The 104,003-nt window shown below is 40.5% G+C and overlaps 3 protein-coding genes across 10 annotated transcripts; all 3 read right to left on the bottom strand.

The window, feature by feature from the left end:
* Nucleotides 1-3,514: 3,514 nt before the first annotated feature.
* On the bottom strand, nucleotides 3,515-21,416 carry arnt (aryl hydrocarbon receptor nuclear translocator). 6 transcript variants are annotated; one of them, XM_047361300.1, is made up of 21 exons: nucleotides 21,138-21,416; nucleotides 20,446-20,536; nucleotides 20,309-20,347; nucleotides 18,915-18,965; nucleotides 18,678-18,725; nucleotides 17,850-18,063; nucleotides 15,492-15,705; nucleotides 15,303-15,405; nucleotides 15,134-15,199; nucleotides 14,926-15,011; nucleotides 14,753-14,829; nucleotides 13,406-13,540; nucleotides 13,238-13,312; nucleotides 11,607-11,758; nucleotides 11,283-11,402; nucleotides 10,746-10,842; nucleotides 8,567-8,745; nucleotides 7,436-7,625; nucleotides 7,136-7,310; nucleotides 5,239-5,375; nucleotides 3,515-5,148 (listed from the first exon to the last, which is right to left on the bottom strand). In XM_047361300.1, the coding sequence occupies exons 1-21, from the start codon at nucleotides 21,172-21,174 to the stop codon at nucleotides 5,065-5,067; spliced, it is 2,370 nt and encodes a 789-aa protein (XP_047217256.1). In that variant the 5' UTR covers nucleotides 21,175-21,416; the 3' UTR covers nucleotides 3,515-5,064. The 6 variants fall into 6 exon arrangements, with proteins under 6 accessions (XP_047217256.1, XP_047217257.1, XP_047217260.1 ...); XM_047361301.1 differs by having other exon boundaries at nucleotides 11,283-11,399; XM_047361304.1 differs by lacking the exon at nucleotides 11,283-11,402.
* Nucleotides 21,417-27,618: 6,202 nt separating this feature from the next.
* On the bottom strand, nucleotides 27,619-57,559 carry cers2b (ceramide synthase 2b). Of its 3 annotated transcripts, none has more exons than XM_047360407.1 (11): nucleotides 56,973-57,490; nucleotides 45,769-45,990; nucleotides 44,100-44,217; nucleotides 43,888-44,006; nucleotides 42,124-42,181; nucleotides 41,824-41,874; nucleotides 41,244-41,336; nucleotides 40,329-40,457; nucleotides 39,189-39,295; nucleotides 38,726-38,879; nucleotides 27,619-28,491 (listed from the first exon to the last, which is right to left on the bottom strand). In XM_047360407.1, the coding sequence occupies exons 2-11, from the start codon at nucleotides 45,939-45,941 to the stop codon at nucleotides 28,339-28,341; spliced, it is 1,155 nt and encodes a 384-aa protein (XP_047216363.1). In that variant the 5' UTR covers nucleotides 45,942-45,990; nucleotides 56,973-57,490; the 3' UTR covers nucleotides 27,619-28,338. The 3 variants fall into 3 exon arrangements, with proteins under 3 accessions (XP_047216363.1, XP_047216362.1, XP_047216364.1); XM_047360406.1 differs by having other exon boundaries at nucleotides 56,894-57,481; XM_047360408.1 differs by lacking the exon at nucleotides 38,726-38,879 and having other exon boundaries at nucleotides 56,894-57,559.
* Nucleotides 57,560-60,599: 3,040 nt separating this feature from the next.
* On the bottom strand, nucleotides 60,600-96,087 carry LOC124865382 (CUGBP Elav-like family member 3). The gene is made up of 14 exons (XM_047360405.1): nucleotides 95,486-96,087; nucleotides 94,546-94,805; nucleotides 91,659-91,741; nucleotides 73,103-73,151; nucleotides 72,621-72,749; nucleotides 72,425-72,504; nucleotides 71,248-71,403; nucleotides 70,726-70,870; nucleotides 70,306-70,452; nucleotides 70,147-70,212; nucleotides 65,948-66,052; nucleotides 65,673-65,816; nucleotides 65,330-65,493; nucleotides 60,600-61,673 (listed from the first exon to the last, which is right to left on the bottom strand). The coding sequence occupies exons 2-13, from the start codon at nucleotides 94,688-94,690 to the stop codon at nucleotides 65,366-65,368; spliced, it is 1,377 nt and encodes a 458-aa protein (XP_047216361.1). The 5' UTR covers nucleotides 94,691-94,805; nucleotides 95,486-96,087; the 3' UTR covers nucleotides 60,600-61,673; nucleotides 65,330-65,365.
* Between the last annotated feature and the right edge of the window lie 7,916 nt (nucleotides 96,088-104,003).

The following is a 104,003-nucleotide window of genomic DNA, read 5'->3' as shown; positions in this document are numbered from 1 at the left end:
GGTATCAGGTGATCCCATAGGTTTTCTGTAGGTTCAGGCCACTACATTCGAGGTACTCCAGTCTCCAGCAGCCAATCCCTAATGATGTGACCTCAATGAGCTTGAGCATTGTCCTCCATAAATATGTCCTCCAAAAAGATGAAATTAGGCCAGGGCTGTTCATGCAGGGGCACAGTGACTGGCTTAATGATTATTTTCAGGTAGTATGGGCTTGTCACTGTACCATTCACAAGGTGGAGGGCAGTTCTGTATTGACTGGACACACCTGTCCACACTGTAACACCACCACCACCGAAGGCTCATCTGGTGACAACAGTGGCTGATGCTTAGTGCTCCCCTTTGATGTCTCTAACATTGTTGACGGCCATCATTTCTGCTCAACGTGAATCGACTTTCATCAGGGAACAGCAGAGAGGCCCACTGGTCCCTTGTCCAGCATAAGTGGTCCCTAACCCATGAAAGATGATGATGCCTGTGCCTGGTGGTGTGGTGAGGTACCCGAGCAGGCCATCCCAGCCAACATGCATTGGTGGGTCCTACATGGGTTTATTGTGGGTTACATGGGTAATGAGTGGGCATGGGATTTATCTGGGCTAATTGTATGAGGGCCATGCGGTAAACTAAAATGGGACCCCTATTGTAGGCCCATTTGGGATAAAGATATGGGTCTTACTCAGCATTAATGTAGGCTACCTGGTAATGGGATAAAACATGGCAACCTAATATGGGATCCATGTGGATTTAGTAGCATGGACCCAGCATGGAAAGCCCATTTGGGCTGACTCCATTTACCCCACGTGGCATAAGCATGGGCTATGTACATACAGTTGACAGTTTTCATACATCCAGATTCATACATGAGCATGTATGCTGACTGGGATCCAGCACGCAGACCATGTCATGTACGGGTCCTTCTCAAAATATTAGCATATTGCGATAAAGTTCATTATTTTCCATAATGTCATGATGAAAATTTAACATTCATATATTTTAGATTCATTGCACACTAACTGAAATATTTCAGGTCTTTTATTGTCTTAATACGGATGATTTTGGCATACAGCTCATGAAAACCCAAAATTCCTATCTCACAAAATTAGCATATTTCATCCGACCAATAAAAGAAAAGTGTTTTTAAAACAAAAAAAGTCAACCTTCAAATAATCATGAACAGTTATGCACTCAATACTTGGTCGGGAATCCTTTTGCAGAAATGACTGCTTCAATGCGGCGTGGCATGGAGGCAATCAGCCTGTGGCACTGCTGAGGTCTTATGGAGGCCCAGGATGCTTCGATAGCGGCCTTTAGCTCATCCAGAATGTTGGGTCTTGAGTCTCTCAACGTTCTCTTCACAATATCCCACAGATTCTCTATGGGGTTCAGGTCAGGAGAGTAGGCAGGCCAATTGAGCACAGTGATACCATGGTCAGTAAACCATTTACCAGTGGTTTTGGCACTGTGAGCAGGTGCCAGGTCGTGCTGAAAAATGAAATCTTCATCTCCATAAAGGTTTTCAGCAGATGGAAGCATGAAGTGCTCCAAAATCTCCTGATAGCTAGCTGCATTGACCCTGCCCTTGATAAAACACAGTGGACCAACACCAGCAGCTGACACGGCACCCCAGACCATCACTGACTGTGGGTACTTGACACTGGACTTCTGGCATTTTGGCATTTCCTCCTCCCCAGTCTTCCTCCAGACTCTGGCACCTTGATTTCCGAATGACATGCAGAATTTGCTTTCATCCGAAAAAAGTACTTTAGACCACTGAGCAACAGTCCAGTGCTGCTTCTCTGTAGCCCAGGTCTGGGGAATGCGGCACCTGTAGCCCATTTCCTGCACACGCCTGTGCACGGTGGCTCTGGATGTTTCTACTCCAGACTCAGTCCACTGCTTCCGCAGGTCCCCCAAGGTCTGGAATCGGCCCTTCTCCACAATCTTCCTCAGGGTCCGGTCACCTCTTCTCGTTGTGCAGCGTTTTCTGCCACACTTTTTCCTTCCCACAGACTTCCCACTGAGGTGCCTTGATACAGCACTCTGGGAACAGCCTATTCGTTCAGAAATTTCTTTCTGTGTCTTACCCTCTTGCTTGAGGGTGTCAATAGTGGCCTTCTGGACAGCAGTCAGGTCGGCAGTCTTACCCATGATTGGGGTTTTGAGTGATGAACCAGGCTGGGAGTTTTAAAGGCCTCAGGAATCTTTTGCAGGTGTTTAGAGTTAACTCGTTGATTCAGATGATTAGGTTCATAGCTCGTTTAGAGACCCTTTTAATGATATGCTAATTTTGAGAGATAGGAATTTTGGGTTTTCATGAGCTGTATGCCAAAATCATCCGTATTAAGACAATAAAAGACCTGAAATATTTCAGTTAGTGTGCAATGAATCTAAAATATATGAATGTTAAATTTTCATCATAACATTATGGAAAATAATGAACTTTATCACAATATGCTAATATTTTGAGAAGGACCTGTAAATGGTTTCGAATGGTCTGAAATGACACCCGGGTGCCTCTCACCTCCCTTGAGCTGAGTGACATTCATCATCCGGTTCTGCAGGGCACTGTTCACAATGGAGCCGTCATCAGTGTAGGATTTCAGTCTTTCTGTATCTCTGTTGACACTCCAAGCTCAGAGGCCGCTTCCGTCTGAGAACATCCAGTTTAAGCCTAGAAATGACGAGGTACTGTTGATCAGTTGTTAGGTGTCATCTTGGTCTCATGATGTCAAACTGTGAACAGCTAGATGAGGAAGACTGTTTAAATACCAATTCTGATTGAACCAGGAAATTTATTGGCTGATTCTTTGATCAAACACTTGTTGTGAATTTTGCCGTTAAACTCCTTGGTAATGAACAGCAAGTTGAGCAAAAAAGTACGGAAAATTGAACAGTTGGACGCGTGCATTCAAAAGTTTTGAAAAGGTCATATGAAGGTCACCTTTAAAGGATATTGTGCATTGTATGTTAATTCTGAAATTTCACCTGAAAGTCAAATATCCCTAACTTTTTGTGAGTAGTTTAATATTGGCTTTTAAGGAACTGGTCTCCAGTCCAAATACTTGTTACTTATCAGGGATCAACCATCTGGATGCTTCAGGTCATCACGGATTAGATTGCGAATTGTTCCTAGAACCAAAACTAACCTACGCTCCCCGGCTCTGGAACAGACTCCCTGAAAACCTGAGATGTGCAGAAAATGTTGTTTCCTTTGAGATCAAATGCAGTGTTTACTGTAGCTTTTCAATAAAGGACAAAGCGATTCATCAATTCATTTCTATGTCTTACTTATTTTAAATTAGCTTTTTATGACAAATTTTTGTATTACTCTTAATCCATTTGTTTTTAATGTAAATTTTATTTCCCTGTAAAGGAATTACCTTGAATATGAATTTTTCAATATAAAAATCTGCTTTAAGAAATTTTGTGATTGATGCATTTTATCAGAACATGATAATTGCATTTTGTGAGAATATCCTGGTCAAATAACAAAAAAAGAACATCACCACCCAAACCCTTCAATCTTGACAATATAACGATTTATTACAAAAGAAAAACAAATATTTCTCTTAAAATTTCATAAACATATACAGTATATTTATATATTTGTATTTCTAAGAGTGAAAAATAAACCTGGATACAGGGCAATCAGTTGCTTTTAACAAAAAAACATCAAAGAACACAATCACCAACATGCCATCCTCTGGAAGATCAGAAAACACACAATTATCTACACTGCAATTACACAATCTGCTTTCAAAAGTGTGTGAATGTTCCATACAGACAAGAAAAAAAGTCAACCATAAATTCAACACACTAAAAATGAAAATGTTTTATTTCACGTTGCTCCTCTGAAAGCTGTCCAGAACAAATCTTGTTGGCAAAAACTGAGTCCTCACATAAACATCACGAAAAAGAGGAAAAACCCCACTGAGCCAGAAAAAAAATAACCTGTTTGTACATTCTCACACGTAGGTCCACTTGCTTTCAATTCAGGAATACCCTCATCTGACCGTAAAATACCAACGAGAAAGAAGCAGGGAATAGCTCAATAAAATACTCAGGATGTATAATTAAAACCAGAAGATTACAATCACATCTCTGCATTTTAAAACATTAAAATAAACTGAATGGTAAAAATGGCTTTAAAGGTACATAATTGCTGTTTTTCAATTATTGCTGCTGATTATTTTTTTTCTATACATTTACATTTCTTTTACAAAAAGGAATACAAAAAAAACCCCACAAATACAGGGTAAATGAAGCAAGGTAGATACCCCACAACCTTTTGTTAATTATACTGAGTGCATAAATCTCACAAACACACACATGTACACTGTATATATGCATCTGTAAGCAAAGATGGGGGAAAAAAGCATGTTACCAGCAGAGAGGCTGAATAAAAAGTATGTAACCATCCATGTGTTCTTGTCGAAGTCCATAACTCGATGAGCAAAGAACAAACTTTCATAGATGAAGCCAACCATGTCTACATAAAACTCCATAAAATCATGCAAATAATTAAAAAAAAATAACTGAATTAAATGAACATTTATATCCCTGCTATTTCCCAAGATCTTTAATCATTGTGTGAAATAATTAGTATACCTGCTAAGGACTAAAATAGGAAAATATTCTATTAATCCTGAGAAAAACCACAGACATACTACAACAAAAGGCCATTTTCTGTGTGTGCATGTGTTTTTCCATCAAGTCCATTCCAGTGTGCTCGTGCGATTGTGCGTTTTAAAATATCTATATATTCATACATACTGATATCACATATCTACAACACCGGTAAGGAGCTTTGGGTAGTGCTAGCTGGAGCAATCTCTTAAAATGACTGGAATATTTTGGGAATATTTATGTTTTGTTATAAGTTCATTCTTTCACTTTCTACTTTATTTAGGTGCAGTAAAATATCCCTTCATCTTTAACTGACTTACAGCTGAGGCCACAGAAAATAAGGGAAGACTGCCACTATCAAGAGGAGGAAGAGTTCATGAGCAGAGGATCCGAAGGAAAGATTCACCCGGGGGAGAAAGATTGGAGGAGTTGCAGAGCATGTCAGTCGTTATACGGCGGGTAGATGGGAATATCAAAGTCGTCACTGCTGAAGTTGGCAGGCTGGTCTAGCAGAGACAACACATCCTAAGAAAACAAAAGAACGAAACTATTTAAAATGACAGCAGAAGAGCGGGACATTTGTAGCTTGGGATATGAAAAGCTCCCATCACTCACAGGAAACATGTCCTGCTGGTTGCCCTGAGCGTTGGGATGCTGCTCTGCATTGCTCTGAGCATGCTGTTGTCCCTGCCACTGAGGCCACACCGCCTCTGCTGCACGAGATGGGAACTGGGCTCCAGACTGGGAACCATCTAAGACAGAGAACAGACTGGTAAGACTGGACAGAGTCACACACTGGTGCACAAAACATAAACTATTGAGGGTTAGGGGTTAAATGTACAGACCATCTTCCTCTACTTAATTTCAATCTTGCAAAGCTTTTGGTTACTGTTGATGTTTCGACACGTTGCCAGAAAGCTTTTCAAAGCACATTTGTAAGTCAGTCTTATCGTGGGATAGAGGGGACATAATTTATGTTATAGTGCATCTGAAAAGTATTCCCAGCGCTGCACTTTTTCAACATTTAGTTATGTTACAGCCTTATTCCAAATGGTATCAAATTAATCTCTTTCCTCTACATACAATACCTCATTTTGAATATATGGGGAAATAAAGTTTGGTTTACATTTAAGTAAATATTCACAGCCTTTGCCATGAAGCTCAAATTTAAGCTGATGTGCATACTGTTTTCCCTGAGGATCCTTGGCCTTGATTGGACATGATCAGGCACACACCTGTCCATATGAGTTCCCACAGTTGCATGTCAGAGCGCAAAAACCAAGCATGAAGTCAAAGGAATTGTCTGTAGACCTGTGGGACAGGATTGTTTTGAGGCAAAAATCTAGGGAAGAATACAGAAATATTTCTGCTCCTTTGGAGGTCCCAATGAGCACAGTGGCCTCCATCATTCGTAAAACGGAAGAAGTCTGGAATCACCAGGACTCTTCCTAGAGCTGGCCGGTCAGTCATCTAAACTGAGTGATCGGGAGAGAAAGGCATTAGTCACGGAGGTGACCAAGAACCCCATGGTCACTCTGTCAGAGCTCCTGCATTCCTCTGTGGAGAGAGCAGAACCTTCCAGAAGGACAACCATCTCTGCGGCAATCCACCAATCAGGCCTGTATGGTAGAGTGTCCAGACAAAACTCATTAATAAAAGGCATATGGCAGCCCGTCTGGAATTTACCAACAGGGAACCTGGATGGACTCTAAGACCACGAGAAACAAAATTCTCTGGTCTTATGAGACAAAAATTGAACTCTATGTTGTGAATTCCAGATGTTATTTGGAGGAAACCAGGCACCGCTCATCAGCAGGCCAATACCTTCCTTACAGTGAATCATGGTGGTGGCGGCATCATGCTATGGGGATGTTTTTTCAGCTGCAGGAACTGGCAGACTAGTCAGGATACAGGGAAAGATGAATGCAGCATCCTGGATGAAAACCTGCTCCGGTTCATCTTTCAGCAGGACAGTGACCCAAAGCACACAGCCAAGATCGTAAAGGAGTGGCTTCAGAACCACTCTGTGAAATGACCTGGAGTGGCCACGCCAGAGTCCAAAGTTCAATCCGACTGAACGTCTCTGGAGAGATCTGAAAATAGCTGTGCACAGATGTCTCCCATCCTTCCTGAAGGAGTTTAAGATGTCTTTCAAAGAAGAATGGTGTGCTAAGCATGTGGCATCATATTCAAAAAGGAAGTAATTGCTGCCAAAGGTGGAGGTCAGAGCCTCCCCCACCATTTCTTCTTTGGACAGATGCCAGCCACAGCAGGAACAAGATCAAGAATGTAGCTTTGAGTCAACTGGATAAACAAAGTCAGAGGAGTAAGAAGCTCACAGTGGATTGGCTTATGCTGCCGCCAGACATGTTGCACATTTGGGTGCAGAGTAAAATGTTTGTTTGGGACATTAAATCTCCATTCATATTTGTAAAATGTGTGCATTCAGACTATCTGTAATTAGAAGTTCTACTGTAGTAAAACCCTTTTATTTGCAGGTATCCAAACCTACCATAGCCGTTGTTGTTGAGGCTGGCACGAGAATTCATCTGAGGGTAGTTTGTGCCGTTGGTGGGCGTGGGAGCAGCGCCTGTAGGCATCTGGCTGAAGGCGTTAGAAGAGCCGCCTCCGAATCCTCCCATTGGAGTAAAGTGTTGAGACATGGTCTTTGCTGCCTGGGTAGCAACCTGATGGTTAAAACAAGAAGAGGTCAGGTTTGCTTATGATCTCCAGCAAAAAATAAACACAAAAACCTCTTTCTGAATAAAGACTAAACAAATCCAACAAAGCAGAAAAGAAGCTGCTGGTTTACCTGGTTATTAAACTGTGGTCTGGCTGCAGGTCCAGGCCCGGGCCACTCTCCTGGTGGTCCTCCATGGAGGGGGCTGTTAGTGCTTGATGGGGTAACTGACTGCGGAGCTCCATTCTGATGAGACATGTGAGGCAGCATCTGTGTTGCTGAGTGCGCTGGCTGTGTCATCTGTGGAGGCATGCCGACTGGTCTGCAAAGAAGACCCTTGAGATTTAGAGTTCTAGCAGCTGGCTTCAATGACAAGCATGGAAATCATTGTCTCTGGGAAGATAAACTAAAGATTAGCTGAAAATGGCATTTAAAGCAACACAACCCCTAAAATCATGCGCTTAAATATGTTTTCAAAGCCATACTGATAGTGATGGCCTGAATGAACGGCGAGTCTCTACTTTTTTGCACTTTTTAGGGGTGTAAAAATAAATAATGGCAGGTAAGTTCAAAGAAAGCATCTTTAGAAATCAGCCTGAAAGCTAGTTGGTGCGGCTCTCAGTAGTATCCATCTGTCTTGATGTGAACTGTTGTTTCACAATGTTTTAACAAACACTATCAAAGCAGAGGCAACCCTCTGTTGTATTTTTCAGATGCATTTTTAAAGAAACCCTACCGTCCTTAATACCCACATTTCTAGAACACAATATCTGCCTCACACTTAATCTGTGCTATTGTCTTCTGACTGGAGAGGTGTCTGTGCATGCTGGACCAAACCTGCTATAATTAGGACTACATAGAGAATTTTTAATTATGGCAGGATTGGTCCTCTATATACTACATATTGCTCCTTACTTCTAAGTTGCTTTGGTTGGAAGTCTCTGCTAAATCAACATAGGCAGTGGCACACTAACAGCTAGCAGAACTAACAGATTTCATAGCAGTTTTTGCTGCAAATTGGCCAATTTTACACAAAGAGAACCAAGCCTAATTTGTCCAGACACAAAAACTGCTAAGTTTAATAAACATATCAGTTTAATAAATCTCGCTGCAGCACATTCACAGTAAATTTTGCATATTGAGACTTTACAGATTACAAAGCTCCCATCAGGCAAAAGGTAACCAGTTAATTTTCTGGAGGTTGAGAGCAAAATGTGCAAGCACACACACTGGACACACTTGTTTATATAAAAGACTTTGTACCTGTATGAATCAGTGGAACGACCAGCAGAAAAGTTGTTGGTGTAAATCTGAGAGGAAGGCGCAGAGTTGGCTGGCATGACCTTGGTCTGATCTGGCCCTTGGAAGACGGGAGGATAGAGCTCTGGCTTCTCTATGCTTTTGAGGTCCGGTCCCGCCGCTGTCACTGGCTGCACGGGCATCTGAAACAGCACCAGAAGATCCGCAAAAGCTCAAAAATGGGTTAAAAAAAAGAAAAAGGAGGATAAAACTGAGACTTGTTGGGTTGAATCCAAATTTTAATATGAAAGGGAAGAAATCTTGTAATGAAACTTTAATAAAATGTTATATAAATAGTTTTTGTGAGTTATTAAAAAACATTTACTTAAAAACTAAATTCTCAAATGGCTGCATGGTGGCGCAGTTGGTAGCACTGTTGCCTTGCAGCAAGAAAGTCCCGGCCGGGGCTCTTTCTGCATGGAGTTTGCATGTTCTCCCTGTGCATGTGTGGGTTCTCACCGGGTACTCCGGCTTCCTCCCACAGTTAAAGACATGCCTGTTAGGTTAATTGGTAACTCTAAATTGCCCTTAGGTGTATGAATGAGTGTGTGCTTGGTTGTTTGTGTGTTGCCCTGCGATGGACTGGCGACCTGTCCAGGGTGTACCCCGTCTCTCGCCCATAGACTGCTGGAGATAGGCACCAGCTTCCCCGTGACCCACTATGGAATAAGCGGTAGAAAATGACTGACTGACTAAATTCTCAAATTTCAATATTTGCTAATTTTCTATTAGGGTTGAAAATGCATTTTTTAAATATTTTGAATTGAAAATCATTTGTTAACAGATTGTTAAATCTCTGGTCTACATCTGGCTAAGAAACAAAGACAAAGCAGATTTTAGATTTGTTTAAATGTGTGATGACAAACTTTCAAACTGTAAAATAAAATAAGAAATCGTAGTTAGGTTCTGAATCTTCAACTAAAAGTAACATTTAATATTCAGTTTTCCAACTAACAGTTTAGAAACTTAAAAGTGACAAGTTGTCTTAATGTTTCTCCATAATGTCACAAGAACAACACTGCACAAGTCCTAACATGTGCTTAAAAAATGCAAAACCAACAGTTGCGCTCTGCAAGGTAAGGGTGGTGGCTGTTTTAATTTTTCTTCTGTTGCAAAATGTGATTAATTTGTTGTTTAATAACTTGTTGCTTCTCAAACCAGCTTGCTCACAGTGACTACAAGAGGCATCCGTGTCAGGGTCCATTTTCAGTTATCGGTCTGCAGAATCATCTGCGTTGTGACTTGGTCACTTTTCAGAGCACAGTGTTTTTCCATGACTCTTACTCAAATAGTAATTCAACTCTGTGACAACCCTCACTAGAGGTTTAGGTCCAAATAACATTTGCAAACACTGACCCTGTTTATTATAAAAACTCCTGATGAAGTCCCATATTCTAAAAAAAAAAAAAAAAAAAACATTTACCACCAGAGTTAACATCACTCCACTGGTTTCCTGATAATTATATTAAATTTAAGATTATCAATATTCCTGTTAGTTTCACCACATCATGAAATCAAACATCTGAGGTTAAACACAGCATTTCTAATGCTTTTAGCAGTTCCAGGATTTAAACATAAGAGTAGAGGTTATCAACCCATTGCATCAACATTCCTGACGTGGATAATTTAACTAGGACACCTCAACTCCCTACACCGGTTAGTAGTGTGCTGACTGGTCAGCTGCAACCCGGCGAGCCATGCGGCTGCATGTTGCACGGCCAATTTTGAAAAGAAATGCCCTATTTTTGTTTACACATCTTGCACAACTGTTTAATTGTAGATATAAAATTTTGATTTTTCCAAACCACCAAATGATGTGCCCAGATATCCCCCCGAAAGCTCTGTGCAAGAGAGAAAGCTGCAGAAAAAACACTAATCATTAACATTTCTGTCGTATCAAAACAAAAAAGCAAAAATACTAATGTTAGCCTATCATTTGTGTAAACCACTCTATATGAAAACATCGTTAGTAAGAACAAGATGCAAATTTTTTCAAGACTGCGACTGTGTTGAGTTAAATATAATTTAAGTTTTGTCAGAATATTATAGGAACTTTATCAACCGAGTTGACCTAGTGTTGGAACATATTGATGATGTCTTGCAGAAACTCTGGTTGGGAACTGCAACTGTAAACGCTCCTGACCTGTGGTGGGAGAGTGCTTGGTCCTGTCTGCTTGTACATCCCATCTCTCGTTCCCCCTCCCTCCAGGTCAGTCTGCTGCTGCTGCTGTTGTAACTGTCTGAAAAAGCAAAACACAAAACAAAGAGTTTTGATTCATCTCTGCCTAGAATAAACTCATTTTTATTTCCCTTATCTCCACTCATGAGTGAGAAATCCCCAAACACTGCAACCCGCCACCAGTCACCATAAAGGAGCACAGGAGAAGTGAAGAGAAGTCTGTTAAACACATAAATGACTGGCGTGCTACACAACTTCTGTTAAAGGTTTGTCTGAGAACTACATTTAAAGCTTGATAAGACATGCTTCTTTTTTTCAATAGTTATTAAAACTCAACACAAATGAAGAAAGGGAGGAGGAATCACCCAAAACGGGAAAAAGAGAAACCAAAAATGAGAAGAAGCACTTTAGTCTGCTAGAAGCCGCTATAGACTCCCACAAAGCTGCAGCCCCTTGGTCTCCCGTTAGGTGGGAGGATAGTCTCTTCAGGTCCAATCTCACCTGGTGGCCATCGGGCCTGGACTGAGAACAACGGGATGGCCTTTTGGGCTGCTCTGACCCAGGGGCATAGGAGCCCCGGGGGAGGAGATGGGAGTGAGGGGGTCCTGGGTTGAGTTTCTACTGCCAAACAATCATTGTTGGACGAAGAGCAGAAGTGTTGGGAGAGAGTGATCAGCGTGCGTTTTTTATCAACAGGTTGTGTTTGAAGTTTAGGAAGAACTGGGGACATCAATATGCATCCAAACAGAGCTAACATTTCATAACTTCAATTGTTTCACTATGTACTTTATTCAGTTGGGCAATCTATCAGCACATCTTACTCACTTGACATTGACATTGGTACAGATGATGTACTCGATCTCCTCTGAGAAGGGGTTCTGGAAAGTAAAGGAGCTCGTTCTCATCAGCACCCATTCTCTTGTTTTGGCACGGAACCGAAACATGACCGAAAGAACCTGGCCTTTCAGCTTAACCACCTGAGGACACAAGCCCACAGCGCCAAACAGTCACACCATCTAACAGTAGGATTATATAGTTACTCATTAAAAAAAGAAAAAGAAAAAAGACATTCAATCACTTGTGTTGGGGTATCATAGTCTGCAGAGTCTTAAGTTTTAGTTTTTAGTCTGACTTAATAAGTTAAAATTTCATCAAAAAGTTAATTTCAATAATTAAATCCAAAAAGGGAAATTCCTAAAGATACAATACAAACAGTGATATATTTCAAGCATTAATTTCAGTTTCATGATTATAGCTTATAGCAAATTAAAATTCAACAGTTCTTGGAAAATTTGAATATCCGGCAAAAACAATAAAACCAAGGATTTTTTAAGGAAGAAATGTCAGCCTGATATAAAAGCATGTCCATGTAGGCACATTGAGTTATCCTAGGAAACTAGACAGTAGTGTCCCATGTCCTATAGCTGCAGTCTACATATTGTGATTTTCCCCAAAATACTTCAATGGGTTTCAGCTTTGGAGTTCTCTAAAGGCACCCGTTACAGCCAAAAATTTGTGGACCTTCTTTAAAAAAAAATGCATGTTTTTTTCTTCCACACAACTTTCCATTTCCATATGCTTGAATACAGCCAGCTTCTTTAGCGACAGCCTTTGTGGCTTGCCCTCCTTGTAGGAGGGGTCAATGACTGACAGCTGGACAACTGTCCAATCAGTATTCTTCCTCATGACTCTAGACCATAACATTTCTGATTTAGAAATCATATTTTAATTGGTCCTATGTAATATTACAATTTTCTCATTGGGGATGGTTGACCGGGATGGGTGGAACCTGCTTCCTTTGGACCTTCTGTGTCCAAAGGAAGCAGGGTCACCAAACCAGGACTTTTTAAATAGCAAATTGAAGATGAATTGGTTCAGAAAGGCTTTTAATGTTCCTTAGCACATTTATTTTTAACTGAAATATGTCGCTCTCTCTGATTTTTATATGTTTCTTATTTGGATGTTTTAAAGGGCTAACAAATCAATAAATTAAATGAATAAATGAGGCTTTTATTAGCTTTAAGCCAAAATCAGAAAACACAACAAAAATAAATGCTTAAAATATATACCACTCTTTGTATAATTTATCTATATAATATGAGTCACAAAGATATTAAATTGAACCTGTATATTAAACTAATCTTTTATTTTTCCAGCTTTCTTCATGTACACCGAGACATCCAGACCATGATTAAAAGGGAAATATCTCATAAGACAAGCACCTGATATACAAGTCTGTAAAAATGCTCAAATGGAAACTCCAATTTTGCAGATTAAAATTGTATAAAAAGGACTTTGGGAGTAAACAAATACTGTTTTTTAATTGCAAAAGGTTATAACATATACTCTATATAGTCCCTTAAAGTGCACAAATGTGGTAACAGGAACAAGAGATAAAAAAAAAAAAAAAAGAAGTGAAGTGAAGTGAAATCAAAATGTAAGGTTTTTTTTAGTACCTGGTCGAAGCTGTCTCTCAGCAACCCCTGGTCTTCAGGGTGAGAAAAATCTAGAATATTCTTCCCCAGTAATTCCTGCACCATATAAACATTCCAACTTGATGAGCTTAAACAAGTTAAACTTGGGGATGCTGTCATGGACCTGATGCGTTGATCGGCTGTGTTTACCTGGGGCTGGTAGCCAGTAGAGGCCAAGCAGCGGTGGTCTACGAAGGTGAACATGCCCTGGCAGTTGTGGCGGGAGATGAACTCTACTGGAATGCTGATACTGTTGAGGTCTGTGTCACCAGGGCAACAAGTAACCTGCAGAAATGGAGGAGAAGGGATAAAAAGCAGAAGATGGAAACCCAAGACAATAAGGATTTCCTGATGAAGGTATTTTTTAAATGATCGATATCCGAGTCCATGACTAAAATCAACCTTCTATACTTGTTGGTGTACTGCTTATTTGGTTTTGTCGGCCAAACCCCAGCAAGTCATGCTGATGTGATTTCTTTAGCTAATTTTTTAAAACTCAGCCTGTTTTGTTATGCATGGCTTGCAAAATCCCTGTATAAATATGGATAGGACGACCAGCTATGTAGTCATAAATAACTGCCACAATTCTTGTCTCTGTGACATTGTAATTTATTATTGTTTTTGCTGTTTTATGTAACAAAAACCCAGCTAGCAACAGAGACAGCAAATTAGCTTAGGCCATAAATGTTAGTGTGACACATTCTGAGCCAGTCATAAAATCTGAAAAAGTAACCAGGGTCGCACGGCATGAGTACTTCATAAAGACGCTTCGCATGAAAACACCATCAAGAGGAGAAAAGCATGAGTTTAATGTGATCAGCTGTATGTGTTGAGTCATAAATCCCCACATAAACTCCCACTGCAAAAATATCTGTTGCTGTAAATAGTAACAAATATTGATCCAGGAGGAAATCAGTCAGTGAGTAGGTACTGGAAAAATGCTGTTTCTACAGCATTTTAAAGATCCCTTATTGGAGAATATACAAGATACTGATTTTAATGAAATATTCGACTTGGACTGTATATGCGAAGAGATAAATTAGATGACCTTAATCGGTATTGGTGAGATAGACATTTCTGATCAGGACATCCCGACAATGAAGTTTCAAGCAACCAAGCCACATGGATATTTTGAAAAAATGTGCCTTAGCAAGAATTATTTTCAGTTCTGCTTGTTTGGTTTCATGTGGTTATCTCATTACAAATCTCTATTAGCACACAAAATAAACTTTAGAAACAAAATTGATAACTGTTTAACACACAGAGCAAACATCTATTTCATCAAAACAGCTATAATGTAAAATACTAACAGAATTCTAAACCATATACATTAATTTTGTTCTAATCTACCTGAAATATTTCTAATTTATTGAACTGATATATGAATTGCATCAAATCTGTCATGTCGTGTAACATATTAGCGTTAAAACTAACTTTTTAGAGAGACAGGTTTGCACTCATCTATGTTGCTCCACAAGAGCAATTCATCCGTCTTACCTGTAATCTACCAATGGCAACTAGACAGGAGCGACTCCCTTGATTGTTGTCTGCTTCATCATCTGTTAACGATACACCTGAAACACAAATAATAACAAATGAGAACAAACTAAATATTGTGCTATTTGCCATATAGCAACATTATGTGGCAGAACATTCCCCACTTGTATTACCTGCAGGCGGCCAGGATTTGATGTATCCTGTACAATGGACCACAACATACTGGGGCTCCCCTTCCTTGGGCGTTCCTAAACCATTCCTGGTGTGAAGCCAGAAACACAAACAATGCATTCACCATTGAAATGTAATCGTGTTAACGTGGAGGCTATCTGCGCTGTTCTTTATAGGTAATTCGAACAAGAAATGTTTGGGTTTGCTCACCTGTTTCTACTCCTGAGAAAGCCGAGTCTGTTCATGGACATTGGTTCCACTGGGCATGTGCCACACCTAAAAACCCCCAACATAGAACATATCTGAGCATCAAGCTTTGTGCAAAATGTGAGTGTGAAGAGTGTACCAGCCTGATTTATTAATAATGTGCAAATCGAACCTCATTCTACAGATAAACGATCGACGTGCTCCCATAGTCATTCTAGCTGATGACTGCTGACCCTCCTTTTTCACAGTTCCCGTCTTCAGATCCAACATCCTCCCTTTAAAAGCAAACAAGACAAAATTCAAGAGCATAACATTTTAACATTTGGTCTCCCAGAGAAAGACCTCGAACACCTTACTGTACCTGTGTTGTTGTTCTCTGAGGTGGAGAGCTGCTCCCTTAGCTTTTCTGTGTCGTCTGGGTGGAGCTGATCGTAGAGAGAGGCGCCCAGCCATTCGGACTGCGACTGGTTGAGAACAGGTGTGACCGAGTCCGAGACGTAAACGATGCGGCCCGTCTCGCATGACACCACGAACAGGAAGCCGTCTGCTGCTTCCAGGATGAGGTGCTTTAGTTCCTGCGGATGGACAAGAAAACAAATCTAGGAAAAATTGTAAAAGCAAACAAAGTGCATACGTTTTCTATGATGTATAGGATCTATTGATTGAATGATGCATCCATAGGTCAACATGTGCTTGTTTTCAACTGGGAATGGCCCAGTTTCAGGGATCAAACTACAAAGTTCAAAACCACAACAATTTTTCACCATACCACATCTATGGTTTAATTTCTTTTTATTATGGTGTCAGAGAAAGGCAGGAGTGAACCGAGTTTTCTCTGGCTGCAGGCAGCATAAAGCAGCACAGCCAATGCTCCACCCACACCTGCCGCTGCGCACCGCCAGTCAGCTGGCTGACACAAGACCGCCACACTTTTTCCCTTGCTCACAAGAAATATAAATTTGGACGTTTGGAAACATTTTGAGTCGGGGCTTTGGAAACAAATAGTTATCCATCAGTCTTGTAATTGTGAAACTACAGCTGGCAAGTTATGAGAAGCAAGTCTCTTTAACTGGCAACCTAATAACTAATTAATGACTGATGGACAATTTGTTTCTCTTTAAAGAGCAGCATGGCAAAAGGAATAACAGTAAACAGGTTACTTTATTGCTAACATTATTATAACCAATGACCAATAAGATATTATTTTTGCAGCAGAATGAATAATTGTTTTCCTGTTTTAAATTTAAAAAAGTAGTTAGATCCTGTTATAGTTTTTTTTGTTTCAAATGTTTGTGTAAATGCCATGATCCCTGGAAACCATAGTATTTTTACTCAATGTTACCATATTATGACTATTTAATACAAACTGTCAATAGGAACTGGACTGTTACAAAAGGCTCGCAAAAAGTCACAAGGCAGCAGAAACATTTTCTTCTTGTGCTTTAAATGTTTTCAGGGTGCCCAACACCTTTAGAAAATACTTTGTTTAGTCAACAGAAAACTAAGTAAAACAACTGGATGTCAAACCTCTATGAATAGATAACAACTGATCACCATACACAATATGAGAAGATTATGTACCAGCTTTTTCAATAAAGCATTATTTTCAGTCTATCTTTATTCTGTACGGTCTGACCTCAGCGAGTGAACTGCAGCCTGACTGTGGTGTCTGCATGTTAAATGGCTTCACATAGGGAGAGGGCAATTACGTTTGGATTTCCACTGTAAGAATTACAATGTTTTTAAAAAGGTCAATGCCCCCCTCGACCCCAGCCTGTGATAGGTACATTCATGGAGGAAGAAGCTGAGGCCAAATGATGACAATGATGGTCTTCAGAGTTTTGCAACTGGTACGAATCTGTTTATATTCCTAGTTGAACTTTTTTTTCCCTCCGACTGGTTTCCATGAACATTAGCAATTAGTAAATGCATACATCCCATTTTGTTTGTATCAAACTAATTAGTTACATGATTTTCCAGTCCAGCAGCACTGCATGAGGCAGCTTATACCACTTTAGTTACCCAAACACTTCTCTCTTTCTGGCTACTAAGCGCTGGGGTTTTTCTTACTTCTCTCCTCGGACTGGAACAATAGTGATGGTGTAGGCTGTAGTGCAGGTGCATGCATGGTCGACCTAACTGGAAGGACTGGGCTCAAAGGTTTCTGCCTGGTGATCATTTTCAGTGGATGTAGCTGCTCAGCAGGAAACCTTCCTGGACTTAAAAGTAGCCTTATTTGAGCATAAATCAAACAAATCATATGTTTTCATACAACTTGGCTTCAAAGGATCCATGTGTTTTATTGCAGCCAGATTTTATTGAAATCCATACAGTTTCCTCACATTTGTCTCAAATGTTTTGTTGCAGCTGCACAAAATACGAGTAAACGCCATTAAAGAATGAATTAGAAGAAAAAGCATGCACATAAGGAGGAAAAAACCCCAAGAAGAAACTAGCAGCCATACTGAAACACATTCTGATCAGCTGCCTTTTGTGATGTCATTGGAGGCACAAGTGTGATGAATTTTGTTCTTAGAGGGTTTGATTTTATCTTGATTAAACAACGACTTACAACTAAACAACAACACTGTTAACAGGTGACAACCTATATGTATAGTGTGCTTGACTGGCTTTAATAAAGTTGGGCCAGTTTGAATTCAAGCAGACTAAGTATTCAATGTTTAATATCAGATAATCCAATTTTCTTCTGTTCTCATACCTGATCAGTGAGAAACGAAGGTTTGTACGACCCATCCGCATTAGTATTGGCATTTCCTCTGAGAGACTTCATGTGGGAGACCGCCATTCGCAGGATGGTTAGCTTGTCTGGTTTCCGAGCCAGCGCGCTGCATGAGGGCACCATGTCCGACAGTTCGCCGATGTAGGCAGACATCTTGTTCCGCCTGCGCCTCTCAATCTCACTGTGATTCTCCCTGGAGTGAGGAAATGGGTTGGTAGGAATGGAGAGAAAAGCAGCGATTGAAATGGGGAAAACAGATGGGAAGGTGGGCAATATGGAGCAGAGTTTGTAGTCGCAACGTAACTGTGAAAACTAGGAATAGGAGCTGGGAATGAAGGAACATAACAGAAGTCATGGACGCATAAAAAAAATAAATAAATAAATGTGTGTGAAAGATTTCTAAGGGAGGAAGCAAGAATGTCTGGCCTTTTAAAGCCAGATTGTGTGACAAAAGAAAGCAAGTGCAGCAAGAGAAAGACCCTTCAGTTGTCCTGAGAGGGAGGGAGACAAAAGGGACAAAAAACAGTTGCTCAAGCTGAAGGGATTACCAGAGTGAAAGAAGACCCAGACTGACACAAAGCAGTGTGGTTAGTGACACATAACACAAAGACAGGCTGTGAGAAACGACCAGCTGCCTTTCTGACAAGCACAAAAACAGCTGCGCAGAGACAAAATTGTACTAATAACTTTGTGCTGTCCAAATGACAACGTGCTGGGATACCCGCAGGACAGTATCTAGTTATTGCATTCCATATCAATATGGATACAAGTGGGAGAGGGGACCTTCCTTGGTGCTACATGCCATACCTGGCTAGTTTTTCCTTATCTGCAAAACTCTGATCTTCTTCCAGAAACCTGGAAATAAAACCAGCCTACTAAAACACCATCCCAAAGGTCACTACCAAAATAAAAAGTGTAACACACTTAACAGAAACAAGAAAAAAAAAATTAAAAGTTGGAAAAAGAATGGGGGTAAGGGCTGTTTTTATTGAATCCCATAAACAGCCTCCAATCACATCCTGTTCTCCCGATTTAACCCCATACCTGGCAAAGCGCTCTTTTTCATTGTTGGAGCCTCCTGTTTCATCATCAAATCTGACAAAGAAAAAAGAAAACACTGTTATCACAGCAGTTCAGACAATTCAAACATTTCACCTAGCCAACTCTGTTTCACTCATGCCCTGTGCCCACAACATTTTCTAGGCGAACTGGAAAAACTATCAGCAGGAATGTCAACAGTGGACAAACAATCGCTGAACAGGCTCACCAAGACTCATGAATCCTAAACTCTCATTTTGTGCCCCATAAATTCAGTAACAAGTAACAAAAATACACAGCATCCAAATACAACAACAGATTAGTTGCTGATGCCCTGCTGCTCATCCTGTCAAAAAAAAAAACATCTATTGAAAGAGGCACATAGGCACTATCGGTCGTTAGACAACTTGCTTTTGCTGCCTGGCAGGGTTAAATTTGCCCATTCATAGCTCAATTTCATCCCAACCTACTTCTAGTTCATTCCAGTTAAAAACATGTTTTGTACATTGTTATTTAACTATGGTGTATTAATTTAATTATCTTTTAATATAAATTTTAGTAAATTATATCTACCAGCAAGAGGTTGGTTAAAGCTTTTCTGATTTTATCAGGGATGTTTTCAGATAATCCATTAAATTGAGCGTCATCTATGCATTTTATAATCTCCACAATTCATGAAAATACTTAACCACAACCAAAAATAAATGGATTTGCCACAGTTTAAGAACATGGGGTCAAAATGGTTTGTTTACAGTCACAAAATTGAAGTAGAAAGGGACAAAATGGGTCGTTATAAAATGGGTGCGCAAGTTGGGAAAAAGGCAAATTTACCAGAACCCTATGGGTTAATATTGTCACGTAAATATACACACTGAAACTGGTGTTTAAAGATACTAATGGTAAACAATGCTAACTGAAAATATAAGACGCAAAATACATCTCAAAATGTAAACCCTCTGATCATTTTGTCTTTGTTATACTATTAGTAAAACCCTGTTTTACTCTCATCTGATCCTAATACAACTACCTTAATTAATGACCGCTCATCAGGCCAGAAAAAAAGTATTCCGAAAGCTGCTGATTAAATTCCTAATCAGCTAAAGTCAGTATTGGCAGGTCAGAGATTTACAAGAACCAGCGACTGGAAATCTGGCACAAACTGTTGCATGTTTTTGGTGCTAAACTGTAGTTTCTGAACTATCTGACAGAATAAAAGTCACAGTTTTATCTGCTTTGATAGATTGCTTAGAAGCAGAATACTTTCTACCCTGTGTCCACCCTATGCTGTAGAGAAGGCATCTGAAAGTATCCAGTTGTCTAGTTTGTGTCCAGTTCAGGCCAGATGCTGGTCCACAGTTCATGTGTGAAAACGACTTGACAAAACATTGAGAGAAAATTACCTCATCATCTTGTTTCCTTCATCTTCATCAAAGTCTTGCCTGTAATAAAGCAGAAGATGGGACCTTTTCGATTTGTTCTGATGAGAATCAGGAGACCAGTTAGAGAATCTGCAGAACATGACTAGGAAGAGACTTACGTGGCCCGTCTTTTGTTGGTTCCTTTCGGTGCACCAGCCCCGCCGTTCTGGGTCCCACTTGCTCCTATACCCAGACTGTGGTCTGTTAAGTCTATTAATAACAGCGACGGTCAGACTCAAGGCAGCGGAGATGACAGGTAATTTCCTTTTGTGCTTAAGGCAATGGAAAGGAAACTAGATCGCGAACAGAACCCTGCACTTAAAGGACTCTGAGCCACATATGTGTGGCGCATGAAATGTAATCCAAATTAAGGAAATTCTACTCTTGATTAAAGTCTTAAGACAGCTGAGATATCATGACACATGGCTAGCTTTACAGCTACAAATAACATCAGAAACATAACATCTGGAGCGAGTTAACTAAAAACAGCTTGACAGTTAAGCGAATTATTTTTGTTTTCTCGTCTCTAATCTACTAGCCTTACAAATATAATCACCTTGTAGCAATTTCAGCGACACAACAGGCACTTTAAAAGGCATTAAAAGCCAGTTAGCTGCCAACTTCTAGTGCAACAACCAACTAGGCTCACTTTAGCATTAGCTTCAATGCTAAGCTAACGTAGCATTTGCTGTCAGGCTATCTTTAGATTAGTGTTTACATAACAAGCACTGAAGGAAAATAACATTAAAGTGCATTAACAGCTGCCAAGTAATGCGGGTAAACTCTCAACGTGACTTTGACTTCTCCTTACCTGGATTTGAAGAGGACATATCCGCGTTGAACAACATAAACAAATAACTTCTTTCACAGCGGAAAAAATATCCTGAAGCTCTCCGCCCTCTCTCCCCCTGGCTAAGCTAGCTTCAGGCGGACCAGTGCAGATTTCCAGACGCGCTCTCACTTTTTCTTAAAAAGGCCAATGGCCATGACTGATGCTACCTCAGAGCGACGGAAAATGTTCACACAGGATAACAAACTAACAATTAATCCCTGTGACTGCTCCGGTCTTCGTGCTATCAACCCGTTTAACTCCCCCCCCCCCCTTTCAATGTAAGATGGCGTTTCCAAAGAAAAACTCTCAAACTGCATTTCTTTCTCCGCTTCCTATTGGACATTAGTCAGACCGATACTAATGACGCAGTACTTTCCTGGCTTTTCATTGGCCACTAGTTGGTAAGATGCAAGTGACGTAGAGTTTTTAGGAAGCTCATATTTCCCTCCCTGGTCCCTCTGTCGGCGGCGGCGGTGGGACGAGGAGCTCTGCCGTCAGTTTTGTATGTGTCACGGTGTTTGATTTCTAAAAGCCTGGGCCAAAATTCACAGTGAGTAGCTTACCTACTGTGTTTTCTATGATATGACTCAGGAGCTGCTCAGAAAGTTTTCTGTTTTATCTGTAGATTTTACATAAGACCTAAAAGCACACAGAATATATTATTTAGCACATTAAACGAAAGTATTAACAAGAGAAGTCTAGTCCAGAAACTGGGATTATTCACTTTCAGCATTTTAAGCTTTTAAGTTGCAGTTTGAATACTTTGACATTTTCATTATTTGTTAAAAAACACACAAAAAGTGAATTATTTTTCATTAAACAAGTGAATTATTTTTCATTAAACAAATAGTAGGAAGATTTTGTGTTTACTGGAGTACTGAATAAGTTAAATATTAGCAACAAAACTAATTTGATTTCATCAGTGCCAGTTATTTACTCTTATCACCTCCCTGACCTAAAATACCCATTTGACATCCATTAAAACTACATTTTTTAATCTCAAAACAAGCTTTCTGTAGAGTTAACTATTTTGAAGAAAATAGGTGGTATTACTGTCTTGTATTCGGTACAATTTGTCCCCTTTCAAATTAAAATGTGCAATTCTGGTATTTCTGTCATTCATGTTAGATATTTTGTATATTATCCATAACTGTTTTCACTATGCAAAGAGGAAAACACTTGAAATTAGTGAAAGTCCATTTGATTTCACTGCAAGGTCAGACATTGCATTCATCAGAAAATATGTAACAAACAGAATACAATGGTTTACACATCCTGTTCAACCTATATGTAATTTAATGTTGCTCAACTTTGTTTTTTTTTTTAGCTATTCACTCATTTTGAATTGGATGCTTGCAAGACATTCCAACAAAGCTGGGAAAGGGGCATGTTTACCACTGTGTTACATCACCTTTCCTTGTAACAACACTCAATAAGTGTTTGGGAACTGAGGACTGATTGAAGCTTTGTAGGTGGAATTCCTTCCCGTTCTTGCTTGATGTACAGCTTCAGTTGCTCAACAGTCCAGGGTCTCCGTTGTCATATTTTGAGCTTCATAATGTGACACACATTTTCTGCAGGCAGGCCAGTCTAGTATCCGCACTCTTTTACTACGAAGCCACGCTGTTGGAACATGTGCAGAATGTGGCTTGGCATTGTGTAGCTGAAATAAGCAGGGATGCACCGGCCCCTGTTGGCCCTTGTCTAGAACCGCTCATGCCTTGCCCCCATCCTTGCTTGTGGACGACTGAGCCTTTTGGTGATGCTCTTTAAATACCCAACCATGAAACTCACCTGTTTCCCATTAACCTGTTCACCTGTGGAATGGTCCAAACAGGTATTTTTTGCACATTGCTCAACCTGTTCCAGCTTGCTTGGAATGCGTTGCAAGGATCAAATATAAAATTAGTGAATATTTGCAACAAAAATAATTTGTTTGAACATTAGTTTGAACAATAAATATCTTGTCCTTTTAGTGTATTTAATTGCATATAGGTTGAACAGTATTTTCAAACCATTGTATTCTGTTTTTATTACATTTGTTGGGGTTGTATGCGATAGGCCAAACTGATTGCCCCCACGAGGAGCATTAGGGTTAAAGAGGAAGGATTTCTTGAAGTTAAAAAGCAATTTATGAGCAAAGGAATGGGGAATAAAGAAAAACTCAAGACAGCGGAAGCCTGGTCTGCACTCACTGGTTTTGAGGCTGGGGGAGCAGTGGGTTTGGCTCTCCACCTGCAGCAGGTAGCCACAGATAAAGTGTGCTGTGTACTGAGAGCGAGTGACAGCTGAACATCCATTATCTGGTATTTTTTGTTACACTTCTGATTTTCCTATGTTTCCCTGTATGCTGTCGGCATGGTCCGTTCCTGATTTATAAAATGCATGGCTTTGCATTGAAACATCTCATCCAATTGTGATTTCTAAAAGATTACATCTGTACTCTACATGTATCTATTTATGGGCTTTGTAAAATATAAACTGCTATGAATATGGATTTAGTATATCGAAGTATATTTGCAAAATAATACGACATCTTTCTTAAAAAGCACCAAGCCTCTACATTAACCACTAGACACTACCTAGATGTCACTATCTAGATGTTACACTTGTGATATCCGTCCTACCATCACAAATATGCAATAAACACACAGTTTGCTAAACACTACTGGGACTTTAACTAGAGCCAGAGATTGAACCTTTCTGCAACAACCACTCCAACTGGTTCTGGTGTGATACAAAGAATGAATGTGGAAAAGCACCACCAGTGGAGGATCTGTGATGCTGTGGGTCTGTTTTTCTTCCAAAGCCACTTATTACCTTGTTTGTGGTCTACAGCATATGACCAAATCAGCACAGAAACCTTTGAGCACATACAAAATCAACCTTCTTTCATGCTTTTCCCATTCCCCTGACCGATAGAAAATCTGTGGAGAGAAGAAATCTAAGGCTTTTTACGCCATTTCCAAATCTTTACCAGGGGTGCCAATGAATGTAGCCAGCACCGTATGCCTCTACGCAATTTTAAAGCACTAGATTGCCAGAAATACACAATCTAAGTGTAAAATTACTAAAACCTTCTTTTAAAGGTTATTTTGTTTTTTGTTTCGGTGTGTTGTATGTAGATTCTTTCCAGACACAGCTTTGACAAAGACAACAATTCCAAAGTGTTTTCCTTGTGATTCATGATTTTTTATCATTAATAACAACATTTAGGCATCATTGAACAACAGAAAAGTACAAAATAAAAAGTATAACACTGCAATCAGGCCCCCGATGTTTCTTCCGCATCATGTTGCTGGTTGGTCGGGGTTAGTAGTGGAATGGGAGTGGGTTTGAAAACAGATGAAAGAGTGGGAGGAAGATGTGTTTGGGCCTTAGAAACCAAGGAGAGAACATGAAGACAGGAGAATTCTTACAAATAAGGCACTTGACGTACAAATACATGAAAGCATGACAACACGTTATTCAAGAACGTTTAACAAATTTCGTTCTAAAAACATAATAAAGGCATAAATGTAAACCCCTTTACAAACGGAATTACAGTACAGACCAAATGTTTGGACACACCTTCTCATTCAAAGAGTTTTCTTTATTTTCATGACTATGAATATTGTAGCTTCACACCGAAAGCATCAAAACTATGAATTAACACATGTGGAATTATATACTGAACAAAAAAGTGTGAAACAACTGAAAATATGTCTTATATTCTAGGTTCTTCAAAGTAGCCACCTTCTGCTTTGATTACTGCTACGCACACTCTTGGCATTCTGTTGATGAGCTTCAAGAGGTAGTCACCTGCAATGGTTTTCCAACAGTCTTGAAGGAGTTCCCAGAGATACTTAGCACTTGTTGGCCCTTTTGCCTTCACTGTGCGGTCCAGCTCACCCCAAACCATCTCGATTGGGTTCAGGTCTGGTGACTGTGGAGGCCAGGTCATCTGGCGCAGCACCCCATCACTCTCCTTCTTGGTCAAATAGCCCTTACACAGCCTGGAGGTGTGTTTGGGGTCATTGTCCTGTTGAAAAATAAATGATGGTCCAACTAAACGCAAACCGGATGGAATAGCATGCCGCTGCAAGATGCTGTGGTAGCCATGCTGGTTCAGTATACCTTCAATTTTGAATAAATCTCCAACAGTGTCACCAGCAAAGCACCCCCACACCATCACACCTCCTCCTCCATGCTTCACGGTGGGAACCAGGCATGCAGAGTCCATCCGTTCACCTCTTCTGCGCCTCACAAAGACACGGTGGTTGGAACCAAAGATCTCAAACTTGGACTCATCAGACCAAAGCACAGATTTCCACTGGTCTAATGTCCATTCCTTGTGTTCTTTAGCCCAAACAAGTCTCTTCTGCTTGTTGCCTGTCCTCAGCAGTGGTTTCCTAGCAGCTATTTTACCATAAAGGCCTGATTCACACAGTCTCCTCTTAACAGTTGCTCTAGAGATGTGTCTGCTGCTAGAACTCTGTGTGGCATTGACCTGTTCTCTAATCTGAGCTGCTGTTAACCTGAGATTTCTGAGGCTGGTGACTCAGATGAACTTATCGTCCGCAGCAGAGGTAACTCTTGGTCTTCCTTTCCTGGGGCGGTCCTCATGTGAGCCAGTTTCTTTGTAGCGCTTGATGGTTCAGTAGGACTATCAGCTGTGTACTGTATCCACCTCCTGCACAACACAACTGATGGTCCCAACCCCATTTATAAGGCTTGAAATCCCACTTATTAAACCTGACAGGGCACACCTGTGAAGTGAAATCCATTTCAGGTGACTACCTCTTGAAGCTCATCAACAGAATGCCAAGAGAGTGTGGAACAGTAATCAAAGCAAAAGGTGGCTACTTTGAAGAACCTAGAATATAAGACATATTTTCAATTGTTTCACACTTTTTTGTTCAGTATATAATTCCACATGAGTTAATTAATAGTTTTGATGCCTTCAGTGTGAAGCTACAATATTCATAGTCATCAAAATAAAGAAAACTCCTTCAATGAGAAGGTGTGTCCAAACATTTGGTCTGTACTGTATACTCTATAATATATAATTATACTTTTACAGGGGTTGGACAATGAAACTGAAACACCTGGTTTTAGACCACAATAATTTATTAGTATGGTGTAGGGCCTCCCTTTGCGGCCAATACAGCATCAATTCGTCTTAGGAATGACATATACAAGTCCTGCACAGTGGTCAGAGGGATTTTAAGCCATTCTTCTTGCAGGATAGTGTCCAGGTCACTACGTGATACTGGTGGAGGAAAACGTTTCCTGACTCGCTCCTCCAAAACACCCCAAAGTGGCTCAATAATATTTAGATCTGGTGACTGTGCAGGCCATGGGAGATGTTCAACTTCACTTTCATGTTCATCAAACCAATCTTTCATCAGTCTTGCTGTGTGTATTGGTGCATTGTCATCCTGATACACGGCACCACCTTCAGGATACAATGTTTGAACCATTGGATGCACATGGTCCTCAAGAATGGTTCGGTAGTCCTTGGCAGTGACGCGCCCATCCAGCACAAGTATTGGGCCAAGGGAATGCCATGATATGGCAGCCCAAACCATCACTGATCCACCCCCAGGCTTCACTCTGGGCATGCAACAGTCTGGGTGGTACGCTTCTTTGGGGCTTCTCAGCCCGGCCGTGTATATTGACCCTGTGGAGCTCCTGATGGACAGTTCTGGTGGAAACAGGAGAGTTGAGGTGCACATTTAATTCTGCCGTGATTTGGGCAGCCGTGGTTTTATGTTTTTTGGATACAATCTGGGTTAGCACCCGAACATCCCTTTCAGACAGCTTCCGTTTGCGTCCACAGTTAATCCTGTTGGATGTGGTTCGTCCTTCTTGGTGGTATGCTGACATTACCCTGGATACCGTGGCTCTTGATACGTCACAAAGACTTGCTGTCTTGGTCACAGATGCGCCAGCAAGACGTGCACCAACAATTTGTCCTCTTTTGAACTCTGGTATGTCACCCTTAATGTTGTGTGTATTTCAATATTTTGAGCAAAACTGTGCTCTTACCCTGCTAATTGAACCTTCACACTCTGCTCTTACTGGTGCAATGTGCAATCAATGAAGACTGGCTACCAGGCTGGTCCAATGTAGCCATGAAACCTCCCACACTAAAATGACAGGTGTTTCAGTTTCATTGTCCAACCCCAGTATTTCTCCTGCAGATTAATGAACGTAACCTCAGGTGTTAGGCATTGAACTGAAGAAATCCGGCCTATTAACGTTTACTCTGCAAAACTCCGATACGTCCACAGAGGAAACGCTCCTCAGGAAGTATACGCCGAGTCATCAGTTTTCAGTGGCTGGCATCAGCAGTGCGGCATCTGAGTCAGAAACTCACTCAGCTGGATTTTCTCAATCAGTAGTTGTACTTGGCGCTCATTTCTATCTATTGCTAGAGTTTTTCCTTGAACAAATAAGAAGTCACTTCTAGAAGGAGGAATTGTACAAACTGAGCTCTGTTGGACAAAGACTGAACAGAAACGAGACAATTTCTTTCAAAGCAGAAACTAGAATATGTCATAAATGGCACAAGGCTGCACTGACTGCAAAATATTCCTTCCTATGTTTGTGCAAAGATGCCGTAACAGCTAACAGAAATATTGTTACATAGACAAAGAAATGCCCCAGTATCTCACGTTTATCCAAGTAGTTTTCACTTCGTGTTGATGTCTTCGTGATTACAAAACTGAATAAAAAAAACGACATAAAAATGTAACAAAGCAGCACAGTTTTAAAGCAGAAAGCCATAAAATGGCTTTTTGGCAGCTACCGGCTGGCTCTAAGGCACGCAGTTAAAACATGAAAGATAAAGTAGAAGCAGCAGCACCACCCTTCCTGTTTCTCCTCCACACCTGGAACCTCTTCATGTTCTCTCCTGTCTCAAACAAAAGTTTGTTGGACAAATATTTAATGAAGACAACGATACGTTTATTCCTCTGGTGACAAAGCAACAGCAGTGCCACTTAGTGTAGTGTTGATCTTGATATCCGTGTTCTCTAAAGGTTTGAGTCAGCGTGTGTGTGATTGTGTTAAAGTAACAGTGTTGAATCTTCTACATTTAGGGAAAACCTTCCCTCCCCCTCTCCATCGCTTCTTCTTTGTCATCCATTTTTCACGAGTCCTCCTCGCTCTACTTCCGGCTCACACTTGTCTGCTTTCACTCCATCTTGCCGTGGTTGTTGTTGTGGACTGTGTGGCCGTTCTGCATGGGCCCGTTTTTCTTTGGTTGCTTTTTATCCTCTGCCTCTTCTTCCTCCTCCTCTGATTCGTCTGTTTCCTCTTTGTCACTCCGGTCATCGTCCACTTTTTCCTGGGGAAAGAAAAAATAAATAAAAAGGAGATTGTTTAGGACAGTGTTATGAGTCAAGGGATGCTTCACGGCTGCTATGCTTAGTCAGAAAAAAACAAGACAGTCCAGCAGCTTTAGTGTGGATCTGTTTTTAAAGAAGTGATACTTTTTTCTATGGCAGTAGAAATCTGTCAGTTACATATTTATTCATCAGTCAGTCATTTTCTACCGCTTATTCCATAGTGGGTCGCGGGGGAGCTGGTGCCTATCTCCAGCAGTCTATGGGCGAGAGGCGGGGTACACCCTGGACAGGTTGCCAGTCCATCGCAGGGCAACACACAAACAACCATGCACACACTCATTCACCTAAGGTCAATTTAGAGTGACCAATTAACCTAACAGGCATGTCTTTGGACTGTGGGAGGAAGCCGGAGTACCCGGTGAGAACCCACACATGCACGGGGAGAACATGCAAACTCCATGCAGAAAGACCCCAGGCTGGGAATCGAACCCAGGATCTTCTTGCTGCAAGGCAACAGTGCTACCAACTGCGCCACCGTGCAGCCCTATATTCATTATGCATATTTATTCATATTTCTTTTAATTTTCTAGGTAGCCTAATCACTTTCCCCATTTATTAAGCAGAAACTCAGTGATACGTTCACCAGGACTGGACAAAAACAACTGAAAAAAAAACTTTTAAAGTCCAAAGTAAACTTTGGAAGACAATCAGAGAGCCTGAAGAACTACTGATCAAGACAACTGGCAAAAATTACAAAAAAGTCTGGCTCCTAAAAAGCAAACTATAAAGAAATTGTGGTGGATTAAGACGTTTGCACAGAGCTATGTGACATGTAATATGGACCAATCCTAACTTTGCATTGTACCAGAACTTCGTTGATTCTACAGTTGGCCTTGTTTACTGTGTCCAACAGTGCAAAAGGCTGCAGCTCTTACAGTAACAGGCATAATGCTGTGTCATTGTGAACTTTAACTCGGTTAGGCTACGTTGCAGTAAGAGAGAAGTGATGACGGCACGTTGTGTTCAGCTTCTTCCTCTATCCTGGCTCTTTCTTGTGATTTTAATCTGACTACCTCCATCTTAGAAGTGCATCAGATTTAAAAACAGCATTCTGGCTGCAGAAAGTCGAACAGAACTGCAAGACACAACAAAGAAACCACTATCCCACCCTGGATGGGCCCATTTATAGCTCATTTATACAACAGCTTCATACAGTTCAGTAATGCAGGAAGCAGTATGCACCACATACTGCATGCTTCGCTAATATGTACAGCGCAGGTCAAATGTTTACATACAATCATCTTGTGTCATTAGTCTCATGTCATTAGTTCTGGACTTTACTTTTTCTCAGGGTGTGATGATGAGACAACATACAACTTCAGTGAAATCACCAAAAAACTATGGAAGCACAAGTTTGAATGTAATGTTTTCTATAATCCGCACAGCTTTAAAACTATAAAAACAGGCTTACATATGTGCCAACACCCCAACTATATTTGGTGAAATGTTCTCTGGCGAGTTGCAGGACACAAACACATCTTATGGCCATGAGCAAGGGTCTAGTGTAATCCTGGCTGGATGTTTGAACTCTCTTCTTATCAAAATTTAAAAAAGGCTAGAAGCCTTGCAAACCCAGTTTAACATGTATTTTGGTTAATTATCTTTTTGGTGCGCTTGTTGTTTTTTAAGATTCAGCCATCTGACCCAAAGTGTGACCTTCAGGAAATGTTTACAATTTTTAGGAACATCCCAAGAACCACAAAGGCTCAAGCCAGTCATAAGACTAGAAGAGAACTGAAGGTCAGTTTTGCTGCCAGTGATTATGGTGCTTTGCACAAAGTGGGAGGAATAATAAAAATAGAGCAATATCTCTAAATTGTTCACCTTCATCTAACATCAACAGCTAACTTGGACACGACTGGTTGTTCAATGATTTCAAACCCAAATTAAAACTGGTTTTAGAATGGATAAGAAGGCTAACATCAAGCTTTTGAGACGGTTCTGACCTCAACCCTTGTTGTGCCTGGAAACCAACCGATTTAAATGAACTCTAGCATTTCTGAGAAGAAGAACGGTAAAATATGCAGCCTGGAATATGCTAGGACTTTGTTAATGGCTACAAAAGGTCTTCTGTTTCTCTGTAACTTGCTAAAGGACATTTATCTAAAGACAATATACTGCCAAAAGTATTTGTCTACTTTTACATGTACGTGAACTTTTATGACATCCTGTTCTTAATCTATTAGGTCCAATTAGTTGATGGACCCAGCATTGCCAGCAATAGCAACTTTACCTACAAGTCCTTCTCAAAAAATTAGCATATTGTGATAAAGTTCATTATTTTCCATAATGTAATGATGAAAATTTAACATTCATGTATTTTAGATTCATTGCACACTAACTGAAATATTTCAGGTCTTTTATTGTCTTAATACGGATGATTTTGGCATACAGCTCATGAAAACCCAAAATTCCTATCTCACAAAATTAGCATATTTCATCCGACCAATAAAAGAAAAGTGTTTTTAATACAAAAAACGTCAACCTTCAAATAATCATGTACAGTTATGCACTCAATACTTGGTCGGGAATCCTTTTGCAGAAATGACTGCTTCAATGCGGCGTGGCATGGAGGCAATCAGCCTGTGGCACTGAGGTCTTATGGAGGCCCAGGATGCTTCGATAGCGGCCTTTAGCTCATCCAGAGTGTTGGGTCTTGAGTCTCTCAACGTTCTCTTCACAATATCCCACAGATTCTCTATGGGGTTCAGGTCAGGAGAGTTGGCAGGCCAATTGAGCACAGTGATACCATGGTCAGTAAACCATTTACCAGTGGTTTTGGCACTGTGAGCAGGTGCCAGGTCGTGCTGAAAAATGAAATCATAAAGCTTTTCAGCAGATGGAAGCATGAAGTGCTCCAAAATCTCCTGATAGCTAGCTGCATTGACCCTGCCCTTGATAAAACACAGTGGACCAACACCAGCAGCTGACACGGCACCCCAGACCATCACTGACTGTGGGTACTTGACACTGGACTTCTGGCATTTTGGCATTTCCTTCTCCCCAGTCTTCCTCCAGACTCTGGCACCTTGATTTCCGAATGACATGCAGAATTTGCTTTCATCCGAAAAAAGTACTTTGGACCACTGAGCAACAGTCCAGTGCTGCTTCTCTGTAGCCCAGGTCTGGGGAATGCGGCACCTGTAGCCCATTTCCTGCACACGCCTGTGCACGGTGGCTCTGGATGTTTCTACTCCAGACTCAGTCCACTGCTTCCGCAGGTCCCCCAAGGTCTGGAATCGGCCCTTCTCCACAATCTTCCTCAGGGTCCGGTCACCTCTTCTCATTGTGCAGCGTTTTCCGCCACACTTTTTCCTTCCCACAGACTTCCCACTGAGGTGCCTTGATACAGCACTCTGGGAACAGCCTATTCGTTCAGAAATTTCTTTCTGTGTCTTATCCTCTTGCTTGAGGGTGTCAATAGTGGCCTTCTGGACAGCAGTCAGGTCGGTAGTCTTACCCATGATTGGGGTTTTGAGTGATGAACCAGGCTGGGAGTTTTAAAGGCCTCAGGAATCTTTTGCAGGTGTTTAGAGTTAACTTGTTGATTCAGATGATTAGGTTCATAGCTAGTTTAGAGACCCTTTTAATGATATGCTAATTTTGTGAGATAGGAATTTTGGGTTTTCATGAGCTGTATGCCAAAATCATCCATATTAAGACAATAAAAGACCTGAAATATTTCAGTTAGTGTGCAATGAATCTAAAATATATGAATGTTAAATTTTCATCATAACATTATGGAAAATAATGAACTTTATCACAATATGCTAATTTTTTTAGAAGGACCTGTATTCTGTAAACATTACCACAAGATTTAGGAGAGTGTTCATAGTTAGACGATAAATTAGAACTGCAGGCCCGCTCTAATTCATCCTAAAGATGTTCAAGAAGGGGGGTGTAAATATTTGAGCCTGTACCTATAATTCTGTATTTAATTTTGTATCCCCCCCCCCACACACTTGAAATACTTTATTTATATAGTGTTCACTCCAACTTTCATAAACGATTACACAATAATCCATAGACATCCTCCTCTTTCCCCTGTCTTCACCCTTTACTTCCATTTTTTAACTCACATATTCTTGACAGGAAGTACAGTGAATCTGAAAAATTTAACTAAATAAAAGCAGTGTATATATATATCTGTATGACCACCCTACAACGCCTGGGCATGCTCCTGATGAGATGACGGATGGTCTCCTGAGGAATCTCCTCCAGACAGTCTGTGGTGCAACGTGACGTTGGTGGATGGAGCGAGACATGATGTCCCAGATGTGCTCAATCATATTCAGGTCTGGGGAACAGACGGGCCAGTCCATAGATTCAATGACTTCATCTTGCAGGAACTGCTGACACACTCCAGCCACATGAGGTCTAGCAATGTCCTGCATTAGGAGGAACCCAGGGCCAACCTCACCAGCATATGGTCTCACAAGGGGTCTGAGGATCTCATCTCGTTACCTAATGGCAGTCAGGCTACCTCTGACGAGCACATAGAGGACCATGCGACCCTCCAAAGAAATGCCACCCCACACCATTACTGACCCACTGCCAAACCGTCATGCTGAAGGATGTTGCAGGCAGCAGATCGCTCTCCACGGTGTCTCCAGACTCTGTCACGTCTGTCACATGTGCTCAGTGTGAACCTGCTTTCATCTGTGAAGAGCACAGGGCACCAGTGGCGAATTTGCCAATCCTGGTGTTCTTTGGCAAATGCCAAGCGTCCTGCACGGTGTTGGGCTGTGAGCTCAACCCCCATTTGTGGACGTCGGGCCCTCATACCATCCTCATGGAGTCGGTTTCTAACTGTTTGTGCAGACACATGCACATTTGTGGCCTGCTGGAGGTCATTTTGCAGGGCTCTGGCAGTGCTCCTCCTGTTCCTCCTTGCACAAAGGCGGAGGTAGCGGTCCTGCTGCTGGGTTGTTGCCCTCCTACAGCCTCCTCCACGTTTCCTGGTGTACTGGCCTGTCTCCTGGTAGCGCCTCCAGGTTCTGGACACTATGCTGACAGACACAGCAAACCTTCTTGCCACAGCTCGCATTGATGTACCATCCTGGATGAGCTGCACTACCTGAGCCACTTGTGTGGGTTGTAGAGTCTCATGCTACCACGAGTGTGAAAGCATCACCAACATTCAAAAGTGACCAAAACATCAGCCAGAAAGCAAAGGTACTGAGAAGTGGTCTGTGGTCCTCACCTGCAGAACCACTCCTTTATTGAGTGTCTTGCTAATCGCCAAAGATTTCCCCCTGTTTTCTATTCCATTTGCACAACAGCTGTGAAATTGATTGTCAATCAGTGTTGCTTCCTAAGTGGACAGTTTGATTTACTTGGAGTTATATTGTTATTTAAGTGTTACCTTTATATATATATATATATATATATATATATATATATATATATATATATATATATATATATATATAGGAGCGTCCATGTTTTCATGGAGAGCCTGACCCCTGCAGTCAGAGACCGTTATTCAACCCTTTGCGAGGCTTTGAGGGAAGAATATTCTGTGTACACGGACCGGGCCTCAGCCACACTTGGTGCTTTCACGATCCAGCAAAAGAAAAGCGAAGCACCCAGGGAGTATTACCGGCGCTTGAGAGCCGTTTACTTCCAAGGACGCAATGCGCCAGGCATTGAGGAGGAACATGCTTTTAAATCCCTGTTCCTCCACAACCTTCATGAAAGTGTGCGATACGAAGTTACTATGTATTGCAGAACCAAGGCCATGAGCATGCAAGAGATCCGCAAATATGCTCAGATGGCGTGGGAAACACGTGCTCGCCCGACCAAGGGATCGGAGAGCGAGGCTAGGGTTTTACAGGTCCAGACTGAAAGAACCAGCCATGCATTAGAAGGTCAGGAAAGGCCTTCAACCAGAACCTATGCGAAGAACAGGTTCAGGGAACAACATAGGTTTGGTCAGCTGGACTGGGGGGGTGGTACTGAATACCAACCACAGTCAAAGTTGCCGGACCACTTCCGGTCAAACAGACGACCTGACCATCGCGTGAAGCCTAAAGGTAAACCTGATGGAAGAGGGTGGAACCCACACGCAGAAGGGATTATGGGGAAAGAGATGGAGGAGGCCTTGCGTAAGATGGTGACGGAAGCGGTGCGTCAGGCCACCATGCCCCCACAACCCTTGAAACAGGAAGCGGACCTAGTTAAACCAGACCCAAACTTCCCGTCAGCATGACTAGGCGTGGACCCAGTCTCCACAGCCATCAGAGTCTACCTGATCGGATGGGGAGACAAACCTGGGAAACTCCAAGAACCCCTTGGGACTTCTCCAGGAGAAACACCACAAATCATTGCTCCAAGGTTCTTAGGTAAACTGAACCATAATGAACATATAGGTTACCTACACTATCTCACTAGTATAGGAGAACAGGTCAAACTGAGGTTCCATTTTAAAACAGGATCAGAGATCAGCCTGTGGTTCTCGGTCTCGTTTGAGGAGGCGAGTAGAGCCATGCTCTCCCTCAGTAAACCACTTCAGGCTGAATTTCGTGATGTAAGTATCACCAGCTGCACCCAAAACCGATCATGCATCACTAATTGGGTGGAGCTGGACATTACACCCGAAGACACGGCTCTGGTGCACCCCATCTATAGGTACACATTAAACAAAGACCTTTGTCTTGGTGGCCAGGACCTGCTGGACAGGCTGGCCCCACTCATTGATGGCCACCAGGACCAACTCTGGGTCCAGGCAGAGGTGCAAAACCCACGGGGTGCACGCAGCGAACGATTCGTTGTGACCAATCAGGTCAGCAGCTTAGAGGAGCCCGAAGGACCTCTCAGGCCCTCATCAGAGCCGGTCATGTGCACCTCCGAGACACAGCTGCACCCAGCCATCCAGGAAACTCCTGCCAGAGGCGGTCATGCATTGCTTGGCTCTTTAAAGAACCCAGGTGTGGACACTTACAACCCCAAAGTGGTGGAAGATGTACACCTGGAAACCATGTTCATACCAGAAGTGCTACTAGCATTCTGGCTGGGACATCCATCAACCATTAGAGAACTGTATGACCGTTTGTGCCAAAAAGACCCCTTTGTAACTGAGGCACAACACAGCCACACACTTCTTTTAGTAGACGGGCTCCGCCCTCTCCTCAAGACAGCCAGTGTGCAGATTGGCATCAAACAGCTCTCCCATGCTGTGGATATTGTTCCAACAGACCAAAGGGGGGTCACGTTATCCGACGCCCATTACTCTCCTGTTAGGTGCCATAGGAGCTACAAAGCCACACTCCACACCCTCCAGCAGATGGCGCACTGGCCTCCAAGGTCTCACGACACCCAGGTCTACATCAAAGGAAGTTTAACCTGCCGCCAGTTTCAGCCATCCCAGCCAACCAGTAAACCTCCGCTTCAGCGAAGGGGGGTTACAATACCTTCGTTTCACCTTCAGACCAACTGGGTCGAACCAGCTCCAAAATTAGCAGGAGGTAACAAATTCCTCCTAACTGCGACATGCAGCTTCATTAAGTGGGTTGGATGCTTGTCAGAAAAGGTTGACACCATCATCCCAGTTGCTGCTCTTTAGCTGAACCAGATGAAGTCCTACATCGAACTCTCCTCCCCAAGAACAGAGCTTGTCTCAATGTCCGGGAAAGGAGAGACCAGTGCGTAGGACTAGTTAAATAGGTGCATGTTTCATGAACTCACACTAACATGCACTAATCACTAACAACTTTCTTCAACAGAAACAGTTAAACATAGAACTACCTTCTAGGACACAGTCTTAAACTGTAAGTTGACACGATAATTTTCCATAACACTGTATGCACAGCAGACCTCACAAAAGTGTTTAAGAATGATGTAATGGACACACCCATGCTGCCCGAGATTTCATGCAAAATCGTGTTAAAGGAGGTTGGTTCATCTGTAGACAGTCCCACCGAGGCACAGATACCCATTGACCTAGTTCTGCTGAACTTAGTAGAGAAATCCTAAGTCCACTACGACAGACACCTTGCAACCTCCACAAACACACCACAAACACACCTGGCTTATAGCCTAAATACTGCAATTCGTTTATTCTTTTCTCCCTCTTTCCACATCTAGATAGTTTAGAGACAGGAGTCCTATTAAAACCCATCATCATCCGGAAGAGCCAATGGTTTAAGCCTAAACCTGTTTTAACCATTCGTTTTACACACCGCATACCAGCAGGTTAAGCGTTTACAGGTCAGGATTGATGCCCTCACATTCATTCCCTCACGGTTCATAGCACCGCCTTTGCCAACGACACAGCCAGGGTCCAGTGCCTAATAGAAGTTGGATGAATAAGCTATGAACCATGATTTTGTTTTGTTCCTTCTATTTTTATATATACATATATATGTACGATATCTGTTATTGTTTCATTTTGTCTCAGGATTACCAAAGCTGATGACCAAAGAATGTAATGATGATATGAATGTATTGTCCTGTATTTGTCTCATTGAACAATGTAGAAAGGGATGAGTTTAGTCAGAGTTAGTCCTGCCCAGGCTAACCTCTATCCTGCCCAGTCGTAGGTTTTGAGTAACACAGAGACAATTTTGTTTTGTTCTGCTTTGCCACGGATCACTGATTGCTCAGCAAAGGACAGAATGGTCCCAGTAGCTTCAAAGACTGCGATTCATCTCACCCTTTGAACCTAGGGGGGAATGTTGGACCACTTGTTTGCTGAGTATTGGATTATCTGCACGTTGTTGGACGTCACTGTGCCCCTCCAATGGCATCGGCCATTTTGTACCCAGGACAGCCCGCTCCTACATATCCCATCAAGCATTGCGACTGATATGACTGGGCGTCCCCAGTCTGACGTCACAGGATGCTATATAGGAGGCGCTCATGTTTGAAAAGCCGCCTTCCGCTGGAAACGATCTGGTGATTGAAGCGCGTCACTTTAAGAGAAGAACTCTGTGAAGAGTTTCATTCATTCTCTCTCGTTGGACAACGAACTATTCATAACTGAAGTCTGTGGACTAGGAAGGCCAGAGGTTTCACTTTTGCCGATCGAAGACGTGAGTTAACACGTAACTGGAGACACGGAGTTTCGGAGAGACGAACCGCTACCGTGTTTCATTTTCAAGTCGACTTTGATGGTCAGATCATATTTTTCCTTTTTGTCAAGAAGACCAAAGGACAAAGACTGACCGTTCCCCTGAAGTTAATTGTGGACGCACAATTAACTCAACCCCACGTTTCCTCGCTCGAATTCCCTCACGCAGAAGAAGACGACACAAGTAAAACCCATTTCTTTTTTATTTCTTTATTAGAAGGCCTGGGCAGGGTCAGAGGTTGTAGAAGCGATCAGAATCGCTGGTTAGGATCTCATGTGTTCTGAATAATATGTGCATGTAACCTTGCTTGTTTGAAACTTTGATGTGTTATGTAATATCGGGATCCGCCGTGTCCCTCAGAGCTGTTTGTGTTTACTATCTGAACGCGGGTGCGTTGCAAAACTGGACTGTTAAAACGACCTCATGGTAAAATTCTCCATTTTACCTTTGTCTTCAATCTCACTGTGCTAGCTTGCCGCCAAAAGTTAGAATCCTTTGTTTCAGGAGTAAAGGGGGGAAGTTTTATGATCAGAAGATCATAAAAGACACTCTAAGCTGCGCTCCAACCCCCCACCAGTCATCACCACACCCCCCTTTTCATATCCTCTCCTTTTCTCTGTTGTGCCATAAACTGCTGGTTGACTCAATACATACCCACTACCGTTTGTTGATTTTGCTTATTTAGATGTGTTACCCCTGTGTGTGTAGAATTTTGCATGTTGAGTAGGTGGAAATTAATAAATATTCACATAGATAAAGAGAGAGCGTTTGGTGTTTCATTGTGTGCAAAAAGTGATGTGTCAGTCAAAATAAGGTTCAAGTTCCACACGTTTCGGCAGAAACGGTCGATTAAACAGTGACATCTCCGGCAATAGTTATTAATTATTACGGAGTATTTAACGGTTGTAATTGTCAGAGGCGTTGAGCCACAATTACAACACCAGAAACATCTCTGGTCTCGATTCGTAAATGAGGATTTATGGTTAAGAAATTGATTTTGTCAGATTATGATTTGTAATTATAATTATTGATCAAGATTATTCAATCAATAATCATACTCCCAACATATATATATATATATATATTTTCATATTTTGCTTACATTGTGGGTGAGGAAGCGGATTGCTATGCGGATGATAAGAACAGCCCAGAAGATATGGAGACACTGCAGAACCATAAGCAGTCCGTTGAAAAAGTAGTAGCCAAAGAAAGGCGGGTAGATGGTCACCGGGTAAACCCACGTACAGTAAATGATCCTGAAACACACAGCGAGGATTAGGGAGGAGGGAACGTGGCACAGAGGAACACTTTTATCTTGTCTTTTACTTTTGATCTTAATATGTCACTGATGTCTCATTTATTTTGTACCTTCATTTACTTGTGTATATTATAACCTGTATATATCTGTGTGGGAATATTGTTTTTGGTTATTACCAAAGTCTAGAGTCAGCTAAGAGGTGTTGTCTGTGAAGAAGTTTGAGTTTGTGGACATTATTCATACTGGCCATTTGTACATTTACTATAATTAAATTACAAAGAGATTTAAAAAAGGCGTTTGTGTGTACCAGAAGGGGAAGAATATGAGGCGGGTGATGATGAAGACTGCAGCAAAAACGATGAAGATGTAGTTACAGGCATTTCGCCACCCAGCATAGTTGAACATCTTTGCAGACTGTCAAAGGAAAAAAAGAATGATTTCAAACAGCTTATTACACTGTAAGCCAAATGATTATTGCTTTTCTCTATGCCAGCAAACAAACATAAATGCACGTTTCCAACACTAGGTGGCAGTGTATGATCCGTTTGTCCCATGAAATAAACCTCTGGGGCAGTGGCACATAAATAACCTGAAGTGGTTGAGGCTAATAAAATCAGCACACATGCTGTGAATATAGTTCCTGTGTATTATCAGGGTTCCTACAGATTTCTCAGTTTTACAATTCCTTATTTTCCAGACTCATATTTCTAAAACTTTTATGTCTGTTTTTACAACATTCTGGGCATTTAAGCAGAAAACGTTTACTAACATTGACATTTATTATCTGTAGGTTCACAAAACAACACAGTGCTGTGGTTGACTTTTAATCCGGTATTATTCTAAAGGGCTATCTGGACTACCTCCGATCAGCTCTGATTCTAAAGTACATTTGTGATGTTTTTATTTCATTGTTACAATTCAAAAAAGAGGAGTTTCAGTGCTTTGTTTGACATGTTAAACTGGCTCAGTTAATATTCACAGGTTTAGTTTATAACCTATATTATAATCTAGAGGCCAATAAAGCAGTGAAGGAGTCCCTTTTTGATTTTTAAATAAGCGTGCCGTTTTCTTTGGGCTTCTTTAAAGAAAAAAAACTCTCATTGAGTCGAACAAAAACTCAAGATGTGACTGATGTGGCAAATCACAGATTAAGCTAATCATCGAAGGATAACCCCTGTAACAGGCCTGCTATTTTCTGAGATTCAAGTTATTTCTTCTAGGTAACGGAATAAGGCGGGAATCTTATTTTTCTGTACTCAATTGCAAATGTTCCCATACTTTTCCAGACTTGAAAAATGATTAAAATTCTTTGTGTTTTCGATCCTTTCATTATATGTTTAAAATTCCCACGTGTCTCTGCAGGCCATGGCGTAGTGATTGTGCACTGAGGAAACAAGAGGTTATGTGTCGTCTGACATTCAAATATAATGCACTGAGAGACATTTACCTCAAGTAAGTAATCGGAGGAATCGTGAACCAGCATGATGAGAGTTCCAGCACGGATGTAGTTCACACACCAGGAGAAGCTGATGAGGAGGATGGTCGCTACATGGTGAACTATCTGCTCTTTAAAGTCCTAAAGGGAAGAAGGGAAATGATTTGCTTGTGTCAGGAGAAGGGAAAACATTAAAATCTTTATTGCATGTTAAAATGAGTTTGGAGCTAAATGCTTCTCAAGAGCATCTGAGGCTAGACGTTTTTTGTTAGAGAAAACACACTATGCCTCTTTTGCAAGACATTTTTGTCCGCTATACACAGCTGAGCAGGCAGAACAAAGTCCAGCAAAAACACACACACACAGAAAAACACACATGTAACAACAGTCCAATGTCCACCCGCTATCTGTGTCGCAGGTCAGGTATTAAAAAAATAAAGTTTGGCTATCTCTTCAATATCACTTAACATAATGTAATAGCGGCATAGAAAAACAAAAATGACAAGATATGCTACAATAATCCATCTTAATTCTGGTTTAAAGTATCTTAGTACAGTGGTTCCCAAACGGGAGGTCTGGACCCCACAGAGGCTTGAAAAATCACCAAGAGTCGGCTCTTGAGATCATCTTCAGAAATCAAATTAAAAGCCAGAAAGATTGGAGAAATCGTGTTTATCGTATAAAAGTTACAAGAGATCAAAGACAGCACTTACTAATGCATAACAACAGTTTACTGGTTTTTAAGGCGGTTTGTGTCAACATTACGTTCTTGTTGCTTGACTGATAATTAGGATCACAAGTTTGAGCCTCTTATTTTATGGGTCCAGTGCTGAAATGTTTGGGAAACTCTGTACAAAGTTCGATATTTCTTTCTGTTGCAATGTATGTAGTTTGTTTTTAGAAGACAAAATGGCTGTAGAGACTTACTTTACGTTTGACATCAGAGGCCACACTGAAGAGCAAAGAGCTGTAAAACCCAAGCTCAATCATGTAGTACCAATACTGAGATGGCAGCAGAGTCTGAAGAAGAGAGATATCTTTAATATTCAAAATCAATACTTATGGCATAAACTCGTACTGTAAGGATTAGATTAGAACTCCTTAGAGACCAATCAGTTTATTCCTGCCTGATATCAATTCCCTGTTTTCTTTGAGGTCTTACCTGCTGATTATAATAATAATAATTATTATAATTTTTATATATCTCATACATTATATGGTATGACACAAAGGATGCTTGAAATTCATCCAATGTGGCTGTATTAAAACCCATTCTGTGAAGAGGAGTGGGCAAAAATCTCTGCAGAGTGATCTTACAGACTCTTTATTTTTGCAAATGAGTGATGGCAGGTTACTAGATTGAAGGGGCATTTACTTTTTACATGGTAACAGGCTGCTTTGGGTTAGAGGTCAAATTCTTTCTAATGTAAGCTAGGCCCCCGTTTTGGTTTAATTCAAATTGAATAAACGAATGCCCTTCTTGTGCTCATCCCTCCCAGAGACGTACCAGCACAGGAAAGCCTTGCCACATCTCCTTCGTGTCATACAGCCAAGGTTTCTGGAAGGGGAAACGGGACGGGATAATGAGACAGCAGAAATTGGCAGGTGTATTTATATCCACTGACTCAGCACTGGGATGAGTCAATGCTTCGTCTCTGCAGAGCGAGAGACGAGGTTATCAGAGCAAAAAGAACAGACAGATACAGAAATATCCAAGCAACGGTATTGGGGCACAGTTTGCGTGTGGGTATGTATGAAAAGGTGAGGAGGAAGAGGAGTGGGTGAGGCTAAGTGTAGCAGTACTCACGTCGATGAGGGAGGCCAGGCCAGCAATGAAAGCAAGAAGGTAAAACGTAAATCTCCAACTGCAAGAGAACAAACACACACGCTGTCTCTTCAGTCAATCCGGGAAAGGATGTTTAATAAATCATCTACCAGGAGATGCATAGTTAGTTTCCACACATTGAAATATCTGATGAAACACATCATTAACGCTGAACTACGACATGTGAACAAACAAAGCTGGATAAATGTTGATAAAAAGGGACAAATACCAGACAAAGGAATTGCTGTTTATATACTGTTTCAGGGAGAGTAAGAGGTCACTGCTAGCTTTGCTCAATCACACAGGTATGGTGAGAAGATTTCAGACACAAAGCTGTAGCAGTGACAGAGCAGGCGAAACACAGCGAGAAAAGGACAGTGAGAGAGCGAGGGGATACTCCAGCTGGGGGAAGTAGGAGAGACAGTGAGCCTGTTGTCTGCACGCACACAATAGGTTGCTTGAAAAGAAATAATGTCCTTATGTTGCAACCAACACAGTGAAACACACACTATAACCAGGCAGGGACAAACATGCAGTCACATGCACGCCTGCACAAAAATCACACACAATGTACGCAGCTTGAATATAACTCGCATGCAAACATGAATATGGCTGTGATGACAGAGTCCCTGACACAGCTGAGGCCGCATAGGAGCCATGTTTATAGCTGCAGATGTGTGTTTCTGCACCTGTGGAGAACCGGGCCTACAACACCGCCTGGCAACGGTTATGAGTCAAAAATAGAGGTCTGCTTTTCCACCCAGAAATGTGTTCATGTATGCAGCAGGTCAGCTCAGGGACAGCGGTTGCTTTTGCTTGCTATGAAGCTTTATGTCACACAGTTGCTCTCAAAAGTTGACCTATTCTTGATAAAATGTCATGGTTGTAAAAAATAGGACTATGATAAATCACCTCCAAACATTTCCCACCTTTAATGTTGGAGATATTCTCAATAATTAGAATATATAAAAAACAAAAAGCTGTAATAACCTAGTTGCATGAAGTGGGCACCCTTAAGCTAATACTTTCTGATATAGCACTTTCTGGTTTAAAAACAACACACATGCTTCTTTGGCACATCACATTGTTGCTCTGTAATATTTGCCCTGTAAACCTTGCCTTATAAAAACTACATTTTATGAGGATATATTTGGTCCACAGCCCTATTCTGGGATCCCACGGCTTTCCTGTCAGGTTTACGTCTGGAGAACGGTTTAGGCCTTTCTTTGGTTATGCACTGTGCTTTTTTGTGCCACATATACATTTTAAAATTATACTCAAAAATGAAAGTTTGATACCATCATAAAATAACAATAACGAGTGAGTTTGATTCTTTCCAAAGAAATTCTGTCTTACAACACTACTCCAAGTTTCGGGTAATCCCCCTGTTGTCCCATATTTTCTCCACCAGTTATCGGTGACTGTTTTTACTGCACGATGGGATGTGTAGGTAATAATGTTGTGGAATTTCTTTTGTAACTTTATCCTGACAGATACCTTTGAACCAGGAGATTGTGTTGGCCCTTTGTAACCTCTCTAAAACTATAGCTTAGCTAAAGAATATGAACTTTATTTCATTGTTATCAGGTTTACAAGATTTGACAGCATGTGTGAACTCCAGTACTGATCGCTGAATCTGAATCAAAAGTTGCTTTAGTGAAATGTTAGTTTGAGATTTTACAAACATGCAACCAGGTTATTACAGATACCTACTTGTACAAGTGATATCTGTAGTCGTGTATTTACCTGGCCTCTCGAAACTTCTTCAGCAAACTTGGTCGGTCCTGGTTCCTCCTCCTTCTGAACCACCGCTGCACTTGTCTTTCTGAGTAACCCGTCTGTTTGCTAAGACTTGCTACTGAAGACTGAACCAACAGAGAGAGGTTACATTTTTAGTATTTCACATTACTGCATCATACAGTGCTCTATGTGTGTTATTACAGCGTCATGAGAGTTACCTGTGTGGGGTTTTTGGTCACCTTACAGTAGTAGGACTCCAGGAAGGGGTTGTGTGGGACTTGGAGCCGAACTGTCTCTTTCACACCGAGTAGAGAGGCCAGAGGTGTAGCCACGGTCCTGGGATTAAACAAGGGAAGAACTTTTCAGGAAGAATGAGGTTTTAAATCAAATGGGAATCATTCTCCAACTTAACCCTGACGCGAACGCTAAATGAAGGTATCATACTGGATGTCCACGTGGTGTACAGGATGTTTACACAATTTATCTTGAAGCTAATTAATAACACTAAATAAACATCTGGCAATGTAACAAAAGAAGGAAGTGGAACAGATTTTCTTCCTTGTGTGAGATGAAAGATGACGCTTTAAATAAAAGACAAACATGAGATCTTTGTTTTTCCTTTTCTAGGTATATGGGGGACATTTTCCACAGTAAAATCATCCATCTAGAGGAACTTCTCAGTTGACCTCAAGCCTCAAGCAACAGGATAAAATTCAGAAGCAAACATTTTTCAGAACAGCTGCTAAGCAAAGTTTTCTAGAGAAGAACAGACAAAAAACTGTTATTTTTATGAAATACACACGTTCATTTAAAAGTTAAATGTCCCCAAATAGAGGTCACTGACAATTTGTTATCCCTCCTAAAGCACCACCCTTTGGGACTTCCATAAATCAGGGTCACAGCACGTTTTTATCTCAAAACTTCGAACTTTTCCAGACTCAAATTTCTATAGTTCTCAAAACACTTGAGCTCATTTTGGAACCATGAATACAAAAGTTAAATATAGAACCTGAAACCACAAGAAGGAAGTAGGGAGGGATCCAACCTTTAATCACTAAGATAAAGAATAAAGTCTGGAAATAAGAATATTTTCCATTCTATGGTGTATTTTATTTTCTGTTCTTATCTAGAGCTGCAAAAAACAAACAAAAAAAAAAACCTAAATTATATTCCACTTTTTTTTCAGACGTCGCCCAAATCTGTAAACATGTTAAGAGAATATCTTAGTTAAAAAAGAAATTTAGTTCTTGACCGTCTGTATTTTTATTCTGACAGGATTTTCATTGAGCTTATTTTTTTTTTTAAATATTGGCATCTTCGTAAACACAGAGAGCGAAAACAATGAATAAGGGATGCTCTTTTAAATGTATTTTAAACCAAATATAAAACAAATAATTAACAACTATGGGATGAAAAGATAATGTCTGACAAAAAAAAAACAAAAAAACAAAACATATTTTTCGTAATAAAAAACGTAGTTTGTGGCTTTCCGAGTGACAGTTTACACCATTTTTATCGTCAATGTAGGTTTATGTAAATGTTATGACTGTCTTCTGTTTGTCTTGCCACATTTTTTCCAATGTTATAGAAGCTGTTGGAGAAGCTGAGAGGGAAGGCTCCAGAAGGTAAAGATGATGACAATGATAATTAATGCCAGGAAGACTGCTTGACAAACATGAACAAAGTAAAAAAATATGATTTCTGGGGGCAGAAATACTGTCTATGTTGTAAATGGAGGAGGAAACAGATGACAAAGTGAAGGAGAAAGTAAGCAGAAGGTAGAAGATAAAACAAGAAAAAAAGAAAGACGGGTAAACAGAGAAATTAAATGTTTAAATTAAACACAGTTGAGGGTCACAGGTACACCAGAGTGAAAAGTGGACCGACCTTTCAAAGATTTGCCGAATAATGAGGAATACCAGCGCGATGGGAAGCGCCGCCCATAAATCACGGCCCTTCGCGTAAACTCGTCCATCCTGATCCTCCAGGTCAGCCCAGCCCAGACCCTCTGGAAACCACAGCCGCTCCTGCCAGAACCAGTCGCTCAGCTCCGCCAGCATCCTGAAGCACGGCCCGCACCAGGACTGAGAACCACCTTTATGGATCAACCTGTAAACATCAATTGCTTAAACTTGAGAAACAGATAGCAAATTACATTGTTTTACCTCCAGTGAAGTCGGCATTGCCAGACAAATTAATAAAAAAATCTGATTTTATGGTGCTCACTGGGAGAATGCACAGCTTTCCTAATGCATATAACGTAGTAATGGCAGCTTGGAGAGATCTATGGAGGTCCACATGAGGGAGGAACAAATGTTTTTCCTTTACACCTCTATGATGAACTCATAAGTGGAGGCATCTGCGAGTGCTGCTTCTTTCTCAGACATTATGATGAATATTTCTGCTGCTATTTTCAGGGAGTAGCAGAGAGTAAAAGGCTACCTGCAAAAGGAGAAGAGGCAGCTGTGGGACGTGAGTCATAATTCATCTATAAGAGCATAGCAAGTGGGGGCGCTGTTATGCACTCTATCACTGGAGTCCCCCTACAGAGCTCCTGCTACTCCATCTCCTACATTTGCAAATGCCAAAACCACATAACCTCCTCACATCCACTCCCATCCCCACCCTGCTGCTGCTAGAACTCTAGGAGGATTCCCCTCTTTGGCTCAGAGAGGCACAAACATTTGTACTGCTCTCATTTTCATAACACCCAATGACACACTGATGAGGCTGTTAATGCATAAAAGCAGAGCAGGAAAGACACTTTAAAAATAAAATAACATAAAATGAAGACACCAAACACATGAATGCTAAATGAAGAGCTGAGTGTTGCTTTCAAAATACTGCTTCTCCTGATTAGTTTCCCTCTGAGCTAAATTTAGTTGGAAGACACTGAAAACTGCTTCATGAAAAGGTGTTACAGATGAGTGAGTCGGTTATTTTCCACATCGTGTCATGTTAGTCATCACAGCCCCTCTTTCCTGTTGCAAGAGCTCCGTCTCTGACCGCTGGGCTACCCTTTCTCTCCTTTTCTCTCCCTTGAACACAGCTGGTGAAAAATGGGGGAGGACAACATATTTTCCTCCATAATTTGGCCAACTCTTCTACTTTAGCTACTCCACATCTCACTTTTGGTGAAGAGCGGTGCCAGGCCACGCAGGCTTAACTGAATAATGTGCATTTAGCCACACAAAAGAAGCCCTTGTGGTTAAACCAAAATAGGATAAGTAAATAAGCGGTCCAAAGGGCAGGTGGAGCTGTGTTTGCTGTGCAAAAATGATTTTCATAATAACAAAAGACTACAAACTCCTACCGAGTGTATCAGATATAATTAGATGTAACATCACAAAGGAAGTAAGGTTGATTGATGCATTAAAGCCCAGAAAAATCTGTAATAAGCTGTTTTCCTCCCACAGCTTCCCAAAGTCCTCATGCCATTGGCCTAACAGATAACATGACCAGACTGACCATTTCAAAGGTCCAATAAAAGTAAAGAATGCCTTCGACGAGGGGGGAGGGAGGAAGGCAGCTCTCTCTCTGTCAGACAGACTTTCTCTTCTACACTGTATACACTACAAGCATCCACTGACTGTAAACAGTCATCTCACATCAAGCTAGCAGCAGGATATCATTCCAGATGTTCCTGAATCCTGGGTTCACACACATACAGTGCAGATTCTCAAAGAAAAAGCAGAGGGTTAGGAGACCCTAACAGCTGAAAGGGGAACATGGCACAGAGTCCAGGAGTATTTAGTGAATGTAAACACACTGCTACCATACAGAGGAAGCACTCGACTCCGGACCCATTCTCTTCCACTGCTTAATAAAATCATTTAGTGTTTTACAGTCAAATAATCCATGGAAGGTCATCTGGCCAGGGGAACCATAAGTCATAAGACTAACAATGTGCTCTGACTATGAGTCACTGGTGCCGTACCATCAGTGTTGTACAACTACCCGCTTACTCACACTGAGCCATGTTTAAGATGCTCACACTGGAAGCTGAATCATTCAGACCATAGGATTTAGCAATCATTAGAAGAATATACCGCAGGCAGCTTCATGTGAGAGACCAATGCTGTCAGGTTTCATAAATCCAAAGACAGAACAACACATAAACTAAGAGATTACTTCAAAAGAAGTTTCAGGATTGGACGGTATAGGAGAAACGAAATGTTGTTACTTACCACAAAACAAAAAAAAAACATTGTCTTTATATTGCTGACAACTAAAAAGATTACAGCAGAGGTGTCCAGTTTCAGTCCTGCTTGTCTTCAGATGCATCCCATTTCCAAGGATTATACCCACCATTAGCCTTCTTCCTTCCCCTGGCACTTAATTCAGGAAGTGGTTCAGATATTCTACAGAGAAACGGGGCACTCCTTCAAGAAATTGTTCTCACTAATTTCTATTACATAACCAGATGTGACCCAATATGCCCACATGTGCTATGTAAGCAGTTACCAGTCCTGCAGCACACATTATTTTTATGCCCATAAAGAACAAAAACAGCCAAATGTAGCCCACGTATTGACAGTATGCTGACAAAAAATATTATTTGGTAAAACGTTGTCTCAAACTATAAGACTTTAAAAAGGTATACTAGTCTTCTAAGATATTAGTAGTATATGAATGAGTGAAACTATACATAGGTATGACAAAACTTTTAATATTTAGTACCTTAATGTTTCATTGTGGTAATACATCAGAATACATCTATAAATAACCTTTTTTTTCTTAAAACAATATATATTTTGAAAAGAGAAATGCTGTATTTCCATTTGCTTGTGTGAAGAAAAACATTGACATGCATCAAACTTATTCTAAAGCTTAGAAAGTAAAAACATTAAAAAATACGTAATCTTTGTTATTTCTTTCATCAATAACAATAATTCAAAGTCCAAAACCATTTTTCTTCACCCTCCTTCTACTCTACAGAAACAACTGAGACACTCTACCCCTTAGAAAAGTAGAGTTAGGGGTGAAAGGTGAGGGTCAAGGGGTGAAATGGGATTCAGACTAAGGTATTTTCCTGTTTCAGTGCACATGGATGAAATGAATGGTTTATAAGCAGGCCTCTGAAGACAATCATGATAGAGAAAGTAATTTAGTTGACTGAATTAACAATGTTGGAGCAGGAACACATCAAAAATCTAAAGGACATCTGCATTTAAGGTATGAAGTTGGACACCGCTTGATTAGTGGTTGTATGGTTTGTTTTGGTACAAACAGGTGGCAGACAGTGTTTGGTTTACAATGCATTTACATTTTTGAGAGGTTCTGAAGATTTGTTCTAAATAGATCTGCTGAAAGGATAGAGGAGTCCTTTGCAATGTAAAATAATTTGTGCTACAAGGGTAACATAGGGATGGGCGGTATACAGCCAGGCCCGAAATTATTCATACCCCTGTCAAATTTTGATTTAAAATGATTTTCACTCAACCAAGACGTTTGTTTGTGATATGAAATGAGACAGGGATCTTACAGAAGATAATAAAGCAATGTAAAAGGAGAATCACATTGGAAAAAAATGATATAGTTGTTTTTATTTCCTTTTTTTAAATGCCATTTCAAAAATTAACTATACCCTTCTCGATAATCAATAGAAAGAAAATATTGCATTAGAGCAATAAAACCCTTCTTGTAAATTCAATTCAATTCAATTCAATTCAATTCAAAAATACTTTATTAATCCCAAAGGGAAATTAAATGTTGTTGTAGCTCATATTATGAAGGTTTCCTCAAAGAGTTGTTGTAGATGCTGATGGCTGTGGGCAAGAAGGATCTCCTGTAGCGCTCCGTCTTACAGCACATCTGAAGAAGCCTCTGATTGAAGACACTCTGTTGTTGTAGGACAGTCTCATGAAGAGGATGCTCAGGGTTCTCCATAATGTTCTTCATTTTATGAAGAATCCGTCTTTCCACAATGATCTCCAGAGGTTCCAGAGGAGTCCCCAGAACAGAACCAGCCTTTTTTATCAGCTTGTTGAGCTTTTTTAAGTCCCTGGTTCTGATGCTGCTTCCCCAGCAGATGATGGTAGAAGAGATCACACTCTCCACAACAGACTTATAGAAGATCTGCAGCATCTTGCTGCAAACACCAAAGGACCTAAGCTTCCTCAAGAAGTACAGTCTGCTCTGTCCCTTCTTGTAGATGGCTTCACTGTTGCATCTCTACTCTAGTCTGTTGTCCAGGTGAACACAGAGGTATTTATACTCCTCCACCACCTTCACTTCTTCTCCCATGATAGAAATAGTTTTTGACTTATTCCTGTTTCTCTTAAAATCTACAATCATCTCCTTTGTTTTAGTCACGTTCAAAATGAGATGATTGTTTCCACACCATGCCACAAAGCGGTCCACCACCTTCCTGTACTCAGCTTCTTGTCCATCTCTGATTCACCCCACGACTGCAGAATCATCCGAGTATTTCTGCAGATGACAGGAGTCTGTCTTGTACTGGAAGTCTGAGGTGTACAGAGTGAAAAGGAATGGTGAGAGTACAGTCCCCTGTGGTGCTCCTATGCTGCTGACTACCTGGTTAGACTCACAACCCTTCAGTCTCACAAACTGTGGTCTGTTTGTCAGGTAGTCTTTGATCCAGGAGATTGTTGAGGCCTCCACCTGAGTCTTCTGGAGTTTCTGACAAAGCAAATCAGGTTGGATTGTATTAAATGCACTGGAGAAATCAAAGAACATGATCCTCACAGTGCTACTGGCTTTGTCCAGATGACAGTGGGTTTGTTGAAGCAGGTGTATGATGGCATCTTCAACTCCAACTCCACAGCGATAAGCAAACTGAAGGGGGTCCTGATGGTTTACTGTTTGCTTACTCAGGTGGGCCAACAGGAGTCTCTCTAGGACCTTCATGATGTGAGATGTCAGGGCAACAGGTCTATAGTCATTGAGGACTGATGGGTGAGTTTTCTTTGGTACCGGAACAAGACAGGAGGTCTTCCACAACACCGGAACCTTCTTCTGGGCCAGGCTAAGGTTGAAGATGTGCTGCAGAATCCCACAGAGCTGCTCTGCACAGGCCTTCAGGACTCTAGGGCTGACATGATCTGGACCTGCAGCCTTATTCCTATTCAGTCTCTCCAGTTGTCTCTTCACCTGACTTCTTGAGACACACAGGTGGAAGGGGGAAGCAAAGGAAGTATCAGCATCTTCTGATATGGTTGAAGGCAAACATGTAGAAGCAGAAGGGTCTAGGGCTGAGGTGGAAGATAAAAAATGTGAGGTGTTACTGGACAGCTGTGGGTCCTGTGGGTCAAAGGAAGGTGGAATGTCTGTTTGGCTGTGAGCAGGAGAGGAGGATGCGAAGCTTGTTTCTGAACTGAACCTATTGAAGAATGTGTTCAGTTCATTGGCTCTGTCCAGACCTCCATCGGTCTGATCATCCTTCTGCTTGAAGCCTGTGATCTTCTTCATCCCTGTCCACACATCTCTGATATTGTTTTGCTGGAGCTTGCTCTCCAGCTTCTTCTTGTACACCTCCTTGCTGTCTCTTATCTTGACTTTAAGTTGCTTCTGTAAACTCTTCAATAATTCTCTGTCTCCCTCTCTGAAGGCTCTTTTTTTCTTGTTAAGCAGGTCCTTCAGGTCAGTCGTGATCCAAGGTTTGTTATTGGGGAAGCATCTCACGGTTCTGGTGGGGATGATGTTATCCACACAGAAGTTTATATAGTCGGTTACACACTCAGTCATGGCATTGATGTCCTCTCCATGTGGCTGGCACAGTGCGTCCCAGTCTGTAGCCTTAAAGCAACCTTGCAGAGCTTCTTCAGCTTCCTGTGACCATTTTCTCACAGTCCTCTTTATTACAACTTGCCTCTGAACAAGGGGCTTATATTTCGAGCACAGAAAAACAAGATTGTGATCTGATTTGCCTAGAGGAGGTCTTGCTGTAGAGATGTATGAGTCCTTGACATTTGCATAAAACAAATCCAATGTTTTGTTTTCTCTGGTAGAGCAGCTGACAAACTGTTGAAACATTGGAAGTGTAGCAGAGAGTGAAGCATGGTTAAAATCACCAGAAATTGCCACAAAAGCATTGGGGTTTTGTGTCTGTAGCTTAGCAACAACTGAGCTGATGGCATCACATGCAGTGTCAGCAACAGCGGAAGGTGGAATGTAAACTGTTGCCAAAATAACACTGGTGAACTCTCTGGGTAAATAATATGGACGAAAACTTACTACCAACAGTTCAATATCTGGACTGCAGAGATGACACTTCACAGTTACATGTCCTGGATTACACCATCTGTTGTTCACAAGTACTGCCAATCCCCCTCCTTTACATTTGCCACTCCTCTTTAAATCTCTGTCTGCTCGTATGGTTAAAAAGCCCGGCAGAGAGACGCTGGAGTCGGGGAAATGATCCTGCAGCCATGTCTCAGTAAAACACATGATACTGCATGCCCAGTACTCTGGCTGTGTCCTTTGTAGGGCTTGGAGTTCATCCAACTTGTTTCCCAACGATCTCACATTGCCCATCATAATCGACAGAAGAGATGGTTTGAACTTCTTCCTTCTCTCCCTTCTCTTAGCTCCTGCTCTGCATCCACAGCATCTCCTTTTCAACTCATCAGGGATTTGGGGTTGTAGCTGAAGTATTATTAGAGCTTTTGAGATATTAATCAGCTGCTCCCGGTTGTAAGAAACAACCCCGTTGCCATGGCAATGCATCATAACAAATGTCCAAAAATAGAAAGTCAGTCTGTCATTTTCTACCGCTTATTCCATAGTGGGTCGCGGGGGAGCTGGTGCCTATCTCCAGCAGTCTATGGGCAAGAGGCAGGGTACACCCTGGACAGGTCGCCAGTCCATCACAGGGCAACACACAAACAACCATGCACACAGTCATTCATACACCTAAGGGCAATTTAGAGTTACCAATTAATCTAACATGCATGCCTTTGGACTATGGGAGGCAGCCGGAGTACCCGGTGAGAACCCACACATGCACGGGGAGAACATGCAAACTCAATGCAGAAAGATCCCAGGCTGGGAATTGAACCCAGGACCTTCTTGCTGCAAGGCAACAGTGCTACCAACTGCGCCACCATGCAGCCAAAAATAGAAAGTATTAAGAAAAATCCTCTAAGCTGCACAGCATCCGACACTGGAGTGGACAGTCATCCAAAAAAAATCAACTGTATCCACCACAAGAGGAATAGTTCCCAAAAAAGAATAAATCAGAATCAAAAGTAACAGAGCTACTCCAACCTGCTGCCACCTTGAGCGGCGCAATTCTAAAATACATGCTGACCAGTTTTCATGTTTTCTCTGATATTTTGAGAATTTATGTTTGGTGATGAGCTCAAAGACGTTGAGGTTGGAAGGCCTCCTTGCCAGCACCCTAATCTTTAGCTCCCTCCACAGATTCACTTCAAAATGTTCATTTTGCTTCCAGCCAAAAGAAACATGTTGGTTAAATTCATAAGATTACTGATGCGTCTGTTTAGAAACATAGAACCGCAATAGACAGGATGTGCTGCTCAGTTGATATCACAACTTCTCTGCTATGGCAGATCATCAACGCTAATGTCATCATGTTGATCCCCCTGAGGTTGACATGCAGTTGGTATGATCTCCTGTCCTTTGCTCAGATTTTCAGTGGCATGAAACTGAAGCCTAAGTTGGTTTCTACTGTTCTCTTATGTTTAAAGTTCTAGTAAAAAGCCATCGCATTTACATCGCATAAATATTTAAGTTGTATAAGTGTAGCCATTAGGGAAAATTTCAATGTTTGAATGAGTTAGCCTGAACTGGAAAAATAAAGTTTGATTAGAACTAGAATTTTGGGAGAAATAATATATTTTTTTTTTGGCTGATGCTTACATGTGGAACCGATCTTATCCACTGAACTTATCTATTAGTCTAACCTAATGTGCAAGGTTGGTGTGTAGACTAGAGAAACTGCAATGCTCTATCTGTTTTATTTATATTTGGAAGCACTTCATTATGTGCACTTAAAACATGTTTATATTGTTTCTCGGTTATAGAAAAAATCGGTATTGGCCAAAATTGGAATCGGCAGGTCAGGCTTTTAAAAAAAAACTGTAATCCGTGAGCGGCCAGAAAACTGCAATCGGTGCGCCCCTAATTAGAACTGTTTATTTTTCTCAGTAGAGCATTCTGCAGTTAGTTTTGGTGCAAATTGATGCAACTGAACTAAACGGACTCAATAAAACTAAATGTTAAAAAAAAATGTAAAACGTTATGGAACCTTAATAACGTTATTAGTTGTTTAGTTGTTTCAGCACACGTTCTAAACCTCCAACAACAGGTTAGGATCACCTATCAGTTTTGTATTTATTATAGGCCAAGAGATTATGATTGGTATATCTTCAAAGCCTGTAATGATACAGTAATTAGGATTGGTGCACAATAGGTGAAAAACTGTGAACTTAGTTTAAAATTTGCAATATCATTAATGCAGTTAATCAAGATACAAATGTTAATTTAAAAGATTTTAAATGTGAATATTTAATGATATCTGGGTTTTATGAGATAGCAGCAAACTGCATGCAGTGTACTGGACTGACAAAGTGTCAGAGAAGAGAGCCAGGCATGCTCTCTGCTGCACATGGTTTGTTAGCCCTAACTCAGGTCATGCTTTAAGAATTTTCTAGGAAGGATAAATGATGAATAAACATCCCCCACATTTTAGGCGATGCTTGGGGAAAGTATCTCAGAAAGCACGGTCATCATTTGTTGCAAAAAAGAATAAAATAAAACAGGAATCTGAGTATATAAAACTTTATTCTGTAAGTGGAAGTCTCTGTGTCTTCATCTCGAAGCAGACGGTTTATTCAGCTGTTTCTTGACTGGTATCCAATCTGTTGTGTTGTAGGTGAAGATCACAAAAAAGTCAGCGTTGGTGACACTGATCTGTGACGCTCATGAATAATTGATGTTGGAAGTCAATCACTGGTCCCCAAACCAGACCCCCTCCTGCTGGCCCCCTCTAGCCAAGACCTACAGCATGCGCTGGGGCGGTTCGCAGCCGAGTGTGAAGCGGCTGTGATGAAGATCAGCTTCTCCAAGTCAGAGGCCATGGTACTAGACTGGAAAAGGGTGGCTTGTCCTCTTCAGGTTGGAGGGGAGTTCCTGCCTCAAGTGGAGAAGTTCAAGTATCTCGGGGTCTTGTTCACGAGTGGGGGAAGAATGGAGCGGGAGATCGACAGACGGATCGGTGCGGCTGCCACAGTAATCGGGCGCTGTGCGGGTCCGTTGTGGTGAAGAGAAAGCTGAGGCGAAAAGCGAAGCTCTCGATTTACCGGTCGGCCTACGTTCCTGCCCTCACCTATGGCCATGACCTAAAGAACGAGATCCTGGATACAAGCGGCTGAAATGAGCTTCCTCCGTAGGGTGGCCAGGCACTCCCTTAGAGATAGGGTGAGGAGCTCGGCAATCCAGGAGGGGCTCGGAGTAGAGCCGCTGTGCTCCTCCACATTGAGAGGAGCCAGTTTAAAGGCCACTAGTGCCGAAAAAATGTCCAGGAGGCATTTGGTTGAGCCACCTCAACCAAATGCCTCCTGGACGCCTTCCTCGGGAGGTGTTCCAGGCACGTCCCACTGGGACGAGGCCCTGTGGACGGCCCAGGACACGCTGGAGTTACTATGTCTCTCGGCTGGCCTGGGAACGCCTTGGGCTCGGAGGAGCTGGAGGAGGTGTCTGGGGAGAGGGACGTCTGGGTGTCTCTGCTGAGTCTGTTGCCCCCGCGACCCGGATAAAGTGGAAGACGATGAGTACAAGGAAGTCAATCAGTCAGCATGCTACTGTGAATGGGCCTGTTCAGGAGGTGTGAGGGGGGTATTGTCAGGCTGAAATGATTCACCTTTGGGTGATTCGTTTTGCCCCTGAGAGGCTACTCATTTAATGAGCCGCTTATTGCATTTTTATTAGCAACCTGTAGTAAGCATAACAACTACAAGCAAGTTAGCCAGTTTTGCAGACTCGCAGCTATAGTGTGATTTACTCGGGTGTAAAGTCATTCCCACATTAGAGCTGGCATGCCTACTGAAAAATGAATGTGGTTCAAAAAAACAGTGCAAATACAGAGAAAGAAAATCAAAAAGTACAAATGGACACAAAAAAAAAATGCTCTCTGGGGGCGCAGCGCTGATGGTGTAGGTAGGGGTTAAGCAAGCAACCATATACAGAGGTTACAGTCCTTGAAGCGGCTGTCCGGGTTCAAGTACCTGACCTGGCGACATTTGCCAAATGTCTCCCCCTCTCTCTACCCCTCTTTCCTGTCTGCCTACTGTCAAAAAAATAAAGGCCACTAGTGCCGAAAAAAAACAAAAAAAGGTTTCTGATTAGCTGCCTTTTGTGATGTCACCAGAAGGACTTACATGTGGAAGCTTGTTTTTGAAAGGGAATGACGTTTTTGTTTTGTTTTAATACAAACTACAAAAATAAAAACCTTTCACGAAACAGTGTTCTACAGGTGACAAACAATATCTGAAGTGACCTTTGGTGTTTTTTAAAGAAAAGTCCAGACGGGAGCTTTACTGTGGCTACTTTGTTGTGGAGAGTAGTTGGGGACAGTCAAACGGAAACTACAATGGCGCTGGAAAATGTGTCCCAGAGTGAATATAATCACTATGTGTGAAAATAACAACTGCCAAATATAAAATGCAGCAAGAGTACTTTTACGAAATTGTACCAATGTGTGTGCTACTGGAGGTTATCTCGCCGGCTGCTAATTGGCAAACTTTGCTAGCACAGATCTAACATTCAGCCACGCGCCAGGCTAGCATCACGTCCTAACGGTTTGAACCTTTCGGTTACCCTCGAACATATTTACACGTTATTTCGTATGTTTTCATGATAAAAAAAAAAAAAAGGAAAACTAAACAGTCCTGTTATGTCGCATTAACGGATTCCTACATGAATGCGTAATGACGTCTAAGCAGAAACAGGATGCACAGCGTACGTCTGCCGCAGCACTCACATCAACTGCTGCAAACTGCTTTGCCGACATGAAAAGAAAACTACTTACGTTGATGTTTTCTTTTATTGAGAAGCGGGAAATTCGGCCTTTAAGGAGAAAAAAAAAAACGTCGTTTAATTCCTCTCACCCTGCGTTGTCCGGGTTCCTGTTATAGGGCTGTAAACCTAACGGTCCCGCTGTGTGTCCAGCCCGCTGGTTTAGCTCTGAGAGGGGCAGTTGCTCCAGTTCCCGAATTGTTTTTTACATGTTTCCATGGAGTAAAAATTCTGTTTTTTTTCTCAGAGGATTGTGGAAAATCTATAAAGCAGTTTACAGATGAGGAGATATGTGAGGTTCTTCGATGAGACTGGTCGGGTTTTCTTCCAACAAAAGTCCGGGTTGCTGCTGTTCGTGTCCCTGCTAATTTCATCCCCCGCTCTGTGTGCAGTCGGCGGGGTCTGCGTGGGTGTACGGGCCGGGCCGGACAGATGTGCGGGTTGGGCCTGCTGGAGAGAGAACGGACTGAGGGATCCGGTCAGAGGGAGGAGGAGTGAGTGGAGAGAGGGATAACGGAGTGGGAGGGACGCAGATGACGTCCGAGCACGAGGGAACATTTAGCTGACATATTCGCGTTTTGGTTCCACACCGAGGAAAGTTTTACCTCACTTCTCTGTACTGTTACTCATTGGTTTCAGGCCATGGTCACTTTATTTTATTTCATTTTTTTGTCTTCACTTCATCATTTTTTTTTTTCTCGGACTCTTTACCATTGTATATGTTAAACCGTTTAACTTTTATCAACAAACTTAAGAGACAAGTTTTAATTTAGCATTTTGTTTTGAATTTCAAATACCTTTTTTTTCAAAATAGCTTTTATTTTGAGTTTTAGAATCATTTTAATTTAATAATAATATTTTCGTTTTCATGCATATTTTTATTTGAGCTTTTTACAGGTTTGTTTTTACTACCCTATATTTACTGATTGATTAAATTATTTAGTTTTATTTTTTACTCATGTTCATTTCATTAGTTCTAAAATAATTTAGCAATACAGTAATAATAACATAATAGCCATAACAAACTATTATTATTATTATTTTTATAGACTCATCATTTCAATATAGTTTTTTTGGAGATTTTTATGTTTTATTGTTAGTTAAATTTTAAATTAGCTTTAAGCTTTCATTTTGAGTTTAAGAAGAATTTTAATTTAATTGTATATTTTGATGCACCTGTGAACTTGGGCCATTTTCTTGTGTTCCATACTACTACTCCTACTGTACATTCATATTTTTGTTAGTTTTTCACCATATTTGCATATACACATTTTCATTATCCTGTATTTTTTTTTATTTTTTATATTTATATTTATTTTTTCAATTGATTTTTGTTTATTTTTTAAGAATGTTTCTTCCATTAGTTTTAGAAATAATATAATACAAATTGTTATGATTATTATTGTTATCATTGATTGCAAAATTTCTAAAACTTTCGGTTTATTTTATAATAATGTTGACTTTATCAGTTTTTGACTTTTAACTATTATCATCATCATAGTATAGCAGTTTCATTTTTAGTCATCGTTAAATTGGGTTTTAATTTAAGGTGAATTAAATAATAATAAAAATGTTATTTCACAGCTTTTCATAAAAAGCCTAATTTTAGCTGCTTTTGCAATGTATTTATATTTTATTCCTCTTTTCCTGTTTATTTAATAGGATGTCAATTATTTTTATTCATTTTACAAATGCTACTTTCATTAATAATAATAATAACTTATTCTCTATACCAGATTAATTCTTACAGGGTCACATTGTTGTTATTTTTATTGTTATTAGGGTAGAAAATTGACAATAATCATGTTTCCTGTCTGCATTGCAAATGACAGATTCAATATCATTTGGATGCACAGTGACCTCTTTTAAATGTTTCTAGCTGTTTATTATCTGAATTATGGTTTCATGCTCAATTCTGTGAAGCACTTTGTGTTGCACAACAGTAGATGAAACATGCTTTACAAATACATCATTAAAAGGTAAGTTCTAAGTGTTTAACATTATTTGCCCTTCTTTCCAGCTAAAGCTCTTTTCACTGTGACCCATGACATTAAAATTGAAGCACATGAAAGGTGATTCAAAGTGCACAATGACATAAGGTCTACGTACCCTGCAGCTTGTCAAAAAGCTTTCCCAAATAGCCACATTAGGTTCAGTAAGACAAGCTTCGCTGTTACACTGGAAACTCCTTAGACTTTATTATATTTGCATGTGTTTACGTTTTTGTTTACAAAGAAATAGATAAAATTGTTATTTTAGATTGATTTTTACTTTGTACTTGGCCCTGAGCTGTAAATATGAATTGGCATTTGAAACAATGTATTTTGTGACTACTCTCAATTAGAAACCAATATTTACATAAAGTTTATATAAAGATCAAGAATGTTTATAGAAAATAGGCTCGACATTCAGATTATAACTACATCTTATTTTAGAGAAAAATCATTTCTCCATTATTGTAGTTTATCTGCCTTTATTGAGTGTTAACCTTAGTCAGTATTGTAATACACCTTAACCTGATGCCTCACTGATTCAGAGAGTTTTTATTTTTGTTGAGGACAAAAAGCACCTGCACTCTGAACAATGTCTCAAGGCTCCGGATGGCGTTGTGACTGTATAAAGCTTCTCTTCCACTGAGCTGCAGGTTTTCCTGGAGGGCAGGGCTGAGCGATGTGCACACCTGCTGTTCATTAAGCTCATCAGCTGGAGCCTAGAGGAGCTGGCAGCTGGTCATTCGAGGCCTAAGTGTTAACCGATGTGGCACCTCTAGCCCACCTTGTGTTGGCCTCCTGCTCATAGGTCTTCGAGCCATAACCTCACAAACAATTTCCTTTCACGACCAGCTGACAGCCTTAAACTCCCACCCTTGGAACCTGCAAGGCTTAACCTGTCCACCCTCCAATGCTCCACCATCAACTCCATTTGGCGACCCAGCTCACCACACAGACCAACACCTCCCTGGCTTAAATCATCATAAGTCTCACCGCTCCACACTCTCCTGTTATTTCATCTCACTCATCTCTCATCCTTTTCCTCACAGTAAATCCCCCTGCCTGTGTTCAAGGACCCCTTTGTTGCCGCAAAACCGGACACTGTTTATATTCATTCCTAAACTTCTGTCTCTAAAACAGATTAAAATCATATGCACTGGATAAGGCAACTTTATCAAACTGCATTGTTCAGTTATCATTCATAATGCTTGCTGCATATAATTTGGTTTGCACACAGCTATTAGGATCTTTGTGGTTTATCTAAGATAAACTGAGATAAGCTTAAGCATGGAAATAAACAGTATCTTAGGTACAGGGTAATCCACTTCAGTTGTGTTCTCAGAGATAAAGCAAATGCAGTGTGTAATTTCGCTGACAAACATTTGTCTTTAATGAGTTCAGAAGATTAGATGCAAACCTTCTCTTTTAATTCAGGCTCTCTAGGTACGCCCTCTTCTGGTCACAAGCTTTAGTCTCAACTTTATTCTCCAGTTTTGAGCACGTAAACAAGGAGTTGACTCCGGTTCCACTTTGTTCTTGTATATAAGAGATAAAAGTTAAATATCTTTTGTAAATATGTATATACACAGTGTTTTTACAAAAGAGAAAGGCGTGGTTGAATTAGTTCAAAATGCATGGTATAGATCTGGGAACTGGGACTGTTAAGTGTTCATCACAGTTGGTGCCAAAAACATATAAAACACACATTTAATGAATGACAGCAGACCATTTAGTATGATACCTTTTATTTTAACTTAAAAAGAGTGGATCAAAAACAAGATTCAATAAATAAGAAATAAATATAATTGCTGTAATAGTTAATAGATACAATATAATTACTCGATTGTAAGAGTCTGACAGAAACAGGCTCTTGAAAGTTTTTCTCTAGAAAATTCTAAAATCAAAATATTGCATCCCACTCAAACCCTTTCTCCCAATAAACAAAATAATTGTTAAATCAGTAAATAAATAAATAAAAAATAGCTCAATTATTAAAACCTCCAGAATAAAAGTGCAACCCCGCTCCCTCCCCTGTGTTTCACCTAAAATCTAAGTAGAAATTTAAAATAGGTTTGTGATTTCCCCATTTTACAATTTGGAATGTAATAGCTTTTTCATGAAGAATGAAGATGTCACTAGTTGTATTAATAATAAGAATAATAATGATAATAATAATTATGTTGCAGTGTTCTGTTCAGTGTTTTATCTAAAGTAGTATTTTTGCATTTTTTCTTGTTTTTTAAATGCTGCTCTTTGTAAACTAAACTATATACAGCTCATTAGGATCCTTTCCAAAGTCTTTCTAACCTACTCATTTAGCTGTCTTTTGTTTTGTTTTTTTGTTTTTTCTTTCTTTTTTTATTATGAAACATCAATCCCTCTATATTTGTCATGTAATAGACATGAAATAGACAAGTTAAAGTCTATTGAAGTGATATATCATCGGTTTTTATCAGTGCCTTTGCTTCATGTGTGGTCTGAGTTCTGTTAGTCGAACCAAACACCTTATTTCCATACAGACTATGGTCAAACCAAACTTTTGGCTGTATGTATACATAGCTCGTGTGAACTGTGTGTGTGTTTTGAGTGAGTGTCAGCAGACATGTGTTTGTTTTGTGCATTTTATATACATTTCAGCATTGAGGTTCACAATTCAGAGCATTTTTGTGTATGTCAGTGTGCGTGTGTGTGTGTGTGTGTGTGTGTGTGGGGCAGCACTCCGCAGACGCTCACAGGTAGAAGACAGTCTGAAAGCACAATGAACCCTGGGATTTCACCTTCAGTTGGACTCTTCAAGGTCACCTGTGAGGGGAAATGGAGGGTAGAGGGAGTGGCAAATGAAGAAGAAGAGAGGAATAGAGAGAGAGAAAGACATTTGTTAAGATTTGTAGAGAAACTGGAGCTCTGTGTGGAGTTGTGAGCTTCACATTTTGTCAAACATGCCCCATCCATCAAACAAGACTCTTGTCTGAGCAACGCTGGAGCAACTGTCAAACGTCCTGCTTCTCTTTATGCCCTTGACTGCTGCTAGCTTTTTATTTTTTAGGTTTCAGCCTGAGAGCATCATTGACAGTTGTAAAGGTCCTGTAACAGCAGCAAATCACAGTGCTTTTACATATACACACATAATGTCTGATCAGATCATGCAATAAAATACAGTAAATCATTGGTATGCATCATAGTGTAACTACAACTGTGACTCGAAGGAAAGTGTGTGTGTGTGTGTGTGTGTGTGTTTGCGTGTGTTCATGAAACTGCTGCACTCAGGTGCCCCGAATCATGGCAAGCAAACACTACTACCAACATGCATCACTCTCTGGCATTAGCAGTATAGAAATTCTGGGTGACAATTTGATCAGAAAAAATTGTCTGACTGTAGGTTTTAATTCTTTAAATATTCTCCTCTGTATATTAATTTACAGAAGCTTTTTAATCCTTACATTTACAGTGCTTTGTGAAAGTAATCACACCCCTGGTGCTTTTTCACATTTTCTAACATTACAGATGGTATCTTCAACGTATTTTACTAGGATTTCAGGGGAAAGTTTAAAATAGTGCATATTTTTGTAGAAGACAGAAAAGGATACATGGTTTTCTATTTTTTCTATTACAAAAAATAAATACAAAAAAGTGTGGTGAGCATTGTTACTGAGGCCCCCTAAGTCAATATTTTTGCAGAACCTCACTGCAATTATAGCTGTAAAAAGTATGGAGTATGTCTCCACCAGATTTGCTCATTTAGAGAATAAAATTGTGAACATCAACTTTCAAGTCTTCACAGATTCTTAGCTGGATTTAGGTCTGGAGTTTGCTTGGCCATCCTAACACATGATTGCGCTTTGATTTAAACCGTTCCATCATTCATTGCTCTGGCTGTATGTTTAGGATTGTCCTCATGGAAAGTCAGCATTTGCCCTGGTCTCAAGGCTTTTGCAGCCTCTAACTGTTTTTTTCCACTATTGCCCTTTTTTTTTTTTTAGCTTCATCCACCTTTGAATCAACTCCAACCAGCTTCCCTGCCCCTGTTAGGGAAAGGTACCCCCACAGCATGATGCTGCACAATTTTTCATTACAGGTATTGTGTTTTCAGGGTGACACGTATTGTTAGTTTTTTACCACCCATTATGTTTTTCATGCAACCCAAAAAGTCCAGTTTTGGTCTTATCTGACCAAAGTAGCTTTTTTCACATGTTTTTCCCCACGTAGCATTTGTTAAACTGTGAGCAGAACTTGTGGCTTTATTTTAAATATAATTTTCTTTTTGCCAGACAGGCAAGATTTGTAGAGCACACAACAAATTTTTGTTCTGTCAACTGTTTCTCCACCTGAGCTGTGTATCTATGTAGCTCCCCCTGGGCCTCTTGGCTGGTTTTCTGATAAATCTTATCTTTGCCCAGCCTTTCAGTTTAGGTGGACAACCATGTCTTGGTAGCGTTGCAGTTGTGCCATACCCTTTTCATTTTTAGATCATGGATTGCACGGTGCTCTAGGAAATGTTTAAAGCTTTGGATCTTGTTTGAAATTATTGAAATTACATTACTGAATTATTGAAATTACATTACACAGGGGGGACTCAATTCACTAATTAGAACACATGGTGAAGGCAATGGGTTTCACTGGACTTTATTTAGTTGTATCAGAGTAAAAAAGCAGTTTTAATAGAAATGCATTCTACATTTTTTAGATATTTATTTGTAAATAATTTTTAGAAACCAAGTATTATTTTCCATCCACTTCATAATTAAGCACTACATGGTGTTGGTCTGTCGCTTGATAACCAAGTAAAATGCAATGATTTTTGTGGTTGCAATGTGGTAAAATGTGTAAGACCTCTGAGGGTGTGGTTACTTTTGCAAGGCATTGCATGATATGCAAAAGTTTGTCTAGAAATACATAAAACCCTTTATTTATGTTCTGCCATTTGATGTTGCCTCTACACACTGATCTGACAGCAGCCATGCTAAAGTAATTTTTTCTCCCAGAATTCCTATATTTGAAGGCTGTTCTCCAATAAGCAAGAGGCACTTGTTCTTCCACCATGACAACCACATACCCTTTACCTCAAAACACAAGCTAGAAGGAATAAAAAGGTTGGGATGAAAGAAGCAGATCAACATTTGAAAGAGAGAAAATTGTGGAAAGGATAAGGAGAAAGAAGAAAGAGCAGGAGAGTGGCGAGAGAGAGGAGAGGCTACAGAGGCAGTGATACAAGACATAAAAAAGTCTCTAAGAGAAAAATGGAGGAGCAAAGAAAACTAAAGTGCAGCATCACAGAGTAAAAAAGTCACAATCCAGGATTATGAACTCAGCCTATCAGAGTACAGCTCAACAAATGCATGCTCGTCCATGAATACAGTGCTTTTGCCATCAAATACATGACTTGGTCTAACTCTTCTTGACTATATATCCCATGCTTTGGATCAGTTTACAGCCACATTTTTGAGTTTTGCATTCCATAAACATGTCATGTCCTCCTGTCCATCATGACCTGCCATTTTATGCTGCAACATCCTAAAACATATTTTTTCCCCCATCAAAACATCTTTCTTGATCCCTGTGTTGTTGCTGTGCTTGTCTCCACCAGTTCATCATGGAAAACAATGGATACCTCAATGCAGAGGGCAATGCAACAAGGATTATTCTGTCCTGCATTACACACTAACAGTGTAACACAGAAACAAATGCACACATAGATGTCCACGCTCACTACTTTCCCCAAACCATTTGTTCAAATAATAATGACACCAAACAGAACACTACAGAAACTGATCAAAAACAAAGCTGCAAAAAAATAACAAGCTTTGCTACAGAATTTATCAGATTACAATAAAGTGATTAAGTGTATCAAATATCCAATCAGATCAGTTGAATCAGAGTGCAGTCCTGGCTATAGATAGTTATTGATCAGTATGTGCACAGGTCAATACAAAATAAAGTCACAATGCACCAAACACAGTCTGTGATCACTACAGCAACAGGACATGCAGGTCAACGCATGGCTGGTTGCTCGAGGTGACAGAATCAACACAGGCAATAAAATCGCCACAGCAACCCAAACACAGGCCAACCAATCAACTTACAACAATGCGAGAGGAAGGGGGGATCAGGGCTTTATCGGTCACTAGGCAACCATTGCCATAGCGATGGGGTCCTCGTGAATTATGATTGGACGGGAGGATCTTGGGTGAGGTAAGTTGCCGTTTCGGGAAAAGATCAAAACAGCAGGGAAGAAATAAGATTGTGAAAGAAAATAAAAAAAAAAGGAAAACAATATCTCATTATTTGCACTTTTCCTGACATAGGCTGCTTTCAGGAGAAACCCAATGCATATTTACTGCAATGTCAAGCTTTTCCTGCTAAAAATTTAACAACAGTTAGCTTTTTACCGTAATTATTTTGTCCTGAGGTATACTGCACGTCATCTCATTTCATCTTTTATTGCCTCACCACCACCTCACCTCTCCATATTTGTTCTTCATTCTCTCCGTAGTCACTCAGTATGGGCGGTTGGCATCTTTAGGCCTTTTGAGCTGCACTTTGAGTCTTTTCATGCCAATCTGAAAGCCATTCATCGCCTGGATAGCGGCCTGAGCGCTGGCAGGGTTGTCAAAACTCACAAATCCTAAAAAGAGATGGATAAAATCCATCATAGTGTTACTTTTCTCTCACTTTACTTTAGATACAGACAATGACAGTATCTTATCCTCCAGAAGGTCAGCCTTTGTGTTTTTTCACTTGTCCTTTCCTCGTTCTAGTAAATAAGCCCCCCCCCGCCTGCTTCTCCCCCCGTGTGTGTCTCACCGAAACATTTGCTCTGGTTGGTGGCTCGGTCCACGAACACTTTAGCCGATATGACATTGCCGAAGGGCAAGAACATCTGCAGCATCTCAGAGTCGCTGAACTCCTGAGGCAGGTGGTAGATGAAGATGTTACACCCCTCCGGACCTGACACAGACACACACATAGCACAGGGACTCATAAATTACCTTAGGCTTTTAAAACCTTGTGATAAACAACTTTAAACAAGCTCACTATACAAAGGGGCGTGGCCCCAGCCAGACAGGAAGTCACATCACCTTCTCTTTGCTGCTGTTGCTGGGGCTGCTGGTGTTGCTGAGCAACCAGTGTCGGCTGCTGGGGAAACGGCTGCCCAATCAATCCATAGGCAGCAGGGTACGCCGCTATTGGAGGAGAGACATGGGTATTAACTTCTTATTGGGTGAAAACAACAGGTGGCAACATAGGAGTGCCCAATAGAGGCATTTCCTTCAAACTGAAGGGATTCCTGTTCAAGGTGAAATCTACTAACTGTATCAACAGCGCGGAGTAAGTCTACGAAACAAAGATACCGTTGATCCCAGCCTGCTTTGCACACATTGCATCACCACCTTAATCCATGGTTCATCATATATAAATGGAGCTTTTGTCAAATCAGATAAATCATAAAACCAATTGCCCTTGAAAATGTTTCACCCTTGACAGCCAGACTGAAGAGACACTGCTTAAATGTTCTTTATTTAATCTCATGTATGAACCGTTGGTTTGCACAGATGAGTGTATTACTACATGTGCATGACAAGATTCCCAACGACTGTGTAATATCCATTGTCTATACTAACTTATCCTTGTAAAGGTCACGGGCTGAGGTAGGGGATTGTTTGGTCTAGGTGCTGTGCCTCTATCCAGCAGTTACTGAGCAAGAGGCGGGTGACAACCTGGACAGGCCCCCAGTTAATCACAGGGCAAGACAGAGTAGCACAGGACAAACAACCACAAACACACACTCATACCTACGGCCAATTTAGGGTAACAATAACCCAGTAATGTTTTTTGGACTGTGGCAGAGATACAACACATCCATCCACTGGCAGAACATACAAACTCCTAGTAGAGAACCTAGACTGGGACTCCAAAATGGGGATAGTCTTGCTGCAAGGCAACAATGCTAACAACCGTTCCACCGTGCAGCCACATGTAGAGTTATGTAAGAGGATTTTTTATTTATTTTTAATTATCGGTTAGATTACCTGTAAATCTGATTGTTTACAAAAGAGTGCCTTTTAACTTTAACTCTTCCGTGCTTAGTGGAAAGGCATATCCTACATTGTTGCAAACGGAAAATACTCTTCATCAGTGGTTCCCAAACTTTGCAGCTTCCAGCCAACAAATGAACAGCAGCAGACACCTGCAACCTCAACTACTGCTGTTCAAAGTCTGCAAACAACTGCTAATAAGTCATTTTTGATTTAACTAAAATTAGTTGGTTATGTGGTTAGTTATTTAGTAAGTTATAAGTACGTTGGTGTCTCATTAGCAAGTGATGGTAGGATTGAGCGGAAGGTGGAGAGATAAAATCGGGCCTCGTCTGCAGAAATGTAGGTACTGTCCAGTCTTATTTGCTTAAAAAAGAGCTACGTTAATAAGTTCTTTTTTGATATTCCAGTCAGTCTACATTTTGCCCTCACCTCTTTATGATTGGTGCCCGGACCAAAAGGCCAAAATTTTGGCTAGGAGCACCTAAAATGAGCTTCTTCAGCAGGATTGCTCACCTTAGTTTTCTAGATCTGGAAAGAAGAGGCCGGTGCAGAACCACTACTTGCTAAATAGACTATATGTCCCTTTTGGCCTGGAAACACCATATCAATCCCCAAAATGAGCTGGTAATCATCTGTCAGTGTTTCGAGTGTCACCTATGGTCACAGGGTATAGGTCATGACCAAAAGACCAACATCCTGGGGACAAGCACCTGAAATGCACTACCCTGGAGGGATTTTACACTGCTCAAAAAAATAAAGGGAACACTCAAATAACACATCCTAGATCTGAATGAATGAAATATTCTCATTGAATACTTTGTTCTGTACAAAGTTGAATGTGCTGACAACAAAATCACACAAAAATCATCAATGGAAATCAAATTTATTAACCAATGGAGGCCTGGATTTGGAGTCACACACAAAATTAAAGTGGAAAAACACACTACAGGCTGATCCAACTTTAATGTAATGTCCTTAAAACAAGTCAAAATGAGGCTCAGTATTGTGTGTGACCTCCACGTGCCTGTATGACCTCCCTACAACACCTGGGCATGCTCCTGATGAGACGGCGGATGGTCTCCTGAGGGATCTCCTCCCAGACCTGGACTAAAGCAACCGCCAACTCCTGGACAGTCTGTGGTGCAACGTGACATTGGTGGATGGAGCGAGACATGATGTCCCAGATGTGCTCAATCGGATTCAGGTCTGGGGAACAGGCGGTCCAGTCCATAGCTTCAATGTATTCATCTTGCAGGAACTGCTGACACACTCCAGCCACATGAGGTCTAGCATTGTCCTGCATTAGGAGGAACCCAGGGCCAACCTCACCAGCATATGGTCTCACAAGGGGTCTGAGGATCTCATCTCGTTACCTAATGGCAGTCAGGCTACCTCTGGCGAGCACATGGAGGGCCATGTGGCCCTCCAAAGAAATGCCACCCCACACCATTACTGACCCACTGCCAAACCATGTCATGCTGAAGGATGTTGCAGGCAGCAGATCGCTCTCCACGTTGTCTCCAGACTCTGTCACGTCTGTCACATGTGCTCAGTGTGAACCTGCTTTCATCTGTGAAGAGCACAGGGCGCCAGTGTCGAATTTGCCAATCCTGGTGTTCTCTGGCAAATGCCAAGCGTCCTGCACGGTGTTGGGCTGTGAGCACAACCCCCATTTGTGGACATCGGGCCCTCATACCATCCTCATGGAGTCGGTTTCTAACTGTTTGTGCAGACACATGCACATTTGTGGCCTGCTGGAGGTCATTTTGCAGGGCTCTGGCAGTGCTCCTCCTGTTCCTCCTTGCACAAAGGCGGAGGTAGCGGTCCTGTTACTGGGTTGTTGCCCTCCTACAGCCTCCTCCACGTTTCCTGGTGTACTGGCCTGTCTCCTGGTAGCGCCTCCAGGCTCTGGACACTACGCTGACAGACACAGCAAACCTTCTTGCCACAGCTCACATTGATGTGCCATCCTGGATGAGCTGCACTACCTGAGCCACTTGTGTGGGTTGTAGAGTCCGTCTCATGCTACCACGAGTGTGAAAGCATCACCAACATTCAAAAGTGACCAAAACATCAGCCAGAAAGCATAGGTACTGAGAAGTGGTCTGTGGTCCCCACCTGCAGAACCAATCCTTTATTGAGTGTCTTGCTAATCTCCAAAGATTTCCCCCTGTTGTCTATTCCATTTACACAACATCATGTGAAATTGATTGTCAATCAGTGTTGCTTCCTAAGTGGACAGTTTGATTTTACAGAAGTTTGATTTACTTGGAGTTATATTGCGTTGTTTAAGTGTTCCCTTTATTTTTTTGAGCAGTGTATATCCCTTTTGGACAGTGAACACCTTGCCATCCCCCTGAATGACCTGGATAGTGTCACTGGTGAGAGGGATGTTTGGATTTACCTAATGGACGTGTGAGGATGCCTAATTAATTAAAACCCCAACAGTGGGGCCCCAAATCTATCTACTCTAAAGGTGTGGGAAAATAACTTTTCAGTAATAATACAAACAAAAAAGCACTGTGTGCTTTTACTTGTTAAAACAGAGAGATTACTGTTCATATCAGATAGACAACTTTTTACTTGTTGGCAGGTTGCGATGTAACTAAATTGTACTATAATTAGAGGGTACTAAACTAGACTTTATCGAAATGGACATACATTTTTATCTTACGGTATTGGGCTGAGCTGTACTGAAATGAAACAGGAAGGAATGGGTTCTCTCCAGGAAGCTGGCTTCTTCCCACAGTCCAAAAATATGCATGTTAGGTTAATTGCTCTCTCCAAACTTGAACATCAGGTATGAGTGTGTGCATGTTTGATTGTCCTGTGTGTCTCTGTGTTGGCCTGTCTCAGATTGGCAGTCTGTCTAGGATGTTCCCCGCCTCTCGTCCAATTACTGCTGGAAATAGGCACCAGCCTCCCACTGTGAACCTGCACGCATAAGCAGGAATAGACAACTGATGGATGGAATGTTGGGAATTTAGATATAATGGGGATGAATAGAATGACTTTGGAAGAATCTGGATGTAATGGATGGAATTAAATAGACTAAATTGGCCTGAAAGGATTATTTTGGAACTAACTGGGTTCAATGGAATGAATTAAGAATTACATAGATCGTATGTAATTGGACATGAATTGGACCTTTTTGTCTTTGTTAATTTCTTTAAGAAAGCTTTTGTTGTGATTTGGTGATATATAAACCTAACTGAACTAAATTGAATTCGAGCACAAACCTGTGTAGTGCTGCATGCCTGCATAGGCTTGCTGAAGAGGATCCAAAGCTGCAGCTGGGCTCTGGGCTTGAATAAAAAGAATAAAAGCAGCTTGTATTAAAAATCCAACCAACATGATGACCTACAGATCTATATACTTCTCTGATTTTACCAAACTACCTTGGTATGCGTGAACTCCATTGGTGTACAGTGTTTCTGTTTGTTGTCCATTGCTGGGAGCTGGCACATTGCTGTAACCATTCACTCCTATTGGTGGGGGAATTGCTGACACAGGTGTTGCTGCGATAGTTGGTGGAGTGTTTGTGCCTGCAGACACAGATTACACCAAAGCAACGACTGCCTAGTTAAGTTCATCTCCCATCCCAAATTATAAGTTGTACATCATTTTAGTATTAATTCTGCTGAACCTCTGCAGAATATGAAGATCGGAGACTTTAAAGTTTTACATGCAACAACCATAACTTCCATATTCTGCTTAATAAAAACAGTCTACAATATGGTCCACTTGACACACTACAGCCTCTCTACCTTAATTCCAAGTGTTTGTTGAGTATGAAGAGCATGCATGAGGGGGATTACCCGAGGACGGTGTGATGGATGTAATGGGTGTGGCGATGATTCCGTTGGCATTGAGTGCCGCCATCTGCTGCATCTGTACGGCAGCAACTGTTGCGACAGGAGACAAGTACGCTGACTGGGCGACCAGGGCCTGCTGTTGGACAAGCTGTAGACAAGGGAGAAAGGGGATGGAGGAGAGGAAGGGGATTAAATTGATATGGGAAAAAGGGAAAGAGAGAGAAAAGAGGATGGAAAAGGGGGGGAAGGGCCAGGAAGAAGGAGTGATGGAGGAACAGATGAATAGAGATCTAATTACAAGGCCATTATGTCCCAAGTCAGTGGGTTAATGGTTGTGTGTTGCGGGAAGGCTAATGCCAGATGACGTATGTTCTGTTGTCTGCGTAATAACATTAGCTCCAATTAGACCACTGATAGCTTCTTCAAACTTATTACATCCTTTCATAAGCACAGCACTGCCCTTGCAAACCTGGTGTGTAGCAAATGTGAGCGTCGTACAGTGGACGTTTGTGTGTTTGCCCTTGCCTGTGCGTTGACCGCCTGTGTGTAGGCATTGTAGGCAGGAAAGTTGAGGGTCATAGGGCTGAAGATGCCGAGTTGGGATGCCACCTGCTGCATCCTCCTCAGCCCCCGCTCCTTCTCCGTGTCAGCAAACTTCACCACCAGACTGGACGATGCTCCCTGTGAGCGGAGAGATAAAGGCAGAGCAAAATTTCCATCAGAAGCTGTGTGCTTACAGTGCTTTGTAAAAGTATTCATACCTCTAGGACTTTTTCTCATTTTGTCACTGGACAACTGCAAACTCCAGTGTACTGTAGTGGAATCTTTTGTGACAGACCAACTCAATGTAGTGCCTGATTGGTAAGTTGAAGGAAACTTCATGATTGTAAAAATAATTACAAATAAAAATGTGAAAAGTGTGGCAACCATCTGAATTGAGTCCCTTTTACAGCAGAGATGCTGTAGAGGTGGTATTCCTTTCACCTAATTAGGAAATAGTCTCCATATGTGTGTAATTTAGTCTTAGTATTAATACAGCTCTCCTGTGAAGGACCCAGAGATTTGTTAGTGAACAAAACCCGAGGAATACACCAGAAAGGTCCGGGATGAAGTTCACCACCGTGAAACATGGTGGTGGCAGCATCATGCTGTGGTGATAACTTTTCTATAGCAGAAACGTGAACGCTGAGGGTAGGTTGATCTAAATACAGGGAAATCCTAGAAGAAAACATGTTAGGGGTATCTGTGGCATGATTTACAGAATCTTCCCATCCAATCTGACTGAACTTAAGCTTCTCTGCAAAGAAAATGGGCAAAAAAAAACTAGCTGTTATATGCTTACCCCATAAAGACCCGCAGTTGTAATTGCACTGGGAAGTTCAACAAAGTATTCACTCAAGGGGTGAATATAAATGTATGGCACACTTTTTTGTAAAATCCATCAAATCAATCCAAATTACATTACGTTCTATTTTGTGTATGTTTGTCACATAAAATCTCAATAAAATACAATGAAATTTGGTGAAACTTGAAAAACCCTGAAATAATTCAAAACTGAAAAAATTCAAAGGGTATTAAAACTTTTTAAAGGACTGAACCTGGTAGCTTTTACTCAAACAAAATAATTACACAGATGTGTACATGTGACTGATTTATGTCTTTATATTTTTGAATAATTTGTAATCATATGCATGGAGCTTACAGGCATTGTGCGGCTCCCGTGCAAGCTGTTGATTGCAGCTTGGGCTTCGGCATGTCCCTGAAATTTTACAAAAGCACACCCTGCACAACAACAACAAAAAAAAGATCTCAAATTAGTCATCAATACTAAAGTGAATAAAATTGTTTGTACTATATTTTGTCGGTTTGCTTAAGCAATTAGACATTATGCAATTTACCTTTGCTTGTGCCATCTGGTCCTCTCAAAACAGTACACTCGTCTATGCTGCCGAAGGGCTCAAACAGCCTTCTGACATCTTCATCACTCTGCTGCTTTCCCAGCATGCCCACAAACAACTTCCTGTCCTCTGAGACACCAATGATGTGAAGAATACAAAAAACCAAAAAGACATAAAATCAATTTATTTGCCCCCCAAACATTTCTTCTTATAACTTATAACTTATTTATGGGTGCTATCTTTTCTGTCCACTAGGGAGCAGTGTTGACTACTGAAACTAAGGGTACAACTAAGGGTATTTAGTAAAAGCACAACTGACTTTGTCTGATCCAGCATAACACCTTCTATTAAAGAGTACTTGACGTTAATATATTAAACACATCTCAAAATTGTTAAAAATAATCTAAAAAGTGAAAACGCTCGTTGTGATGGTTGAGTTTATAGTACGCAGTTGTTCTCACAAAAGGGGAAAGACAACTCACCTCCTCGGCCCTCACTGTCGGCCGGTTTAACCTGGATCGGGCGATTCATCTAAAAGACAAACAAAAGATGACATCAGCAAAGCTGGTCAACATTTACATTTCTTTCAATCACACTTCAGCTTCAGTTAACATATTTAACAGTCTTGTGAGATATATTCTATTACAAAATGTAACTTTTCGATCAGTAGTTTTTCTCGATTCATGATAGTTTTGGATTATTTATGGAGTTATTTAGAAATCACACTAAAATAACAAACTATAAAAAACAACACAGAGGCAAAATTTAAGGAGTTAAGCATTTGACTTCATTTTTAAAATTATAATATTTCTACAAAAATCAATTGAAGTGCTTTAAAATTACAAATAGTAGGGTAGATTGGTTTTTTTTAAGTTATTCGTATATCATGGTTAGGTTAGCAGTAAAGATACACTGATCAGGCTTTTCCTGACCAACACCAATTTACAGTCTATTTTGAGGCCTGATCTGGAAACTTCAGTTTTGAGTGAATTACATTTTTCTGAAGAATGTAACACAATAGGAAAAAATGGGCTGTATGTTGTTTGATGGAGGTAATTGTTTTAAACCCAGCAGAAAATGTAAGAGTTACAAGACTATCCCACTTTGCACCAAAGCATATGTCACTAACTCTTATCTGGTTTTTTTATTAAACAAAAAAAAGTCATTAAAAGCAGATGCTGTTAGTTGATGTGTTCAAAACGTTGGGGGTCTTCTTTTTGATGCATTTATTGAATAGAAAAAACATTTGGTTTTTCATTCCTGGATCTGCCATCACTGGTCAGACCTGATCGAGGAAAAATTGGTTAATTCTGATCTCTTTAATCACATAATTTCAACTTCAGCTGGGGTATATCCATGTATTTATGTTACTATTATGTCAAGATTAGGGTTATCAGTAGATATCCGCTGATTAGTCTTTTCTTGACAGATACTGATTTCCAGTTTTCTTTCTGATCTGACCTGACAACTCCAATTTAGAAATAAAGCTTTTTTTTCTAAGAACAATAAAGCATAAATAAAAAATGTGTTGTGGGTTCATTGATAGAGAAGCAACTACAAGATTGTGCTCATTTATACATCAAACCATACAGTATGTCCCTAATCTTCATGTGACTTTTATTAAACTTAAAAAGGAGCTTAAAAGTAGATGCTATTAGTTGATGCTTTTCTAGACTGAATTTGTTTTTTTTTTAGTTTTGATATATTTAATAAATAGGCGAAAACAATATTTTTCTGGCATTTAATCTTCTGATTGAGGGAAAATAGGTCAAAACTAATATCTGGCCCAATTGAACCAGTTCATCTCTTGTTAGCAGGTGACATTTACTTCTGGACTCAAACATAAACAGTCTTTGATTTGTCCCACATGCACACACTCACAGGCTGGTGGATTGAGAAGTGGCGGGATTAAGAATGCAGGCAAGCTGATCTGGATTACCAGAAGTGAGGATTAGATGAGGGACAAGAGAAGACAGAGACACAGAGAAGAGGAGAAATGAGAGGGGGCAGGCGTGGGAGAGAGGGGGAGATAATGTTGTTCAGTGAAATGACAAGTGTGTAAAGGGAATGGGCACAGTCAACTGAAAATAAAAGGATAGGACGAAAAACAAGTCAGAGGGAGAAGCCTGGGGGACCCCAACTCACATCGACCGCTAGAAAGGGCAGGTGGAAGGCTAAAAGGAACCCCGGGGAGTAAATGGAAAAAGAAGTATTACATGAAAAGTGAGAAAGCGAAAGGCTGAGAGTGCAAGGATGAAAGCAGAGCTTGCCCCTGAGAGAGGATTCAAAAAGAATAGAAGGAAAAAGAGGAGCAGGCAGGCGGACGGGGCGTGATTCAGTCGTGACTCGCTCTGTCTAAAAAATCTCACGACTACCAAGATCCACTGCCAAGGGTGCTGATGCATTATCTCAAACCCACGTTGCAAGCATCCCTTTCATTCATATCTTCTGTACCGTTAGCTCACACAAACAGTAAGACAGAAAAAAATAAAATAAAAATACTAGTGCTTAGTCATACCACTAAAGCAAGGAGAGATAGTGCCAGAGGGATGGGCTGGAGCAGCAGAGCTGCAGAACGATGGTGGCAAAAAGAGGGCAGACTTGGAAAGAAGAAGGAGAAGCAGGGTATAAATCCAGAGGAGGGATGGGGGAAGAAGAGATAGGACCGAACAGGGATGATAGCACAAAGAACGGTGGAGTAGACTCTTCAGGAGGGATGACATAACTTTATTTTTTTTCATTTTTAAAAATGTTGCAAAGTGTGGAGTTGGATCTAAAATAAACTGAAAGAAAAGGAGGTTGTAAGATGTAAAGGGAGGGGAAGGGATGAGAAGGAGGAATGGCTGAATGTCCCAGTGGGGTGTTAAGGCAATGTAATGATGCTGGTAATTGAGGAGAGGACAGAGCAGAAAAAGACAGATGCATGCATTTGATTAATCAGCTCTTAGCTGTCACTACAAAACTATTGATCCTGGGGCAAGGCCATCGCACACACACACACACACACACACACACACACACACACACACACACACACACACACGCATGCGCACACAGAGATAGAAAAACATTTGCACACATCTCTTTATAAAGCAGTCACACACACAAATTAGGAGGGCATGATAGATAATTTTAACTCCAACACCTTTACTGATGCCATCCATCCATCCATCCATCCATCCATCCATCCATCCATCCATCCATCCATCCATCCATCAATCCATTATATCCTAGTCCTAATGTTATTGCAGTCCATCCAAGCTGCCGTCCATCAGCTCATTGATCAGTCCCGTCTTGTACATTGATTTGGGCTTCCTTTGTAGAGAGGGCTGATAGTTGCAAGATTTGTGTCCACCAACCTTCTCTTTAACCTTGGGTCCATCCATCACCTCTTCAATTTCTTCCTCCATTAAGCCTGCTGAAGCTCGTCCTTGTGAACATAAACCAAGCTGAACAAAAAAACCCCGGGGTAATTCCAACGCAATCACAGCTTATTGGTCTGTGTATATACACTGCCTTGGAAAATCATTCAGATCACCTGTCCTTCTTAAAGAAAAGCATCCCCACAGCATGATTGTGCCACCACCATCTTTCACCCTGCGGATGGTTTGATCACGGTGACATGTAGGGTTTAGTTTCCCCTCACACACGCTGTTTTGTATGTAGTCCAAATAATTTTGGGTTCATCTGACAAGAGCACGTTAATGCACATTTTTGGTGTGTCCCCTACATGGTTCGTCACAAACTACAAGCAAAACGTATGGACGTTTTTCAGTAATTCTTTTTGACACTGCTCCATAAAAGACAGATTTTTGCAATGCACAATATATGGTTATCCACAGGATATATTCTTCCCCCTGAGCTGTGGATCTCTGCAGATCCTCCAAAGTAACCATAAGCCTTTTTGGCTCTCTGATTAATGCACTTCCCGACCAGCCTGTCAGTTTGGGTTGACAACCACATCCTGGCAGGTTTCTAGTTGTACCATGCTCTTTTCAGTTTTGGATGACTGATTGATCAGTGCTCTGTGAGACGTTCAAAACCTCTCAACAACTTTCCCCCACAACTGCCTGCTGTGTTTTTTAGTCTTTATGATGCTTTTTGTTCACCATTGTTCTCTAACGAAACTCAGATGCCTTCAGAGAATAGCTGGATTTAAGATTAATTTACAGACAAGTGGATTCTGTTTACTAATTTGGTGACAGCAATCGATTGTACCTTTTATTGTAGGGTATTTAAAATGTCTAAACACCAATGCATGCCACATTTATTAAATTTTTACTTGCAAAAAATTCATTTTCTTTCCACTTCACAGTTTACACGCAACGTTGTGCTGGTCTATCACACTGAAGTGTGTGGTTATAACATGACAAAATGTGAAAGGGTTCAGCAGTCGGTATAAATACATTTGCAAAGGCTCTGTATGCATTTTGACAATCAGATCATCAGCACATAAGATGCGTTTCAGTGATTAACTTCCTGAAAAAGATGAGCAGGAGAAACTAAAGAGCAGGAGAGAAGCAGCAGGTGAGAAGTGCGCGCTGCCTCTTCAGAGACATCACAATGGGATCGGAAAATTCACATGGCAACCGGCTTGTTGTCATGGCGATCATATGACGGCACACTGAGTAGGTAAACAAGGATGCTGGTTGCCAAGGGCGACTGCTGTGCTCTTGGGTAAACAAGGAATTAGTGCCAGAGAATGCTTTGGTGGCTTTGTACTATCCTCTAAATTATGCCTTTTTTTCTCTAAAAATTCTAGTATGAAAAACAGGAATATGAGCGCTAAAGAAAGAAATGTAGAGAAGAAAGAAATGTACAATGAAGAGAAGAATGAGTAGAGGGTGGTGGTCCAGATATGGAAATAAGTATGTGGCAAATCTATAATGTGCTGATTAAAATTCTCTTGAGCCTGGTTAGGCAGTCAAACTGTATTCCAGTTTGTCTTTGTCTTTCTCCTTTACACAAGAACAGCCACACACTCCTTTCATGTCAAATTATCCTCTAATTACTCACGTTCCAAATAAGACTTAATTAACAGCAACCATCTGCAAACGCGTACATGTAAGAGGAGCCGGACTGGCGCTGGAGTGTGGTTTGATCTATCCTACTGCATACTAAGAAGCTCTCTCTAAGTTCCTGTATCTCTGAGGAACGTGAACTTGCATGTGAGGCGATGCATGAGGGCTTATATGTGATATATGACGAGAATGTGAGCATGTATGAGCGCACACGCTGAGTGGAAGCCCTTCCACTTATGCACTCTTGACCAAATCCTGCATGTAAACACAGGTCCATTTACACGCTGTGGTGTCAACACACAGTGCATGTCACTTATCTATTCACACACACACACACACACACACACACACACACACACACAATGAAACTGTTACAGTACACTTTTCTAGTATCTCACAGCACCCGACCTTTTGCTCACACAGAAACAGACACATACTACACACATACAGTTAATCTTACTCCCTGCAGTAATGCGGAGAGGATTGTACCAGGATTAGAGGATATTAAATCCTTGGATTATCCAATCAAATCGTATTTTGTCCCCTCCCCCACCCACGCAAAATCACTGGAACAAACCATTCCACCATGGTGTGAGGGGCCGTGGCAGGAACATGAAGCTGTACAGACATAAATCAATGCAACAACTTTTTTTCTTTGCTTCTGTGTTGCCGTCAAAAACTATTTTCCACAACAACAAGGAAATATTAATGCAACGATAAATAAATGATTACAACACATTGCAGGACAATATACATGCAAGTGAGTGTGCATGGATGTGAACACACAGAAGTGCTCTCTTGACTCCTCTTAAAACGCATATGTTCACACCTCCTCATTCCCCTTTTACTCTCCCTCTGGATGCTACCACCTAACAATTTCAGAAGTCCATTTTCCAAAGTGCAGAAGGAAAGTAAACTATTTTTATCACCTCTCCACAATCTCACATTATTTCTGCCTCCTCTTGACTCCTTGATTCCCTGCTTTCCACTTCCAGATTCATAATCCTCCATATTCTGCTTGATGATGGGAATATCTAAGCTTCCTTTCCTGGAACATCTCTTTTTATTCTATAATGTTTTTCTCATCATGCTTAGAAACTCAACATCAGTAGGGTCAGACACTTCTGTTGACATAGCATGACATGATTCTGAAGTGTTCATATTTTCGATCCTCGGAGAAGCCAGCTATAACAGTTATGCTGTGACTGTAGCATAATCAAATATTTAATCAGCAGAACATGCGCACACATTTTGCCAAATTAACAACCCAGTCAGCATTTTAGAACAAAACAAAAAACTAATGAATAAATTGTTTTAGATCACATTTCATTTTCTTATGTAATTTGAGACGAATATTTTAACTATTTTTATCGTTAATGTGTTTGTATCTTCAGGTCTCTCTTGTAAATGAGATCTTGGATCTCAATGAGACAACCCGTATAAATAATAAAGGTTAAATAAAAAATACTGTAATAAATATAAATGTTTATTTTAGCTAGAAGCATACGTCTCATTCAACTGAGTTCAATTCAGTGTATTTATATAGCACCAAAACAGGTCTGATTCACACTTAGTTCTAAAGAATTAAATTATTACAGTTTAATTTGCAGTTCCCTACCAGTATTTCAGAATCAGATTCTGAAGTACAGGAGCCTGATTCATTCAACAAAAGACAATTAGTTATGTAAGATACATAGAAACTAATGTGCAATATATAATGTACAGACATTATGATCTATGTTTAGGTTTGTACTTTGCACTGTGTATGTCAAACTCCATAAATTACATTCAGAGAATAATAATTTGGCAGTACTGCAAAAAAAAGTATAAACGTAATATCCTGTAATGATGATAAAACCGGATTTGTCCCTCATTTAAATCATGAAAATATAAAAATGTGAGAAACAGGGCGTGAGTGGTAAGGTGAAACAGAAGCACAGCTCCACCCCTCCATGCTATCATCTCTATTTAGCACCACGTTAGGCTTTGCATCTCTCAGGTTCCCTAGCAACTTGGCATCTGGCTCGACTCTGTTGCCTAGTGACGCAGGTCTGCAACCATAATCAGGCTCCTGGTGCCCCCCTTATCTCCCCCTTCTTCTGTCTCTCTAATTCCTTTCGTCACACCTGAGAGGTCTGACCTCCATCTCCTCCGTTCAATAAGTTATCTGGAAGAAACCCTTCACCAACCTCTCTGTTGGGGCATGGATTGGCAACAAATTCCCTTTCTTCTTACCATGTGTTTCTCTTCATTTGCCTGCACAATAATAACAACCTACCAGGCACAAAGCTGAGCTAACCACTGTGTTGATCCCTAGAATATGCTGTTTTGTCAAGCCCAACAAGAACATGCAGCATGCAGCCATGGAGCACTCACTGAAATTTGAGCCTGTGGATTTAGTTCTACATAATCCAACAGCACTATAGCGGATAACTGTTAGACGTATGCACTTGGACCTTCTTTCTATTTTCGGGATTCTATGTCCTTTGGGAAATGAGCTGGTGAATTAAAAAGGCTGTTCAAAACCAAACAAATTCATTGCCACAGAAATCTCACATTTACTAAGATTACATCCAATCCCAGAGCCTGTGACACATTTGCGAACGCTTGGATAGTTATGTTGTAGGCAGGAATCCCGAGAATAAAAGACTGATATCCAAATGGATTTATGTTCTTACATGGTAACATTTAAATACACTGATTTTTAACTCACCATACATTGTATGTATGGATGCATCACACATCATAAAATAAGGTCAACCTCAAGTGGACAGAAAAATCTGACATATTAAAATGTGCTAATTTGTATTTCACAAATTGTAACAAATCACAGAATACATGCCTTCTTGCTTATAGGCATAAAGAGTAACAAACTGATACCAGAAATAGAATAACTTTTTAGGAAAAAATACAAAAGTTCCTATTAATGCAGTTGCAAATATGACACATTTAAACATTGAAATATAGTTGGATATAACGTTGCCTAGTTTAACTGGCTTGTAAAAAGCTCCATTGCTCTGTGGTCGGAGGGAAAGCGATCAGTGTTTAGACAGCCGGTTATGGTTTGATAAGAGTCACATCCCAGGTGCAAAAAAAGTTCTGGCATCCCCCTTCCCTGCCTAATCACACACATATGCAGGCACACACTCCCCTTTGACAGATGTCTCTCTTTAAATTGACAGAAGTACGCCTGACTGCCTCCCACCCCTTCCAGCACCCAGAGAAAAGCCTTTCTTCTAATGCACCACCCGCCTGTCCCTTCCTCCACGCTCATTACAGAAAACTTTTGTCCTGTTTCCTCCTTCTTTCTAACCCGACCTCCTCTACTCCGCCCCTGTCTCACCCTACCCCCTCCTGTCTGTACATCCCTATTCATAAAGAACCTCTTCACGGCCCTCCTCCACATCTCCTAGCCCCCATTTTCATTCACGCAGATTCACACATTCATTTAGGCCCCTCGTATAGGCCTGTTCTGTATGTCCAGATAAATAAAACATGGTGTCTAGGAGTATTTTAGTGATCAGATGTGCAAATAATATAACTTCAAATATAACCTGATGACAATTTATGCCATGGACATTAAAAATTGGATTTTCTTAAGAATGCGATAAAGTTTATACTGGTTATCAATAATTAGAGTACAAGAACAGTGCCCCTCCCCTACCTGTTGCTGTAAAAAGGCTACCAGACTTTCCCCTTTCTTAGAAGAAAGAGAGAGATGGCTGTTTGGAAGTGTTTTTGGTTGTGGAAAAAAAGGCAGTAATAGAGTGAAACCTAAAGGAGTGGCCTCCATCGCTCCTGATCAGGTAATGCTGTTTTAAAACTACAGATGCTGAGCTAGAGACGGTTTTTTAGCAGCCAACTGTAGGCTAGTTACTTGAGCAGAAAGCAGAAAATTATCTTGGTATACTTTTGTTACTTTATAAAGAGCAACGAGTTGTTCTATATTTTCTCTTAAGTCTATGTATCACAATCAAATGCTTATACCATTTCTATAATTCTATTAATCATTGTGTCACATTATTTTTGCAGTAGTTGGAATGTTGTTGCTTTTTTGTTCTAAAAAAAAGTATTTAAATCATGTTAGCCATTTTTATTTTAACTTTTTTGTGTAAATAGCATTATCACTTAAGGTTATGATACCATCTGAGCCTCATATCAACCAATGGAGGGACAGGGCTCCACTGAGGACTACGCTGAGGGTGCGCGAGCCTGAACAAGCCACTTATACTTCTCGCTGACGTTACTGCAGTATTCTCCGAAAACACAGATGGCAGTATGCTAGATAACCAGTGGAAATGTAGTAAAAGAGAGAAGACGCGCTTTATGTAACACCAAAAATGGCTGTGTGCACTATCAGTCCAATTTTCCTTTCATTTTCTTATCCATCATTCTATTCTCTGTTTTTTTAATTACCTCTATTGTTCAATTTTCTGTATCATTGTAATGTTTTTCCTTATGTACAGCGCCTTGAGTGCCTTGTTGCTGAAAAGCGCTATATAAATAAACTTAACTTAACTTAACTATCAACATTTCTTATCAACGTGATTCTGTTTCTTGCAAAGTTTGAGATTCATAACATTGCGAATGTGTCACCCTCACACCCTGTTCTATGTGTCAAGCATAAACCTAGCTTTAGTTATCAAAGCCCCATTCAAGTGCCAATATCAAAGTCTGTGTACTGGTCAAGTTTACTGCAATTAAGCAAGTTTCTCACAAACACTTAAGAAATACAGAGATGGAAGAGAACGCTGTGCTCTTTCAGCAGTATCTGTGTGTAAGATCTCCTATTTGTGATTTTGTACTCCAAGAATCCAACATTTAAAAAATATGTAAAATATGCTCGCTGTGCATCAAACACAACTAAAATTGAACTTTGTGGTGAAGAATTTCTCAAAAAGGCATAAATTAGACTGAACAATGATGATTGTTCATTGCAACTGAGTAACATTTTTTCTATGTGTGAGAAACAGAGCCTGCAGAAGCCTGCAGAAGCTGGCTGCATTTGTAAAAGATGGTGTTGGAAATGGACACAGTTCAATTTAAGGCTATTTTGAAGCTCGGTTCATGAGAGACACTGTTTGGCAGAGAACATTCACGCAACCTGATAAGCATGTGTCCAAACAAACATGATTATTAACGTAGTGAAATGCTTAAATGTCCCTATGTGTTTGTGTTCTTGTTTTCCTATTATTTGCTGCCTCATTTGGACCTTTCCTGGTATAATCACTGACCTTGATCTCTCTCTCTCTTTGTGTGTGTATGTATGTGTGTGTGTGTGTGTGTAACAGAGGCCTTAAAGAGGCAGCTTCTCTCCAGGGTCAAGCTTTTACGAGGCTATGATTAGATTCTGTCTCAATTTTGTGGTGAAATATGAGGCAGCCGCTCTTCCTCTCTGCATGTCGCATACATAAATGTACCTACATGTAAACCCATATACATAAATTGTCCTGCAAAAACACTGATATCACTTTTCGTCACGATGCACCCACAACATTCAATGCATTTATATTTATGTGACAGACTAACACAAAGCAGAGCTTAATTTAGGAATGGAAGCAAAATGATACAAGGATTTCAAAGGTTTTTACCAAGTAAAAATCAGAAAAGTGTGCCATGCAATTGACTTCAGCACACTCGAGGAATTACTGTGTAGAACCACCTCAAAAAAAGTGTCGATTTGCATTAACCGCTTGTGCTGATTAAACAATGGCTATATCTGTGCCATTGTTTTATTGTCTTTCTGAGGGCCGCAAACAGCACCCTGGCCTTCAGGTCTGGACTGTCACTATGACATAAATACAGTTGGATCTAAATCATTCCAGTGTAGCTCTGGTTCTGTGTTTAAGGTTATTATGATGTTGGAAGGTGAACCTCCTTGCTAGTCTCAACCCTGTTACAGCTTATAACAGGGTTTTCATGCAGCACTGCCCTGCATTTGACCAGCTTTCCTGTCCCCAGCATTTCCACAGTTTAATACTGCCACCACCACGTTTCACTGTGGGAATAGTTTGTTCAGTTTGATGTGCAGTGTTGGTGTTTTACATTTGAATTAGTAAAAAATTTGAAAACCATATATCTTTTCCCTTCCACTTCACAATTATGTGCTACTTCTACAATCCCAATAAGATACACTAAAGTGTGTGGTTGTAACTGACAAAATGTGACAAAGTTCCAGGCACTGTATACCCTCAAACATAAGATGGCTAGAAAGCATGTCCGCATAACCATATACGCCCAATCACAGAAACAAACAGACAGAACAAAGACCCTCGCTTTAAATAAACAAGCTAAATCTCCCATCTCCCACTTAGATGCACACAATTGTAGACAAATATTCTCTGTGCTTCAAACCCCCCTCAGTTTGGCTCCTCCTCTTTCTGTCTACCTCTCTCTCTCTCTCACACACACACACACACACACACACACACACACACACACACACACACACACACACACACACACACACACACACAAATCTACACCTGCCCCATTACTACCATCCCATCCCACACACAGTGAGGATAAAAATAGAGAAGCCGCCTGAGGGATGGGGGGAGCGATACACATCACAAACCCCATCAGGAGAAGAGAGATAGAGGCAGAGGAAGAAGAGATAGAGAGAATATGAAGGCAGAGAGAAGGAAAGAGAGAGGACTAGGGTCTGTTCTAAATTGAAAATGCAGCAGTAAGCAGCGGAGGGGAATAGTAAACAGTGCTGCTGACCACATAAATATGCAAAATTAGCCTACAAACTCGCCCTAGTGGATAATTGCTCATCATAGCTTTGCCCCACAGGGAGGTTGTCTGGCAGGCTTCTCAGATTCCACATAGAAACTAACACACAGATCATACACCACACGAACAAACCCTAAGTGGATCCAATAAACATCGACCACACATACGAGATGATGGACACATGCAAACATGCTGCCTGTTGTCGTAGGCTCAGAACACAGAGAAGAAATGGCTGGTGAAATACCAATGCTTTGTGCTACAACGAATAATTACAATTTCTTCTCTGTGCAAAGTGATGTAACAGAAGTGAAAGACGGAGCAACAGTAATTCTGAGCCCCTGTTCGTGCTGCATGCAAAAAAAGTTTATCCATTTTGGCAAGGAACATCCATAAATTCATGTGTCCTCGTTCGGAGAGGACATGAGCTCAATAAAGGGGGAATAAAACAGCTCCCATCATGTTTACAGCTGTAACCGTGAGACTACGGTAATTCAATTTATCACCTCGATTGGACTGTATGTGTTCAATCAATATGAAAAAACTACAAACTGTTATTATTTTTTAATAAGTAATATTGATCCCCTGTTGTATCATTATTGCTAACTGCTTGTCTTGTGGCACTGCTGCCTTTTTAATCATTTATAGCACCAAGAGTGTCATGGGAAGCACAAGGTGTGTATATATATGTGTGTGTGTGTGTGTATGTGTGTGTGAGAGAGAAAAAGAGAGAGAGAATGCGCTGTTTTGGCTCTAATCAAAAAACAGGGAGCAGAATGCTGTCTGGAGAGCAGTGAAGCATGACAACACACACCTGGTAAGCTGCTTATCACACTTTAATTTCACCTACACTCAGATCTGCGGATGCCAGTGTGATTAAACAGATGTGTGTTTGTGTGTGAGTGTACAAGCATGTACACGCGTGTGCATGTAGAAGTGGTTGTATGTGAAGTAGCACAGAAGATGAAGGCAGAGATAAACACAAAGAAGCTGCAGATTAAATGGGGAAAGAGAGATATCAACAGCAGAGAACAAAAGAACAGATAAGAGGAAAGATATGTGGGGAAATACAGCAACAGTAAGCCATGAAGAGATAGAGTGATAGATAAAGAGTGCAGGGAGAGATGAGGTTAAAACCTAACCATGACAGGGGGGAAGAGAAAAGAGAGGGATAGTTGGATTAACAAAGAGAAAATGATAATCATAACTGTATTAATTACATTAATTGACTGAAAGATGACAAGTTTGAATAAATACATATTTTTGACAAAGCTTGTTTACATTTTGTACTTTACCTCCACAAGTTTCAATAAGCAGTGTGTTATCTGGATTTTAAGTGATAGGTCAAAACAAAGTACTGCAAAACTGTGAGTTTGAAGCAAAATTATGCAAGGTTCCAAATTGTTTTCAGCACCTTTAAGTAAACACTATGTAGAACCATATGTGGCTGCAGTAACAGTATGTTTCTACCAGCTTTTTATTTCTAGAGACTAAATTCATTTCCATTTACTTTGCAGAATAGCTTTAGCTCACTCTGGTAAGATGAATAGTAGTGGATGGAAATTTTTAAATCTCGCTACAGATTTTATATTGGATTTAGGTCTGGCCTTGACCGGGCCATTCTAACACATGAATATGCTTTTGTCTGTCATTTTAGGTGCATCACCATGCAGGTTTGCATGACCAGTAGATGAAGAGCAGCTTCGCAGATGCGCCATACTCTTTGTTGTTTATTTTACAACCTAACCCTGCTTTAAACATGTCCACCTCTTGATTCCTGACCTATTTGGTCTGTTCATTGGTCTTACTGTTCACTGATGTTCTCTGCAGCCTTCACAGAACAGCTGTATCATTTCATATTAAACACAGATAGATATTTACTGATTAGGTGACTTCTGTAGGCAATTGGTTGCACTGGAATTAATTCAGGGGTATAAGTGGCTGATTACTGATGCAAGCCAGATTTCTCTTTGTGAAAAATGTTACCAACACATAATAATTTTGCTTCAGTTTCACAATTGTGTGTCATTTATCACATTAAAACCTGTGGTTGTAATATGACAAAAGGTGAAAAAAGGTGTAAAAATACCTTTGCAAGGCTCTGTAACTGTTGTGACAATCATTGACAGGAAAAAATATATAAAGATAATTCTTGATACAGTTGTTTAGAACATTTCTTATAACCGTTGTCCGGGCAAAGGTTATACAGAACAGAAAAGCAGATGTTGCCATTCCATCTAATGCACTGCGGCAGACTATGCAGGACCTAATATTTATGGCGGATGCCATGATTGCCTGGGAGGAATGTTTTACTGCTCTGACAGCAGCATCTGCAACAGACCCCCACCCGTCCTCCAAGCCTTGACCTCTGACCTTGCACAGAGGCTACTGCCAACATCTCTTCAAACTAACAATGCACAAAAACCAGACAGACATAACTTTTAACCATCGATACCTCACACCTGCATTGTTAGTTTGGCATGCAGGGAAGCAGATATATTTGTCAGTGCCCTTGTTAAAGATATGTAAAAAAAAACAAAAAACTCTAAAATAGAATATTTTACTGCAGGGGTATCTTCTCAAGTTAAAATATATAGAAAACTCTAACATTTCATTTGAGAACATTTATTTCGTGGAAATAAATACGATGTTAAGAAATTCTTTCACTGGTGATAATATTGTTGGTATTCCTGCTGTTAATTCTTTGTACAACTGCCATTTGCCAGGCACTTAGCCTTCTCCTATAATATATCACAATATTTGAAGCTTACAGAGAGAGAGCTCTTTGACACAATCTCCATACTCCTGGATCCTCTCCTATTTGGATCCACTAATTTCTTAACAGGAGTTAAGTCTGTGAACTACGGTTGCCATGAAAAAAGCTTGTTTTGAGTCTACAATGTTGAAAGACTCAATCATGAACCATTTTCAGTTTACTGGCATAGTCCACCATATATATTGTTTCAGAATTTCCTAATATTTCAAAGAGTTCATGCTAGCTCTCCCTCTGTCAGGTTTCCTAGGGCGTTTGGGAGAGAAAGCGGGCCCACAGCATCATGGATCCATCACCATGCTTAACAGTGGGCATGAAATGCTTTTCCATATATTCGTTTCCGAAAAACACAGTAGCAACAGATTTCCACGTGTACACAGGAAAGGACTGTTTAGGTATGCTTTACAAACAACCACTTGGTATATATATATATATATATATATATATATATCATGCATTTTAAGGAGAACTGATGACCCTGAGATGCCACTGGCATTGGTTTTAAATTAAATATCAACATATTAACCAAAAAATACATTCCTGTAAGTAACCTTTAGGATTCCAGTATTAATGCACTAATATATAATGGCCAGAGGAATGGTGTGAGCTTGTTTAGGTAAATACCCCCAGAGGAAAAGTCTGGATCACATCCAATACAAACATCTGCAAGGTACAATGTAACTTCATTTTGATTCCGCTGTTAATTTTCTTCTACTTTTACAAATACTGGGTTAACTGCTGCTCTTCCCAAGATGCACTTCCTTTTTCCTTCTACTTCTGAGTCCAAACTAAACAAAAGGCGCAGGACACTGATAAGGCCATCTGTTCATCTCACTCTCGATGCCTCTGTACTTTTCTCAATTTCCAATCTGAAAATCTCTCGCTCTGCAGAGGCTAGCAAGGAAATTTAAGACAAAGCATAGCTCTTTTGTTTTCTACTGCCTTGCTGTAACTGTTGTACATAGATTAATCTGAAAATAGCTAAACAGGAGGTTATAACAAGGGCCTTTTAATTGCTTAGCAATTACTGTACAAGAGAAAAACACATCTGTACATAAGGAGGCTTCTCTTCCATTAAACTTTCATGATGAGCTTGATATTGCACAGCTTCCTGCAATCTATAGTGATCTTCAGATTAAAACTATGTACACACACCTTAGTCCTCTTGCCACGCATTGAATCTTCAATCTGGAAATGGAGAAAAGTCAGCAATAAACTTTCCTAAGAGCTGAACAAACAGAGCTGGGAAAGACTAGCAGAAAGGGGGGAGGAGGAAGGGGGTTTGTGGGGCTGGGAATGAAATGGTCAAAGAGGTCAACTAATCAACAGGGAGGAAATTAGATGAGGACTATAGGAACACCTTTCTGATGCTATTCTTTCCAGAAAGACTGGTGTAGAGAGGGCGACTAAAGAAGGGTTACCATAAATGACTGAAATGAGAATCTGAGCAGAAACTGTGAGTGTGCAGCGAGAGGAAAAACATAAGTAGAAGACAGTGGGAAGGGAATAGAGGTGGGGAGGGGTGGGGAGGGGAGGGACGGGTTGTAGGGATACCATGAAATAAATGGATTGGGGGTAGTGAGAAGAACATCCTGTAATATCCTACTGGTGCTGGAGACTCGAAGACAGGAGGGGAGGAGCTGAACATGGGACAGTTGGGATTTGAGGGAAGAAAAAAGAAATATAATGGAACGAGGCAAAGGATATTGAGGGTTTGGGGAAAGTAATGGGAAACCATATCACAGGAAAGGAAAAGGACAACACAATGGCCAGACGCGTGAAAGAAAGTGAAAGTCATTTCAAAACCCTATCAAAGAAAGCAACAGAGGCAGAGAGGTGAAGGCAAGAAGAGCAAGAGAAGAAAAAAAGTAAAGTTGGGTGGTGGGACGTTACAGCAAAATAAAACCTCAGGAGGACATACAGCAGTGGTGCATTAGATTAGGGTAAAGAGAATTAATATCTGTACTTCAAAGTAGTGATGTACCAAAAAAACGCTGGTGACTGGAACTGGCTGATCATCAGCTTGATCAGCTCTGAACAAGCCATCCAAAAAGCTGATCATTTCCTGTTTAGTTAAATAACCATGTCTAAATAGCACCAAGTTAAGCCAATAACACTCTTCAGTGTGGATGCTGTTTGGGAGGAAAGAAGATATAATTTTCAGTTTCACTGAGGTGTTTCAGAATGAAGGAAGAGGAAGCAAAACCGTCCTAAGAAGCTATTTAAAAGGAGAGAGTTAGTTAAGTGTTAGTTTAAATCGGTTTTGAGAAGTCAAAGACTTGCAAAAACTGGATATTATAAATCGGCCACAAATCTCTGAACGGTGCATCTTTATAAAAATCTATATTTCAAAGCAGAATCATACTTTACCAGACATCAGAATGAGCTGATTTACAGTTAGGATTAGCAGAAATGTAATAGAAATAACCGAAAAACTATGATATATGTATGCTTTGAGTTAGCAAACTGTAAGACTAATTCAATAAGCTGTAAGTACCAAAATATTATCATAGTAAAATATTCTTTCACATTCCTATATGCACCTAGTTTGAATAAAACATGCTAACATTTTCAGATAAACCTTAAAAGGTAGGACACACTGGAAATGTATTATAAAGATTAGACTTATTTAATAGCCAACACATCATAGCCACACCCTTTGTTTGGTACAAAGGGATTTGTAATAGTTAGATGCTGGCTCCTTCAGTCTCTTTAGTAGCATTCCCCCAGCTAACCCTTTATGATTGCATTCAGAATAATTCAGAAAAATATGCTGCAACTGTCATTCTGTGAAGCATATCTCCACACAACTCTTACCGCTGTCACAATTGGAAAAAGGATGAAATAAAACACAGCGGAGAGTTAAAACGATACCTCAAAGAACAAAGAGCAAAACGGGAGAAAATAAGGACTGAACAACAAACTGTAGAAAGGTGTTCTAAATGCAGGGAGGTCAAACGTCTTAGCAGCCTCTAATTGGATTAATGTCATTATGAACACGCTGCTAGTATAGGTGAGTGTGTATGTGCGAACACAGAGGCATTCTCCAGCTACATGAAAGAGCATGCATGATGGCGCTAAGTATATATGTATGCAGGGATTTGTGCTCATATGTGTGAGAACATTTCCCTTCCCCCCTCGTCCTCTCTTCAGGCTCTCCTTCAACAATTTTCTCACAGAGATCTTATCAACACTCCAGCTTGCGGAGAAGGAGCAGGAACTGAAACTGTGATCGGTTGCAAGGCAACACGGAGAAAATGAGATCGAGAGACTTGCAGAAACGGCTGAGGCACACTAACTGTTCTGCTGTAACTGCTGCGAATCTAAACTTAGATAAGACAGGGAAAGTGTCCTTTTTTTCTAAATGACTTGCATTTTTACATCTCTCCCTCTACTATAGACAATTCTGCTTATAATCCCTTGTGTATAAAACATCAAATTGAAAACTGTTTCTAATAAAGATGCACCAGTAAATTGCCCAAACATTATTATACGTTATATTTCCATTGATCTGTTTGGTGACTGGAAGGTTACTTGTAGATAAATCATTTACTTTATATATATATATATATATATATATATATATATATATATATATACATATATGTTTCCAATTCATTAAATGTATCAAAACTAAGAGCTCAAAACAGAATCTATTTTAATCCACTTCTTTTGAGATAAAAAAAAATCAGATGAGGGTTATGGAGATATGCTTTGATGCATAAATGGGGATAAGCTTGTAATTCCTTCATTTTCTGTTGGATTCAACATTTTTGTTCTCTTTATGGGTTATAGTCCTTCGAATAAAATATTGAAATCTATCAAACATCGAACAAATCTGTAATTGTACCATCCACGAAAAACCTCATCTAAACATCCCAAGCAAGACACCTGGAAACCAGGTCAGAGCAAAAAAATAAAAACAAAGGAAAAGCTAAAGATAGAGAGCTGCAGCCTATGAGACAGACGCTCTTTTTGCACAGTGCCCCCTCCATAATGAACAGTGTCCTACCCCTGCACAGTCATTGCTCACAATCACTCAGCAGAGAGACTGTAGGGAGCCTGGGATGAGACAAAGGGGAATGGTCACATTAATTACACACACTCTCTAGACGGCAGCTATCTCCGGAGGCTGGGAACGACGGTGAGATGGAGTGACAGCAAAAGATAGAGAAATGAAGATGATAATGCTCATGGAGTACCCTATATGTTTCCAGCGAGAGGGGGAGTGTTTGTCCTTTGCAGCAAGACGCCTGCCGGCTGCTGGGTTATGTCACTGTGTTACTAATGGGAGTTGAACCTTGAATCTCACACACACACACACACAGAAGTGAACCTCAACCTCGGTGTGTATTTGTCTGCATGGTAGATGTCTATGTATTTAGGTGAGGGGGTGGGATTTGTAATATGAATACATTCATGCAAGATTGTATGTATTGTTGCGTAAGGGAGTGGTGCCTTGTGTCATGGGAGGTGTGTGTTTATGCATATTTGTTTTTGAGCACATACCCCTGGTAGTGTTTTCTGCTCATGAAGAGCGCTCTGGGCTTTCAGTGCCGACTCTCTTGCACAGTATGTCAGAAACGCGCATCCTGTCAGAAAGAAAGAGGCAAACAGAGGGAAAGAGAGGGTGGGGTGGGGTGGGAGGGAAGGCACAAGGTCAGTAAATGAGTCTTTTTTCTGCATCATCCCCCAGAAAACCATTTAAATATTTTTTTTTACTGTTGCCTTATCTAAGTTACCGCTATTTGCGTAAGATGATAACAAAATGTAGATAAACATGCAGCTTAGCAGTTAGGATATTTGTTGTAAGGTAGAGCAGAGGAGGAAACTCTACAGCACAAATCAGAGCCCATGACAGCAGCACAGACGTCTGAGTGCCAGCTTCCTGCCCTGCACCAACCGCTACGCATGCTTTTCTGTCACTCCCAATACACCCTCGTATGTGCCTCCATGTTCTGTACCTGTGTCTGAGAGTGTGAGGGAGGGGTGGGTGGTAGAGCTGGCTGCCCAGAGCTGTTTACTACACCTGTCACCAGCACGTAAGACAACAAGATTAGCAGCAGGTTAGCATCCACTGTGACATCTCACACGGACTTGCATAGAATCAGATTAAAGAGTTTAATTCACACAGAGCGTAAATCTGAGGAATCTGTTGTGACTCAACAAAACCCGAAAAGACGAAAAAGACGTAGAGAATAATTAAGAAACACACACACAGACACACATGACTCTTCAAGTCCATCTCATTGCTTTTAAGAGGGGCTTACTGTGGCTGTGGGGATTCTCGAAACAATAAATTCTTTCCCTTGTGTCACCCAGGCTTACAGGCCCATTACACTGATTGGAGCACACAGTCTAATCTGGTTCATGTAACCGAAAGGACCCCTGGTCACTGTGTGTTCTAGGCTGTGTGTTTGTGTGTATAAAAGAGAGGGCATTACTTAGAGATGCACCGAGAAATCGGCTGATGACCGGAATTGGCAGATTTTCAGTTTTACTAACGCTGACTGGTGACTGACCAGTTGGAAAGATACAATCTTTTTCCGGTGAGTAAACACACTGTACTCGGGTGGTACCCGATCTGCGCTAGTAGCAACACTTTTCAGTGTGGAAGTTGTTAATGCGGGAAGAAGGCTCAAAGTTAGCTATTTTCAGAAATCAACTAGGTGTTTAAAAATTAGGTCAGAAGAATCCAAATGAAACTGTAGGAAGCTACTTCAACGCAAACTTTATTTTGAAATCATGCTGGCTTTTCAATCAAGCTATCATAATGGAGAGCTAGATTTGGTGATTGTAGGCCAATTCACCCCTTTGCCATAATGCCATTTGGCAGTGTTTGTCTTTTGACTGCTTTTGGCAACGTTTCGTCAGATTTTCAAAAGACTTCAGCAGATAAAACAATCGCTAAAAATATATTAAAGTTGTCTTGTTGAGCTTTCAGCCTCTGTCAGTCATGAAACATGCTGGATTTGGAAATGCTGGCAGTCTGCTGTAAATTTCCACGTTAAGGGAAGGGTGTGAAATCTCTATAGAATACAGACAGAGACAGATGTTTTCAATTAACAGTGTTAACTGCTGTTAATTACGGTTCTTAAAAAGAAATCAGAAAAATCTAAAATCAGTTTCGGATTTACAAAAACCTGACAAATTGTCTGTAAAACTCTGAGTGATGCATCTCTAAGGTAATAATTAGTTTTTTAGCATTTAAAAAAATATATCTTCCAAATAATAATAAAAAAAATATTGTCTAGAATGATATGTATTCCCCTGGTAGATTTAGGTTAACAGCAATCTTTTATTTGGACCACCATGCTTCTTCTGACTGGATGTAACATTAATGTTATGAAGAGGCCCAGCCAGAGTCCCAAGTTGAATCTGATACAAGATCTGTGAAGGGAGCTAAAGATTAAGGTGATGGAAATGAGGCCTTCCAACCTTTTTCGGTCTATTAATACATCAGCATACAGTAAATGAACATGCTAAATGCTAAAATGAGGATAATCTTGTAATTCCTTAATTTCTTGTTGGCTTCCAAACTGCTACCTCCATCAAGCATCTTACAGCACATTGTCCTCTTTATTTTGTAGTCCTTAAAAAAGAAAAAAACATGAATCAATTAAAGTTAGAATCTGAAGGTCAGACCTGAAAGAAAATTGTAAACTGGTATTGGCCAAGAAAAGCCAAATCAGTGCATCTCTAGCAACCATGATAACAAATTCTGTAAAATATTTATCATATATGAATATATTTAGCTAAATCCAGTTGATTCAGCATAGCTCCATGCAGGGATGGGCGATATCAGCTTAATAATTTTATCATAATAATTTGTGGCATTTGTTGGGATGATGATGAAAGTGGAAGAAAAAGGTTATAAATAATAAAGGTTACAAATATTAATAAGGATCATCACTGTCAATGGCACAGCTTAACAGTACACAGTAATTGCATCAAATCAAAATTTTAAAACAATGATGCTCCTATGGAACCATCATTGGGAAACAAAGATAGTTCAAGCAGCACAACGAACAACCTGAACCATACTGTCAGTTTTTAGAGTTCTGACTTTCTAATATAACTGTTTTTCTGTGATAACGATACATGGTGCCATAATTGCCCATCCCCATCTCCATGCATTAAGCGAGGTTTCTTTACTGTTTTCATGATCTCACACCGCGGCGATAACAGAAGATGAAGCTGCGAGGTGCTGTGACAGTTTCCATGGATACATCTGACAGCTGCCTCAGAAAAATCCACCCATCTAACTGCCTCACTGTCACACGCCTATCTATCCAGCACCGAGTCTACCTATCCATCCCTCTGTTTCTTTCCCACTCTTGTCATTTTGTCTGCCTCTCTGCTTAGGCTGTGTTTACAGTAAGTGGGTGAGACCTACCTTTGTGCATCCCAGTGTATTTATCCTTAATCACCGTCAGCTCGTAGATCTTGCCAAACTGCTCAAAAATGGGCTTGAGGTCCTTCTCCTCCAGATTCCGAGGAATCTGCCCCACGAACAACTTAATGGCGTCGGCCTCCTTCATCGGTACAAAGTGGAAGTGATGGCTGCTGGGGCTGAGGGTGAGGGGTGGGGGTGGGGGGGGCGAACAGATCAGGAGCAGGTATTTCTGGAGCAGAACAGCTGTTGCTGGACAAGTCCTAATTGAAAAGGCAAAGAGAAAACATTCAGAATTTGATTTAGAATCCTCATAAAACTATTTCATTATGGTTTTTAGTTAAAAAAAATCATTATAAAATTACTTAATAGTATTTGTTACAATATTTTTTAATAAGCCATTCATTGTATTTAAAATAGTATCAGCTCATTTTCTATAAACAAATTTGTTAGTAAAAATGTATTTTTTAGTAATAGGTGAAAATTTGCTCCCTAATTATCAAAAATCAAAGCATTTGGGCTGGAATTTGGAGTATTTCTTGTCCTGTTTGATGACAAAGGGCTCCAGTAGCTTCTGGGAAAACAATTATGCAAATGTTAATTAGCCAATCAAAAAACAATAATGGCACTTTTCCCTCCAATTAAATATATATGAAAAGAAAATATCTGTGAGGGAAAAAATGTAAATTTTTTTGCTCGATAAACGGTGTTAGGGATTCCTGTTGATGGAAAAGGAGAGAAAAAGAATGAGGACGGATGGAAGTCGTAGCACTAGAGCAGTTTCTTTGTTTAGGCAGCTGTAGGTTAGTGCATACACACGGATGTCAGGGGGCTCCGCTGCTCTTTGTCCGATCCCCTCTCAATGTACACACGCATATACATACAGACCCCTGAACAAAACAACACGGGGAAATGTGCGGACCACATACACAGAAGCTCTTACCGTTGATAAACAACACTCCTGGAGCAGGTGTGGATCAGAAATGACTAAAGGATGCTCTCGTTTGGGTCCCAATTGCTGTCCTCACCGCTCCGCTCCGTCCCGTCCGCCAGCCTCCTCTCTCTGGATGCTCGCCGCTCTTTGTGCCCAGCCGCGCTCTCCCTCCTCCTCCTCCTCCTCCTCCTCCTTTTCCTCCTCGGTGTCTACAGTTAATACTACAACTGGCTCAACTGTTTGTGGGTTTTTAAATAAATAAATAAAAAATAAAAAAGTAAACAAACACACCAACAAACAATCAAACGAAGAAAAAAAAAATGTGTTCCTGGAGAAGAAAGAGGAGACTTCTGGTGGCTGACAGTTTCTCACTGGTACGGATGGATTTGACCAAAAAGCGGAAGACGCCAACTAGTTATCACTTTTAAATTTCTATTTAATAACCGAACTGGCTTTTTAAATTACTATTTTACAATGGTTTGAACTTGGCTGGTCTCACGTTACAACCTCTTTCAGCCTTGGTATTGTTCCCGGGGTAATGAGGGGACAGTTATCTCCAGCTATCCCTCTTATTTTCTGCCCAACGGTTCGGTGTCTTCTCACGTCCTACTGATACCGGTGTCCCTCCGCTCTCTGTAGGCCCCTCCCCCTCCTGTAACCAAAGCGGTCGCTGGCTTGCCTGTGACGTAACTCCAAGGGACCGTCAATAAATATGTTCACGGTGCAACCACGAAAAATCTGCCATTAAACCATCTCTTATTGACAGTTACACAGGGCTGGTCCAGAGTTGTTTGGGGCCTCAGGCAGAATTTAATTTGGGGTCCCTGTTCCTGTTAAGAACATCACCACCACTAACAGAGTTTCGGTTAATTGATTGTTACTTAGTGGGATGTGTTTGCGAACTGAGCTCAAACACTGAGAAATTATTTAACTCGTAGCATTAGATTGTAACCATGTTAACAAAATAATCGAACAGTGAAGATTATTATTTGGACTTTCACAAAGTAAAAAAAGCTAGTTCCTTTAAATCTTAAATAAGAATTTTATGTTATGATTTGGGGTTGTTTGGTCTTTGGTTTCTGGGTTTTTGTTGGTCTTATTCACCGTTCAAGTTTTGAATCATGTTTTTGTTTATTTTCCTGGTCATGCATTAGGTTGTCGTCTTGTTCATGTTTTGTCAACTTTGGTTTTTGGATCTGATTATGCTTTTGCTTCATGTTTTTCTAGTTTCTGTTAGTTTGTGTTCAAGAGTCTCTGTTTTGCTCCAGCCACGTTTTGTTCTGTTAATTCGGATCACCTGCACCTAATCACAAATCTTCTTGTTTCACCTGGTTACACTCCATAAATACACACCTGTTCTGTCATTTATGCCAGAAACATTTCTCAAACCAAGTCTTGTTTTTTGATCATGCCATGCCTGTCTCGCCTGCCCGTTTGTTGTTTTGTTCCTGCCTCCTGATGTGAGTGAGTTTTTGTTATTAAACCTTTTTTACTTACCGACATGCCGCCTTCTAGTCTCCATTCTAGAGTCCTATATCTCGCAAGCCCTAACATTTTAGACAACATAAAATCTTTAAATTTTTCTTAGCTCTAACTGTCAAATCAAATTAGTCTATTGCCTAAAAGTTTATTCATTTCAGGAACTAAATTTAAAAGTGCAACTCTTATGTAGAGTTATTATACACCCGTTATACACCATAAGTGTTTATCTGTAAATGTCGTTGATTATGGCTTCCAGCAATTGAAAAGCCAAAGTTCATCTTGTTTGGAAAATTATAGTGTTACATGAGACCAATAAAGAATATTCTAAATACAGAAATATAAGTACGTCCATATATTGTACAGTAAATGCACTTCATAATTGGTGGGGGCTCTTTTTGAATGAATTACTGCCTCAGTGCGACCTTCTCACTGCACAAAGCAGCCTTCAGCTCGTCTGGATTGTTGGGTCTGGTGTTTCTTGTCCTTCCTTTGACAGCTCAGGCCAGTCAAGCACAGCAACACCATAGTCATTAAAGCAGGTATTGGAACTTCTGGCAGTGTGGGAAGGTGCCAATTTGTACTGGAATATAAAATCAGCATCTCCATTAAACTTGTCAGCAGAGGGAAGCATGAGGTGTGTTAAAATTCCCTAGACTATGGCTACACTGACTTTGAACTTGAAAACAACATGGATGACCAACACCAGCAGATAATATGGTTCCCTAGATCATCACTGACAGTGGAAACTTCAAACTCGACCTCAACCAATTTGGATTTCGTGCTTCTCCTTTCTTCCTCCAGACTCTGGGACCTTGATTTCCAAATGAAATACAAAATGTACTTTTATCTGAATGCAGTAGTTTAGGCCACTAAGCAATAGTCCAGTCCTTCTTTTCCTTTCCCTAGGTAAGATACGTTTAGCATCTCTGGTCCAAGAAGGACCCATGTGCTAGATACATGAGTGTGTGGTGGCTTACGTAGCACTGACTGCAACTGCAGTACACGCTTTGTGTACCAAACTCTTGAATACCCTTTGCTTTACAGTCCTTTTGAGGGGTTTTCCTTCCACTCAATTTTCCATAATAAAATTTATTTTTATTCATTTTATATAATGTTCTATTTTTTCAAAATCATCATCAAATTAAACAGAAATTAATGCTTAAAACATAACATATTAAACCCAAGTTTCATTTTTGGAGTAATTTTAAACATTTAAATTGTATTCTAATTTATTGAGATGCACATGTACTTTCACTTCTATATTTTCTTTAAAGAATTTTAAGTTCGTTCAGTCGTCTCATAGTTTAGCGGCTATTTGCGTGGATTGAACTTCTAAGACGGTCCCTGGGCGACACGGTGCGCGAAGCTGCCTATTGTTCTCGCTCCGAGCCCTGGCCTTGGTGCTGAAACGCCGCTTCAGCGCGCCGCCGACGACGATCACGCAGTCACGACTGCTTCACAGCAGTTCACGCCCGAGCCCCGAAATCACGCTCACACCCTCTCAGAGCGAAGAGTGTGACAGAGGGTAGAGAGATAGCTCCGGGACGGAGTTGGCCTACTTTACGCGCTGCACTTTGGAATAAAAGGCAGAGCTATACCGGTGCTATATGTACAGCAAGGTCTGCCATTCTGCCATTCTGGAATTGAAACTTTATAATTAAAACTATGTTCTGCAAGATTCAGAGCAACACTAAAAAATTGTGTAAAAACAGTCTCCTAGGTTTAATCAGAGACAATTAACTACTACGGAAATCTCATATTAACCAAATACAGAAACTTGCAACATCTAGTACTCAAAAAGGGTGAATATGTTGTGGATTTTATACACTACTGGTCAAAGGTTTTAGATACCCTTTCTCACTTAATGGGTCTCTTTATTTGACTATTTACATTGTAGATTCTCACCAGAGGCAAAAAAAATTGTGAATGAACACACATTCAATTATTTGGTAAACAAAAAGTGTGACATAACCAAAGATTTGTATATTTTAAATTCTTTAAAACAGCCACCCTTTGCTTTGATTGTTGCTTTGCTCTCTTAGCATTCTCTCCCTGAGCTTCATGAGGCGGTCACCTGAAAGGGTTTTCCAAAGAGTCTTGAAAGAACTTGCCAGAGGTTCATTGATAGATGGCCAAAGGTTAATATTTCAGTCATCACAGCAATGGGCGACTTTAAGGAATCTAAAATTAAAACGGTATTTAAAGCTCTTTTACAATTTTTATTTTATCATTTTTATTTGCTACATAATTCCATATATGTTCATTCACAGTTATTACTGTCGGAAGTTTACATATAATTTGATTCAATTCAGTTCAATTCATTTCAGTTTTATTTATATAGCACCAATTGCCAAAACATCGTCTAAAGGAACTTTACAAAGTCGATTCAATCGACTTCAATTATATACATTCCAGTTAATCCTACCTACCACACAGTGCAGTCAGATTCAGTCTATTATTCAAATACTAAGATAACTATGACTGTAAACAATTTGGGAAAGCAAAAAGGATTATGCCATAGATGTGTAAGCTTCTGATAGGGTCATTTACAACATTTGTGCTGAATAGAGGCACACATGTAGATGTATTTTAAAGCAACGCCTCAAACACACTGCTTCTTTATGTGACATCATGGGAAAGTTTTCAACAGGAACCTCCACAAGTATGGTTCATACTTTTATCCAGATTCCTGAAGGTTTTACATTTATCTGTTAACAAAATGTATAATTTTCATGGTCCTTGGACCTTGGTTTTGTGTTCTGATTATTTTGAGTCTTGGATCTTTTGGCATTCCAGGAATTTAAAAATACTCTGTTCTTTAAATATTTCCATGTATTAAGATTCTCATGTGGGTTGGAGTCTTTAATAAGTTCCTTCAGGTTTTCTATTTATTTTTTCTAGATCCCTGTGTAATTATTTCAGTATTCATTTGTCCTTTCCCTCAGCTCCTCATATCAGGACTCTGTTGCAGCAGATTCAGTTGACGTGACTCATTTTGTTTACATGCCACTAATCACCGTCCTGAGCAGTTCTAACCTTTCAGTTTCACTTCAGTTCTCATCAGATCCTTGTGATTATTGGTCGTCCATTTTGGCAGTCTTTCCGTTGATGCACTTGTTCCCGCTTGCTCTGCTAGTTCCGGTCCAAAACTTATTTTATGTTCCTCTCGTTTTGTAAGTCATTCTTCAATAAATGTTTAATTCAACATGCAGTGAAGACCTCCACTGCGTTTGGGTCCAACTTGAATAACACATCATGACACCACGAGAAAGGTTCTGTGTCCCATAGATGAACATGTTTTGATAGAAAATGTGTGTATCAACCCTATAACAAAAGAGAAATGCATTGTGAAGATTCTGGCTAAGCTGTTCAGGGAGTGTCATTATCTACAGTAAAACAAATCTTGTACTAAGATGGTATGAAAGGCCACTCACACCATGAGGAAAAAAATGATATATATATATACTGAAGCAGCATCTCAAGCCATTAACCATGAAGCTAAAGCTTGGGCACAAATAGGTCCACAGAAAAGACATTGACCACAAACCTACTACCAAACTAGTTACAGAATGTCTTAAGGACAATGTTTTGGAGTGGCCTTTACAAAACTCTGAGCTGAAAAAACAATAAAGAAAAAAATTACACTTGGACCTTAAGTCATGCTAAACAAAGGACGTACACCTTTATGCATTCTGGGGTTGAAACATATAAAAGATCTGTTTTCTACTAGATTTATAAAACATCTCAATGTCACCTAAAGTAAAAAAACAAAAACAAAAAAAGCCCAGAAACTAAAAAAACAAGATGGCAGCATAAGCAAACCATACCAATTAAAATTGTACCAAATTCATGACCAATAAACAGTTTAGCACAACAATTACATGCATTGCTCACAAGTAATTAAAATTCTAATTTGATTTCATCCATTTTTGTTTATTTAAGTCTTTAAATTGCCTGATAATGGTAAAATTTTAACCGTTTTCCACTTATTTCAGTTTCTTGAAATTTGCTGCCCTGATCTAGAAGAACCCAGTGTTTTCAGAAAACAAACCAACAGCTCATCCAGTTTTCCTAGCTTTGATGTGTGTGCAAATTTCAGAGAGACAGAGAGAGACAGAGAGAAACAGAGAAAGAGAGAGACAGAGAGAGAGAGAGAGAGAGACAGAGAGAGAGAGAGAGAGAGAGAGAGAGAGAGACAGCGAGAGAGAGAGGCTTGTGAAAGGGTTCACTAGGTTCATGTTAATGTATTGCTAAAGGTCACCATCTGGCAGCCTCGCCTCCTTTCCTCTGTGAGCCTGCTTCCTCCAACATATAGCCCTAACACTACACATGCAACCTTTTATGTATAAATCACATCACAAGGGGCTTCCCGTGAACCCAGCAGGGCAGTGATGCAACGCCCGCTGAGCCCAGAGGACCGGAGTGGCTTGCAATGGCAGCAGGCTGCACGCAACCAAACCTGTTAAGCCCCCTTGCATGATGAGAAACGTGAAACGACAACTCACGCAAGTCTGTGACACGAAGAGAGGAGGAGAAAACTAAAAGAGTCTTTTTCTTTAGCCAACATTAAAGCTGTAGGAAACTGACAGTTTAACAGTTCTTGGTAAATGCATTTACTGTACAACTGGTGTGCATGATAACAAAAAAGATAAAAATACCACAGGAAATTTATTTTAAAAGTCTTAAAGAGAAGACATTTGTATTTTAGCTTTTTTCAAACTTGAATGCATCAGATTATCAAATGCGGTTTAAAGATAGAGAAGGATAACCTGATTAAATATAAAAAGCAGTTAATTATTATTTAATTAGAGGATAAAAAGGTATCCAAACCTAGTATAAATCATGAATTATCCATGACTAACCAGATTCGTTTTTAGACAGCTGAGATTAACTTCACAATCCACGCCCACACTCAGGGCTCATCCGACCAATAAAATCAAGAAATACCTTGAAAAGAACCTGTCTGACAGCATGAAGTAGGCTAAGGGATCTCGTGAAGCAACACACGATCCAAAGAAATGTAAGAACAGATGAGAAACAAATTCATTAACATCCAACAGTCTGGAAAGGGTTACAAAGCCATTTCCAAAGCATTGGCTCTCCAATCAACAGTGAGAAATGTAGAGATAAACACAGAAGAGCTATAAACATTCCCAGGAGATGCTGGCCTTTCAAAATAACTCCAAAAGTGCTTCAATAACTTATTAAGGAGGTCATAAATGAACCCTGAAGGAAATCTCAACACTGCAGGTATCACTGGCAGTTGTAAAGGTCTGTGTTCATAATTTAACAATAAGAGGGAGACTAGATAAAAATGATATCCATGGGAGAGTTTCAAGCTGAAAACCACTGCTGACCAAAAAGAAAACTGAGGCCTGTCTCACATTTGCCATAAAAACATCACGATGATCCCTAAAACGTTTGGGAAAATATTCTGTTGCCCGATGAAAAAAAAAAAAATGCAACTGTTTGGAAAGTGAGCATTGGGTGAACACTAACAGCATTTCACAAAAAGAACATTATAGTCAAACATGGTGGCGGTAGTGTGATGAAATAGGGCTAGTTTTCTGCTTCAGAACCACGACAACTTGCAGTAACTGATGAATGATGCTGAAGGACCTTAGGCTCAGCCACACTTAGGTTATGCAACAGGGCAACAATCCCAACAATGTGAAGGTTTTGGAGTGGCCTATTCAAAGTCCGGACTTATATTTGACATGCTATGGCATTACTTTGAATATGTTGTTCATGCACAAAAACTCTCCAAAGTTCCTGAAATAAAATAATTCTGCAAAGAAAAGACTCAACACTTTGATGCTGCTTTCAATGCTTGAAAAACATGGGCCAGGTTCTTTGTCAAACCATTTATAACAACAGCTTTTACTCCAATAAAAAGCCTTTATTTGGATTTCCCTTTGTCGTCTCTGCCAAATAACTGTCATGTCTTCGGCTATCCTCAGGACATGTAAAAGTAAAAAAGAAAAAGGAAAGTTGTCTGTTTATTTGATAATACATTTTTGCACATTCAGTAGTTGTAATAGAATGTCTTTGGAAGATAAACAGCCAGTCCGTTGGCCAATCAGAGTAATTTACAGACTCAATGGTGCCACCGTTTGGACAAACATGGTAACCCTCCTTCACAGCACAGGAATAATTGCTACACAAACCACTTTATTTCTTTGTTAAATCTGTTTTATTTAAAATGAAACTTTGACATATACATTGTTTTATGATTTTGTATGATAAAAAAGGTCTGTATATCAATAAAAACATCCTCAAAAACTCTGATGTAAGCAGGAAAAAAAAAAAATCCTACAGCTCCTTAAGACAGAAAATAAATTACACTTTCTTCAGATCAAGATAAATAACTATTCTTTTTTTGTGTGTATACATATATAAAATGTAATTTATACTACAAGGGATAAAAGGCGAGAACAACACATTGAAAGCCACATCCGTAAACACAAAGACACACACGCACCAACAGCCATCATTCGGGTGCACCATTGCGTTGCTGATTTGTTTGTTAGATATGGGTATATGCAGAGAACAACAGCACACCTGATAACTAACATTAAAGGGTAAATGTTTTAAAGACAATTACAGACATTAAAACATATCCGACAAATATACAGATTCCTCATGTTTGACGGGGTGTGAGTACGTTTAAAGGTATGAGAACGAGGGTCAAACAGTTCTCACAAACTTATATGTACAGAATTTGCATCTTTGAAGAATCTGTAAGCTGAAGGTCAAAGCATAAAAACGGCATTTGATCTGCATCATAGTGAAAGTAACTAGAAGACTGTTGCATGAAAGAAAGCAGCTTTTCCAGCGTCACTGAGATTCTGACTTCATCTGTTCTCACAGGACAGACTCAACATCCTCTCCAAAGAAGGTTATGAGATGCAGATGTTTACAGTGAGATCTCAGCACCGCTGTCATGATTGAAGTTGTACATGTAGCTGGTCTTACTATACTGCGCCTTGCAAAACTAAGAAAACTGCTTAAGGTTTGTCACATTTTGTCACAGTACAACCAAATT

The sequence above is a fragment of the Girardinichthys multiradiatus genome, chromosome 3 (assembly GCF_021462225.1).
Source record: "Girardinichthys multiradiatus isolate DD_20200921_A chromosome 3, DD_fGirMul_XY1, whole genome shotgun sequence".
NCBI classification, from domain to species: domain Eukaryota; kingdom Metazoa; phylum Chordata; class Actinopteri; order Cyprinodontiformes; family Goodeidae; genus Girardinichthys; species Girardinichthys multiradiatus.
The sequence above is the reverse complement of the archived record's forward strand: the minus strand, read 5'-3'. Positions and strand labels throughout refer to the sequence as shown.

What these genes read in the sequence shown, in the direction of transcription:
- arnt (XM_047361300.1), bottom strand. Translation starts at nt 21,174, where the DNA reads ATGTTGTTCAACGCGGATATGTCCTCTTCAAATCCAG. An exon ending in TATGTCCTCTTCAAATCCAG is followed by an intron (nt 20,537 to 21,137) that starts GTAAGGAGAAGT and finishes TGTTATTAATAG; the next exon opens with ACTTAACAGACCACAGTCTG. An exon ending in TCGTTTATCTGTAGAATGAG is followed by an intron (nt 15,200 to 15,302) that starts GTTCGATTTGCA and finishes GGGGGTTTTTAG; the next exon opens with GTGTGGCACATGCCCAGTGG.
- cers2b (XM_047360407.1), bottom strand. Translation starts at nt 45,941, where the DNA reads ATGCTGGCGGAGCTGAGCGACTGGTTCTGGCAGGAGCGGCTGTGGTTT. An exon ending in GGCAAGGCTTTCCTGTGCTG is followed by an intron (nt 41,337 to 41,823) that starts GTACGTCTCTGG and finishes TCTCTTCTTCAG; the next exon opens with ACTCTGCTGCCATCTCAGTA. An exon ending in TCCGCTTCCTCACCCACAAT is followed by an intron (nt 28,492 to 38,725) that starts GTAAGCAAAATA and finishes TTCTTTCCCCAG; the next exon opens with GAAAAAGTGGACGATGACCG.
- LOC124865382 (XM_047360405.1), bottom strand. Translation starts at nt 94,690, where the DNA reads ATGAAGGAGGCCGACGCCATTAAGTTGTTCGTGGGGCAGATTCCTCGG. An exon ending in CACAGGCGGTCAACGCACAG is followed by an intron (nt 70,871 to 71,247) that starts GCAAGGGCAAAC and finishes CCTTGTCTACAG; the next exon opens with CTTGTCCAACAGCAGGCCCT. An exon ending in CAACCAGAGCAAATGTTTCG is followed by an intron (nt 65,494 to 65,672) that starts GTGAGACACACA and finishes ATCTCTTTTTAG; the next exon opens with GATTTGTGAGTTTTGACAAC.